The sequence below is a fragment of the Heteronotia binoei genome, unplaced genomic scaffold (genome assembly GCF_032191835.1).
Source record: "Heteronotia binoei isolate CCM8104 ecotype False Entrance Well unplaced genomic scaffold, APGP_CSIRO_Hbin_v1 ptg000458l, whole genome shotgun sequence".
Classification (NCBI taxonomy): Eukaryota; Metazoa; Chordata; class Lepidosauria; order Squamata; family Gekkonidae; genus Heteronotia; species Heteronotia binoei.
In genome coordinates, this window is record NW_026800034.1 from 72,464 (window position 1) to 194,359 (window position 121,896).

The window sequence follows — 121,896 nt, forward strand, 5'->3', positions numbered from 1 at the left end:
CAAGCAACTGAAAAGTGGCAAGGCACCTTTCTTAAATCTTCGTTCGCGAAGTCAAGCCGAGAGAGACACTCTCTATCAAACCATTTGTTATTAATATGTTGACTTCCAATTAATGGTTTGCCTTTCTTTACCCAGTAAGGTTTTAAAAACTCAGTTAATTCTTCATAAAGTGACAGGATAGCCTCCCCATCTTCTTCAGCCAAAATTTTCCTTTTGATTTCCAGAAGTGGATCGCTATCAAGCACTTGCTGTAATTCGTTTTGGAGTACCTCCGACCATCTCAAGCGTATAGTGGTCGTAATCTCAATTTCAGGAGACTCTACCCCAGGGGGACATATTGGGTCTCGAGACAAAAAGGAAAATAGGAGAGGTTGGTGGTCGCTCTCCGGGAGCGATCCAACTTCAAAGTGAACCAACTTACTCCAAAGAGATGGAGAAATTAATAAATAGTCAATCACACTGGCCCCCATACAACTAAAATAAGTAAATTCACCAAATTTATCACCTTCAGAGTTACCATTTACTGTTGAAAGACCCAACTTATCAACCAATCGATTAAAAAACCGACCATGTCTGTTCACAACAAGGTCTTTTGACTGCCTCTTACCATAGTAAAATTTGCTATTAAACCCAGTGCCTTCTCTTCTCTTGGCTTGACTTCGCGCACGAAGATTTAAGAAGGGTGCAGTAGTCCACGTCTGCTGCAGGCTCACTGGTGGCTGACAAGACCAATGCGGGACAGGCAGATCCGGCCACAGTGGCTGCAGGGAAAAGTCTGATTTGGGGTTGGTGCTGTAGCAGTGCGATTCTTCCTCAATCTCCTTTTGTCCTCAAGACCAGCTATGCGTGCATTCTCAAAGGAAGAGACAGCCTGGTGGATGGTGTGCCTCCATGCTTTGCGATCTGAGGCTAGGTCAGACCACTGGTGATGGTTGATGCGACAGGTGCCAAGGGATTTCTTCAAGGAGTCCTTGTACCTCTTCTTTGGTGCCCCTCTATTTCAATGGCCGGTGGAAATTTCGCCATACAGAGCAATCTTAGGAAGGCGGTGGTTTTCCATCCTAGAAATATGCCCTGCCCAGCGCAGCTGCGTCTTCAACAGTACTGCCTCGATGCTTGTAACCTCCGCCCTCTTGAGGACTTCAGTGTTGGTCACAAAGTCACTCCAGTGGATGTGCCAGTGCCAATACGAGCATTAAAATCACCAAGCAAAATTAATTGTGCATCAGGGTAAATAGCGTCAAGATCGCATATATAGTCTTCCAGGTCTGACCAACAATTCATATCATGATGGGGAGACGAGTAAGGTGGAATATAAACATTGACTGCCAGAACAGTCCATTTTTTAAATTTCAAAAGACAAGCCAAAGCTAGGGGGGACAGCAAAGGAAGAGATATCACTTCACAAATCATAGCAGTTGAAACCAGACAAACCAAACCCCCACTAGGTCGCCCTTTGGCGGGGGGAGATAGGGCATTTAACGAGTAGGTAAGAAACCCATTTAACATCAATGTTGACGTTAGCCAGGACTCTTGAATAAAAATTATGTCATACCCAGTTATAAATTGCAAAAACATGGGGTCACAGATTTTGTTAAACCAGCCTGACACGTTCCAGGAAATACACTTAATATTATACTCACTCTGATTTGCATTTTGTCAGTCTGACTTCTCTATTTTATCCAATTCCTTTGAATCAACAAATATTGACCCATTCCTATATGTATAAGCAGGAACTAAATTGGGGCTCTCAACAGAGCCAGCAGGGAGAGGACCAGTTGTACCAATCTCATGCTCCTCTAAAAAATGGTTAAAATGTTCCCCAATTACAAGGTCAGATTTAATTTGGTGTTGGGGTGGGGTATAAGCTGCATCTAGAATTAACAGATCACTACTCAGTGGGATGTCCGGTGGTTTACCAGGCCCTACTTCTAGATGCATTTGGTACATTTCTTCCATAACAACCGGCTTAACAATTGGGGGGGCAGGAACTGACTTCTGGGGGAGGTCATCTAGGACCACTAGTGTATTCCTCAAGCACTCAAGCCTATCCGTCTCCTCTTTCCCCCGGTGAGCTTGATGGACTTCCTCCAACCTTTTATATACACCTCCCAGTCTAGTGAGTATGACAGTTTGATCCTTTTCTGGGAGATATGCAAAGTCCTGTAGGAGTGTTTTTTCCTCAGGAATCTCAAGCCAGCCATTTCCTTTTTCTTCGCAACGAGTTTCCAGGCCACTCTGGCAAGCTGGAGTAATAAAATCCTCTGTAGAGTGACCCAATAAAGGGCCCTCAGTCTCCATTCTCATATCAAGATGTTCATTCCCAGCTTGCTTGCCTGTGAGTGGAACACCAGCAGATGGTAAGTTCCTTTGGCCTAAATTTAAGGAGCTATCAAAGCTCCCAGTCTCAGATCTAATTTTTAAGTGGGAACCACCACAGGGTCTCCGGGAATATAGATCCCGCACTATGATGTCTTTGAATACACGCACTGGGAAAACTCCTCTTGCACTCAAGTTCATTTTTTGTCTGATAAGCAGGGAGGGGACCCTGGCGGAAAAGAAGGAGAGTAAGACTTTCAGCATTTGGATCTGATGATTAAGCGGCTCTATCGCAGCAAGATCAATCACAGCTGGATTAATCCCCAAAAGTTCACTGAGTCGTCTCTTAGCCATATACTTGTTTCCCCAGCTTGGATATGCTCCTCTATATTTGCATATCATCAAACAGATTTTACATGATTGAAGAATCAGTTGCTGGCAGTTCTCACCATTCTCACTCTGCAACTTAGATTGCCCAAACCTCCGCGAGTTGCTATAGCCATGGGTGGATGCCGGTTTAATAGCCCGAAGTTGATTGGTATTCTCTGGGAGAGAGAGCCCAGCAATTGCTTCCATAAGAGCTTTGAGTTTTGTTGTGATCTGTCCCACGCCTTTAAAGATGCAGTCAACAGTTCTTGCAACTAAATCAAGCAGGCTACAGCTTGTGAGAGCAGACTTTGCCTTCTCTGCTGATTTCAGGTTGGGCGGCTGCCACGCCCCGGCACCATCCACAGCCATTGCCCTCCCATCCAGCCGAACAGGCGAAACACACTCCCCCTCATCTGGGAAATCCAAATCCTCCGCAAGAGGAGAAAAGTGGTTTGATGTCTTAATACTATATTCCACAGAATGCCCAGCTTGCTTTGGCTGTGAGGAAAAAAAGTTCTTGATTTTCGTCTGCTTGGACTTTGGCGAAACGCCAGAATCGTCAGCATCTCTGGGTCTCTTTGCCGCCATTTGGTGAGGTTTAAGTTCCAAAATGTAACTATCCTCCCACAGGCTGGTGTAAATCAGCCACAAAACCTTGCCCTGGGTCGAGGCCAAAGATAAGAACTGCAGCGGATAAAACAACAACGGCTGCTATTTCAATATCAGTTCTGAGTACTGGCGTTATCAGCAGTCCTCCAAAACCTCAGATACATGGCAAACTGCCCAGATGTTCGGCCATTCCTCATTAGGAAAATATATATACATGTCTCCTAATGAAAACATAGGCACACAAACAGGTTTCTATGCCAAAGGAACTTAATTAAAACCTTTTAAAAGTTGAAAGCCCTGGAGCACCGACACAAGCCAGCCACCAACGTCCACGCATGCGTCTTCCCAACATACAAGCAGTCATCAAAACTCCTGCAAAAAAGTGACCTGCAGCTGCCTCCATAGCAATGCAAGTAATTGGGGATTCCACACACCCAAATTTGCCCATGGGCACACCTGTCCAACAATTGGGGGAAAGCATGGCCATGGCACTCAGTCTAGAAAGCAAGCACTGGTCAGTCTCTGATCAGCCAGAGTAAGCATGCATCCTCAGGGCACCCTATTTACTGACTGACCGCCTCACCAATGTGGGGATACAGGGATCTGCCTTGCAGTGGCTGACTTCCTTTCTCCAAGATCGGGGACAAAGGGTGGTGATAGGGGAGGAAGCATCCCAGAGGCACTCCCTTAGTTGCGGGGTGCCGCAGGGAGCGGTCCTATCCCCGATGTTATTTAATATCTATATGCGCCCCCTTGCCCAGATTGTCAGGAGGTATGGACTGGGTTGCCATCAATATGTGGATGACACCCAGCTCTACCTAATGATGGGTGGCCAGTCTGACTGTACCCTGGAAAATCTAGACCTGGCATTACAAGCCGTGGCCTCCTGGCTCAGACTGAGTCGGCTGAAATTGAATCCGACGAAGACGGAGGTTCTCTACCTGGGTCGGGGCGGTCCGGGGAGAGGGATCCAGCTGCCGGCCCTTGACGGGGTGCCACTAATACCGGTCCCCAAGGTCAAGAGCTTAGGCGTGCTCCTTGAGTCCTCCCTTACAATGGAGGCTCAGGTGGCAGCCACTGTTAGATCTGCCTTTTTCCATCTTCGGCAAGCATGGCAGCTGGCCCCTTACCTGGACCGCAGCGACCTAGAGACGGTAATCCATGCTACGGTCACCTCAAGAATAGATCACTGTAATGCTCTCTACATGGGGCTACCCCTGACGCTAACCCGGAGACTACAACTAGTGCAGAACGCTGCAGCACGGCTGTTAATGGGGCTACCACGACGGGAGCACATTCGGCCAGTGCTGAGAGAGCTGCACTGGTTGCCTGTTGTGTTCCGAGTTCGCTTCAAGGTGTTGGTATTAACCTTTAAAGCCCTTTATGGTCAGGGACCTGCCTATCTACGGGACCGCCTTTCCCCATATATCCCCCAGAGAGCACTGCGATCAGGGACAAAAAATCTGCTGTCTGCCCCTGGCCCAAAAGAAGCCAGGCTATGCGCAACAAGATCTAGGGCCTTCTCGGTGGCAGCACCAGAACTCTGGAACACCCTCCCAGAAGCTATAAGGGCCCTGCGGGATTTGTCGGCGTTCCGCAGGGCCTGTAAGACCGAACTGTTTAGACAGGCTTTTCTGGTTGACTGAAAATGGGCTGCCACCGGACATCCTACAGAAGCTGGTGTTCATAGTCAGAACCCAATACCGCCAGACTGGATTGAGATAGCGTAATAGTTTTAAACTGATAAATGTATTATGGTTTTATATGTTTTATGGAATTGATTGTTTTTATGATACTGTAAGCCGCCCTGAGTCCGCTTGCGGAGAGGGCGGGATATAAATGCAAAGTAATAAATAAATAAATAAATAAAAATTTAGGTAGAAAGAAGGCACATTTTTTAAAAAAATAAAATGCTATCATCCCCCCTCTCAGCTTTTCCCAGGGCATCTTCTGCCCTTCGGGGGGGGGGGGGTTGAGAAGCGCAGCTGTGGCCACTTCTTCATGCCTTGATCTCCATGAAGCCTGGAAAAGATGCCACTGGGGGGCGGGCAAGGACAGGATTGCCTTATCAGCCACTTCAGTGGCCAGTGCGACTCCTTCCTCACCTCTCTGTTCCTGAGGTCTGGCTTTCTTCTGCCCCTCAGCAGCTTTTCTTCACTGCCCACCTCCCCCGCTGGTGTCTGCCATGCCACCACTGGCCTGCAAGCGCCCTTCCTTGCTACCATGGCTGGCTCTTCACATCTGTGCGCATGCTCCTCTATAGCCACCATGTGTGCTGCTGCTGCTGGCTTTTTCTGCCATATTGCACAGGTTCAGGGAAGCCTGGGAGGGAAGCAAGCCAGCAGCATGACATCACTGAGTCATGTGGGAGGTGTCCTATTTGGCTTCCCTTGAAGGCAGGCGCCCTAGGAGATCGCCTATTTCGCCTAGTGGCAGAGTGGACTCTGCTTCAAGCCCATGTAAAAGAGAGAAGAAAAGAGGTCCTATATAAGATGAAACAGAAAGCAAGTTAGGACCAAAGAGACTCAACATCTAGCTCATAAGAAGGTGGGTCCAACTGCCAAGTACCCGTTGTATTATGTCAGGAGCCATTCATATAATGTCATCCGTTTGACTACTGAGGAAGGTCAGTGGGCTGAAACACACCTGGTTGGAGTCAATAACAGTCACTTCTGGTTGTCATTGTACTTCTTAATTGAGGCTATCACAAGGGTCAATATCTGTTTTCAATTTACTTTGAAATAAATACATGTATATTTTTATATATCTGTTTATATTTATTGATTTTAAATTTGACTAACAGAATCATTGGGGTCATATATTCATATCTTCTTAACCTGTAGATATTAATAATTTCTTCCTATGTGAGCCTGACTGGCCATACCATTGTCCTTTCCTGGCAACCCATCCATCTCAGGTGAGATGTGACAAGATAGAGAGGCTTCTTGGCGGTGGAGCCACAGTTATGACCTTAATTATCCGAAATGGGTTAGTGTTAGTTTGTAGCAGCAAAACCAGGAATCCAGTGGCACTTTAGGTACTTACATTTATTCCAGCATAAATTGTTTTGAATCTTTCCTCACTTCACCAGAGGCATCCATAAAACTAATGCATTTATATTAAAGTCTGTAAACAACAGAAAGGGCAGGAATATCATAAAGAGAGAACAATGAAATAAAATATCAGATCAAAAGAGTGATCAGTCCATTGGGAAGGGGGAACAATCCCAGTGTTCATAGATAGGCAAATTAGGATTAATGTAACCTGATTTTGGAAATCTGAAAGTTTATACCCAGAATTAAACTTTGTTTAATTGGTTTTCGAACTCGGAATATAGAGGATACTGCCCCAAATTGTGACCCTTCACGCGCAGGCGCAGTTTTATGCCACTGGTATAAAAAAAATTTTCTGATAAAGTGCAGGATGAGACTTGAAAAGCAGATCCAAGTTCTAGACATTTGGGGAGAATTGATTAACTTTTGTAACCAGTGAAATATACAAGACATTAGTATCTGCAGAACTTGTACTGAGGGAAACCCACTGGCGATAAATTTTGTGATGAATTATAATACAATTGCACACTGGATTCTTCCCTTGAAATTGTTTTGTTAGAGAACAATGAGTTTTAGACTAACTGAGCACCTGCTAACATTAAAATGTTTGCCCACCAGGGGTCATTTTGTAGAAGAAGAGGTGCTGGAGCTCATTGGCACAACTTCTTTGCATAACTCATTTGCATATGCCACACACCCCTGACAACACCGGAAGGTGTCCTAAATTGTGTCAGCGTCTTACCCTCTCTCTGCTGTTTGCAGCCTTGAATATAATTTCCTTGGATTTATGTAAGTAGTTAGCGTTCCACCAGAGGTCGCTCCCTCAGCAAGTTGCCCCGCCTGCTGTCATAGCGACGGCTGGGTGGAGAAGAGCGTTGCGTTCACCAAAAGCGATCGACCCCGTGTTTGCGTCATTGGACCGCGACAGCCGTAGTGGGCAGGGAGAGTGAAGTTAGAGGTCGTGACAGACATGAGAGGGTTCGGCGTTATTCTTAGAGCGGCGCGTGCTGCTCTCCCTGCCGGGATCCGCCAGTTCCGCAGCGCCTGCCCGCGGCCCGCCTTCGCTAAGGAGCTTTTCCTAGGTACCTTTCGGAAGGTGAGGCTTGCCGGGCGGCTAGTCAGGCTCGTCCCTTCTGAGAGTCCCATAGGCTGGCATGGTACTCTCATCCAGAACCAGTTATAAGGTCCAGGCGCCGCGGACCTTTTGTGTGAAACTGCGCCTGCGCGTGAAGGGTCACAATTTGGGGCAGTATCCTCTATATTCCGAGTTCGAAAACCAGTTCAGCCGCAGAGAGAGAAGTGCTTGTTTTCTGCTTACTGGATGGTGAAGAAACATGTAGAGCTAGAATCCTTCACGTCTCCAGTGGTAAAATTAATTCCTAAGCCTGCGCTGTATGGTGATCTCTTATGCACTTTCAGTCTCAAGAGCCTATTTTGTAATGTCGATTTAAAACAAGGTGTATTTGGCTGCTGGTGCCATCTCTGTTATACCTAGTTTCAGTGGCTTGGAATTGATACTCCCACCTCTTTCATTCAGTGAGATGGATTGATTCAATAAAGGAAACTACAGCCCTCCGTTTGCAAGACCTGAGCAAGGCTGTTAGTGATAGGATTTGGAGGTCATTAATTCATAGGGTCACTATAAGTTGTAAGTGACTAGGAAGCACACACACGCTCCTCTTTCACACACATACTTAGCGATCTTTAAGTTCAGGAAGCAACTTGGCTTTCTCCTTTGAATGCCTGCTAGGATTAGGGAGAACCAGACTCACGTTGTCTTTGTGCTGTAAAGCTTGCTGGATGACCTTTGGCCGGTCATGCTCTCAGCCTCACCACTTCTTGGGGTGATTGTGTGAGGGTGAAATGCGGAAGAGTAGAGCAGTGTACACCACCCTTAGCTCTTTGAAGGAATAAAAATGTAATAAATTAATTTTAACCTTTTTTTAAAAAAAGTAATGGTAAGATTTTGAGGTCCTGACCTGGACAGCCCAGGCTAGCCTGATCTTATTAGATTTTGGAAGCTAAGCAGAGTCAGCCCTGGCTGGTATTTGAATGAGAGACCACCAAGGAAGTCCATGGTCATGATGACCCAGAGGCAGGCAATGGCAAACCACCTCTGAATGTCTCTTGCCTTAAAAACCTGGTGGGGTTGCCATAAGTTGACTATAACTTGATGGCACTTTCTATTATCAAGATTTTGAGAGACTGGCAGTTTATGTTGTTAAAGCTTCTGGGGGGCGGCGTTTTGTGTTTTATTTTTTAAGCCCGGGAATTTGCATTTCTACTTGTTTCTAAGTGACCACATAGTGAAACTGTTTTTAGGCATGATTTGTAGAATATGGTTTGTTTTTCTGTATGGTGAAACCACTGGCATTGGTGTTGGGAACATGTTTCACAGCCTGCTCTGTTATAATGTTGGCTAGGATTTTATTTTGCTGCGAGTGTTATACCAGATAGAAAATACAATATAGTGGGTTCCACGCAATGAAGAGGTGAGGTAGTAGTGATCAAAACTAATAAGTCACCGGGTCCGGATGGCATACATCCGAGAGTTCTGAAAGAACTCAAAGTTGAACTTGTGGATCTTCTAACAAAAATCTGTAATCTTTCATTGAAATCTGCCTCCATTCCTGAGGACTGGAAGGTAGCAAATGTCACCCCATCTTTAAAAAGGGTTCCAGAGGAGATCCGGGAAATTACAGGCCAGTCAGTCTGACTTCAATACCGGGAAAGTTGGTAGAAACTATTATCAAGGACAGAATGAGTAGGCACATTGATGAACACGGGTTATTGAGGAAGACTCAGCATGGGTTCTGTAAGGGAAGATCTTGCCTCACTAACCTGTTACATTTCTTTGAGGGGGTGAACAAACATGTGGACAAAGGAGACCCGATAGATGTTGTTTACCTTGACTTCCAGAAAGCTTTTGATAAAGTTCCTCATCAAAGGCTCCTTAGAAAGCTCGAGAGTCATGGAGTAAAAGGACAGGTCCTCTTGTGGATCAAAAACTGGCTGAGTAATAGGAAGCAGAGAGTGAGTATAAATGGGCAGTCTTCGCAATGGAGGACGGTAAGCAGTGGGGTGCCGCAGGGCTCGGTACTGGGTCCCATGCTCTTTAACTTGTTCATAAGTGATTTAGAGTTGGGAGTGAGCAGTGAAGTGGCCAAGTTTGTGGATGACACTAAATTGTTCAGGGTGGTGAGAACCAGAGAGGATTGTGAGGAACTCCAAAGGGATCTGTTGAGGCTGGGTGAGTGGGCGTCAACGTGGCAGATGCGGTTCAATGTGGCCAAGTGCAAAGTAATGCACATTGGGGCCAAGAATCCCAGCTACAAATACAAGTTGATGGGGTGTGAACTGGCAGAGACTGACCAAGAGAGAGATCTTGGGGTCGTGGTAGATAACTCACTGAAAATGTCAAGACAGTGTGTGTTTGCAATAAAAAAGGCCAACGCCATGCTGGGAATTATTAGGAAGGGAATTGAAAACAAATCAGCCAGTATCATAATGCCCCTGTATAAATCGATGGTGCGGTCTCATTTGGAGTACTGTGTGCAGTTCTGGTCGCCGCACCTCAAAAAGGATATTATAGCATTGGAGAAAGACCAGAAAAGGGCAACTAGAATGATTAAAGGGCTGGAACACTTTCCCTATGAAGAAAGGTTGAAATGCTTGGGACTCTTTAGCTTGGAGAAACGTCGACTGCGTGGTGACATGATAGAGGTTTACAAGATAATGCATGGTATGGAGAAAGTAGAGAAAGAAGTACTTTTCTCCCTTTCTCACAATACAAGAACTCGTGGGCATTCGATGAAATTGCTGAGCAGACAGGTTAAAACGGATAAAAGGAAGTACTTCTTCACCCAAAGGGTGATTGATGTGGAATTCACTGCCACAGGAGGTGGTGGCGGCCACAAGCATAGCCACCTTCAAGTGGAGTTTAGATAAAAATATGGAGCAGAGGTCCATCAGTGGCTATTAGCCACAGTGTGTGTGTATATATATAAAAATTTTTGCCACTGTGTGACACAGAGTGTTGGACTGGATGGGCCATTGGCCTGATCCAACATGGCTTCTCTTATGCTCTTATAACTCTCTTTATTATCACAGCATAGTATAGGGAGACTGAAGACTGGGCCAACTATATATACACTCAAGGTTCCTGCACTAGCATGCTATTGGATCATTCAAACCAGCAGGGGGGCCGTGATTGGAGCAGGACAGCAGGGATTGGGATCCAGCTGCCTATTGTTCCCGAGTCCCCAAGCTTAGTCCTACTGGCTCCAGTGAGCCAGACAAGAACACCATACTGTATACATATATCCGATCACATATACAACAGAAAATATACCTCTTTTTCCAAACTTACACTCCTGTTGTAAAGATGCCACACTTTCTCCTTGTGTATCACTGGTGCTTCTTGTCTGTTGTTTGTGGCATTGTCTTTAACATATTAGTGTTTTCCACACCAGGACAAGCATGTGTGGTTTATCTGTTGCTGCTGCAGTCACTAATACACCATATTGGCAACTGGGCTGCCATATGGCAGATTTCCCTGCCCTGGTCTCCTGGCAGCAGCCATTCCCCCTCCCCACCCCCCGAACCTTTTAAAAATATTAACCAGCATTTTAATATTATTATATCTATATGTGTTACAAGTTCTCTGAATTCTAAGTTTTCAGTAGAAAACTGTAAATCTTGATCCCTTTCACCATGGAGAGATGCCTTTCTCCTTACACCTCTGCTATAAAAGGGACTAGTATTGCTCTTTTAAAATGAAATCTGGCAGTTCAGAAAAACTGACTCGTATTAAGCCACTGCCTGCTCGCAGTGGTTAAATTAGTGAAAGCGAACATATTACAACTTTAATTCTATTGTATTGTTTATTGCATACCCCCCCCCTTTTGATTGTATTGACTCACTTTGTATAATCCACCTGTCCAAGTAGGAAAGGCAGACTATAAATGATGTAAATAAATAAGAAATAGAAACTGAACATAGCAATATGGAAGTAATACAAGTTGGGAAGTGTGAGGTCTTCCCTCTTTTGATGGGGTTCAAGTGACCCCTGTTGACTCAGTTAAGAGCCTAGGGGGTTTACTGAAACCAGTAGAGATGTAAAGGGCTGGGGGGAGGGGAAGGGAGGAAAAATTGGGAAGAGCTCAACATTTACATAGGAAACAAGTCAATCCATTAGTCTTTCCTTAGTCATTTACAAAGCCAATATGCATCTGACTTGTATTCATGTTAGAATTAACAGTACTTTTGATGGCATTTTGCCACCAAAGTGGCAGTGCTCCAAACTGGTATAATGCTGCTTTTTTCTTTTTTCTCCAAGCTCAGATCTTGGATTCAGCAGGAGCTCACAGGAGCACAGCTCCTGAACTTTTCTGAGGGTTCCACCTCCTCCTCCCCACCTTGTCCATTGAATAGTAGGTGCAGCTGTATAACAATTCCTGGATGAGCTCCACCACCTATTTTTCTACAAAATGACCCCTGGGAAAGCCTATCATGTTGTACATAAAATGAAGTTGGAGTCCAATAGCATCTTTAAGTCCAACAAAGTTTTATTTAGAATGTAAGCTTTGGTGTGCTGAAAGCACACTTCAGACAATGAAATGGGGTACAGTTAGCAGTGCTACATATAGCTTGTGTGAAGTCGTTAAGCATGCAAAATAGTATGAAGTTAGAATCCAGTGGCAAGATAGTGAAATTAATAAATTGAAAGAATAACAGTTTGCTGTTTTCCCACAGTTGTGTGGGAAAACAGCAAAAGGTAATTAACTTGTCGGAATTGGAGAATGATGGTGTGAATGGCAGTAAATATTAATTACATTATTTCTTCTCAAGCATGGGTTAAACTGAGAACATCTTTTTCTCAGAGGTGTTTCTATCCACCCAATATACTTTTTAATGTAGCATAGCGTTGTAAATATCATTCCAGTTTGCAGAGGTGGAATTCTAGCAGGAGCTCCTTTGCATATTAGGCCACACACCCCTGATGTAGCCAATCCTCTAAGAGCTTACAAAAAAGAGCCTTGTAAACTCTCAGAGGATTGGCTTCATCAGGGGTGTAGTGGCCTAATATACAAAGGAGCTCCTGCTGAAATTCCACCCCTGTCAGTTTGCCAATACAAAAAAGAAGACATTAGAATACAATGGAAGAAGAGTTTAGCATATGTAATGAGATAAACAACCAATATTCCTTATTCCAGTTTGTAAATAAAAATTCTGATACACTATTCTAAAAGAGAAATGCATTGGAATAAAATGGATGTATGGCTCTGCTTGGTGAGAATGGGTTTAGCATATGTAATGAGATAAGAAGCCAATATCCCTGTTCAGTCCTGGGGAGATGTTTGTTCCAAGTTTCATACTAATTTGTATTTCAGCAATTTCCCCTTTCCATTCTGTTCTTGAAGTTTCTTTGCAGTAAAACAGCTACTTTGAGGTCACCCAATGAACGTTCTGGAAGGTTGAAGTGTTCGACAGGTTTCTCAGTTTTGTAATTCCTGATGTCAGATTTGTGTCCATTTATCCTTTGGCATAGGGTTTGTCCTGTTTGCCATATGTAGAGAACTGAAGGGCATTGTTGGCATTTAATAGCATGTATAATGGTGGAAGATGAGCAAGTGAATGAGCCTGAGATGGTGTAGTTAATGCTTTTAAGTCCAGTGATTGTGTTGTCTGGGTGTATGTGGCGGCAAAGTTGGCATTTGGGTTAATTGCAAGCTTTGTTACTAGTGTCCATGCTCAAATGAGATGTTGTATTGTTGTGGGTGAAAAGTTGTTTGAGATTGGGGGGGGCTGTCTGTGTGCAAGAAAAGGCTTGCCTCCCCCCCCCCCCAATGCATTTGAAAGAGAGCTGTCACTGCCCAATAGAGGTTATAAGTTGTTTGAGACTGGGGGGGGCTGTCTGTGTGCAAGAAAAGGCTTGCCTCCCCCCCCCCCCAATGCATTTGAAAGAGAGCTGTCACTGCCCAATAGAGGTTATAAGTAATTTATGATGTGTTGAACTGTTTTGAGTTGAGAGTTGTGTGTGACCACTACTGGTATTCTGTTATTGTCTTTTTGGGCCTATCTTGTAACAGGGCTTTTCTGGGTATCATTCTAGCTTAGTTAATCTGTTTTCTGACTTCATTAGGTGGGTACTTGAGCTCCAAAAAGGTTTGTTGTAAATCCCTCAGGTGAGAATCTGTCAGTAGAATTGGAGCAGATGCGGCTGTAGCATTGAGCCTGGCTGTATACAATGGATTGTTTGGTATGTTTAGGGCTTGTGTAAGGCCACCAACTGAGTCCACAGCTTCTAATCCATCTTGGTGTGGGATGCTGGTATACAGAGAGTCCACATCCATGGTGACTAAAATAGTATTCTTTGGAAGGTTGTTCAAAATCTGTGGTATCACAAATATAACTGAGAGCACTGGTGACATAGGGTTTTAGAATAGAGTCCATATATCCAGATACCCCCTCAGTGATAGTGCCTATCCCTGAGACAGTGGGGTGTCCCAGGTCACCAGGTTTGTGTATTTTAGGTAGAAGATAAAAGGTACCTGATTGAGGCTTTTGTGATGTCTCTGAAAGGATCTGTTCTTGCATGTTTAGTGGTAATTCCTTTGTAATCTTGTTCAGTTCTTTTTTGTATTCCTGTGTGGGATCTGAGTGCAGTTGTTTGTAAAACAACTTAAAGTTCTTTTGGTGACCAATCCAAAACAAGAAGAGTTAAGAGGCTACTCAGCAACTTCTGTAGATACAGCTTCTGAGAGAAAAGAAGCCACAGGAAAATTTAAGAGTATGAGTGAAATATGTAGGACAGATATTAACTGTTGCCCAAATTACGGTAACTCCATCTGTATAGCTGCTAGAGTCACATGGCTTCTGCTCTTTCTGTGTCTCCTGTTTAACTTTCTTGGAAATAAAACTGGGATAGCATTTTTTCCCTTCTCTCAGGGAATTAGCTTCAGGAATTGTGAATGGTACTTTAATAATATAAACATGAATAGTTGCAAATGCAGCCAGGGATTCTAGAGTGAGATAATTTTCTTTGTTAAAAGTTTGCTTATTTTACTATTTCTTAAGGTACACTCTACACTGTTATCCCCCCCACCCTGAGATTAGTGAGTAACCAAAGGCATAGACTTTAGAAAGAGCTCCTTGGAAAACCTCTTTGAAATGCCTGGAATTGAGTGACAGCACAGTTTGCTTGGTAAAGCTCCCTGTGGATTTAGTCCAATGTGTGAACCTTTTTAAAAAGTTATTTTTTAATCCTGTTAAAATCTGTCATTCTAGGAGGAGGTTTTTCCTTATCCTGAGATTAGCAATGAAGAATTGGAGGAAATTAATCAGTTCGTAGGGCCCGTAGAAAAATTCTTCACTGAAGAAGGTATTTTTTTTTGTTCATAAGAACTTTATGTACTTGCTTATATAGCCTATATTATTAAAAATAAAACTTTGCCGTTTTTATTTATATTGTTTTAGAGTACCTGTACACTCATTGCATCATTAGTCAGCCAAAAGAAGAAAGTATAACATATTTCAGGGCTAAGAAGTTTTACTATCATCTGTAAACAGCTCCTGTGTTTCTTCTTAAAATACGTTCATCTTCTTTGTTCTGTTGAGAATTTGTTGCATTGTCCAGATGTCTTCTTGTGATGCATCTGGATGCTAAAATAACTTGCTTAAATGGTGTTTACTGGCTGTGTTTCACTCCATGGAAGGTCAATACTTTTCACTGATTTATGAGTTGGTGTTGGAATTAAATGGCATTAAAAGCAATTGAACAGAGGGGTTTAGACTTTGTCTGGTGCTTAGTAACTCCTTACGTAGCAATAACATTTTAAAAAATCATCTGACGCAGAATCTAACTCCCTAAATAAGCTTTAGCTTAATTAACAAAGTATACTAGTGTTATTTATAAGCAGTTATGATGTTCAGGTTAATACATATTCTTTTTCAGTGGATTCTAAGAAAATTGACCAGGATGCTAAAATTCCTCAGGAGACGCTTAATGGACTAAAGAACCTGGGGCTCTTTGGCATACAGATTCCAGAGGAATATGGTGAGTTAGGAAACAGAATGTAGAGCTCTGTAGCTCTTATTCAGTCTTCCAACATGAGAGATTGACTACACTTCTTTCCTTGTTTGGTGGGCACAACCCATGTTGGTATCTCATCAGAAAGACAAGCTGGGTTTTTCAGAGTTCTTTATCTTGATTAAATGAGAACCATAAACATTTGTTTCATTGCAGATTTTATAATTATACTTAAATATCTATGTAAAGTGGTGCTGCTCTCCAGGAGCTAAGTGCAAACAAATGCAAACTTTTAGAAGAATCATTATGGACTATAACATTCCAGTAGAAAAGAGCAAGAGTCCAGTCGCACCTTAAAGACTAACAAAACCTGGTGGGACTCTCTGTCAGATGAAATTTGGGCCCTGTAGGACCTAATTCAATTCTGCAGGGCCTGTAAGGCAGAGATGTTCCACCAGGCCTTTGATTAAGGACAGCAATGGCTGGCACCTTCTTTTCTTTCCACCCCCAGAAAGTTTACTCCCTCCCCCCCATTGCTCTGACAGTTCAGAAGGAGAACTTAATTAGTGGGGCACCATCATGGGCTTTTAGAATTTTATTGACTGAAACTTTTTGTAATGTCTTATTTGGAATTTTATTGATTTTGTATTGTTTTATTCTGTTGTACATTGTCCAGAGGCTGGCCTTGGCTGGGATGGGCAATTAAACAAGTTGACTACTACTACTACTACTACTACTACTATTATTAGTGGCAGAGTATGAGCTTTTGTGAGTGAGTCACTGTAGTGACTAATGAAAGCTCATACTCTGCCACAAACATTGTTAGTCTTTTAAGATGTTAACAGTACTCTTGCTCTTTTTACTGCTACCAACAGACTAATGCAGCTACCCATCGTGATCCATAACATTCCAGAGTGTTCAAGATGTGACTAATGTTCAGATTGCCTTCAGCATCTTCATATTGTCACATGTAAAAAGTTACCACATATAAGGAAGAGGACTGGGCAAAGCTAGAACACTTTTCCCCAGAAAGATAACTTTCGTTGTGCACAAGATTTTGATCTGATACAGAGATCAGGAAGATAAAATATATATCCCTTCTCTGCATTATATGGTATGATCCAGGGACACTGCACAATTCCTTTTTCTGAATAGGAGGTGATCATAGTGTAAGTTAAGGTAGTGTCTTTCCACAAATTGATATCTGATTTTTGCAAAAGGTGGGTAAACACCTTTTCACATTGAGACCTTTAGTCTGCCATGTCATATCATAGGTATTACCAACCAAATAGAATAGCATCATAGAGTTGGAAGGTACCGCCAGAGTCATCTAGTCCAACCCCCTGCATAATGCAGGAAATTCACAAATACCTCCCCTCCCTACCCAGTGACCCCTGTTCCATGCCCAGAAGATGGCAAAAACTTTTAGGATTCTTGGCTAAACTGGTCTGGAGATAAATTGCTTCCAGACCCCAAAGTGGCAATCAGCATTTTCTTGGGCATGTAAAGGCCACAAGAACTAAGCACGGATGCAACCCTTCCTGCTATTCCTCTTATGATCCGCTACGTTCACAGAATCAGCATTGCTGTCAGATGGCCATCTAGCCTGCTCATTACACTGTGTTTTTATTCAGAATAATTCTGTTGCTAAATTATATAAAGTGCTTTAAGTGATGCTGGTAATCTGATTCTGGGGCAAGCTGTTTTTGTAAGTAGAAGAAAATGTTAGTGCCTCTGTCTAGTTGATCTATGTGAGTCTTTCTGTTTGCTCTTCTGTCTAGAAAGATATTGTTCAGTTCTGCCACAATGAAGCCACAGTTGATAGCAATATAGCCCTATGAGCTAGTTGGGTTTGGGTGGGGCTAAAATGCCATAGTTGTATGTGGTTTTGAAAAAGTATAATAAATGCAAATGACCAGTATGTAACTTCTCACGTGAGCAGTTTAATAGCTGGCTGTGATCTCTTAACAGGCGGCCTTGGACTTTCAAATACAATGTATGCGCGTTTGGGAGAAATCATTTCGCAAGATGGAGCTGTTGCAGTAACATTAGCAGCTCACCAAGCTATAGGACTAAAGGTAACTTTCTGGTCCTTAGAATCATGTTTATGTTGAGCTCTTCAGTATTCATGTTTCAGAACTATTCCTTCATGTTTTCTAGCTCTATCCACAGTTGTTGCTTTTCAGTAACAGGGAAGACACTTGGACCAAGTGGACAGCAAGTGTATGTGGAATAAAATGTGAACAGAGGTTTAACAATAACATTTAAATTTGTCAGGCCCGTTTTTAAGTTCTTCCAGGTGTGCTGGTGTAAACAAGTATTGTGACATTAAAGCCAAACTTATGGACACAATTCAGTTAGTATTAAAGATGGCAGCTCTTATAAACTGAAAACTATTGCACATGGTAATTGTTCAGCTGTGGTTGAAGAACCAGCTTTTTACTGGTGTGAATTGTTTAGATTGTGCTCAAAAGGAAAGCCTGGCTAAACACATTAATCACTGTAACAACCAAATTGTTCAGAATCTTGTGCCTAATGAAAAATGTTTAAAATAAGTGTGTGAGTACAAACAACAATGGTAGCAAAAAATATGCTGTTGTTGTTAGTTACAAAAAGATTAAGGCTGACTTAAGTTCCTTGATGCTTAGCCACTGGAAGGAACATGACCATGGTGCCCTAGACCTGAATGAAGGTGATACAACTTTTCAACTGTCAGGTCATGTATAAAAGTGTTAGTGCTCATGCACTGAGTACAGATCTAAAAAACAGCCCTTCTTGTTAACCTCTGTCACAACTTCCCTCTTAATGTATTTAATGCTGTCACAAGGAATTTAATTCCAAACACTTTATTTAACATTTCCAACTGAATTGTGCTTGAGTTTTAAGGCTTTGTCCTTGGACTATGTGGCCTTCAGGATGAGGCTCTTATAATTTAATATCATAGGACTCCGGATTAATATAAAACAAAATAAACCTTTATTTGTACAATAAGCGTATTGGTTTCAAGATGTTTATAGCTTAATTCTTCAATGTAATAATTAATTCTTCAATGAATATTAATTACTTCTGATTGAGGTGTAACTTTCACTTCACACGCTCCTCACTCTCAAATCTTCCTTTCTCTTCCTAATTCAACTTTCTGACTGCTTATGTCTCTCACACTCCTATAAACTCTGACAATACTACATTTTGGCTCTCTATCTAGCCCCTATTATGTCTTTCACAGCACTAGTGTGGGGTTCTAATCAGAAGACTGCTTCTCAGACTCTGTTGATTGCTGATTGACCACAATTGCTGACTGACTATTAACTGCTGTCATTCTGCTGAGAGTTCACTGCTGACTGACTTCTCTCTCTCTTTCTCCCCCCACATACTTCTTAGCTCCACCCACTCTCAGTCACTAACCAATCATTTCCCCTCTTTCACCCACCTTTCTCTACTGCAGCTTACCAACAGTTAAAGGAACACACATATATACATTCAAATCATTACAGCCTCCTTTAAATAAAGGAGAGTGCAAGAGGATTGGGTTTTGTATGTCCTGGTGCGCAGCAATAAATGGCCCAATTTGATTTTATTGCAGGGAATCCTTATTGCAGGCACTGAAGAGCAAAAGGAGAAGTATCTACCTAAACTGGCATCTGGAGAACACATTGCAGCATTTTGTCTCACAGAACCAGGAAGGTAATATATTTTTTAAAAAAGACCAAGTTGACAGCATTTTGCCCGCTTAGTGTAGTGGCTAGGAAACCAACCTACAAATCAGGTATCCCTGCTGTGAACTCAGTTGGTGGCCTACACCAACTTCATCTCACCATTTTCTGTATGATGGCTCTAAAAATTATAAGGTAATATATCTGAATGCCTTTGAGTACTCCAAAGCACAGTATAAATGTTAATTTGTATTATCACTTCAAGCAAGATCTTTGGTAACAAGAAGTACGCTGATATTATAAGATGACTATTTGAATTCCTTAACCACAGATGATACCTGTAGATATCTCATCCTTCACAGTCTTTGTAATTATGACTGCTTTTGCAGAGAAAGTAGGTCCCACAAAGCAGGAGTCAAGTTTCACCTTTAAGACCAGCCAAGTTTTATTCAGAACGTAAGCTTTCGTGTGCTCTCTAAGCACACTTCATCAGATGAGGGGATTAGGTATAGCTTACATTCTGAATAAAACTTGGTTGGTCTTAAAGGTGCAACGACTCCTGCTTTGTTCAACTGCTTCAGACCACCACTGCTGCTCACTTGGATCTAAAGTAGGTCCTAGTCTCCCTTCTAAGCTTGCAAGTTGTTCGGGGTACATGCAGACAATGAAGACTTTGAAAGATTGCCTTGATGGTTTGCAAAAACAATTTAGGAGAGTGTTCAGAAAATTGAGTAAATTGGAATTATTGAAATACTTAGCTCCTTGTGAAGATCCAGGGCTTTTGTTTATTTCCAAAGGTGTGGGCTATTTTCTATTGGATTGAGTTCTTTGGCTCAGTTTAAATACTAACACCTTCTTTCTTTACTGTATTTCAGTGGAAGTGATGCTGCATCTATTCAGACAAGAGCAACTTTAAGTGAAGATGGCAAAAGTTTTTTATTAAATGGTTCAAAGGTACTTATCTGCAGAAAAGAGAGATTATTTTTTCTGCTTGTCAGTTTGTCCAGGTATTCTCTGAATAGTTTCCCTGCCTAATCCAGTTGAGCCCAGGGGAAAACTAGTCAGAGAACAAGATCCAAATCCATGGATTAGAGGGATGATTGATTGCCAAGGTTAAGGAAGAGATAGTAAAGTTCCTTTTTCTTTAGTGAAGTTTTCTGCCTCAATATGGGATCTGTTCTCTGACTGATGATTTTAGTTTCAGCTCATGGGATCTTATCCAAAAATCAAAAACAGTCTCTACTAAAATATTTGGAGGAATTCTTTCACTCCATTCATTTGTTTTATGACATTAAAACTGCCTTTTTCTTGTTCAATTACAGATATGGATATCAAATGGTGGTATTGCTGATATCTTTACTGTGTTTGCAAGGACAGAGGTGGTTGACAAAGATGGTGCAACCAAAGACAAAATTACTGCTTTCATTGTAGAAAGAAATTTTGGTGGGATCACTAATGGGAAGCCAGAGGATAAACTGGGCATTCGAGGATCTAACAGTAAGAGCTACATTAAAAGTGCTTGGAAGAGTATTAATATTTTGAGGGAATGTATGAGGGAATCCAGGTTCTTCTGATCAGCTGCTTTTTGTCAGATCATGAGAGGAACTTCTTTCTTGATTGTCTGTTTATTGTAATATTTGCTGACTAGTTATGGGCATAAATCTTTGTTTCTAGAGTTGCTTAGTTGCAAGACTGTTTTTGAAACCATCAAGGGACTTCAGATTTCCATTCATATGTCTAAATCTTAATGTGGCCCCATTTGCGGGTACTTAAATCTACAGACTGGGGTTATGGGCAGACAAGACAGATCTCTCTACAAACTTGAGAAAAGCCCTAGGTTTACAGAAAAGTCTGATATTTTTTAAAAAAATGGGGTGTTCACCCCTTAAAACTATAAAAGGAATGCCTGTAGCTTTAAGAAATAGATGCCTTCAGTGTCTGTTGCTAACCAACCACAAAGTATTGCAAGCATTCAAGTTTTTGTTTCTGTCAAGTAAAAGCCAGAGTGAGGGCCAGCGCTCTATTTTGAACTTTGAGGAAGGACCCATTGGGTAGTAACTACTGGGCAACTTGCTATTGCTTGACTTGCATTACTTACCCTCACTGTTCAACAGCAGTCACCCCACAAAATCACAGACTAGATCTGGGAGACCCAAGTTTGAATCCCCACTCTGCTGTGTAAGTCTTCTGGGTGTCAGTCACACACTAACTGCCTAACCTACCTCAAAGGGTTGCTGTGAGGATAAAATGGAGGAGAGGAGAAGGATGTAAGCTGATTTTGGTCCCCATTATGGAAATGTAGAGAACATTCCTAAGCAAGTTAGGTTAGAAGTAAGTCCCATGTTAATCAATGGAGATTACTCCAAGGGAAGTATCTTTAGGATTGCAGACTGCATCTGAGTGAATTTAGGGGCATGCCCTGCTTCATTTGAATGTAGTCTGGCACAGATGAAATCAAAATTGAGTAGATGAGGAGCGGGAGAAACTGTGTGTAGATGGAAGAGATCCAAGAAAGGTAACAGTGAAGGTTGGGTCTCACCATTATTTTATTCTGGTTTTAACTTGATTTTTTTTTACTATTATTGTAAGATGCCCTGAACTATGAAGAAAGGCAGGGTATAAATGTTTTAATAAATAATAGTAAATTAATAAAAACCGTTCACTCCCAGACATATTAGGTGCAGAGATGAATTTGTGTTATATTTTAAATGGTGATTCTTGTTTAATCCCTGTTCCTGGCAACATTAGTATAACATTATTTATCTTACAGCTTGTGAAGTGCACTTTGAAAATACAAAAGTACCTATAGAGAATGTTCTTGGAGAAGTAGGAGGAGGATTTAAGGTGAGATGCAGGGAATAATTATTTATGCAGGCTGTAGAAGAGAAATTTGTGATAGACTTGAATTTCATGGGGGTGGAAGTAGTTATCATGACACTGGTGGAATATGAATAGGCAATCATTCAAAACAAATAGCTAAAGAGAGAGAAAAGTGGTATATTATATTAGCCATAAACTTGGGTACTTCAAAAAAAAGTTGTCACAAGCTTACAAAACAACATTGGCCCCAGAATAGTTTTTTCCTCATTTTACAATATTCTAGTTGTACAAGAATGTGAATTTGAACATTTATCCCATTGAAAGCAACAAAGCACACAGAACTTCCACACTTGAAGTTGCTGGTAGGCAGAATTCATAGATGCGTAGAAAATGTAGCGAAGTTTGAATGTCCCATGATAGTCAAGAAGGGGATTTGACTGAAATATCTTTTGTATCCTGCCTTTTCAAAGATGGTTAGACTTCTGAGACTTCCTTGCTCAGGTAGCTGGAGGTTGTTAACTTCAGATTCTCTGAATCTTGGCTGTGAAACTCACCAGAGACATCTTTCTGTCTAGTTAAAACAATGAAGTTGTGTACAGCTTCTTCAGTGGGCATCACCGGCTGCACAACTGTTTTTCCATAAGGACTCACCAGTGCCTAAGAATCTTTGGAAGCAATGGAACTAAGGGAGATGGGAGCTCTAGCATTTTTCTCATGTGTTTTTCTGTTTTTATTTACAAAGGGATAGATTGTCTTGAACCTTTTGTCACTGTCTCAAGTTTTCAGGGTGTAATGAGGCAGAAATGTTGATTGTTGGCATTAAAAAACTTGTCACAGAATGCTAATGAATGACTTTGAGTAATTTTGATCTCCTTATGCTTTCCAAAACATGAAACATCTCTGTCTATTATTGTAGAATGTTCAGCACTATTAATTTTATCAGCCAACCAGTTACTGGTTATTGACCTTAAATTTATTATCTCTTTTGTAATGTTGCAACTAGTTCTGGTTAACGTTTAATCAGCTGGGTCAATTTTTGTCTTCTGTTTTAACCATGTTTATATTCCTTAAGAGAAAACTGACAGATTTGTATAGGACTATTTGTTAGTTCCCTGTGGTTTGTTTTCATCTCAGATTCTCAGCTTTAGAAGAGAGACACTCCCCAAAGTGAATGCAGTGATTTCACAATGAAATTATAGGAATCTTTAGGGGGGGGAAATCATATTGTTATTACTGTTTATCGGTGAATATGGTGTGCAGTAGATAAAGGGCTTCATGTGTAGCTGAACAGCAGATTAACAGCTGGGTCTTATAAAAGCAAACCAGGGTTTTTTCTTTTTGTTTTTTTACAAAAAGACAAAGCTCTCAAGTATAGTTTCTTGAATAAAGGCTGCTTATCTTCTCTGCAGGTTGCTATGAATATTCTTAACAGTGGAAGATTCAGCATGGGCAGTGCATCAGCTGGAATGCTTAAGAAACTGATAGGTAAAACTCAGCATGATGTGTTCTGAAATAGGATGAAATTTCTGTATCGGTTCTGTGGCTACAGAAGAGAATTTTGTATTCTATGCGCAGATTAACTTCCCTCACAGGGTGGTTGTGAGAGTGAAATGAAAGAGAGGAAAACCATGTTATAATTCATTCTTAGCTGCATTACAGAGAAATTATACAATTATAATGGCATTATAAATTATATAGCATTACCTTCCATATTTCAAGGCAATTTTTTTTATAATATACACCCTAAGGCCTTGTTTGTAAGACATTAGTGTGTATGTCACATTATATCTTGCCTGAAAGCTGGGAAATGATGCTATTTCCCTGTTTCTAGAGTATTTTCCAAAATGGAGAAACATGCCTTGGAATGTAGATAATTAAAGCTAGTCCAGATGGAATTAATTACATTACATTTCTAAAGACAGTTTATAATAAATTGTTATATACCATAGCCCTAGGGGGCTGAACACTTCTCCTTTTTAGAGTTCCTTAATAGTGGATAGTCCATGTTGTTGCATGGGTATATCATAGTTATATGATTGCAATTACATGGTTGATAAACTGTGTACTAATGTCTTGCATAAAGTGTATCTGAATAAAGTTTAGAAATCTAAAACCAGTTAACGACTGTTAATGGGAAGAGACAGCATGGATAAGAGGAGGGGGAACCTACATAAATCTTCCAGAGAGAGGGAAAAAGTATTCCGTAGATAATGCAAGAAGTTGGGGACGGAGACCACAACCTACTGTGAGCTATTTACCTCTGGATCATCAAGAAAATAGATTCATATGTTTACCTTTCTAGGTGAGCTGATACATACTTGCTGAATATACACTGGTGTTTCTATTATATTTTAAGTCTCCCTTTTCTTCAAGGAGCACAGGGGAGCTTATGGGGTTCTGCATCTCCACCCCCCCTCCCCAGCAACCCTGTATGGTAGCTTAGGTAAAAAGAGAGTAACTGGCTGAAGATTAACCAGAGAGCTTTTTTTAAATAGCCATTTGGTCTTGATTGTAGTCGTACATTAGATCACACACATATTTGCAGTTATAGTGACTGGAACTTGGAAGTGAAGACTAACATTTGTAAAGATGGTGTGGCAGAAAGCCCCATTTGACCAGTATTGGTCACTGTGTTAGAAATGTGCCTCTCTGTTTCATATTTTACAAGATTTAGTGCTTCAAACACCGGTGAACAGAACATTAAGCAAACACTTCTACCATACAAAGTGTTGATGCAATGTTCATTTTCCAAAGATGATTGGGAGTAGTAGTTGCCTCTTTTACCTCCTAAACTGTATTTTTCCAGGACCAATGCTGTTTAATTCTGAGCACCACTTACAGTACAATCCCATGCCCACTGATATCAGTGGGGTTAGATTGGGGAAACTATATGCAGAGTTTCACTGTTGGTGTGCTTGGTCTGTACCTTATTTGCTTTGTTTAATCTACAGAATAGCACAGCGTAAGACAGTTCCCATAACTTACTATAGGTGCTGTTTTATTTAACTTAAGGAACTTTTCATCCTGATCAGAGGGTTGCTGTTGCGGCACAGAAAACCACATTACATTCCGTGTCACAGAATATGTATTGCTGTTACTTCAGTGTCGGTACAAATGTGTCAAAAGTAGATTTAGGCTCTGTCCATGAAGGCATGAAATTCAGCACATAGCAATGATGGAGCCTTGCAGTATTCGGAAATATTTAAGAAACCATTGCATTTTTTGGAATTTTATTGCCTGATTAACTTCTTACTCTTTTCTTTTTATATATATAAAGAAATGACTGCAGAGTATGCTTGTACTAGAAAACAGTTTAATAAGAAGCTGAGTGAATTTGGATTAATTCAGGTAACTGAGAAACTGTGGCTTTCAGCTGTCTTTTGTTTTTAATCTTTTATTCTAAAAACGGGCTACATGCTGTTATCAATATAGAAGTAGGTAGAGTTGCTTTAAAATGGTATAAAATCTACGCATGCTTGAAGGTCATTGTCAGGTTCCCTGACAATTGGGTCAGAATGGTTATGCTGTAGTTTTCACTGATTCAGTCATTTTCATTTCTCTGTATCAACTTGCATTGCATGCCAGTATAATCTGAACTGTAGTCATGTTACACTTTGCTCAAATGTGTATCTAAGTGTGCATGCTTTGGCGTTTTGCTTGCTGTAACTTTCTCAAGATCTGCAGCAGGAGGACATTGGCTGTTATCTGGTAGCTATGGCAGCATCTAACTTTCACCAGATGACCTTGAGCATCCAGTGAGAACTCTCTATGTTGTACACCTAACCCTGGAATCTGACAAAAGCTAGCTTTAATTTGCGTGCCTTTTTGCTTGGTGTATTATTGGTTCTGTTTGTGAGTTATTCTGTTCTCAGCAATGGCCTCATAGCACAAAGGTCCATTGCTCTGTATTGATCTCTAATAAACTTCTGACCATTTCTGTATGTGCTGAGTTGACTGGGATTGGTAACTGGTGAAATCTCACGGTTATGGATAAAATAAATTACAGATTTTTTTTCATGAACTTTAGGGAAAAAATGTGCCAAGCACCAAATATTTTAGGTTTAGAAAGTATGTTACTGTTAAACATCCTGCACTGTATCGATTTCTGAATTGCAATTGCCATCTCTCCAGAAGGTTTACTGATGATGAGTGTTCAATTGAATTGTTGCTGTTTTACCAGGAAAAATTTGCCCTTATGGCTCGGAAAGCATATGTAATGGAGAGCATGGCATACCTGACTGCAGGGATGATGGACAAACCAGGGATTCCAGATTGCTCGGTTGAAGCAGCCATGGTTAAGGTACATTTTTCTGAAACATTGGTATGAGGCTACAGATATCAGTACCAGTGTTCCCTCTAAACTGAGTTAGTGTGAACTAGCTCATGGATTTTTATCCTCCAGCTCACACATTTTGTCTTAGCTCAGGAAGGATGACTTCAGAGCACAATAATTTATGCAGCAGCTCGCAACTTTAATGCCAGTAGCTCACAACTTTAACACCAGTAGCTCACAAAGTAGAATTTTGGCTCGCAAGACTCTGCATCTTAGAGCAAACATTGATCAGTACTAAATTTATTTGTTTACTGTACCTATAGTTTGCCTTTCTCCCTGAGACTCAGAAGAGATTGCACACTGGAAATTGACAGCAATTCATACAAAGATAAGCATTCCATACACAGAGCACAGTGTAGGTCACTACAATCAATATGAGGAGAGATCAAATGAACAATGGACTAAGAGTAGGATTATGAAAATCTGAATGGACTATTAGGCATGCTACAGAGTGTGAATATAATGCTGAAAAATGGCATTACATCAGAAAATAAAAAGACCACAAGGTAATACATGCAGCAAACCTGACATGTTGTATATGCAGTGGTGTGATTGCAGTCTCTTTCTCTTTATAAAGCACCTTCCTGAACTATGTTGTTATATCATAGCCCCGTTTCCTTTCCTGAACTACTCCAATTTACATAATTTGCAGAATAACAGGAATGTGGGGCCTTCCTGACTTTTCAGTCAAGCTATTCCACAAAGTGGGGACCACAGCACATTAAGCATGTATATGGGTGGGTGTTAATCTTTCCCATTTGCACCTGCTGAAGTCCTTGAACAAGTGAGTGGAGCTGTAATGGTAGAACATAGGAGGAGTGGTCTTGTGTATTTATTAAAATATTCAACCTTTCATCCCAAGAAAGGAAGCTCAAAGCAAAATACTTGATGTTATGATGACAGGATGATGTTATGGTATTGTCTGTTTCAGAGCTAGAGCTATTCCCTCATATTTGCATGGGATACTCATCATTGAAAGGCAAGCTATGTAGTGTTGGGTTGGGCAGCTGTTAGGCATATTGCAGAGATATTTTCAAATACAGTCCTTTACTGTTTTTAAGAACATAAGAGAAGCCATGTTGGATCAAGCCAATGGCCCATCTAGTCTAACACTCTGTGTCACACAGTGACCAAAAAAACTCCCAGTGCCATCTAGAGGTCCACCAGTGGGACTAGAAGCCCTTCCACTGTGCCCCTCCCAAGCACCAGAATACAGAGTATCACTGCCCCAGACAAAGAGTTCCAACGATAAGCTGTGGCTAATAGCCACTGATGGACCTCTGCTCCATTTGCTTATCCATTCCCCTCTTGAAGCTGTCTATGCTTGTAGTCACCACCACCTCCTGTGGCAGTTAATTGCACATGTTCCACCTTTGGGTGAAGAAGCACTTCCATCAGTTCTAACCCGACTGCTAAGCAATTTCATTGAATGCCCACAAGTTCTTGTATTGTGAGAAAGGGAGAAAAGGACTTCTTTCTCTACCTTCCCTATCCCATGCATAATCTTGTAAACCTCTATCATGTCACCCCACAGTCGATGTTTCTCCAAACTAAAGAGTCCCAAGCATTTTAACCTTTCTTCATAGGGAAAGTGTTCCAACCCTTTAATCATTCTAGTTGTCCTTTTCTGCACTTTTTCCAATGCTATAATATCTTTTTTGAGGTGCGATGACCAGAATTATACACAGTATTCCAAATGAGACCACACCATCGATTTATACAAGGGTATTATGATGCTGGCTGATTTGTTTTCAATTCCCTTCCTAATAATTCCCATCATGGCGTTGGCCTTTTTATTGCAATTGCACACTGTCTTGACATTTTCAATGCGCTATCTACCACAACCCCAAGATCCCTCTCTTGGTCAGTCTCTGCCAGTGCACACCCCATCAACTTGTACTTATAGCTAAGATTTTTGGCCCCAGTGTGCATTATTTTGCACTTGGCCACATTGAACCTCATCTGCCACGTTGACGGCCACTCACCCAGCCTCGACAGATCCCTTTGGAGTGCCTCACAATCTTCTCTGGTTCTCATGACCCTGAACAATGTAGTGTCATCTGCAAACTTAGCGACCTCACTGCTTATTCCCAACTCCAAATCTATAATGAACAAGTTAAAGAGCATGGGGCCCAGTACTGAGCCCTTTGGCACCCCACTGCTTACCATCTTCCACTGCAAAAATTGCCCATTTATACTCACTCTCCGTTTCTATTAATCAGCCAGTTTTTGATCCACAAGAGGACTTGTTCTTTTACTCCATGACTCTCAAGCTTACTAAGGAGCCTTTGATGAGGAACTTTATCAAAAGCTTTCTGGAACTCAAGGTAAACAACATCTATTGGGTCTCCTTTGTCCACATGTTTGTTCACCTCCTCAAAGAAATGTAACAGGTTAGTGAGGCAAGATCTTCCCTTACAGAACCCATGCTGAGTCTTCCTCAATAACTTGTGTTCATCCATGTGCCTACTCATTCTGTCTTTGATAATGGTTTCTACCAACTTTCCCTGTATTGAAGTCAGACTGACTGGCCTGTAATTTCCCGGATCTCCTCTGGAACCCTTCTTAAAGATGGGGGTGACATTTGCTACCTTCCAGTCCTCAGGAACGGAGGCAGATTTCAATGAAAGATTACATAATTTTGTCAGGAGATCCAAAAGTTCACCTTTGAGTTCTTTCAGAACTCTTGGATGTATGCCATCTGGGCCTGGTGACTTATTAGTTTTTAATTTGTCTATCAGTTGTAGGACCTCCTCTCTCGTCACCTCAATCTGACTCAGGTCCTTCAACACCCCTTCCAAAATTAGCAGTTCTGGAGTGGGCAAACACTTCTCATCTTCCACAGTGAAGACGGAGACAAAAAATGCATTCAGCTTCTCAGCCATTTCCCTATCCTCCTTCAGTAATCCTTTTACCCCTTGGTCATCTATTTACCTTTCATTTTCCTCTTCACATGCCTCCTCATGTCAGAGAATTTAAACGTTAAACGTTTAAATTTAAGCGTTAAAAGTTAAACGTGGTTGTGATGGTCTTTTGGGGCAACTCCCTATTTATGCAAATGGTGAAATCAATAACATTATGGTCACTGCTCCCAAGCGGTGCAATCACTTTTACATCTCTCACCAGGTCCTGGGCATTACTTAGGACCAAATCCAGGATTGCCCCACCCTGGTAGGTTCTGTGACCATCTGCTCCATAGCGCAGTCATTTGAGAGTGTGTAGAAACTCAATCTCTTTCTCCTGACCAGAACACATATTGACCCAGTCAATCTGTGGGTAATTAAAATCACCTATTATGACACAGCTTTTACATTTAGCCACTATCTTTAATTCTTTCATCATATTATAATCGTCCTCTTATCTTTTGATCCAGTGGGTGATAACAAACTCCTATAGTTAAATTTCCTTTTGGGCCCACTATTTCGACCCAGAGCATTTTAAGAAGGGAATCTACTTCTCTGACCTTCTCAGTCTTACTGGACTGACATACAGAGCCACCCCACCTCCAATCCTTCCCTCCCTATCCTTCCGATATAATTTATATCCAGGAATCACCGTGTCCCCGATTCTCCTCATTCCATCAAGTTTCTGAAATTCCCACAGTGTCTATGTTTTTCTCCAACACTAAGCATTCCAACTCCCCAATTTTACCTCGACTACTTCTAGCATTTGTATACAAATATCTATAATTTCCCAGACAAGTTAGGCCCGCAACCTTCCTCCTGCTGCCTTGAGACTTTGGCAGATAGTCCATCCTTTTTGTCACCATCTCAGTAGAAAATTCTAATCCATTGTCCGGTAGAAAAGTAACAGCTAACTCTTCATTTCTTCGAGATGAGTCCTCCCGATCCAGAGATATTTAATCCCCCAAGATTCAGTTTAAAAACTGCTCTGCCACCTTTTTGATTTTAAGCGCCAACAGCCTGGTTTCTTCTGGGGACAAGTGGAGACCGTCTCTTTTGTACAGCTCCTGCTTGTTCCAGAAAGCATCCCAGTGGCTAACAAACTTAAACCCTTCTTCCCTACACCATCATCTCATCCATGCATTGAGACTTCTAATTTGTGCCTGTCTCTCCTGCCCTGCATGTGGAACAGGTAGCACTTCTGAGAAGGCTACCTTGGAGGTCTTGGCCTTGTGTCTGCTGCCTAGCAGCCTAAATTTTTCCTCCAAGACCTCACGACTGCATTTCCCCACATCGTTGGTGCCAACATGCACCATGACCGCTGGCTTCTCCCCAGCACTGTCTATGTCTATCTACAACACGCGTAATGTCCACTACCTTCACACCAGGCAGGCAAGTCACCATACGGTTAGTACGCGGTTTTGCCACCCAGCTATCTATTTGTCTAAGGATTGAATCACCAACTACCAAGACCCCCCCTTCCCCCCTGTCCAGGGATGGTTCCTTGGGGCAAGAGGATACCTGCTCCCTGTCTACACAATTTGCCTTTTCCTCTACTTGGCCCCAAGTTGGGCTTCATTTTTTGATCACATTAAAATGTGGCATAGGAATTCAAGGATAGAAAGAACTAATTGTCTTGTACTCTGAAGTTTAAAAGAGCATATGGCAGCTAGTTTTGCAAGAATAATTTGGGTTGCTTTGTTTACTTGCAGGTGTTTAGTTCTGAAAGTGCATGGGTTTGTGTCAGTGAAGCTTTACAAATCCTTGGTGGCCTTGGCTACATGAAAGATTATCCATATGAGCGCTATCTCCGGGATTGCAGGATACTTCTAATTTTTGAGGCAAGTATTATTGCTCCTGTTATCCAGTTTTAGGTTACTAGCATAAAGCTGGGGAAGAAGTTGATGACACTGTACTGGCCACTGGAGTGTCATTGGATCTTTCCCCCATCCCAGATACAGTCCTGTGTTTTGATACCTTTTATTATGAGGTGATTGCCATCACATCTAGGTGGTGGAAGGTAGCTCTATCTCACTGGCTGTGCATAGGATGCCAGGGTAACAGCTGCTCTGTAAATTAGTGCTAGCTGTGTCATAAGAGCCAGAGCACACCATTTGGACTGGTGCACCTGATATTTTAAAAATGACATCTGTGCATTTCCCTCCAGTCATCGATGTTGACCTGTTCGCTTTGGAACCATTTTGCCTTGCTTGTTGGAACAAAAATAAATGTTGCAACAGAGACCCTGTTTAAATGGTGTTTTGTTTACCAGCTCAGTGGGCTTCATAGATGCAGAGCAGAGTTAGGAGCATGAGAAATACAGAAGCCCGTGGACTAAACTGATCTAATATGAAAACTGATTTGAAAGAATTTTGTAAGCTTTTTGCAGAAACTGCACAGAATGTGGTTAATCCTTTACTAAAGAGATCTGATTGAAGATAGGAAACAGCAGCAGTAAATAGAGAGTTCTGAGAAGAGAGAGAGAAGAACCAGTGCAAAGCCCTCTCAGTTTAGTTTTCTCAGCTCCTTCTTTGTTCCGGCTTTTCTTTTGGAAGAATATAAAATGGGGGAAGGGAAAGATGTCAATATTGTGGTATTATGAAGTTGTGAAGGTAGACTGTAAATTTTTCATATTTCTGTATTCAGTAGTAACTGGAACTGAAATCTGAAAGAAGCTGTCTAGGAAGGCTGGTTCTGTGTGGAGCCTTTGTTGAGCAGGGTTTGGCCATGTAGTTCAGGTTTCATTCACCGAACTGTTTAGCTAGCCTGCTTTCTGCTGGAAGTGGCTCCCCAAGGCCAGCAGAATAAAAAGTGGGGTGGGGGGAGATCTTGCAAAAGCTATTTAAAGGGAACATTCCCTTTAAATGGCTTTTGCAAGCCGTGCATGAGTGAAGTACAAGCAGTGAATTCACCACTGCTTCACTTGTGGACGGCTTGCAAAAGCCATTTAAAATGAATTGTTGAAGTGGGCTAGGGGGGAGCGAAGGGGATCACTGAAATGTATGCAGACCATTTCAGCTATTCTTCTCATTTCCCCTGCTCCGCTTCCCACCACAAACCTCCAAAATCACCTGGAGGGGTCATGGATAGGGATAGACGTGAACCTCTGGTTAACAAACCACAAAATGGCAGTGTTCTGGAAATTAGGTTTGTGATGAAGTTTGAGCCCATCCCTAATCAGTGTCCCTAGCTTGGATCTAAATACTCCTAAGTGCTTTTGCTGTTGAGCATAATATTGCTTATAATTAAAAACTAATGCATAAAGTGCATCCGTTTTACTTGGCATATCCAGTCAATATATATATAATAGTTTTAATTAGCTAGTTGTTCAGCCATCTGTTCCCTTTGAAAGTTTTAATTGCCATAGCAACACCTGCTAAAAGCATAGTGCTCTTATCTTTCAAAATTGAACACTTTTAAAATGCGGGTGCTTTGCTTCTAGAACTTTACACAGGTGACAGACTGTTCTTTCAACTTCTGGGTTTCAGAACACTTATGTTGCCTGCTTTTCATATAAATTACATGACTTCTTGAGGTGTACCTTAAGAAAAAAAAGAGCTTGTGCTGCACACTTTGCACAACTACTATGAGCTTTCCCTTTGCTTGCCAGCTAATTGCAGACAGAGAACTGTTAGAACGATTTAACAGAATATGTGAATGATGAAAGGATTAATTTCCAAACCATTATAGCTGTTCCTTCCAAAATGATGTTCTGTGTCATCAATTTGAATATTTCAAAGTCTTATTAAATATAATCATTAAATAACAACTTCTGTGTTGCTCCCAACTTGAAGAGGAATTGGAGCTGAACGGTAGTTCATGGAGTCTGGGTTGTAAGTGACCACAGTAAACAAAAATACCAGACACCTTTTCTGTTTACTGTTGTTTAGATTCAATCAACCACTAGAGTCCCTTTATACCTACCAAAATAGGTACTCCTGAGAATTGTGGGATGCCTAGATTGTTGTAGAATGTGACATGTGGGAGGGAAGACACAATAATAATAAGAAATTAAAAGACACACTGCCCCTGATGTGACCCCCAATTTCTCTCTGATGTGACCCCAAAATGTCTTACAACAACAAAAGAAATTGTACACATAAGCCAATAAAATATAAAATAGAAGCACAAGAGCAACCTGCATCTTGGGATGGTCTTGGATTCATATACTGGCTTCTCCAAAGTCTGGGGATGTGAGCCAGAAGTAGGGGTATGTAAAAAAAAAAAGTATTTTTTGGATTTGGGTATATTGAACCCAACAAATATTGGTATTTCCTGATATTCCTGAATCCCAGTATCAGTATGATATTGGGATTTGTGAAGCATTTAAGGTTGCTGAATTTTTTTCAGCTGCATTATACCCCATGGGGACCATTATAGTCAATGGATCCCATAAGTCAGGGGTGTCAAACTCATTTCAGAGCCAGATCTGAAATAAATGAGAACTTGTCAGGCCGGGCCATGTGTGTCATGAAATGTAATGCCAGGCAGCAGAGATATAAAATTTATAAAAGACACAGACAAATACAATTAAAGTTTTTTTTAAAAACTTAAAAATATGCTTAAAAGATTACCACTCTTGCAATGTTTTGTTTATTTCTGATAACACACCTCTTGCTCTGAATTATTGCATCAAAATCTGGAGATAATGTCTGTGCTGTAGCAATCTTGAGTATGCTGTTCAGATGTTTTTAAGGTGTGTGTCTGTAAATTGCAAACCTGCTTTTGATTTATTAACATTCATTATTGAAATCTCATGGTCAAGACCCAGGGGAAACATGAAATGTCTGAGTGGTCAGCCAATGGAGAAAATAGAGGCGTTGCTCTGTAGCTCCTGTGCAATTGAGCAAGCTTGGCAAAGCAAGCTGTGATGCAGAAGGAAGCAGGTGACAGTTAGTTGCTTGTGGGCATGATAGGATCCCTCTGGGTGACTGATCCAGCCCTTGGGCCACATGTTTGACACCCTTGACATAGGCTATAATGGGGAATCGATCCAGGGGTATCAGGGGTTTGAGGAAGGCTGGTTTTTTTGTGGTAGAGGCACCAGATTTGCAGTATAGGTGCCTCTCCTCAAGTTTCAAAAAGATTGGACCAAGGGGCCCAATTGTTTCCAATGGAAGAGGGAAACAAGCGTTTAAAGGTTTATGCCAATAAAGGTACTGCCTGACTGACTGGTGTTTATGGGGACACAGTCCGTTTAAATGACTTTTCCAAGCCATGTCACGGCAAGTGATCTCCAGAGGCATTTAAAGGGACTGCAGTTTATTTAAATGCCTGGGAGTTCACTACAAAGGTATTTAAATGGACTGAAAGCACTTTAAATGCCCTGTAACTGGTTATTCAGCAGCTCTGAAAAATCCTGGATAGTTTCAGGTTTTTCCTGGCAGCTGTTTTCAGATAGTTGAATCATCAGCTGTTTTGGTGATTGGCTGAGAAAATGTTCAATAAATACTAAAAAGGTATTATTGAGTATGTTTTCAGCTTGGTTTATACTGAGTGCACACCCCAAGCCAAGAGCTCTTTGGCTGTTACCCATCAGTTCTATCCCAAGGACTTGTGCCTCTGGCCACAACCCAATCTACATGAACAGGAGGTGGGAACACTCCCTCCCAATCTTTTGAAAGATGGTCCTCTCTTTCCATCTCTGCTGTTTGTAGTTGGTTGGATTTCAGATATGTGCTAAGTAAGGCAGGAGTTTTAATTTTCAGTGCCCATTTTTGAGGACATCATGAGTAAAATTGTAAACAAGGTTTTCTTATCCTATTTAAAATTAATAAAATTAAAAAAATAAAGGTTTTTTTATCCTAGAATTTCCATTTAAAAAAACAAAAGGAATATGGTGAATTTGACCTCTTATAGTAGATCCAACATTCATTATTCTTTTTTTACATTTGAGAGGAGAAAATAGGATGTTTGTGTAGGCAGGTGGAGAGGAGCTATGAGAGAATACTAAGAAACACCAATACACCAATCCTGTAGATTCCTGAGTTTGAGAGGCAGTTTTTTAACACAGCACATGTGTGCAGAAGTTCAATATGAAATGCAAAGTCATTTCCCAGGTTTGTGTTTGTTGACAATCACCTGTGTTTCAAATGTGGGGGTGGGAAGAGTTCCTCTTGTACTACAACCTATGCTAAAAGCAGAACTCTTCATCTTTGTCTAAAATTGGTAAGTAACATCTTTGTCTAGAGATGCATGATTTATACTTCTGGTGTATTTGCTTGCAGCTAACTGTTGCGTTGGGGTATGCTAGCATTCTGAATCTGCCAGCCAGCATGTCAGAAATCACATCAGATGGCCCCTTCCGAAGACCTTGCAGTAGTGGCTGTGAAGCTGGCCAAAGCAAACAAGGGCTGTGTTTTTCAGCCTTATTTATGACTCAGCAGGATGCATAGTGTTCCTTGCATTTTCTAAAACAGCGGTATCCCATATGCACTATGGAGGCAGACACAAAAACATTCTAGGTGAAGCGTGTACTGAAGCAGAAGACCAGGGTCTAGGGCTGCACCACTTCAAACTTCTATTAGAGACTCAAATGATTAGATTTCTTTCACACAAAAATCTCTTCCTCCCAAACAGAAACTTGATATTGGATATTCTTGATGAAGCAGCATTTCATTATAGGATCCCCGTCTTGCAATATGAAATGGGACAGTCTCACACAGAAGGCGGATTATCTCCATGGACTTTCTACTACTGGATAGTTTTTTGGGATGCCTGCAAATATTTGCAAAAGCTGTTTTAAAAATCCAGAGAACCTTTCCTTTCTAGAATGGCTTAACCAGTACATTTCCAGTGCATGGCTTAACCAGTGCATATAATGCCCCTGTATAAATCGATGGTGCGGTCTCATTTGGAGTACTGTGTGCAGTTCTGGTCACCGCACCTCAAAAAGGATATTATAGCATTGGAGAAAGTCCAGAGAAGGGCAACTAGAATGATTAAAGGGTTGGAGCACTTTCCCTATGAAGAAAGGTTGAAACTCTTGGGACTCTTTAGCTTGGAGAAACGTCGACTGCGGGGTGACATGACAGAGGTTTACAGGATAATGCATGGTATGGAGAAAGTAGAGAAAGAAGTACTTTTCTCCCTTTCTCACAATACAAGAACTCGTGGGCATTCGATGAAATTGCTGAGCAGACCGGTTAAAACGGATAAAAGGAAGTACTTCTTCACCCAAAGGGTGATTAACATGTGGAATTCACTGCCACAGGAGGTGGTGGCGGCCACAAGCATAGCCACCTTCAAGTGGGGTTTAGATAAAAATATGGAGCAGAGGTCCATCAGTGGCTATTAGCCACAGTGTGTGTGTGTGTGTGTGTGTATATAAAATTTTTTGTCACTGTGTGACACAGTGTGTTGGACTGGATGGGCCATTGGCCTGATCTAACATGGCTTCTCTTATGCTCTTATGTTCCTTTTCTCCCCAGTCACCTGAATCAAATATTCCCTCAGCCTGTCTTCCCATATACTTGTTGCCAAGGTTTCCTTTACAGAGAGAGAGAGTCCCATCCTCTTCACCTTCTCTTCCTCCTGTGTGTTGGAATGCCTGGTGAAATTTTACCTTGCCTAGAATGACAAGGCACCTTGAGCTGTCCTGCTTAGCATTCCCGTTCTCAAATAGTTTTTCTTCTTAGGTACAAGCATAGTTAACTTACTGCACTGGAGTGACCAAACTGTTACAGGTGCTTACTTAACAGAACTAGAGAAGTGGCCAATTTCTGTTACTATGAATGATCTCTGCACTTTTCCTGGTTATGTATGGATTTGCATAATTACATTTTGTCCAGTATTTCCTGTATTTCATGGCCTTTTGATTCTTCTGTTTTGTTTTTCTGTCCCCCCCCCCCCCCCCATTTTCATATATAAATGTCTGCCTAGTGGGGACCTAGTACATGTGTGTGACAAACATGGCTCTACTCCATGAAAGCTTATGCTGGAATAAAATATTTTTAGTCTTTGAAGTGCTGCAAGAGTCCTACTTTTGCACTCCCTAGAGGCAGCTGCCACTTGGTATGTGTGGCTTTTACCATCTCTCTCCACCTTTTAGCTAAAGAACAGTGGCTTTTCAAAAACTTAAACAATGGTACACTTTGTCTTCCCAGTTGAAAATGTTGAAAATATCTACATCTTCAGATGAGTTTCAGTAATCAATAGCAGGGAAAATTCAGTCTGCCAGAAAAGCCACTGTGAGCTAAAATCAGCCTTTCCCAAGCAGGTTTTCCCAAATGTGTACCATTTGTGTCCCTCACCCTAGAAATTCTACATCATGTTTCTTGCTGATATTGTCTCAATATAAATAATTAAATTGATTTTGTATGAGAACGTTTTGTGTCTGAACTATAGGACAACTCCTGTGGTTCTGTGATGATAAGGGCTTTCATTCTTATATTCATTTAAATTCCCTTCTTGAGGGAAATAATGCTGTATGCCCTACATGTAAATAACTGTTTAGCAAATTCATGTTCAGATGGCCTAAAGAAAATCTTATCTCTTTCAGGGAACAAATGAAATTCTGCGAATGTATATAGCTTTGACAGGAATGCAGCATGCAGGCAAAATTTTAACCGAAAAAATCAAGTATGTCCAGTTCAGAAGCAAACTTTGTAAATGAATAGTTGTTAAATGCAAAATGGAAATTATTAGTAGGTAGGAATTGATATAGAAGGGAAGGTTGGATCAAGATTTTGTTAAGCTTTAAGTGCTCTCATTTTTAACAGAATAAAGAATTTCATTGATTTCTTACTTAGTATATTTACATAGTTCTTTTCTGCTGCTGCATAATTTCAGGATGGTTTACAGTTCAAGAACCTGACTACACTGTAATGCAGACAACACAAAAAGAAAGGTGGTCAGGAAAGAAAGAAGGCAAGAATTAAATCTGAGGATTAACTCTTTTAAAATAGAAATTTAAGAAACATGCTACAACATTGTGTGTTCGCTAGAAACTTCCTGCTTTGGTTTCATTAAGAAAAACCACTGAAGAGATATTTGGACCATTTGGGAAATTAATTACAGTTGCTTTGTGCCTTTCTTGTTGCATACTATACAAGCCTCTTTGAAATCAGTATAGTTCTTACTTTTTGAGTGACTGCCAATCAGAAATATGAGGCATCAGGATGTAACCTGGACTCTTGTGCATTATTACTGTGTAAGCAGTAGTGGCACCCTAAGCACATTTGCCCAGTAGATGCTCTGACTGAGGCACTGTTGCCATCAGTATCTAAAGAATAGGAAGCTCTAGATGTAGAGAATTTTGTACAAATGAAAGTATTTGGAATAAAGTTGGAAACTTTGGGGGTGGGTAGTTTTTGCCATTAAATTATACAAATTTACTATTTGTAGAAGAGACAGATTAATTATGGAGAAATTGTCTTAAGGTTCAATTAACCTGTATACATTTTTTTTAATCCCACAGGGAAATCAAGAAGGGAAATGTGGGCATGGCATTGGGAATGTTTATGAGCAGGATCCATGACAGCATTGGCCGAAAAGTGGATTTAGGGCTTGTTGGGAAAGATGGAGTAGTACATCCCAGTCTCGAAGTAAGTAATGCATTCAGGTGTTTATTTTCCAAAACGTTTCTCAGAATACTGGGGTTTTGATTTTTAGTGCCAATTCAGTTTCAAATTCCTCCATGAGATCATGTATATAGATACATAACTTGGGTTGACAAATGCTAGTGTGAGCTAGACTGTTGCACACTTTGTAGCTCCCCTGCATGTACATCTGCATTCCTCCACAGGTTGTATACCTCATCCACTGTCACATGGTAGAAATGGCTGCTGTATCCTTGGGATTTTATTCATGAAACTAAAGCCAATCTTTATAGTCTTGATGGTGTGACAACTGGGGAACTGGAGAGGTTTTTCTTCAATCCAAAGCATCGCCCAGTAATTTTTAAAATTTTAACTCTTAAAATTTTTTGGTTTTGTTTTTTTGGTCCAGTTCTCTTCCTTTTTTCCAAGAAGAACGCTGAGCCTAAGATCAGAGCACAGCACTGGGTATGAAATGACAAAATGTCTTACATTAGTCTTTTGATTTCCCTAACTACTGCTTAAGAGTGCATGTTTTTGTCTCATGTCTTCAGAGAAAGTCCTGACTGATCCCATGAGCACTGTGCCATTTAGGTTGTTACGCCATTTGGCACACTTCCCACTATCTGCTTCAGCTACTCTGAACTGTATCATTCACACTGATAGCACAAGGTTTGATTTGTGGGAAGATCAACAGCAACCTTGAGATTTTTTCTCCAGCTCTGACACCGATACTTTTTTGACCTGTTCATTGAGAGCTGGCATTTGGACTGTGGTGCTGATGTGTGGGTTTTTGTCTTTGTGTCACCTGCTGGCAGGGAATGTGTTTGGGGGAGCAGAATGGACCAGGGGATGGTGCCAGAATGAATAGGGTGTGGGGAAAGGGGAAATACAGTGGTGGAAGAACAACAGGTGAGAGGAAGGAGCCTCAGACATTTGCAGACTGCTATCCCTTCTGGTTCTTCATCCAGCTAGAGCGATGCTGGTGACCATATCAACATCCTACTTGGACGATAATAACATGATTTAAATGTGCCATCAATTACAGGCAAAAGAGCAGCCATCCAGGCAGGGCCAGCCCACCCACTAGGCAAATTAGGCCACTGCCTCCTTTCCCGGTCGCGGGGAAAGGAAGGGGGGAGGCAGCGGCAGCAGCCGCTCTTTCATCCTTCCTGCTGCTGCTGCCCCATCAACCCTGCACTGATCATGATCATGCCGGAGGACCAGAATAGAGCCATGAACCTCTGGCACCCTTTTACCCGCCGATCAGCTGATTGATGGGGGGGGCTTTTAAAGAGCTCAGGGAGTGCGGTGCTCCACCGCCCCTTCCCATGCATTGAAATGGTGAAGGAAGGAGACGACACCACGGGTGGGAGGCAGAGGGGTGTGGCACCATGAAAGTGGCAGGGTATGGTGCCGCAGATGGGGTGGTGGGCAGAGAATCTGCCTGGGGCACCATCCTAGGTGCCCCAGGCACCACCCTAGGGCCGGCCGTGCATCCAGGACTTAATTCTGGAAGAGAGGGCTAACCTGGCATGTATCATTGAGACGTGACGGGGGGAGGGAGAGGAGTTAACCTCTTCCAACTGTGCTTCCCGGGATACTAAGTGATGCATCACCATGGGCCTGGCAGACACGGAGGAGCGGTTGCTGGAGTCTATTAAGATTCTTTCTGCCTGGCTTGCTCTCGTCTGGGACTCTGCCATTTTTGAGAATGTGTATCTAATGCTGGGAATTTGAGACACAATTGGAGTTTTGTTGATGTACCACCCAGCTTGCTGCTCATCTGACTCCCTGCCTGAGCTGTTGGTGGTGGTGCTGAAGACTTATAGGCCAGTTTGGAGGTGGGATGCAGGGGACATTCATGGCAAGACTATTGAAGTCACACTCAACCTCTCACACTATCTCACAGGGTTGTTGTGAAGATAATAGGAGACAGGAGAGAGATGTAAGCTGCTTTGGGTCCCAGTGGGGAGAGAGGTGGGGTATAAATAAAATAAAGTTGACATTTGGTTACTGTTCTGTTTCCTTCCTCACCCATTTTAAAAGAAAAACATGTTTATAGAAATTTGCTATGAAGCATAATACGGATCAAACAGAATGCTAAGTGGTCATCTCCACTGTGGTCTGGTGCATAGAAATAACCTAGTCAAATGTTTTGGTAACACTGTATGCAGCTTCCTAAACTAGGAACAACAGGAAGACACCCCCTCACCACCACCAGTCAAATCCAACTCCCAACTACTACCAGGTTCTCCCCACCTTGTGATTTTGTCGTGCAGTCAATAAGGGTTCAGGGAATATTTGAGGATTAGAACATGCTGAGGATTACTTTTGTTTTTTTTTGCAGGCAAGTGCCAGCAAACTTGAACAGAATGTGTACTATTTTGGAGTTACAGTAGAAGGCTTGCTAAGAAGGTTTGGCAAGGTAACCAGGGTTTTCTGAGAGGGAACCTACCCAGATATTTCCTGCTGCTGAAGAAGTGAGGTCTGAATCATGAAAACTTCAGCTGAACTTAAGTCTTCTTAAAAGTGTCACAACTAACATGGCTGCCCTTCTGACATGTACTTCAAAAATGAATTCCATTTTTGTTTTACGATAACCAAAGCTATAATGTGCATGCTTGAAAAACTCTCTTTTAGTCCAATAAATAACCTTTCAAGGTCCAGGGCTCCATAAAACACACACACGCATAAAGATCATATGCCAGAAAGAAGAGAAAATCATTCTACATTTATTCAATAATCTGGTAGAGCAGCCTCTAGTACCATGTAAATGAAATAATACAACCATTTTTGCTCATTGGATATATGAATACAGACAAAAAAAGATTTGATCTTTTGAAACCTGCTTCTTCAGGCACTTCAGCAGTTCAGAATAATGACTGACTAAACTATTCGAGTGCTCATTTTCTTTGTTTTATTTGGTGCCAGACTATTGTGGATGAACAGCTGATTCTGAAGAGAGTGGCAGACATCCTCATTAATCTGTATGCAATGACAGCTGTTATTTCCAGAGCTAGCCGATCCATCAGTATTGGTTTGCGGAATCATGATCACGAGGTGAGTGCACCTGTGGTTTCTCTGACAGTAACTAATGTGGCAGTCAAACCTTTCAGTATGAATGACAGTGTATTAAGTAGATGTGGAGAAATTCAGAATTCTTTTTTGCGGGCTCTGGAATATTTTTTTTATTTTTGACATCAGCCAGATAGTTGCATTTGTACACTTTTAAAAATATAGCATGTATTCTGTTGGAGAAGCATCCTATTAGCAGATTCTGTTATTTCACATTAGCAGATCACTGTTATTTCAAAAGGTAATTGGGACATGAATTGTTTAAATGGTGCCCATAATCCAAAGAGAGTGTCCACTTAGTACCCAATACTATGAAACTAACCCAAGGAGATCTACTACAATCAGGCCTCACTTGGGAGCATTCAGGCTGCAGCTTTATGTTCTCCTAGCAGAACCTAGATCCATTAACACCTGGATACAGCCATAAAGTTGCTCAGAGTTTAGTCTTACACCATAAAATTGCTGATAAGTAAGTGTAAATTATGGAGGGCCTCTTCATGAAGTTTGCAGTCATTAAGTAACATGGTATAATTGGATTCTAACTGTGCTGAAGGGCCCAAAATCAGTTCAGCCTCTCTTGTCAAACTTCACTCACTGTTGTGGGGGCAACAAAATCTGTGTATAAAAGAGATATGGTTAATTTCTGTTTACTAGGCACATATACCAACCTTTATCAAGGACAGACACCGAATGGGTAGAGCTTACAAGTTCTCTGGTTCTTGATTTGCATGCCCTGATTATGAACAGATAATATTTACAATGAGTCTCATTTTAATAAAGTAATATTCAAGCCATTAATGATCAACTTGCTTTCTAGGTGCTACTTGCAAATATTTTTTGCACTGAAGCTGGTTTCCAGAATAATTATGCAATGGCAGAGTTAGAGAAAAGTAAGTTACAATGTTGCCAACTGCCAATATTTAAAGTTGGTAACTAACTAAAAAGGTTAAGTAGAACAACCAGCAGGCATTCAGTGTTAATGCCAATGTTCCCTAGTCCTCAGTGGAAGAAGGCATCATTGTGCAGACGACCACTACTACTACATTTGTTTCAGCCATACTGCTGTGCAGGGCTTTTTTGGTAGAAAATGCCCAGCAGGAACTCATTTGCATATTAGGCCACACACCCTGACACCAAGCCAGCTGGAACTGCATTCCTGCTCAAAAAAACCCCTGCTGCTATACTAATTAGCTTTACTTGGTCAACACATGACAAGACATCCCGCTCATTATACTTCTAGCAGGGAAGAGATCTCTGTGAGAGGGGAACTGTGCCTGTTTTATGAGACAGGGCAATATGAAGAATGGATCATTTTTCTTCCCGAAGTTTATCTTGCTGTCTCCCTGTTCCCATCTGGAGCACACCCCCAAGGGCATACCTTGTCCTGTCTGCTATAGGAAGAAAAGTTCTAAAGACACCACTATATTATTATTACGTTCAACTTATATCCCACCCTCTCTGCAAGCGGACTCAGGGCAGCTTACAACATCATGTCAATACAGTTAAACCACTAAAACATATGGATTCAGGATTGTGTCACGCTAGCATGTGAGATGTTAGTGTCCCCTGCAAAAAAGAAAAAAAAAATCAGTGCCACATCATCTATTCTGGGCCCCAAAGTTCTGGTGGAGACTATCCATTTTTGGCAATTGTCAATTGAGTTCCTTCAACTTTGTAAAAGCAGCCTCTGGGAAGTGGGCATACAGTAGACTGATTAAACAGAAAGACATAACCACTCTAGGATTAATTCAATTTGTTCCCATACAAGTATACACTTCTACATGGAGAAAAAAAAAGGAATGCCAGGTTTATCATAAGTTTGTTCTCTTCAGTGAACACAGAGCATCCTACTGGCTCTTTTAGGAAGGATTGGGGGAATGGGCTCCCACTTGAACCATGTTCAATTAATATCATTTGAGAACTCTCCCACTCTCTCATTCTCCTGTCTCTGTACAGAGATGTGTTCTGCTACCATGAGGCTGTGGTTCTTCAAGCATTTTTTTAAAAATTGTATTTGGAATTCCATTCACTGTGCAATGTCCTGGAACTGAGGGGGCTTCTCCCTGTACACAGACCAAGTAAAGCTAACTAGCATAGCCCTATCTGGAAGAGATTGGGTGGAGGAACTTGTACAAGAATAACTTCATTCTGTCGGTATTATGAGAAGTCCAGTGTTTGTTTCGTTTCGAGCACAAGGGCATTCTGGTATCCATTAAGAATCTGGCTTCCAAAACAAAGCTTTAGCGTGTTGCCCATTCCCATAATTAGTGCTAATGTGGCAGATGCTAGTATCAGCTGAACAGCTTGTGTTTATAGATTTGGATTTTAAAAAATTTGTTCTCTCATCATTGGCTCTAAACAAACTGCTAATTATGTTTCTATTATCTGTAGATGCTCCTGAAAACATGGATGACAGCATTAAAAAAGTGGCAAAGCAGGTGCTGGAAAAGAGATCCTATATCTGTTCCCACCCACTTGAAAGAACATTCTGAAGGTGGAAATGATGACAGGATTGTAGTCTGAAGTAATGCTACATAAGGCCAAATACCTCATAGTATTCAGTGCCAGGTCCTTATATTGCTCTTGGTCAAGAGGCAGAATGAACAACTGAGACACTGCATACCAAGAATGTTTTCATGAGTTGTAGTGTGACTTTTATAAATAATGTTGTTTATATGCTTGAGCCCAAGTGAAAATCCCAATATAAGAACCAGATAATAGGATGGGGAAAGGAGTATCTGTTTCTTTGTTTCATTTTAGAAACTTTCTAATGCTATTTATCTAGTCATCTCCATTCTATCTAGTTGCTTCAATTTCAGACAAGCCCTTCTTATCCTAACAGGTGCCTCATGCATCTCCTATGGAGATGTGACTTCATCATTCTGTATATTTTCTTGGGGCGGGATAGATAAACAATGCCTAGGAATTTGTGATTTCTCTAATGTTGGAAAATATTCAGAATTCCAAGTTAATCCCTATGAGAGTATAAGGTTCTTATGAAAACTTGCTGTTTCTAAGCTAAGAATAATTATTGAGGATTAAAACACAGTAACAATAAAGAAAAAAGTTGCCTTCTCTAGAAACTAGATCTGTTTTTGTTTACTGGTTCCTAGCAAATATTGTCTGTGTAAAGCTCTCCCAAAACTTCTTGACCTACATAGGGGAATGGCAGCAACAGTGTCTCTACAGCAATGTCATGGTGCCTGAAGTGTTTTCTTAATGTCAGTCTTCACAAGTTATGTATTTTTGGAGGTTTCTCTGTGCCTGTCAGATAACAATCTAAGCTTTTAAATGAAGGCACAGATGACATATGAACGTTGTGCATGCAGTATCACAGACTGTACTACCCAAATTTACCTTCATCCTGCTTGTCACCTGATGTTGGTATTTTATTCTTCAAAAGCCATCTCTGTGGAGGTTTTCTCTTGCATTCAAATGAACGGCTATGACAGCTCAATCTGGAAAACAGAAAAGACTCGAAAACTGCAAATAACCACTGCATAAAAACAAGAGTTTATGAAGATGAATATTCATGAGCTGATTTCTTGTTGAAATCCTGACAATACCTTAAGAAGAGCTGTATCTTGAAGCTGCTCAGCTACACATACATATACACAAAGAGAAGTCTCTCCGGCTAGCTATTGTTTTCCATTAGCGAGCAAGACAAAGCCTTGCTTTAACAAGAGTTCTTTTTAACAGCTCAAAGCAGGATTTCCTGGTCTTGCCATCCCAAAGTAACGTGTACTTAATTTAAACAGGTTATTGCAACTGTCCTGTCATGTTATTCAGTATTACAGGTGGAGCAAAGTGCATTATTTGCTCTAGATAATGCAGAGAAGACAAAGATTGGGATGGACTCCTCAGCAGCTGTTTCTCATTATTTATGCTGAACGCTGACCATAGCACAACATCTGAGCCATAACAAGGGTAGCCAGCCTAACGTGTCTCAAACATCTTTTTCACACCAAAGTGACCATGCTTCGAAGTCTGCTCTTAAATTCCCATGACTAATTCTAACCGGGAGTTGGTTGGGAAGGAACCATTCACAATGCTAGGCAGATATACATATTCTAATTTATAAAGCCTCTTGCCAGCCCTGAATATTGTAGAATAGCTGTGTGACTTACCTAAAGTCTGCTCCTTTCAAAGTTTTAAACATTCTATATTCCCTGTCATGGCAGGGAATTACATTTCTACTCCATTTCAAGCTGTGAAAATCATCACTGCCTGGGATGAATCCTCTGCAGATGTCACTCTCTGCCCTCTCTATACTTCCCACAGCTGGTATATCCTGATGAAACAGAAGCATTTGGTTTCTTGTGTTAACACAGGTACTAAACCTTTTTAAACTGAGTACATTTTTCTTTGGTTCATAATCACAGGCCAGTAAATTTACATGAATGGATTCTGCCTTGTGTCATTGTTTTGTCCAAATGCAAATACAAAACTATCTGTTCTTTAGTTTGCAGTGTGCTAGTTTAGAATTCTGACTGAAAGTTAATGAGTAAACAGTGTTCCATGTTTTGCAAACATTAAATCATAATGACCTCAGGAACAACTGCTCAGTTAGAAGTTCAAAGCCCGAACTCCCGAAGGAGAAGATTTTACCTGTATACTTCTGCCATGGCTCTTCAAGGCCAATTTCACTGGTTTATCCTTGAGGAGGCCTTGGAAGCGGGCTAGCTGGCAACTGGCTTTTGGTCCACTGGAGATGAGTTCTGTTGCTGGAGCGCACCTGTGCACTTTGAATGCTGTGTTGCAACGTGCATCCTTTTGAGGCTCTTTTGTTCACAAATGCATCCATTGAAAAATGATGCACAGAATTATGAAACAGGTTTTAAGCACAAAGTAACTTTCTGGTAACAAACAGTACTCCTATTTATGAATGAAATGAAAACTTTTGTCCATGAACCTCTGAGATTGTCTATATATAAACCTTCAAGAATGGGGCCAACAGTGGTGTAAGGGATTACTAAACAGGACAGCATAGATGGCTTTGACCAGTGCTGCTGTTCCTGAGTTTATAGCTCCCTAAGTTTTAGTTAGCTTTAACTCCTTACCAAAGCCATAAATCATACTGATATACCCAACTAATGCACACAAAGAGGTGGCATGTTTACAAAACTATAGGCCTGCTATAAGTGTACATTATTCTATCTGAATATGTGCATCAGACAATCATGATGTTGCTATTTCCTGCCCCTCCCCCAAATTTTATTATATTGGGATTTAACAACAATGAAAGTAACCTTTATGCATGGCAGCAGAAATATGGGAGCCTCTTTTCTAAGCACTGCTCCCATGGTACTGCTCTAATATTTAAAGGTTTTACTATACAATGGTTGCCTGTATGCATCACACCTGCTCCTAGGGATAATCTCCAACAATGACTGGGGTCCCATATATACTGCAGCAGTCCCCTCATAAATCACTTTTGATACCAAGACCATTTAAAAAAAAAAAATATTATTATGGCATGGAGTGTGAAGGTCTACTGTTCAAGGAAAATCCCATGGAGAATACCCAAGCCCCTGGGTATATCTGTCGCACCTCTCTGGATCCTAGCATACTGGATACTGTCTTATTTTTATACCTGATTTACAGTTTTAGGAACAGGCTGCTTGTTGAGTATCTAACATCCCATAGGAAAAGTGTATAGAAGGCAGCAATTACCAACAACACAGGTGTCAAGGTCCACAAGGGAACATGGAGGCTTTGTGAAAAGGTCAAAATCAATTTGACGTTTGTCCCAAGTCCATCTGTCACGATCCAGCACTGGCTTCAAAATGCTTCTGTGAAGAATGTTCTCCTCCCATTTCTGAATGAAAACAACAGCCTTTCAGAAAGTATTTCTACTTTACTGCCCTTCAGAAAATTCGCTAAAACTAACACGTGTGTGTGTGTGCGCGCACACACACAGATCCTTGAAAGCATTTTGTAGCATTATTTGTTTTGATGATCCAAGTATCTTTATATAGTAAGTTAAGTTTTAGCAAATTTTCTGAAGGGCAGTGAAAAACACCATGCAGATATATATATGTAATTTATGGTCTCCCTTTCTCACTGAGACAAAAGGTGAATTACATAATGTAAATCAGTACAATCTCTGGGATTACAGTGATTTATATGTAATCCATCAACAGGGCCCTGACCTGGATACCTGAGGCTAGCCTAATCTTGTCAGACTTCAGAGGTTACGTGTGGTCAGCCCCGGTTAATACTTGGATAGGGAACCACCAAAGAAGTCCAGGGTTGCTATGCAGAGGCAGGCAATGGCAAGCTACCTCTGTTCATCTCTTGCCCCAAAAACTCTACAGGGCCACCATAAGACACCTGCAAAAAAACCCAATAGGATAAGAAAACACCTAAACTAAATACAACTAAGATTACAGAAATCTGAAACAAGATGTAAATATTAAATGAGACACATTAATAGTGCAACAAATTATTACATAAGCAAAAATACAATGCAGTGCAAGCAAAATAAAAATATACAGCAAAAGATAATAGTAGTACTATATTCTACAGACCCATTCCTTTTATTGAAATTTTTTCTGAATCCTTTTGTTATCACACAGCCCTATTCCTTTATAAAAATGCCCTCTTCAGTGCTTCCATTTTACATTGTTTGCCAAAAGCCAAAGGTGTGGGATTCTTCATTCAACGGTGGGGGCCGCAACAGAGAAGGCACGTGTATGAACAGTTTTTCATCTTGCCCATTTGCAGGATGGCATCTGCAGAAGGCCCTGCTCAGATGATGGAAGCAGTCCCATGGTAGGACATAGGAGGAAGAGTGGTTCTGCACATATGAGGGTCAGTTTCTAGACCCTTTTGTGGTGCAAACATATGGCTCTCCCCTGAAAGCTGAGAATTCAGAGATCCTGGCAGATATACATTGCTATATAATATTAAAACACTGCAACCATCCTCATGCTTTTACTTGCTTAACTCACGCCTCACTTTCTCCCCAGTGGGAACCCAAAGTGGCTTGCATCTCCATTTTATCTTCAGAAAAATAGGCACATTTAGATAGGTAGGTCAGGTTACATGCGTATGACTGGCCTAAGCAGGCTCAGCAAGCTTCCATGACAGAGTGGGGATTCAAATTTTAGTCTCCCATATCCTAACCCACTACAGCACTCAGGCTATGTATTCTTAAAGTTGAGAGAATGCATTTAGTGGGGGAAGTATGAATCTAACTTGTACGGAGAAGGCACATGAAGTTTTCCCAGGTTCCTCTCCATTCCTGTGTGGATGGTTGGATACAGGCCATTATTTGTATTTATGGTCTAGTATCTTCCAAAGTAACTTTACATGCCAGCATACAGTATTTAAGTATTTCCATTGAATCTGTTTAATTAAAATAATTTTCAAGTCTGATTTCTTGACTGGCTCTACCACCACCATGAACTGGAGTAGGAAAGGATATGGGGCTTGGAGTTGGGGAGGCAGGCACATTTAGATAGGTGCATTCAGTATAATAATCACTGGACAGTAATTTAAAGATTACTCTGAATAGATTAAGTAATTTAAAGATTACTCTGAATAGATTAAGACATAGCAAACAAGGATGTTGAAATTTAAAACTCATAGTTACCTCTCTTAGCTCCGCTAATCGTGCCTCATCAGGCATATGACGATGCATGTTGGATTCAAAACTGCTCTTAAAGCCAGGAAACACAAACCCTTGTGTTGTCAGCCACTTCTTCTTTGAAAAGTGAATGGATTCCTTTCGTGCACTGACTTCATCCACTGGGTCAAACATGCCAGAGATATATTTGTCAGAATAAGCATACCTTTTTCCTGGTTCCTAAGGAAGATAATCAGTATTAAGTATGAGTGTGAGTTCTTATCCCCTTGAGTTTATCGTAGGCCTATGAATTTAAAAGCTAAAATATGTGGTCACCTTTATCTGTTCTATGCATCTTTGCTACTACTGAATAGATATGAATCCAAATCTGGAGACTGCTTTCTTATCAGCCTTCAATTTTCATTTATTTAAATGTCGATATCCTGCCTCTATCTTTGCTCAAGGGTGGGGGTGGGGGTTATGATAAAAATCATTAAGAGACAGCAATATAAATAAAAGCAATAATTCTCCTTTCCATTTGATCCTCACCACAACCCTATGTGAGGTAGTGTGATGGACAGGAAGAAGATGAGTTGGTTTTTATATCCTGTTTTCCCTACCCAAAGGAGTCTCTAGCTTACAATGGCCTTCTCTTTGTCTCCCCACAGCAAGCTGTTTGTGAGGTAGGTGGGGCTGAGAGAACTGTGACTGACCCAAGGTCACCCAGCTGGGCTTCATGTAGTGGGAAATCAAACCCAGTTCTCCTGATTAGAGTCTGCTCTCTTAACCACTATGCCACACTGGCTCTCATTCCCACCCCCTGAAGGGAAAAACTGTCACGCAGCTGAGCTTAACTGCTCCAGCTTTCAGAGGAGGGATAGAATGTTGGAAGGAAGCACAGGGACAATCAGTTTTGCAGTCTGCCTTAGCAAGACAACAAACAGTCTGGATGTTAGCTCTGTTCTGCAGAGTAGTATAACTATCTCTGGGAGAGGTCAGAGTACCAGGTTATCTCTCATGATAAGCAGAACTTGTCCCATTTAGTTTGACACTTGAGAAAGGGCAGGCTGCCGTGGATTGCAACTTGTGTGTATATGTGTGTGTGCACATGTGTCAAAGGATCCAACCTGGTGGCTAGTCAATGAAAGCCTGTTCATAACCACAAGCATTAAAGAGAATTCACTGCATAACCTATATGGAAATTAAATCTTAGTTGTTTTGTTGAAACTTCTGCTTCAGTTATCCCTCTTCATACGTAATATAACACTTAAAGAAATGACTCAAAGCCTTTATACATGCTACCACACAAACATCTTGTAACTGAAGGGAAGAATCGTATCATGAAACCAAACTGGTCCCCTAAGGGGCTGTGTGGATCCCCTTGGTTTAAAGAAAGAGCCTGTCACTGTAAGTTAGGCTGAGGGCGTGTGACTAGCATAAGCTTACATAGCAGATTGGGGATTCAAACCTGGATCTCCCAGATCCCAGTCCAACTATATTTCACGGGCTAAATGACTGTCCTACAATAGCACTGTTTCCCTTTTGGACACAACCAATTTCTCAAGCTGATAGTATCCTGCCTAGGAAATATCCTTTTTTAAAAAACAAATTCAAAGTAAAGCAGTAGTATGTTTTTTTATTGGGGGGGTTGTGTGTATAACAAATGGGTTGCTGATGGTCTGTGCACAAATAAAATGATGATGTCAAGTGGAGAAAAAAAACACACACCAGGTGAGAGGTTGAAATGTGGGAAGTCCTTGGTGTGGAATCAGTTCTCTAAAATATACTTAAGTTAAAAAACAGCCTCTTACAAAGCAAGAAAAGTTAAAAATCTCAGAAGCTCAAGTAAAATAATGTAGCTTTAAAAGGCCTGTGGAATTTCATCAGTATATGTGCCTGTTCTGAGGCAGACTGCTGCTGGAAGAGGCTTCTGGTGTCAAGTTACAGCATCTTTCCAAGTCCAATATAAACAAGGCCAGAGGAGGTTTCAGAAACTCAGAATGGTGAATAGGTCAGCTATCAAGCATATGGCGTCCACACCCACCAGCTTCTCTCAGGAGACTTTATAGCCACCACCAGCAGAGACATTATGTACGTAGCCAGCTTTTCAGTAACCAAGATGTATCTTCATCAGCTGGTGCTGAGCAGCCAGGTGTGCACTCTGACACCTAACCAATAAGTCTTTTATCAAAGATTTCAGGTTTTCATGGCTGGTAACATCATTAGGGTTTGTAGAATCTTTCGGGCTCAAGTGCCGTGTTCTACTGGAGAAAGTTTTTCTTCCAGACGTTTCGTTCTCAGCTGCGGAGAACATCCTCAGTGGCGTTGCAGCCAGAGCAGGCGCTCTGACCTTCTTGGCTGCTGTGCATTGAGTGCAATGCACAGCAGCCAAGAAGGTCAGAACGAAACGTCTGGAAGAAAAATGTCATTGAGCCCTTGCTGGTCCACATCAGTGCCTTTCACATCTCCTTTGGAAGAAGGGTAGGCACCACCACAGAAAATGTTGAAGCTCTGCTGAATTCAATTTCTGAGAGATAAAATGTACTTCCCTTTAAAAAGTGACTTTTTAAAAAAGCCTGGCACAAAATAAAGTTGGCCAGGGAGGGGGGGGTCTATGCACAGCGCATGGAAAGAACCATGTCTGTGCATTTGGTTTTTGCAAATTTAATTAAATTAGATAAAAATAATGGAACAGGCAAGAATATGAAAGCTCTGCGTATACACTATCGTATCAGGACTGTATAAAACAACAAAACTGAGAACCCTGAAATGTTATCCCATCAAAATATGACAGTGACATAAGCACAGTAATTGAAATTCATCAAGGCTTAATAAAACTTGCCTCTATTATAAATACTACTACTTTTCATTTGGACAAAGCTTTTCTATGCTACCCCAGAACTTTGAACCCTGAGTCTGGGGATACTTTACAGAATGTCAAGCTTGAGGGATTCTAATCCACTCCAAGATCTTGTCTCCTGCATGAGAAGACACAGATAAAGGGTTTTCCCCCACCCCCGCTTTCTTGTCTTGCTGGCATCAAGGAGGAACAAGAGGTAGGTAGGAAAGAATGCAAAAAGAAAAAAGAAGCCAAACTGAGAGCCAGTTTGGTGTAGTGGTTAAGTGTGTGGACTCTTATCTGGGAGAACTGGGTTTGATACCCCACTCCTCCACTTGCAGCTGCTGGAATGGCCTTGGGTCAGCCATAGCTCTCGTAGGTCTCAATCCCACATACCTCACAGGGTATCTGCTGGGGGGTGAGGGAAGGTAAAGGAGATTGGGAGCTGCTCTGAGTCAGAGATTCATATAGGGCAGGATATAAATCCAGTATCTTCTTCATCATCTGTCTATTTGGATCAAAGGTAGCCTGGCTCACTACAGTGGGGCAGAGATAAGACAGGGGAGAGGGGGGACTTGCTCTATCAAGGCAGAATGTGATCTGGGGCAGGACTCCCCATAGTAGATGAGACAGGAAGTCTGCCCTGTCTTCAAGTCCAATGGGGAGAAATAACACTCAGTCAATGAAACTGCTTTCATACTTTCATACTGCTGGAAAAGAGCATCATGTCAAATCTAATGTTTCATTCCAAAGAGTTAAGATCTGCCATCCAACCCTGTTAGGGTAACAGATTTAACACTGAAGGAATAACTCCTCCCCATTGCAGTAATGCTCAATATTCCCAATTATAGTTGCTACTGAATATACAGACTGAGAAGGGAATTTCCCTTTACAGAAATATCCTGGGAAATATATTTTAACTTTAAGAAGCAAGTTATGGGGTACCTGAAGGGGCATTTGCATTATGTCATTCCTTGTCTCACTCAAACTGCTTTGATAATAGAAACAGTGAGACAGCATTGCATATCTTAGGTTTGGCTGTTTTGAGTTTTATGTGTTACATGCCTGTGCTGTATAATGATAAATGAAATTTCAAATTATAAAACTGGGGACTCAAGTTCATCTCCTTTTCACTTACAGACTGTTGCCAACTTTACCTTGGATTTATTTAATATTTATTAACCATCTGACTAAGCTATCAGGCAAAACTGCTAATGTGAGTGATTCAAACAAAAACAATAGTCTGTGTATAACAAATTCTACTGAACCATCAGAGATTAAAATTGCTCCATTTATTAAGACCTCCTCTTATCTTTTTAATTGATACATCAAAGTGATTCAGACAGATTTCTACCAGTTTCACATCTAGCTTAATTTCCCATTTCCAAAACGATATGTTTCATTATGCTTTCATGTATCTTATAACCAGGCATTTTACCATAGTCACCAATAATCTTAAAAAGTGCATCCAAGTACGCACAGAAACTGTTGCAGATATCAGAGGGCATTCCTTCTTAGCACCTTATAATCTTACAGCTAAGGGATGGATCTTGTGTGTATTAAGTGGGAGTTCCATACCAGATTGCTGATTACAATATCCTTTCTACCGTGCAAGAGGAGACATACATATAAGGAAAAAAAATTCACTTTGGTTTTGATTTGACCTGCACAGCCAATCTGGTAAATTCATAACTTGATTTTTTAAAATCTTATTGTTATCTATTTGTGGTTTTATTGTCTCTCCCTATCACAAATTAATAAAATATTCATGTACTCAATCATAAAATTCTAAATAATCACCATCTGAAAACCATACCCCGAACAGTCAAGCTTACCTAATATAGTATTGGCAACAGCAACCGTTCATTATTATTATTTTTAAGAGCAGGAAAATTTCCCACAGAACAATGAAGCACTAGAAAATGTTCTGCCTCATATCTCCAACTAGCATCAAGAATGCAGCTAATGCTGCTGTCTTACCTGTGCCATTTCCTGACGAAGCAGATACTTTGCAATTTCTGCTGAATTCAATTTCTGAGAGCTGTAGTTAAAGACAGACTTGCCATCAGAAGGGTAAGCTCTAATAATACCAGGGGTCTCATTTTGCATCATCTTACTAAGCATGTCCACATTCTCAATATTAACCTGAAATAAAAGTTAACATGCAAACTTGTTAATTCGTTAAAGAAAACAACGCAGTCTGGAAGATACGCTATACCAACTTTGTCTGGTGGGTTAGCTGCAGCTTTTCCAGGGCAGAAATGTACAAGTTGAAAAAAATCTACTTTTCTCCAACGTTGAGCTAACGCAGTTTAAATCATTCTCTTCTCCATTTTCTCCTCAGAGTACCCCACAGTAACCTCCTGTGACATAGTTAGGATGAGAGTATGTGACTATCTCATGGTCACCCCACATGTTTTCATGGCAGAATGAAGAATCAAACCTGGGTCTCTCAGATTCTAATCAGGCAGTTTAACCACTACAAGACAAGACAACCACTACAAGCAAAGCCAGGGAGTATGAAAGGCAAAATATTAAATATTATATCTGGAATGTGTGGTTGACATAACACCTTGAAATAATAAAGACAGGTTACGTGGGAATTTGCTGTGCTAGGTACGTGAACCACTGATGCTATGAACAATCCAAAGTAAAAAGTGGTACAAACATGATCTTGCTGCAAATGAGAATATACAAGTTGCAAATCATGAGAGGTGGAACAATGAAGAGTTCCCAGATACATACTTGTTTCAGTTCTCATAATTATCAAAATCCCCTTGAAGGAATAGGCTTGTAGTCTGGGGGTGCCTATTGCTACATCAGCTGGTGACAGACAGCTATGGCCAGGACTGCCTTATACCAACTTTGTCTGGTGGGGTAGCTGCAGCTTTTCCAGGGCAGAAAAGATCTAGCCACTGTGCTGCATGCCCTGTTTACATCTAGCTTAGATTACTGCAATGCACTCTGTGTGGGGCTGTCCTTTGAAGTGTTCTGAAACTTTAACTGGTACAAAATGCTGCAGCCATGATGATGTTTAATGTTTAATTCGATTTATATCCCTCCCTCCTCGCCGAGGCGGGCTCAGGGCAGCTTACATCCAAGTCACAGCATGCTATGATCACCGTCATAAAACAATAAAACCATTTAAACAGATAAGTTAAAACCCATAAATTAAAACAATATACAGTTTGGTACTAACACATTAGATGTTCCTCATCGTTCCAGGATAGCAGTTATTCCAGAAATCTCCTATGATAGGTTGAAGGCCTGCCAGAAGAGAGTGGTCTTACAGGCCTTGTGGAACTGGGCGAGGTCCCGCAAGGCCCTACCCTCTTCCGGCAGTTGATTCCACCAGGACGGAGCTGCCACTAAAAAGGCCCGATCCCTGGTGGTCACTAATCTCGCCTCCCTCAGCCCGGGAATCACTAGGAGATGTTGGGATCCAAATCTTAGCACTCTCTGGGGAACATGTGGGGACAGTGGTCCCTCAAGTAAATGAGTCCTTGGCCATATAGGGCTTTAAAAGTAATAACTAGCACCTTGTAACAAAAGCTAGTAATGGGTTTTAACTACTGGTAGCCAGTGCAGTTCCTGCAGTGCTGGCTGTATGTGCTCCCATTTGGGCAGCCCCAGTAACAGCCTAGCAGCCGCATTCTGCACTAGCTGGAGTTTCTGGGTTTGCGACAAAGGCAGCCCCAAGTAGAGGGCATTACAGTACTGCAATCTCGAGGTGACTGTTGCATGGATCACCGTTGCCAGGTCGCAGCAGTCGAGGAAGGGAACCATATAGCCCGCCTCAGATGAAAAAAGGTGGATTTTGCAGTTGCTGCTATCTGGGCCTCCACTGACAGGGAGCTTCCAACAGCACCCCCAACCTTCTGACTTTGGGCGCCATTGACAATGGCGCCCTGCCAAGGCCGCCACGACTCAGGCAAAGGACCTCTGTCTTCGTTGGATTCAGCTTCAGTTGGCTCATCTTAAGCCAACCAGCCATGGCTTTCAGTGCCTGATCCAGCGCAAGGCCGTCCGTCCATCAGTAGATAGAGCTGGGTGTCATCAGTGTACTGATGGCAAACCAGCCCATACCTTCGGGCAATCTGGGCAAGGGGCCACATGTAAATGTTAAACGACATTGGGGATAGAACCGCTCCCTGAGGCACACTGCAATTAAGTGGGTGTCTCTGGGATGACTCTCCCTCCAATTGACATCCTGAAAAAGCATCCTGAAAAAGAAGTAGCATTATTTTTTGCAGACGCAGAGAAAGCATTCGCTAATGTGAATTGGAACTTTATGTTTGCAGTGATGGAGAAATTGAGATTGGGAGAAGACTTTATCAGAATGGTAAAGGTGATATATTCTGAACAATCAGCAAGGCTCTGCATTAATGCAGATTTAACAGAAAAAATTATAATAAATAAAGGAACAAGACAAGGTTGCCCTCTATATCCATTGATATTTATAATGACATTAGAGGTTTTGTTAATTCAAATCCAAAGAACAGTTCATTGTGTTAACACAAGGCATATGATGAAAAGGTTATCAAGAGGCTCACCTTAAGAGGTGATTCCCACAGTCAGGACAGGACATGGCACAGTTCTCCTGTAAACCTGTAGCATTTTAGAATACATCTAAGTAACTTTTCTTTAGCCTTTTCCTGGTGCCCTAGATGCCTGCATGCTGTGACAGTACCTTCAAACAAATTAGCACCATCCCGTAAGTGGGTTGTACTATGGCAGAAAGAGGCACTTGCCCTTCCTCTGATTAACTCAGGAAGGTATATGTGTTTCTTCGCTTCTACATTTTACCCTCACATAATCCCTGTGATGTAGGCTAGGATGAGAGAGACAACTGGCTGGCCACTGCGTGAAACAGAATACTGGAATAGATGAAACAGTAGTCTGATCCAACAGGTCTGCTCAGTTTGTAGTCTGGCACTCTAACCACTGCATAAGACTAGCTGTCATTGCTGCTCAAGACCTACCTGAATATAGTTGCATGGTGTCTGGCTTTCCATTTCCCTTTTTCTCAGGATGTACCATTTATTCTGGTTATCCAAAAGGGAGCGCCTCTTGTGCCCTCTCTGGAAGGCAGATGGGTGCTTGTATATTGCCAAGATTTCTGATGGCTGCTGAATGAGCAGGTCATCTTTAGCCAAGGGGATCCCAAACTCCTGACTCAATGAAATGATCATTTCTGCAGAGGGCAACAGATCGTAATGTACTATATCCCTTAACTTCTTGCTGTGGCAGATGTAATCAAGCCTAGAAGATGAGGTACAGAATGAAGAAATCAAATTGGCTATGTTTGTTGATTTATCACAAATTAGAAAAATATTTTAAAACAGATACATCTATTCAGGCAAATTAGCCATGAGCATGACTGCAATGTGTTTTATCAGCAAGTATTTTTAGCTATGTAAGCCATAGCATTGCTCTGCAGTTCTGGCAAACAATGAAGACACCCACTAAACACAGCTTTTGACAATGCAATATCTCCAAAGGAAATCTGGCTACCAATGCTGACATCAGAGTACAGGATCCCCAGCCATACGACAGCACAAGGTTAAAGGAAAAGCAAAAAGCAAAACTAAAACTAAAAAACCCAAAACACCCTATTCCTCCACTGTTGCTGAATTCCAGCTTCCCAGCTCAAGACAATCTAAAGTAACGTCTAGACAAACTAGAGCCATCAGGACCTCTGAGATTACACTGCTTCCCCAGATCAGATGCACAGGGGTATGATAAAAAACATGTTAAGTACAAGTTTACCCTATGCCTATCATAAGGGACTGTAGTGTGAACAGCCAAAATAACCTGAAGGGGTCCTTTTCAACCCCTACCCACTTCTATGCACACATACTAACCTTGCTGAAAAGAGGCAAATGTGGGCTGAATTAACACTTGCTTCTTCAGGAAAGGACTACCATGTATCTATTCTCGGTATTATTATTTTTTTAATATTCAAAATATGAGGAATTTGGTTTTTCTCTGGCAGGTTCTGGCAGTTTATCTCATACTCCTTTGTGTGTTGTTGTTGAGAAGTTGTTTATGAGCAAAAGAGATGAAGAAAAAATAAAGAGTGCAAGGGGAAGAGAATTTTATTCAAATATGTTAATAGCCCCTATATGTTTTGCAGTGAGCGTCCTCAGAGGGATCTGTGAAATAAAAAAGCAGCTAGTTTTGTGGGTGATTTGCAGCTTCCTCTCTTTGCTCCAGTTGGAGGCCCTTCATTCTGTTCTTGAGAAGTTGTGTGAGCCAGATAATCTCTTCAAGGAGATACAGGCTGCAAAGTTTCCTCACTATGTAATTTGTTCTCATCACATCTCCTTTATCATGCATGGTGTAGTGTATCGGACTCAGCGCAAGCGCCGCGCGACCCGAGCCACCCTCGGGTCGCCGTGCGCAGCGCGGGAAAAGCCACCGCCAATCCTGACCAAGGGCGGGAAGTTTAACTGGCCAGGATTGGGCTGGCCAGCGAAGGGGATGTTCCGGGATGCATGTATATATTAGCGGACCCGGCCGCGTGTTCCCAGTTTTGTGATGTACCAACCAATAAAGACCTATGCCTTCACCACGTCTCGTCTCCCAGTACATTACACTGGCGACGAGGATGGGATCTAGATAGGTCCGGCCGCCCCGAGGGGAACCTGACCGGGCCGGAGACGAGGAAGGCGTGAGACCGCAGGATCGCACAGCCCGCCGCCACCATGGCGAACACTACGGTAACGACGGGCCATCTTGCGGAATTCAACCCGGAGCACCCCGAGAGATGGGAGACCTACACAGAAAGGGTCGAGTGCTACCTGCGGGCGAACCTGATCGAAGATGACGACAGGAAGAGAGACGTCCTGCTGAGCGTCTGTGGAGAAGAAACTTTCGAGATCGCACGAGGCCTCTCCGCTCCAGCTAAGCTGACCGAGAGGACCTACCGGGAAGTCGTGAGACTCCTCACGGGCCACTTTTCGCCCCAACCGTCCATCGTCGCCCGCCGATTCCTCTTCCACAAGAGGGACCAAAAGTCGGGGGAGACAGCGGCAGTCTACCTGGCGGCCCTTCGGCAGATCGCCGGGAACTGCAATTTTGACAAAAGGGACGAAGCCCTGAGGGACCGTTTCGTCTGGGGCCTCCGAGACGAACGACTGCAGCAGAAGCTCTTCGCTAAGGAGGAGCTCACGCTACAACAAGCCTTCAACGAGGCGACGGCGTTCGAGAGGGCCACCAAGGCGTTCGGCCAGCCACGCGGCGAAGCAGTCCACCAAGGAGAAACGGAGCTGGAAGACCGAGCAGAGGAAGAAGCGTTTCAGCTCCGGCGGCCGCAGAGAACGGACACACGGGCCCCCGCGAGACAACGAGCGACGGAGAGGGCCACCGCCACCACCGGTTCCAGGTGCGCCAGCTGCGGCGACCCCCACGAGCGACGGGACTGCCCGTACCGCAACCTGGACTGCCGCAGCTGCGGAAAGACAGGCCACATCGCCCGGGCTTGCCGGGCCAAGAACAGCCGCCGCCAACCGTCAGCGCATCACGACTCCCTGGACGCACACACGACGGCATCCACCAGTCTGCAGGTATTGAACTTGCCCCTCGCGGCCCCAGACAAGGTCAAAATGTCGGTCCTAATCGAGGGCGCCCCCTGCATCATGGAAGTAGACTCGGGTTCCTCCATCTCTATCATTTCGGAGGAAACCCTCAAGAAACTACGTCCCCGCCACCGCATCCAAACGAGGCCAGCGGACTTCGTACTGAGGGACTTTCAGAAGAACCCAGTACACATCGTGGGGTGGGCCCGGGTGCATGTAGAAAGAGGGGGTTTTAGGGGGCCCCTAGACATCCTAGTGGTCAAGCGCCAACTGACCACACTTCTCGGGTTGGCGTGGTTCAATCCACTGGGGATCCAGCTGGTGGGGGTGGACCACTTGCAGGCCAGCAATTTCGACGGGGTCTGCCGGGAGTTTCCCGAGGTCTTCGACGGGTCCTTGGGGAGCTACAAGGGTCCGCCCATCACCTTACCGATAGACCCAATGGTCAGGCCCATAAGGCTTAAAGCGAGGCGCGTCCCGTTCGCCCTTAAGCCTAAAATAGAGGCAGAACTGGACCGCCTAACAGCCCAGGGCGTCCTAGAACCTGTAACGTATGCGGAATGGGAGACCCCCATAGTAACGCCAGTCAAACCCAACGGGGAGGTTAGGATCTGCGCTGACTACAAGTGCACGATCAATAAGGCGCTGCAAGACAACCCCTACCCAGTCCCGGTGGTTAGCCACGTCCTAGCAGCACTAGCCGGGGCGAGGGTTTTTGGAAAGCTGGACTTAGCACAAGCATACCAGCAACTGCCGGTCGACGCTAAGACAGCGGAGGCGCAGACGATCGTGACCCACAGGGGCGCGTTCAGGGTTAAACGGCTGCAGTTCGGGGTCAGTGTAGCTCCGGGGATATTCCAGAGCATAATGGACTCTCTCTTGAAAGGGATCCCCGGAGTTCAACCCTTCTTTGACGACGTTTTAATCGCCGCCCCCACCGAAGGAGAGTTCAGCTGCCGCCTGCGAGAGGTCCTCAGACGGTTCCAAGCGGCGGGGCTGAGAGTCAAAAAGGAGAAATGTTTGTTGGGTGTTCCGCGAGTGGAGTTCCTGGGGTTCGCCGTGGACGCGGCTGGAATTCACCCGACGGCGGACAAGACCAGGGCCATAGTCCAGGCCCCTGCCCCCAAATGCAAGGCAGAACTACAGAGTTTTTTAGGATTATTGAACTTTTATCATGCATTCCTGCCACACAAAGCCGCCGTGGCGGAACCGTTGCACCGCTTGTTAGATAAACAGGCCCCGTGGGTCTGGGGTAAACGCCAAGCCGCGGCGTTCCAGGCAGTGAAAGACCTCTTGGTCTCTAACGCGGTACTTCATCACTACGATGAAAACCTACCCCTGATCCTGGCTTGCGACGCCTCCCCCTACGGAGTAGGAGTGGTCCTAGGGCACCAACTCCCGGACGGGAGAGAGGCGCCGATCGCTTACTACTCCCGGACTCTGTCCCCTGCCGAGCGGAACTACGCCCAGATCGATAAGGAGGCCCTGGCGATCGTGGCGGGGGTGCATAAGTTCAACGACTACCTCTACGGTAGGCGTTTCACCATCGCCACTGACCACAAGCCGCTCCTCGGCCTCCTAGCCCCCGATCGTCAGACCCCCCAGATTCTGTCTCAGAGGGTCTTAAGGTGGAACCAGTTCCTGAATTCATACACTTACGCACTGATACACCGCCCCGGTAAAGCAATGGGACACGCAGATGCCCTCAGCCGCCTGCCGCTACCCACAACGGACCCAGATCCCGCCCCGGCACACGGGGTGATGCTCATGGAGTCGCTCCCCGAGCGCCCACTGCACGCGGACGAGGTGGCTCGGGCGACTGGGAGAGACCGCATCCTCGCACGGGTCAGGGACTGGGTGGGAAGGGGGTGGCCCTCGGGCAAGGTGGAAGAAGCATTCCGGCCGTTCGCGTCCAGGAAGGACGAGCTATCGACACACAAGGGGTGCATACTCTGGGGGAGCCGGGTGGTGGTGCCCCCCCCCCTGCGCAGACAGGTATTGGAGGATCTCCACGAGACCCACCCGGGCATCGTGAGAATGAAAGCCCTGGCCCGGAGCTACGTGTGGTGGCCGGGCATGGATGAGGAAATAGAGGGGTGGGTAAGAAGGTGCCAACCATGCCAGGAGTCCAGACCCAATCCGCCGTCCGCCCCGGTCCACAGGTGGGAGTCGAACGGGCGGCCGTGGTCCCGCCTCCATGTGGATTTCGCGGGGCCGTATCAGGGCCAGATCTTCTTTATACTTGTGGACGCATATACTAAATGGCTAGAGGTAATCCCGGTGGCCTCGACCTCCACCGCAGCAGCAGTCAGGGCACTCAGAAGGGTCCTCTGCACACACGGGATCCCGGACACCCTGGTGACGGACAACGGCACGGCATTCACCTCCCGGGAATTCCGGGAGTTCACCGACCGGTACCTCATAAGGCACATAAGGTCCGCACCATTCCATCCAGCCACCAACGGCCAGGCGGAGCGCATGGTGCGGACCACCAAAGAGGCCCTTGGCCGTATAGTACATGGGGATTGGGACCACCGCCTCTCAGCATTCCTGTTCCACAACAGGATCACCCCAAACCCTGTAACCGGTTTCAGCCCCGCAGAACTGCTCATGGGGAGGAAACTGACCACTCATCTAGATAGGCTACACCCGGACCGGGCGCCGGATGTCCGCGGGTCCCCCGAGGTCCGGGAGGCAGTGAGAGGATTCTTCCCGGGCGACCCAGTGTATGCGAAAAACTTCGCAAGCGGCCCCGAGTGGTTGGCGGGAAGGGTTCTAAGGGTGACAGGCTCCCGGTCATACGAGGTAACCACCGCCGGAGGCCAGGTGCTGAGACGGCACATCGACCAGCTGCGCCGCCGCACCCTACCCGAGGAGGCAGAAGAGGCAGAGAGTAGGGAACCGCCAGCAACGGAACCGCCAGAAGGGGCCCCGCCAATACAGGAGCTACCCACGTACGAGGCCCCCGCAGCCGCGGGACCAGAACCGGAGCCAGCACCCGACCCGGGCCGGCAACAGCCAGAAATGGCGCCACCCACGTTGGGATCGGGCCCCACACCAACGGCAACCCCGAGGAGATCAACACGGGAACGCAGGGCGCCAGCGTACCTACAGGACTATGTAGTTTAAACTAGGAGGGGAGGAGTGTAGTGTATCGGACTCAGCGCAAGCGCCGCGCGACCCGAGCCACCCTCGGGTCGCCGTGCGCAGCGCGGGAAAAGCCACCGCCAATCCTGACCAAGGGCGGGAAGTTTAACTGGCCAGGATTGGGCTGGCCAGCGAAGGGGATGTTCCGGGATGCATGTATATATTAGCGGACCCGGCCGCGTGTTCCCAGTTTTGTGATGTACCAACCAATAAAGACCTATGCCTTCACCACGTCTCGTCTCCCAGTACATTACACATGGCCTGTTATGACCGTGGCCGCTCTCAAAATAAGCCCAAGTCTTCTAAACAGCTGTGTACCCCTGATCATAGTCTCAGAGAAAACACCACTTTGTTTTACATTAAATAATCAAGTGGCACAGAAAAAAGTAATCAAGTTCTGTGTCCTCTTACAGCATAAACCTCAGAGCAACATTTTAGGGCCCTTTCATTCTCCAGAAACATGAAATTTCTTTTAGCACCACAGTCAGTAAGCAACAGATAGGACTGAAGCCTTGCTCTTTTTAATCACTGGAAAGTCTTCGCCATCGCTTTGTGGGTGTGAGAGTGATGTAATTTTCTGAAAGGAATTAGCTTAAAACAGGAAAGGGAAAACAAATACATTCCTCCTTGAGATCAGCTAACTGCTGAAGCAAGAGCTTTGCTGAGTTTGAGAGGAGGCCCTCAGAACGAATGAGCACACCCCAACTCTCCAGCAAGAAAGTCAGGGTAAGCAATTTATCCCTACAGCAACCCTCTGAGTCCAATGGACTTTGTGGCTGATGGGCAACCAAAAGACACAAACATGATGGGATCTATTAAGTATACCACTTGTAGAATACAGATGCATGGTATTTGTAATAGCTCTTTTTAAAAAACAATTTCAGCCTTCACCATCCAAATGGCCTATGGCAAAAAAACCCCAACCCTAAAGTGTGAAAGAAAAACAGTGTTGCACTTACGTGTAACTGTTGTTCATCGACGTCTTTTGTGGGACTGCCACGAGGCAGGCCTGCTGCGGAGGTTGATTGACAAGCCTAGAATTCTTCCAAATAACTGGCGGTCTGCCGTTAAACAGACTACGTCTGCAATACCCCCATTTAACGGACTCCCCCCCAACGGCGAACCACCCACATTCCCCCAGTTCCGCTTTCGCCACCATAAGTTCTACACCTATTGTATCAATGAGAACTCACAGCGGGGATGGCAGGAGGGAATGTGTGTATGCACAGAAGACGTCAATGAACAACAGTTACAGGTAAGTGCAACACTGTTTTTCATCGTCCGTCTTGTTGTGCATCCCCACATTGGGACCCACTCTCGAGCTTCTCACCTTGATGGTGGTGGGGTGAGTCTCTTATTGAAATAGCGAATGAAGAACTGCTTTTCCCACATCCGCATCTCGACGTTGCTGCAGATCCAGTGCATAGTGTCGTACAAATGTCTCTGCTGAGGACCATGTTGCGGCTTTACACATCTCCGCTAATGGAACTCCTCTCCTTGCAGCTACTGATGAACCCATAGCTCTCGTTGAATGAGCTCTTACTCCAACTGGACAGGAGATCCCTGCTAATCTATAACAATGGCCAATAATAGCCAATAATCTATAACAATGGCCAATAACAGTAACCAGCCATCTAGATAAGGTCTGAGAAGATGCTGGAGTTCCTCTCCGAGGACCCCAATAGCACACAAATTACGTCTTCATCTTGCGAAACTGTCTTGTTTGACTAATGTAATACAATAAAGCCATTTTAACATCTAACATATGCAATCTCCTCTCTGCCTCAGAAGATGGATTAGGGAAAAAAACTGGCAGTGATAAATCCTGTGCCAAATGAAATCTACTAACTACCTTTGGTAGGAATTCTCTTGCTGGATGAAGAACAACCTTACCCCCCAAAAATTGCAGATAAGGCTGATCTACTCTTAGTGCTGCCAACTCACTCACCCTTCTAATGGAAGTCACTGCCACTAAGAACAATGTCTTCCATGATAAAAAAGACAATGTACAGTAATTTAATGGTTCAAATGGGGCCTTCATTAAATATGTCAATACCAAAGACAAAGACCATTGCTGAACAATACCAGGTATTGTATTGGTGGAAACCCTTTAAAAAACATTTGGTTATTTTATTAGCAAAAACAGTGGTACCTTCCACTTCCATATGGCAAGCGGAGATTTCTGCTAGGTGAACCCTAACAGATGACACCGCCAAACCACTCTGTGCTAGAAACAGTAAATACTCTAAAACTATTGATATTGGACAAGTAAATGGGCATAAATTCTTTTCCTTACACCACTTCTCAAAACGGTCCCATTTACTCTCATAAGATCGACGAGTAGAGGGCTTACGGGCCTCTCTTAATACCTGTAGCACCTCCTCTGAAAACCCCTCATTCACAGCTCTATATATCATGCTGTCAAATGCAAGTCTTGCATCTTGTGGTAAAATCTGACCTCCTGAACTAGCAAGTCGGGAACCTGTGGGATCCCACGGGACAGCCTTAACAACTCTGGGAACCAGACCTGCCTTGGCCAAAATGGGGCCACTAGAATCATCCTGGATCGATCTATCTTTATCTTTCCCAGGACCCTTGGAATCAGGGGGAAAGGTGGGAATGCATACAGCAGTTCCCCTCTCCACCAGAACTAAAATGCATCCCCTATTGACTTCTGATCGTGGCCTCCCCATGAACAAGAAATGTGTGCCTTTGTTGACTGACCTGTAGCAAACAGATCTACTTTCGGCATTCCCCACTTTGCAAAAATTGTGTTGATATATTTTTCTTGAAGGGACCACTCATAATTGACCAGAAACTTGCGGCTCAGGGAGTCCGCCTCCTGGTTGGCAACTCCTGCTATGTGGATTGCTTGAAGAGAGGATCTTAAGCGAATTGCTATGGCCCATAGATCTTGTGCTTCCCTGCACAGCCTCGAAGATACAGTCCCTGCCTGCCTGTTCATGTAATACATAGCTGTAGAATTGTCTGTTTGCACCAGCACCTTCTTCTGTAACATTTCTGAGAAAGTTGTTAAAGCCAACTTAATTGCTCTTAACTCCAATAAATTGATGTGATAGCCAGAATGTGACCGTGGCCATGTATCCTGCACTTGAATACCTTCACAGTGTGCACCCCAGCCCATCCTTGAGGCATCCGTCGTCAACACTACCTTAGGTGACCATGGCCCAAATTCAACACCTTCAAATAAATGTAAGTCTGAAGTCCACCATTCCAATGATCTAATCACCATTCTAGGGATGTTAAAGCCCTGATATGGGGAATGCACCCGTATATAAAACCGTCTTATAAACCAGGTTTGTAGCTCCCTCATGTGCAACCTAGCAAAGAGAACCACAGCAGTTGTAGACGCCATCAAGCCAAGGGCTCGTTGTATCATTTGAACAAACTGAAAACGTTTCTGTTGGAAGCAGAAGATAAAAGTTGGAAGATAAAAATATGGAGCAGAGGTCCATCAGTGGCTATTAGCCACAGCGTGTATATATATGTGTGTGTGTGTATATATCTTTATCTTTCCCAGGATATATATATATATATATATATATATATATATATATATATATATATATATATATATATATATATATATATATATATATATATATATATATATATTGTATATATATATTGGCCACTGTGTGATACAGAGTGTTGGACTGGATGGGCCACTGGCCTAATCCAACATGGCTTCTCTTATGTTCTTATCGTCTTTAGACTCAGAGCTCTATCTCTAGGCAAAAAAGCCCTATTCTTTTGTGAGTCTAGATATGCCCCAATAAACTGGGCTTGTTGTGATGGAATTAAATGTGACTTCTCATAATTTATTATGAGTCCTTACCTAGTGCAAGTGCTCAACACAAACTGTATTTGTTCTTGCAATCCTTCCCGTAATTCGGCCACCAACAGCCAGTCATCCAAATACAGGGAAATGGTGCAGCCCTTAGTTCTAAAATAAGCCATGATGACAGCTATGCATTTTGTAAAAACACGTGGAGCTGTTGCCAGACCAAAAGGTAGCACAGAGTATTGGAAAACCTTCTGTCCCTGTCTAAACCTAAGGAATTTTCTGTGCTCTGGGTAAATTCCAATGTGAAAGTATACATCCTTAAGATCTAAAACACCAAATCAGATTCCTCTGGGAAGGAGTTCTAAGACTGAAGGCAAATGACCATACGGAATCTTTTAATACATAGATGCTCATTTAATGATCTCAGATCCAAAATAGGTCTGCAACCTCCATCTTTCTTGTCAATAACAAAAAACCTAGAATAAAAAACCTCTGCTGGAAGGGGCCTTTTCCTTGTTAAAACAATTTTATTTGGTAACATATGGTAACAAATTATATTTCTTGCATCATTAATAACTTCTTTTATCTATCCCATATATTACTTTCTAACTACCCCTCCCCCCGTTACATGACCACCGCCGGTGTTATTTACTTAAAAGTATTAATGTTTAAAGGTACCCTTAACTAATAAAACCAAAAATTAATATTCTTCTTTTTTCTAAGACTTAATCATTATCAAAAATTGTCCAATGTCCTTTTATTTTTCACTCTTTTTCTACATATCTTCTAAACTTTTCCCACTCCATCTTAAAAACTTCTAAATCATAGTCTCTTAAAATTCTTGTTAATTTGTCCATTTCACTCCATGTCATAACTTTTACAATCCAATCCCATTTCTCTGGTATTTTTTCTTGCTTCCACAACTGCGCATATAATGTCCTAGCAGCTGAAAGCAAGTACCAAATTATAGTTCTATCTTCTTTTGGAAATTTTTCCATTTGTAATCCCAACAGAAAAGTCTCTGCAACTTTCTTAAATTCATATCCCAAGATCCTAGAAATTTCTTGTTGAATCATCTGCCAATACTTTTTTGCTCTTTCACAAGTCCACCACATATGGTAGAAAGAACCTTCATGTTTTTTTACATTTCCAACATCTGTCTGGCATCTTATTATTCATCTTTGCCAGTTTCTTAGGAGTCATATACCATCTATACATAATTTTAAAACAGTTCTCTTTAATACTATCACACGTCAAAAGCTTCATAGAGTTCTTCCACAAATATTCCCAAGTTTCCATCTGTATTTCTTTATTTACATTAATTGCCCACTTAATCATTTGAGATTTCACTACTTCATCTTCCGTAGACCGTTTTAAAAGTAATTTATATAATTTTGAAAATAATTTTTCGTTATCTCCAGCAGAACTTTTTCCATTTCTCTTTGCTCTTTTCTTATTCCTTCAGTTTTAATATCATTCTCCACCAAACTCTTTATTTGTTGCATCTGAAACCAATCATATTTATTATTCAGCTCTTCAGCAGTTTTCAATTCTATTTTGCCACTTTGTATTTTTAATAGTTGATTATATGACAACCACTTTTCTTCACCCGTCTCAGCTGTTATTTTTATCACTTCGGCTGGCACTATCCATAACGGTTTTCTCTCATCTCCATATTTGTTATATTTCATCCATGTATTTAGCAAGCTGTTTCTTATATAATGGTGAGAGAAAAAGCCGTCTATCTTTTTTTCCCCATAAGACATATAAGTGTGCCAGCCAAATTATTTCCATGACCTTCCAACGCTAAGAATTTTTTGTTTAACAACATTATCCATTCTTTTATCCATACTAAGCAAACTGCTTCATGAGATAATTTTAAGTCTGGTAATTGAAATCCGCCTCTCTCTTTTGCATTTGTTAAAATTTTCATTTTAATTCTTGGTTTCTTCCCCGCCCACACAAACTCTGAAATTTTTCTTTGCCATCTATTAAATTGTTTACTGTTTTTCACAATCGGAATAGTTTGAAACAAATACATTATTCTTGGTAGAATATTCATTTTAATTGCGGCTATTCTACCCAACAGTGACAAATTAAGTTTATTCCACTTTAACATATCTTCATCCATTTTACGCCATAGCTTGTCATAATTGTTTTTAAACAAATCAATATTCTTCATTGTTATCTCCACACCCAAATATTTTACCTTGGAGGTAACTTCACAGCCCGTTAGTGTCTGCAATTCTTGTTGCTTATTTATTTCCATATTTTTACATAGAAGTTTTGATTTTTCTTTATTAATACAAAGTCCCGCCAACTCCCCATATTCTTGTATTTTAGCTAACAACAAAGGTGTGACTTGTATGGGGTTTTCATTTATAAACATTATATCATCTGCAAATGCTCTCTATTTGTAAGTAATCCTTTTACTTTAATCCTTCTATTTCTTTATCTTCTTGAATTTGCATCAATAATATTTCAAGAGACATTATAAACAACAGTGGGGAAAGTGGACAACCTTGTCTTGTACCTTTTACTAATTATCATGTCTTCAATAAGATCAGCATTTATACATAGCCTTGCTAGTTGTTCAGTATATATTGCTTTTATCATTCTTATAAAGCTTTCTCCCCGCTCCATTTTCTCCATTACTGCAAACATAAAATCCCAATTTAAATTGTCAAATGCTTTCTCTGCGTCTGCAAAGAATAATGCTACTTCCTTTTCTGGATGTCTTTCATAATATTCTACAATATTTACAACAGTTCTGATATTATCTCTTATTTGCCTTTTGGGAAGAAACCCTGCTTGATCTTCCTTTATAAAATTTATCAAATATTGTTTAAACCATTCTGCCAAGATTCTTGTATATATTTTATAGTCATTATTTAATAATGAAATTGGTCTATAATTTTTTACATTCGTGACATTTCTATCTTCCTTTGGAATCAACGAAATAACAGCTTCCTTCCATGTATTTGGTATTTTCCCTTTTGTTCTTATCATATTCATCAATTTCTGAAGTTTCGAGATTAACTCCTCTTTGAGGGTTTTAAAAAATTTAGCTGTACATCCATCTGGCCCAGGTGCTTTTCCATTTTCCATGGCATTAATTGCTGCTTCAATTTCTATTTTTTCGTTCAAAACTTTTCACATATTTTCTGTAAGTACTCATCCATCTTTTCTTTCTTTATTTTAACACCTTTAAATAACTTGGCATAATACTTAAAGAATTCTTTTTATTCCTTCTTGATCTATCACCTCTCTTCCATCTACCACAATTTTATTAATAATTTTACTTTCTCTCTTTTTCTTCAGTTGCCAGGCCAAATATTTTCCGGGTTTGTTTGCTCCCTCGAAAGATTTCTGCTGCAATCTTTTCAGATTCCATTCCAGTTCTTTATTTAACAAATGTCTCATTTGCGTTTGTAATACTGTAATCTCCCTTATAATTTTCTTTTTCCCTGGCCTTTTTTCTCAGTTCCCCTTCTTTTTTCTTTATTTCATTTTGAATGTCCAACATCTATTTTTCTTTTGCCCTCTTATCTTTGTTATTCAATGTAATCAATATTCCTCTCATTTCTGCTTTATAAGCATCCCAGACTGTCTGAAATTCTATATCCTCTTTATCGTTTATTTGGAAGAAAGTTTTAGTTTCATTTTCTAGAGATGTCACTATTTCTTTATTCTGTAGTAAATCTGTAGTAAATCTTCATTCAATCTCCATCTTCTCAACATTATTGGGTTATGGTCAGCCCCAATTTTAGGTAAAATCTCTATTTTCTTTGTCATAAGGTCTAAATCTTTAGTGCCCCACAACATGTCAATTCTGGAAAAAGTTTTATGTCTTGCTGGAAAAAAAGTATAGTCCCGCACTTCAGGATTAAATTTCCTCCATATATCCTCCAAATTTTCTTGTTTGACCAATTCAAAGAAAGACTTTGGCAATTTTCCTTCCTTATTATTTTTTTTTACCCCCAGACCTATCCAGTGTGTTCTTAATTGTTCCATTAAAGTCCCCCATTATCAAAACTTGGTCATAAATCAGTTTATCAAATTGTTGTATAATGTCTTTTAAAAAAACATCCTTTGCACCATTTGCACAGTTGCTGTGTGCTTGTAATTGTAATCCTTCTTCCTTGTAGCTCAAAGCTCAAACCTTCAGGTATTATCCATCTATACCTCATTTCATTGTCCCGTAATTTTTCTATCAGTTTCTTGTATGCTCTTCTGTCATTTATCACTTGTCTTGCCAATTCTTTCATGATTCTTACTCTACTGCCTCCCACTATCAATGTCTTTTCAAAATTTTTATTCAAGATTTTTTCCACCATTTCTTTTGTCATATATCTTATAACCACATCCCTTGGTAGATTATTTTTCTTAGCATATAGTGAGTTCACTCTATACATATTGTCACGACTCGGACCTTCAGGTAGAGACGGACGGCTGCTGATGTCCTGGCAGTCGGCCAGAGCGTTTGCAGCCGGCTGGGGCTCTTTCAAGGAGCAGCACAAACGTTATCTTTCAGTCCTAATTAGTCAACAACATAAATCAGTCGGGCCGAAGGGAGAAACAGAGCGCGTCGTCACAGGAATGCAGAGGGTCAAAAGCCAGAGGAAGCAAGCCGAATATAGTCAAAGTACCTAGGTCAGTCCACAGAGCAAAATCAGAGTCCAGTTCCAAGTCCAAGGTTCAAGCCGGGTCAGGAGCACACGGGTTCTCTCAGCAGGCAAGAGGGTGCGGGGCGAGGTCACGTCCGAGTAAGATCGTTCGTTGCCAGCACAGTTTGCCCTAAGGCCAGGGTTACAGATATACTGTGCTTGGCTTGTTAACTCGTTAGTACTCCGGGCTTAGATCTCTCCTCCCACGCATGCGTGCTTCTCTCCGTCTGATTCTAAACTCCTGCCGTCTCTTTTCACGGAGCCGGCTCACAGGTGGTGGAGATTCAGGAGGGGATGAGCTAGGGCCCGGTGTGGCCTGATCAGTTTCAGGTGGCTCCTGCTCTGAGTTAGCAGGGGCTGGGTCAGGGGCAGGCACCTGCTCAGAGTTAGCAGGGGCTGGGTCTGGGGCAGGCATGACACATATAGTCATACATGCTTCTAGTTTTCTCAGGATCTTCCTCCAAAAATTCTGCAATTATTCTTATTATATATCCTTTCAAATCAGTCTCTTCATCCTCAGGTACTCCTCTCAGACGTATCTGGGTTTCCATCAATTTGCAGTCATGAATTGCCACTTCTTGCATTTTTAGCAAGGTGGAATCATGTGCTTTCACTCTCTCTTCCGCCTCTTGCACTTTCTTTGATGTTACCACAGTCTCATTTCTGAGATCTTCTATATCTCTCCTTGGATCTTCACTGCCTTTTCTAATTTCTTTTTTAGAAGCAGTTATCATGTCTCTCACCCCTTTCATCATCCTGGCTTCCATTGCTTCTAATTTCTCTTGTATTTTCTCCATTGAGGCAGTCCTTGCACGAGTTATGCTCTGACATTTAAAAAAACACCAAAAATTTTAACCTCTCCAAATTAAATTTAAATTATCAGGTTTAATAGAGTAAGGTTTGCCCTTTTCAATAAGCCTAATTTTGCCGTCCTCAGAGCCTCCTGGGCTCAGATATTAAATTTTAAAGTTTTTATTTCTTCCAAAATGGCGGTCACGACTTTCTGCTTCCCTTTAACAAAATTTTTCCTTCAAAAGGCTTCTAAAATAATTATCAGCGATAATGTCCAATAGTATTTACCTTATAGTTGTCACCTCTGTCAGCTTCACCAATTTTTAATGTCCTGAACACTTTAAAAACTTTGTTTAAATTTTGACTTAGCAATGGCCGCCAATGTTTTTCTATGATATTATAGTCCTAGAGTAGGCTAGCTGCTTCAAGGATTTCCCTTTTCCATCCGACACTTCCTGCTTTTCTTGCCACCAAATCCTGTTTTCACTGGTAAAAAGTTCTTGCGATGTTTGACGTATTTCCTGTGTTGACTGTGAGAGCTGCAAATCTATGACGATGGGGCTTTTTCACCAAAACCGCAAGTAGACAAAACAATAAATTCCTTTCCACTTTTTAGCACTGCCCTTTAAATTTACAAAGTTCAAATTTCTTCCCTTCTCAGCTTTCTGAATCTCTATTTCCCACCTTCTGATTTCATTTTGTTTAACTTTAAATAGTCCCGGAATGAAGATAGTCATCAGTACCTTTTTCTGCAGTTATCCAGATCCAACACCGGTCTTGTATAGCTTTAGATGTTTAGCAGTCTCAAAGAAGGTTAGGATCCTGTCGAGCTTATGTCAAATAAATGACCCTGGAAACTTCTGCAGATGATGAATATGCAATTCATCTCTGGAGACCCCTCAAAGCCTCAAAGGAGCCCCCCCCCGAGACTCCCTTTTAGCCAAGGTAAATCTCCTCAGAGTTTCCTGTGCATATCTTGGACTGATCTCTGACTGAGAAAAGTAGGCAGTAGGTATTAAATTGCCCTCTACTACAGAAGCCCCAGTCTGCTCCCCTTCTGAGAAGCAATTCAGCTCGGCATTTTCCAACCTCAGAAGTCTGCTGGAAGGGGCCTCTTGATCTAGGATCATTACATTTCCTATAGAAGGGAACAGATTGATTATTAAACTGGCAATCAAGATATTGAAAGGGTTGCTGGCCAAAAGGATGAGCAGATCTGTAAAATGAAGAAGAGAACTGCTGTTGCCTTGGTGTATAGCAATATCCCTGTTGATTTCCACCAGAGACACTTAAAGATCTCGCTGCTTGCTTGCTTTTCTTAATCTCTGACAAGAATTCATCAGTATTCTGTGCAAAGAGCGATGTATGATGGAACAGTAAATCTTCCACCCGTGGTTGAGTTTCCAAAGGGAGAGTGGTTGTACGCAGCCATGAGTGACGTCTCAGAACAATGCCTGAAGCCATTGACCTTGTTGCAATTTCTGCTGAGTGTTTTCCAGCACTAATCTGTTGTTTCAATAGGTGAATAGCCTCCGAATGAATTACTCTAGTCAGTGATCTGGCCTCAAGAGGGGGCATCTCAATGTACTTCTGGATGCCCTCCCACAAAAACAATTGGTAGCCTCCCATAACTGTTTCATAATTTGCTACTCTAAAGTTTAAAGCAGCTGAGGCATATATCTTCCTTCCTATAAACCATAAACGTCGACCTTCTCTATCTGACGGAGAATTATGCTGACCTGGCTTGCGGTGCGTCTGCATGCCCTCAATAATGACAGATGAAGCGACAGGATGCTGCACCAGATACTCTGCATTATCAGGCTTTACCCTGTACAAATGCTCTAGTTTCCTTGGCGTTGCTTGCATTGACCCAGGAGTCTTCCATATCTGCAGTGCCAACTCATCTAAACCCTCCAATATAGGGAATGCTATTGTGGTTGGTGACTCTGCTGACAAGCGTGCCAGGATTTATCTTTAGGCCTTGTATCTGAAACGGCTACATTAATCTCTAAGGCACGCGCCATGCGCACCATCTGTTCATTATACAACTTAAAGTCCTCGTTAGCTGGAGAAGAAAATAAATCTCCCAGGCTCTCATCCAGTGATGGATTTGCATTAACCTCCAATCTTGAGACGGAAGACTCAAGATCATAATCTTTATTTATTTATTTATTTATTTATTTAAGATTTATATCCCGCCCTTCCCACAAGTGGCTCAGGGCGGCTTCCAATAGTAGATCCAACAAAATTACAATAGTTAAACATATAAAGGGATCCGTATTTAAACCAGATAAAACAGATATCATCTTGGTTCCAGTCCTTGGGTACTGGGTAGTTACCCACTGCTGAGAGACTCTCAGTCTCATCTAATGGCCAGGGTTCCATGCTGCCCACTGATCCAATGCTATATACGTCACCCCCTTGAGTATTTCCAACACCACGGGGTTGAGATCTCTCCTGCATAATTGTGACCCCCACAGGGGCTGTTCCTGCAGCAAAGCCAGGATCATGATCCAATAAGGACCCAGGATCCGAAAAGTGTGGAGATGGGGTTCTTGGAACCGATTCCTCCAAAGCCTTACCGGCCAAAGAAGCAGACTCAACAGCCTTATGCTTGTGCTTAGTCTTTGACTTCTTTAATTTCTTTAGGGGCGGAGGTTCAGACTCTGCTCTAGCCGTCTCCTCCATCTGTGGCTGTTCACGCCTGCCCCAATTCCCTGCCAGCACAGAAGCTGCACGTTTTGGAGGTCTCAACTGGGTTGAAGATGGAACTAAGGGGACTGATCTCACAGAGGCAGAACTTGAGGCAGAACACCTCTATATCAGCACCTGAAGGCTCTTGCCCCTCCTTATCCTGGAGTATAGATGAAAATGCTCTCTCCCACAGGGCTGCTTTGAGACGTGCTGCCCTGTCAGTCCGTGCCTTTGGTGTAAACGCCTGGCAGATGCTGCATTTTGGGACATTATGTCCCTTCCCCAAACAGATCAGGCAGAAATCGTGCTCATCCGAAGTGGGCATCTTAACACCACATCGAATGCATTTTTTTTTGTAAGAACAATTTTTTATTATTATACAACACATTATATCACTATTTCATTTACTTCTCTCAAATAAAAGTCAATATGTTGCATCACATTTTCCACCTGCCCTCCTCCCTTTCAAGACTTCCCCAGTGTTACTTACAATATAAAAGCAATAAAGGTAATTTAACATTTTAAAAAAACTCTTTAAAAAGAAAAAAGGAACTTATACTTCTTTATGGTTATTACTGTCGGAGCGGGAGTAGCAGAGTGAGGGAGATGACTTGCCCGACACAGGGCTTCAGGAAAGAAAATCAGGCAGACACGTGCAACTAGTGCCAAAAGGTGTATTAACATATATACACAACAAGTGCTCTCTTGTGCAGTCTATACAATATCACCTCCACGGACAAAGTGCTTCGCCTAACCACCATCTCACAGGGAGAGACCTGTGTGATGCACACACAGATCATATATAGTCCAAGCAGCCAATCCTGGCCATGCTGACTCAGCAGATTGCATCACTTGGCTTCTGCCGGCTCAAGCCGGTCTGCTGATCAGGTCACTGTGACCTAGCCTGGCAGCTAGATCACCAGCTGTCATACTGTAGCTGTCAGACTGGGTTTATGTAGATTCTTGCTCCAACACACCTCCTAATCTATTTAAACCCAGTGCACCAAAACACTTTACACAGTTTACATACATGTCCACCAGCAACATTACAGTTCATATTTACGTAGCTCGGAACCCTTTCCGGAATTCGTTCAGGAACTCATCATGATTGTAAAACACATCATCGTGTTCCTGTTCAGCCAGCTCTTTCAGACGCTTGGCTTCAGCCTCCTTCTCCCTTGCCTCGCACTCTGCCACCCAGGCTTTCCATTTCTTAGCCTTTTCTTTTAACATTTCCTCTAATCCGGGTGGGTCTGGATTGACAGTCAGAGTGACATAGGGACACTTGTACCTAGCGGGACGTTGGCCTTTGGTGGACCTGGCAGACACCCGTGGCCCTGTGCTTGGACCAGCTTTGTCTTCTTCGGGTTGCTCTGTTCCCACCTCCTGGGCTGGTTGCTCTGCCCCTGTAATTGGGTGTTGAACCTCCTGACTCTCACACTTTACCTCCAGTTCCTGCATTTGAGGCTCTGCCTCCTGACTCTGCTCGTCGGGCTCTGTGCCAGCATTCGGCTCACCTTCTCCAGCCCCACTGGGTGCCACCTCCTGGGCTGGAGTTCTGGGCTGCGCTCCAACATCGTTATCGCTACTTGGCAGCAGGACAAATTGTTTCTGCAAGGAGTGCAACCTTGGCCAGCTGCTTTCTTCATTGAACTGGGCACTCTTATTAAGTGTTATCTTGCTTTTGCTATTGCAGAAGCGATAACACCTGGCCCTTGGCTTGTAGCCCAGAAAAATTAGGCTCTCTGCCCGGACATCCCCCTCCCCGCTACTCGTGGAGTGGATGCCAACCCGAGCCCGTGACCCAAAGACTTTTAAAGAACTCAAATCTGGGGTCTTGTTCAACAGTAACCTGTAAGGCACATTTTTCACAGTATTACACCAAACCCTATTTTGCAAAAAAACAGCTGCATGTATGGTTTCTGCCCAATAGGTCATTGGCAGTTGTGCATCCTCTAACATGCAATGCATCACATTCTGCAATACAGCCCCATGCCCATTTTCTCGGGGCGTTGCCGGGTTCGTCAGACGGTGGGCGATGCCCTTGTTCTCCAGCCAACGTTTCATCTGGTTAGATAAGAATTCCCCCCCTCTGTCGGTTTGTACAGCTAGGAGATTAACCCCTAATTGTCTCTCCACTGCTTTGACCCACTTGGTGAATGTCTTATACACCTCAGACTTATGCACCATGGTGAAAACCCACGCGTACCTCGTGTGGTCGTCGGTGGCCACCAAGCAGTATCTCCTCCCCGACAGACTCTTTGGCAATGGGCCAATAACGTCTAAATGGACTAGTTCCAGGGCTCGTGTGCTTTCCCTTGAGCTTTCTTTAGCAACAGCACACGCCTTGCTTTTGGTCTTCTTGCAGACCTGGCAATCCAAGTAACATTTGCAAGGATTTACTTTCAAACTAGGCACAAGCTCCAGGGTTTTCTTTAACGCCCTAAATCCGCAGTGCCCAAGTCTCCTATGGAGCAAATGTATACAATTATTGTGCACAGGCTCATTCGACACCTGAGCCACCTGGGCACAATCACTCTGGACCACATACAGTTTACCTTCCCTCTTTCCTGTCACAAGCAACTTTCCCCCACCTCCCAGGATTTTGCAGCAGGTTTTCTCAAATCTCACCTGGTATCCCTGGTCAAACAGTGTGCTAACACTCAACAGGTTAGACTGCAGTGAGGGTACATACAACACATTTTGCAACATACATTTCAGTGCAGGAAATTCCACATTGCCTGAGCAAACAGAATTGGCAGTGGTCCCATCAGCCAATCTCACATACTTATGCTCAGGACTGTCAATGTTTTTCAACAACTCCTTCTCGCAGCAGAGATGGCTCGTTGCCCCGGAGTCTAAAATCCAAGCAGACCCTGTGCTCTCTACTGCAGACGTGACCAGCCGGGTTGCTTCCTCACACGGGCTGGCGGTCCCCCGCTCTCGCCGCACACGCCCCCGCCTCTTCTCCCTCTCAGGGCAAGCTCGGAGCAGGTGCTGCGACGACCCGCATCCATAGCAGCGACGGACTGCAAACGCAGTCGGCTCCACTTCCTCCACCTTCGGACGCCTGCCAGCAGCAAAAGCTGGCTCATTCTTGGCTGTCTTCCCGGACACACCGATAACAGCACGCTGCCTGGCCGACACCCCCGGACAGCTCACGGCCGCAATTCTCTCTTGGAAGTCAAGCAGGTGGGCACAGACGTATTCCATGGTCAGGGTCGCTACGTCCACCGTCTCCAGAGAAGTTATCAGGGGAGTGTACTCAGGTGGCAACGACGACAGCAAAATGTACACTCTGTCGTCTGGAGCTACAGTCTTGCCTCTTGCCTCCAGCTCAACGAAACAGTCCGTTAGCCGTTTGATGTGATCTTTCACACACCCTCCAGCCGGCATAACGGTGCGGAACATGCTCCTTGTCAAGGCCATGAGGGAACCAGCAGTGGTGCCAACATGCACCGCACTCAACGCGTCCCAGGCAGCCTTGGGAGTGTCCTTCCCTCGCACATAAACCAGCTGGTCATCTCCTATAGATAGCACTATGTTGGCCAGTGCCTTATCCGATAACACAGTCTCGGCAGGAGATAAGTCAGCAGGGGGGTTACTCACGAACAGCCATTGCCCTTCACGCTTGAGGTAGTGTTGCATTCTCAGGCTCCACACCGCGTAGTTGGCTGAGGTGAGCTTCTCAACGGCTACTCCAAGCTGTTGCTGAGCCATCGTGCCGACTCCTCCTCACAGCTGGCTGCCGACGTCCCTCTGGCTCTCAAACAGAGAACGGTGGTGCTTCTGTGTCCTTCGCCGGCGTTCCTCGCCTCCGGCTCTTTCCAAACTCACAGTCAGCTCAACTCTCAACTCTCTCCTCCGCGCAGCGGAAGCGCCCTGGGCCCATAACCCTGTCGGAGCGGGAGTAGCAGAGTGAGGGAGATGACTTGCCCGACACAGGGCTTCAGGAAAGAAAATCAGGCAGACACGTGCAACTAGTGCCAAAAGGTGTATTAACATATATACACAACAAGTGCTCTCTTGTGCAGTCTATACAATATCACCTCCACGGACAAAGTGCTTCGCCTAACCACCATCTCACAGGGAGAGACCTGTGTGATGCACACACAGATCATATATAGTCCAAGCAGCCAATCCTGGCCATGCTGACTCAGCAGATTGCATCACTTGGCTTCTGCCGGCTCAAGCCGGTCTGCTGATCAGGTCACTGTGACCTAGCCTGGCAGCTAGATCACCAGCTGTCATACTGTAGCTGTCAGACTGGGTTTATGTAGATTCTTGCTCCAACAATTACCTCATTTGATTAATGATCCAATATATTACTAAATTAAGTCATATTATCTATCTTCTTATAATCTTTTAAGAAAGAACAAAATATTTTCTCATGCTTTCATTTTAACTATCATTCTTTCCCCAGTAAATTAAAAATAGCTAATAAACAAGTTAACCATTATCAAATATCACCACGTATCCTTTCACTCTCCAAGGTTCTTCCACATAGTTCTGAAACTTTCGCCATTAATTATTAAATTTTTCCATATCAAGTTCCTTTAGTGTTCTTGTTAATTTGTCCATTTCACTCCATTGCATAGTTTTCATAACCCAGTCCCATATTTCTGGAATTTTATTTTGCTTCCACAACTGCGCATACAATGTACGTGCAGCTGAAAGCATGTACCAGAGTAATGTTCTGTCTTGCTTCCGAAAATTTTCTATTTGTAACCCCAACAAAAAGATTTCTGGTGCCTTCTTCACTTTGTATCCCAAAATCTTTGACAATTCTTGTTGGATCATTCGCCAATATTACATAGCCCTTTCACAAGTCCATTACATATGGTAGAAGGACTTTTCATGTTTTTTACATTTCCAACATCAATCAGACATGATTGTTTTCGACAGTTTTTTTGGTGTCATATACCATCTATACAACATTTTGTAACAATTTTCTTTTATGTTATTACATATCGCTATTTTCATAGAGTTCTTCCACAAATATTCCCATTGTTCCATCTGAGTTTCCTTGTTTATATTAATTCTCCACTTTATCATTTGAGATTTTACCACTTCTTCCTCTGTAGATCATTTCAGTAACAGTTTATATACTCTTGAGATCAATTTTATGTCCTCACCAAACAGCATTTTCTCCATTTCTGTTTGTTCTTGTCTTATTCCTTCATTCCTAATATCCTGCTTCAGCCGACTTTTAATTTGTAACCATTGAAACCAATTAAATTTATAATCCAATTCTTCCACTGATTTTAATTCTGCTTTGCCTCATTGCATTTTTACAATTGTTTATATGGCAACCATTTCTCTTCCTCAATAGCCGAATATAACTTTATTACTTCCGTTGGCACAATCCACAGCGGTTTCCTCTCATCTCCATATTTTTGGTACTTCAACCAAGTTTTAAGCAAACTACGTATTTTTCGCTTCGTAAGACGCACTTCCCCCCCCCCCAAAAAAAGTGGGGGGAGAGCGTGTGCATCTTAAGGAGCAAATACTGCAAAAAAGGGGTGTGGCCAAGGGCGAGCACATGACGGTGGGTGGGTGGTTCCAATCCGCGCAATGGTGGGCGGGAGGGTCCAATCTGTGCGCACCCCTCCCCTCCGTGAGGTAGGGCCAAGAGTGCTCAGGGGGTCCAGCTCGGGTTGCACGACGACGCCAGTCTGTGGGAGGCTGACAGGGCTGCGGGAACCCTGTGCTTCCTCGGGAGTAGGAGCCCCAGGGCTGGGGCTGGGAGACTTGGGGGCTGGGAAGAAGCCGACGCGTGTCAGAGGAAGGAGCTGCAGGGCTCCTGTTTTCCTCCTTTAAAAACTAGGTGCGTCTTATGGTCAGGTGTGTCTTATGGAGCGAAAAATACGGTACTTCTTACATAATGATGTGAGAAAAAAACATCCATTTTACTTTTCCCATAGCACAAATATGCATGCCAACCAAAAACCTTTCCATGGCCTTCTAATATGAATAATTTTCTGTTTAATAACACTATCCAATCCTTAATCCATACCAAACAAACTGCATCATGATATAGTCTTAAATCCGATACTTGGAAGCCTCCTCTTTCTTTAGCATCTGTCAGGATCTTCATCTTAATTCTTGGTTTCTTGCCAGCCCATATAAATTCCGAAAGTTTCCTCTGCCATTTATAAAATTGTTTATCTTCTTTCACTATTGGTATAGTTTGAAACAAGAACATTATTCTTGGTAATACATTCATTTTTATTGCCGATATTCTACCCAGGATAGACAAATTCAACCTATTCCATTTTTGTAAGTCCACCTCAATTTTCCGCCAAAGCTTTTCACAGTTGTTTTTAAATAAGTCAGTATCCTTTGTTGTAATTTCTACTCCTGAGTACTTTACTTTAGAGGCCACTTCACAGTTTGTTAAATTTTGTAATTCCATCTGCTTAGATTTTGACATATTTTTACACAATTTTTTTGTTTTCTTTTTATTTACATAAAAGCCTGCCAGTTTACCATATTCTTTATTTTTTGGAGCAGCAACGGTGTAACTTGGGTTTTCATTTATAAACATTACATCATCTGCAAACGCTCTGTATTTGTAAGAGAAGCCTTTTAATTTCAAACACTCTATCTCTTCTTGAACTTGCATAAGCAGTATTTCCAGCATCATTATAAATATCAAGGGGGATAGAGGGCACCCTTGTCTTGTTCCTTTACAAATTGCTATTTTCTTTGTCAAATCTGCATTTATACAAAGTCTTGCTTGTTGGTCAGTATATATTGCCTTTACCATTCTAACAAAGTCTTTACCCAATCCCAATTTCTCCATTACTGCAAACATAAAGTCCCAATGAACATTGTCAAAAGCTTTCTCTGCATCAGCGAAAAGCAAAGCTACTTCTTTTTCAGGATGTTTTTCATAATATTCTATTATATCTATTACAGTTCTGATATTTTCTCTTAATTGCCTTCTGGGGAGAAACCCTGCTTGTTTCTCTTTAACAAAATTATTCAAATGCTGCTGCAGGCGTTCCGCTAAAATTCTAGCATATATTTTGTAGTCATTATTTAGCAATGAAATTGGTCTATAGTTTTTTACATTAGTCACATCTCTGTCTTCTTTTGGTATCAACGAGACTACTGCTTCATTACAAGTATTAGGTATCTTCCCATCAATTCTTATAATGTTCATCAATTTCTGAAGTTTTGGAAGTAGAGTTTCTTTAAGAACTTTATAATATATTGCTGTAAAACCATCAGGACCCAGAGCCTTCCCTGGCTTCATTGAGTTAATTGCCACTTCAATTTCTTCCTTACCAACTGGGTCATTTAAGATCTTTTTCATATTGTCCGTTAGCGGTTTAACATTAATTTCCTGTAAATAGGCATCTAGTTTCCCTTTCCCCCCCACATGACTTTTATACAAATTTGCATAATACTTATAAAACTCTCTTTTGATTCCTTCCTGGTCAACAATTTCTTTGTTGCCCGAACTAATTTTATTAACAATTTTATTTTCCCTTTTTCTTTTCATTTGCCAGGCCAACACATCGAATGCATTTTTAAAATACTGGTTTAGAAGCCATTTCTGAGGAGAAATCTGGAAGAAATTGACAACTGAACTAACGCCAACAGCAGCGAAAAAGGAACTGGGGGAATGTGGGTGGTCCGCCGTTAGGGGGAATCTGTTAAACAAGGGTAGTGCTGACGTAGTCTGTTTAACGGCAGACCGCCAGTTATCTGGAAGAATTCTAGGCTTGTCAATCAACCTCCGCAGCAGCCTGCCTCACGGAAGTCCCAACATGGGGATGCACAGCAAGACGAACAATGAACTAATGTGAATATATTGCACATTGATCAGTGTATATTTTAATAGTAAAAGGAAAGTGGCATTGAAGGATATCTCCCTGTCAGAAAAGCTATAGGAAATGGTGCCTGCAAATAAGCAGGATCTATTGGTTAAGGCACCATACCCCCCTATCGAGTTAGGAGAGTCAGCATGGATTCTCCCCTCCCCCTACATATTGCTCTTTCTGCACTGGAAAATAAAAACTGGAACAGATATCTCAGATAGGATAAGTGCTTACAGGCTGCCACTAAAAATTGTCTCCAAAAAAGTATCAGTAAACTGTGTCTACAGCACCATAACACATATATTAAACCTCAAAGTCCACTGAAACCCCATGTGAAAAGTTTAAATGCTTTCTAACCTGGATAGAGCTTGGAAGCATGCCTGAGGAACCATGTCCCTGATATATAGCAAAGGCTGCCTTGTGATACTTGAGAGTGGTTTGCAGAGACGAAGATGAAACAAGACTGCTTCAAGATCTACATACAAGCGCTGATGGAAAGACATCTGAGAGTTATAGAATATTTCCAATCTTCCAATTTTAGCTTCTTGTATTCTGTAAAAAGGGGGGCAAAGGCTGTGTTAACCAAGTATTTCTAAATTGCATATTTCCCAAAGTTCTATCATACCTATGGTTTATTATTTTTTTTTTTAAATTTAAAACTACGGTTGCCAACAGACCTGTCCTGCCCCTTTAATAGAGGCTTTGAGTGTGGAAATGGCCAGGTGAAGATTTCTGTAACAGGAAAGTAACCAGCATCACCTGGTGAACCGCCATTACACCTCTATTAAAAGGATAGGACATTTTCCCCACAGGCAGATGGCATTCCTATTTAAAAATGTGGAGTCAGTATCCTGTAAAAGGAAAACAAGTGCCATATCATGATTAGTATCTATTTTATGCTCATTTGTAACCTTTCCTTTCCTTGATTTGCTGAAGCCTTTCTCATTGCTTTCATTTTTTTTTCCTAAAGCAGAAACAGCACTTGGCCTGCAAATGCCCATTTCAGTTATGAGTTATGGGGGGGGGGGGGGGGTTGTACTAAACACTGTACTGATTCCAGCAGAAGTAGCAATCAGCAGGGCTTTTTGTAGCAGGAACTCCTTTGCATATTAGGCCACACACCCCTGATGTAGCCAATCCTCCAAGAGCTTACAGGGCTCTTCTTATAGGGCCTAATATAAGCTCGTGGAGGATTGGCTACATCAGGGGTGTGTGGTCTAATATGCAAAGGAGTTCCTACTACAAAAAAAGCCCTGGTAATCAGTAAAGAAACAGTAAAAGCAAAAAAAAATAACTGTTTCTATAGTCCTAACCTAAGTACTCCTTAATGTAATTACATGCTCAAAGTAGCACTGTATAGAGACAATGTGCTCCACAGAATAATATGCTGAAGCTTAAGTAGAACTTAGTTAAGTGAAGAAATTTAAGAAATTTTCTAGTGCCGTGGAAAGCCATTTTAGAGTACTGTACTGATGTGGTCCAGATCAGATTCAGGCACTTTGAAATGGAAATCTCCAGCACAAGAAAATAGAGGTGCATCCCAGGGGTGAACCTGTAGTAAGCAACACATCTAGTTTTAGAAATAATTTTTCAGTAACAGCTCCAGAGCTCTAGAATGGACTATCAGTCTTATCCTCTCCCCATTTTCTGTCAGCTTTGTAAAATGATGCTATTTAAAAGAGCTTCTCTGGTTTTAGATTGTTCACTTTTGGTATTGGGATTTTTAAAATTTCATATTATTGAAATTTCATATTTTATACTGATAATTATTTTTTAAATAAACCACATTGAGCTTGTAGTGAGGTGAAAAAAGGCAGTGCAGAGGTCTTTAAATGAATATAACAGTAATTATAATAAACAATGAATAAACAAAAGCTACAGAATGTGCATTATCGTGCATCTATGACACAGAGCAGGTAAACAACAAACTTCTGTTTCTGAGAGGCAGAAACTCACCAAAGTGAGCGATTGAGTTTCAGCCCTAGTGGACCATCCCAACCACATCACCAGTAGGATGCAACTAACTTGTCTCATCATGATCTAACCAATAATGATTGTTTTAAATGGGATTTAAGTACACTTATCCTTCTCAGGACTGAGCAATCATCCCTTATTTCATTATATTATTGTTGTTACCTGAACGTGGTGGGAAAAGATTCAAATGTCAAGTTCTGAATGTTTATCAACAATTAAAAAGTTCTGAATGTGAATCATACAATTAAAAAACCATTGATATATGGAATGATTTTGAGAACCTACATAATTTCTCGTTCATTACTATCATAGTACTATCTATGGTAAGTATCAATAACATGGGAAGCATACAGATGTCAAGTAGAAGCCTATTAGCTCAACTTTCCTCATTCCTCATTGCTGTTGTCACTTTATATACACATTTCAAAGGACACAACAAATAGACTAGAACAGATTGCACAAAACCTCTAGTCAAAAACAATTTCGAAAGGAGATCTTACTGCCTATTTATTAAAAAGAGGTATGTAAGCATATGTACAAAAGCATGTAACAAAAACTCTGGAAGAGGAGAATTCATCATGCACTGTCCTGTAGGTGTCCATAATAAAATCACCCAATTGCTTTTCATTAGTGTTGATCATAGTTCTTGGGCTTTTTCTGGTTTCACCAGAATTAAATTAATAACATTACATTAACTTGCAAAACTGTTTGCAACAGTCATGGAAAGACACAAAACGCAGTCTGAATCTGGCCATCTGTGGGAGCAAGGACTGAGGATCTTGCTCTTAATTCCCTCTGACCAGATAGCACTTTCTGATTCCTGGAAAACTGATTCCCAGGGCTGTGAGACCTACAGGGGTTAATAGCAATATGGGTCCTGCAGAGGCTTGCATTGAGGAAAGGGAAGGAGGTGAAATTGCCTTGCCTTCCCTTCCTTATCCCATCACCACCAGTGGGGCCAAGACACTAGAAGCCCTCCCACTGTTGCCCCCCCCCAAGCACCAAGAATACAGAGCATCACTTGTCCCAGACAGAAAGTTCCATGTAAGGCAGGGGTCCCCAACCCCCGGACCACTACCGGGCCACAGACTGTTTGCAAGTGGGCCACGAAGCTCCTGCCATGGAGTTTAGCTCTGTCACCCCCCCCTGCCACCGCTGCCCTCCTCTCTCTCCCTGGTGCTGCAATGCAGCATGGCACTCCGTAGTTGCCCTCCCCTCCTCCCTCCCTCTAATTAAGCCGAACCGCAGTTTTGATGGGGCCTTACCAGTTTTGATGGGGCCAGCGCGCCATCTAACACTTTGATGTACGCACGATAAAATGCTTCTCCTCCCTCCTTCCTGGAACCGGCAGTGAGGGGGGAGAAGCATTCTCTTGCACGTACTTCAAAGTGTTAGATGGCATGCTGGCCCCATCAAAACTGCTAAGGCCCAGTTTTGACTCTGCTCTGCTTTATGGGGGGGGGGGGGCGACAACAGAATGCCATGCTGCACTGCAGCACCGGGGAGAGAGGGAAGACGGCGGCGCCAGGAGGGGGGACCCAAGCCTCGTCATGCAGGGTGGGGGGCTGACGGAGCTAAACTTCGGCAGGCCGCTTCTTCAGCGGGTTGCCCACAGCTGTGGAGGTGCTGTGAGGGGCGGGCAGTGAGGCTGTGCAGTGCCGCAAGGGAAGGGAGGCAGGGCGGCAAGGCTGCAGGGCACTGAGGGGGGCGGCGAGGCTGCGCAGCACCACAGAGGACGGGGGTGGAATTTGGTGCCCCCACCTCTGCCGGCCCTGAGGCCATGGTGGGCGGGCCAGCTCTGGTACCAGTCCCTGGTACCAAGAAGGTTGGGGACCACTGATATAGGGGATAATAGCCACGGATGGACCTCTGCTCCATATGTTTATCCAATCCTCTCTTGATGCCATCTATGCTTATAGCTGCCTCCACCTCCTGTGGCAGTGAATTCCATGTGTTAATCACTTCCTTTTATCTGTTCTAACTCTACTGCTCAGCAATTTCACTGAATGCCCACGAGTTCTTGTATTGTGAGAAAGGGAGAAAAATACTTCTTTCTCTACCTTCTCTACCCCATGAATAATCTTGTACACCTCTGTCATATCACCCCTCACTCTTAATTTTTCCAAGCTAAAGAGCCCCAAGTGCTTTTAACCTTTCTCCATAGGTTAAGTGTACCAACCCCAAACCTTTATTAATACTAGCTGCCCCTTTCTGCATTTTTTCCAATGTTATAATCAGGGCTTTTTTCCAGCAGGAACACATAGGAAAACAGCTTCAGCTTGCTTGGTATCAGAGGGTATGGCCTAATGTGCAAATGAATTCCTGCTGGGCTTTTTTCACAAAAAAAGACCTGTGTGAAACAATGGTGACATCAGGAGGTGTGGCCTAATAGTATGTAAACGAGTTCTTGCTGGGCTTTTTCTACAAAAAAAGACCTTGCTATAATATCTTTTTTGAGATATGGTAACTAGAATTGTACACAGTATTCCAAATGAGGCTGCACCATCAATTTATACAGGGGCATTATGATACTGACTGATTTGTTTTCAGTTCCCTTCCTAATAATCCCCAGCACAGTGTTGGCCTTTTTTATTGCAGTCTCACACTGTCTTGACATTTTCAGTGAGTTATCTACCCTGACTCCAAGATTTCTCTCTTGGTTAGTCTCCACCAGTTCAGACCCCATCAATGTGTATTTATAGTTAGGATTTTTGGCCCCAATGTGCATTACTTTGCACTCAGCCACGTTGAACCTCATTTGCTACGCTGACGCCCACTTGCCCAGCCTCAACATCCCTCTGGAGTGCCTCACAATCCTCCCTGGTTCTCACTACCCTGAACAAGTCAGTGTCATCCACAAACTTAGCCGCTTCACTGCTTATTCCCAACTCCAAATCATTAATGAACAAGTTAAAAAGCATCAGACTCAGTACTGAGCCCTGCAGTACCCCGTTGCTTAATACCCTCCACTGTGAAAATTGCTCATTTATACTCACACTGTTTCTATTAATTAGCCAGTTTTTGATCCACGAGAAGACTTGTCTTTTCACCCCATGACTATTGAGCTTACTTAGGAGCCTTTAATGAGGAACTTTATCAAAAGCTTTCTGGAAACAACATCTGTTGGGTCCCCCTTGTCCACGTTTGTTCACCCTCAAAAAACACTAACAGGTTAGTGAGACAAGATCTTCCCTTAGAGAACCCATGCTGAGTCTTTCTCAATGGCTTTTGTTCATCAATGTGCCTACTAATTTGCTCTTTAATAACAGTTTCCACCAACTCACCCGGTATTGATTTCAGACTAACTGGCCTGTAATTTCCCGGATCTCCTCTTTTTAAAGATGGGGGTGACATTAGCTACCTTCCAGTCTTCAGGAATGGAGGTAGATTTTAATGAAAGATTACATATTTTTGTCAGGAGATCCACAAGTTCACATTGGAGTTCTTTCAGAACTCTTGGATGTATGCCATCTGGACCTGGTGATGTATGTATGTATCTAGGTAGCTATATATATTTAACATATAAAGGATAAGTCCATCAATACACCTTTGTGGAAATACTGAAAAGGAATGTAGTTTTAAGAACTAAAATAGTTTCCATTACCTATCTATTCTTTTATTCCACATCTTCTTAAGTGCTTTGTCCTTCATTCCTTCCACAACAAGTAGGTGAATGGATCCATCCATTATGTGAAATCCAGTAATAATGTCCAATTGGGAAATCTCTTCTCGAGTAAGCTTGCTAGTCAGTTTTAATGTATTAAGAGATTTCTGAATTATATGTAGGGGATAAGAATCAAGTTGGAAAGCGTTTGCATTAATTTCTGTAATCTCTTGCAGCAAATAACTAAGCAGTAATTTGTTTTTAAAATCAAAAATATAGATGATACAGCCATAAGGGCAATAGTCAGTACCAGCGCCAGCAATTTCATCTTCAGGACTTAATGGTATACTAATTTCAACTCTCACTTTAAGATGAGCCTCCGAGTCTAAGTAATGCCCCATTGGTAGATGTGCACCCAGAGAACTATCAGCTGCTCCAGACTTCCAGCTAAAATTGTCTGCTGGGGAGATGCTTCTGTCTTGAATTGAGCAGCACTGAATTGGTACACAGATATTCAAGTGCTTTTCACCCAGCAATAATTCAGTCAGGCTGATTTTGGCTACTCCATATGGATGCCATATTTCCTCCTTGGCTATCATAGAATTCTGGATCTGGACCATATATCTGCTGGTGACAGGGCTCAAATAAGTTACTGCTCTATCACCTGGCTCGTCTCCAAACAATGAAGGCTTTTTCATGATAGCTTCCATTCTCTTGTCTCGGTCATGAACTTCAATCTCCAATGGTGGCCCTCTTAGATATTCACGTAATTCCTGAGGTACCATTGTCCCTGCTAGAATCACATTGATGTCATTGAAGAAGACGTCAGTTCCATGATTGCGACCTTGTGTTTGACGGAGAGACAAGTTGTGGAATTTGTATTTGCAGTAAACAGGATCACACCAGCACTATCAAAAGAACAAGAAAGAGGTGCCATATTAATTACATCTTAATAATAAAACCATAGTGGTATTGGCAGAATAGAGCTCTCCCAATGGTTGAAACCTGAGTACTAACAACCACTGGCCTATCACCCGTCATTCTGCACCTCCATACACCTATTGGCTCACTCCCCTGTCCTCCCCACCACCCACAGCAGCCCTGGAACATTGAAACAACTGTCAAAACCCTCACATACAGTCTTGCCTCTGACAGGTACACATCTCAGACACTTCAATGGCTACTCTCCCTCAGAAGCCCTCACAAATGACTCCTGTTGTCCTGTGCCCTCCCAAACTGCCTTCAGGCTGCGAATGCCTACGTGGCTCTGCCGGCCTATAACAGTGCACAGCCCCTCACCCCTCTTACCAATGGCCTTAAGCCCTCAGAGCAGCTACTACTGTCTTGTGCCCTCACAAATGTCCATCACTCCAGCTAATACCTCAGCCGGCCCCTAAAAAACCTACACAGGTGGCCAACAGCGCCCAGCCCCCCCCCTCTCTCTCTCACAAACGCTCTTAGTAGACTTTGCACAGGGCCCTGCCACTCTGCTGCACACTTCACAGTGTCATTGGGGCCTCAGCTGCCAACCATTCTGACTCCCCCTGCAAGGCCCACCAAACAGCCCTCCAAGCTGCCACTCGCCCTGGACTGCCTCCCAAGTTGAGGCAGCACTGATCACCCTCCTTTCCCCTTCCAAGGCTGCATTCGCAGCCCAGCTCCTGTACATCCACCTCCAACATGGTGTCAGAGCTGCCACCACAAACCTCTCTCCCAACCGCTCAACAGCACACAACACCTCCAAAAGGGCTCTCTCAACACATCCCGACAACATCACCAGCCTCTGCACAAAATTCCATTAATACCTCAAATAACCTTTGTCCTTTACAATTCCTGCCTTGCTATAGAGAGAAAATACCTTCACATTCTCTGCAACTGACACTGGCAGGTTGTTAACAAGTCCAGAGGGATGTCAACAGCAGGGGCTGTGGCTCAGTGATACAGCATCTGCTTGCCATGCAGAACCTCACAAGATCAACCCCTGCCATGTCCCTAAAAAAAACTCTGCATGAGACACTGAGGGCCTGCTGCAGCTCTGAGTGCACAAAATTTACCTTGCAGAAACAGAGGTCTGCTCCTAACAAGGCAGGGGGAAGGTGGTCTTTTCAAGGCCTATTTTGCCCTTTGAGGAAGAACTCTTTGGGCCCACTACAGCTGCTAGCTCCAGGTTGTTGGGAAATTCCTGCACATTTTGTTGTGGAGTCTAAGGAAGCCAGAGTTGGGGGAGGGGGGAGACCTTGACTGCATATAATGCCAGAGTCCACCCTCCAAAGCAGTTCTTTTCTCCAAGATGGGGACAGAGATCTGCTGTCTGGAGTTCAGTTGTGGTCCCAGGAGATATTCAGGCTCCACCTGGAAGTTGGCTACCCTAGGACTTGATGCCACCTGGTTGACATGACTTAACTAGACATGGCTGCTTGCTCATGTTCAGTCACAGAACAAAAAAGAGGAAGCTGTGTACAGAACTAAGCAAACACAGCAAAACACAGCAAAATTACTGGCAAAATTTTTTGTTGTTCAGTTGCATAGTCGAGTCCAACTCTTTGCGACCCCATGGACAAAGTCACACCAGGCCCTCCTGTCTTCCACCATCCTCCGAAGTCTGCTCAAATTAGTGTTTGTTACATCAGTAACACTGTCCAGCCATCTCATCTTTTGCCGTCCCCTTCTTTTGCCTTCTGTCTTTCCTAGCATCAGGATCTTCTCTAGGGAGTGCTTCCTTCTCATTTGGAGGTCAAAATATTGGAGCTTCAGCTTCAGCATCTGACCTTCCAGGGAACAGTCTGGGTTGATTTCCCTTAGGACTGACTGATTTGATCTTCTTGCAGTCCAATGGACTCTCAAGATTCTTCTCCAGCACCACATCTCAAAAGCATCTATTCTTCTGCGCTCAGCCTTCCTTATGGTCCAGCTCTCACAGCCTACATTACTACTAGGAACAACATTGGTTTGCCTATACAGACTGTTGGCAGGGTGATGTCTCTACTTCTTATTATACTGCCCAGGTTTGCCATAGCTGTCCTCCCAAGGAGCAAACGTCTTTTAATTTAATGGCTACAGTAACCATCTGCAGTGATCTTGGATCCCAGAAATGTGAAGTCTGTCACTACATCCATGTCTTCCCCTTCTATTTGCCAAGGTGTGATGGGACCAGATGCCATGATCTTAGTTTTTTTTTATGTTGAGTTTCAAGCCTATTTTTATGCTCTCCTCTTTCACCCTCAACAAGAGGTTCTTTAGGTCCTCCTCACTTTCTGCCATTAGAGTAGTGTCATCTGCATATCTGATATTAATGTATTAACTATGTAATTTATTATTGTATTTTAATTCTGGATTTTATTGTTAGAACTTTTATGCTGTGAGCCGCCCTGAGCCCGCTTCGGTGGGGTAGGGCAGGATATAAATAAAATAAAATAGAATAGAATGAACGAATGAGGTTGTTGATGTTTTTTCCGGCAATCTTAATTCCGGCTTGTGCTTCATCCAGGCCAGCATTCCAAATGATGTACTCTGCATATAAATTAAATAAGCAGGGTGACAATATACATCCTTGTTGAACTCCTTTTCCAACCAATCAGTTGTTCCATATCCCATTCTGACAGTTGCTTCTTGACCCTTATAGAGGTTTCTCAGGAGACATGTGAGGTGGTCTGGTACTCCCATCTCTTTAAGTACTTGCCACAGTTTGTTGTGATCCACACAGTCAAAGGATTTAGCATAGTCAATGAAGCAGAAATAGACATTTTTCTGATACTCCTGTGCTTTCTCCATAATCCAGAGAATGTTGGCAATTTGATCTCTAGTTTCTCTACCTCTTTGAAACCCAGCTTGAACTTCTGGTAGTTCCCGATCTACATACTGCTGAAGCCTAGCTTGTAGGATCTTTAACATGACCTTGCTGGTATGTGAAATGAGTGCAATGGTGTGATAGTTTGAACATTCCTTGGCATTACCCTTCTTTGGGACTGGAATATAAACTGATCTTTTCCAATCCCATGGCCACTGTTGTTTTCCAAATTTGTTCATCACTTTAACAGCATCATCTTTTAGGACTTTGAATAGCTGAACTGGGATACCATCATCTACGCTCGCTTTGTTCTTAGTAATGCTTTCTAAAGCCCATTTGACTTCACACTCCAGGATGTCTGGCTCAAGGTCATCAATTTCACTGTCATGGCTGTCCGGGACACTGAGATCCTTCTTGTATAATTCTTCTGTGTATTCTTGCCACCTCTTCCTGATCTCTTCTGCTTCTGTTAGGTCCCTACCGTTTTTGTCCTTTATCATGGCCATCTTTGCATGAAATGTTCCTTTGATTTCTCCAATTTTCTTGAAGAGATCTCTTGTCCTTCCCATTCTATTATTTTCCTCTATTGCTTTGCATTGTTCCTTCAGGAAGGTCTCCTTATCTCTCCTTGCTGTTCTCTGGAAATCTGCATTCAGTTGGGTGAATCTTTCCTTTTCACCTTTGCCTTTCGCTTTCCTTCTTTCCTCAGCTATTTGTAAAGCCTCATCAGACAGCCACTTTGCTTTCTTGCATTTCTTTTTCTTTGGGATGGTGCTGCTTGCTGCCTTCTGTACAATGTCATGAACCTCCATCCATAGTTCTTCAGGCACTCTACCTCTCAACTCGAGTTCCTTAAACCTATTCTTCACCACTGTATATTCATAATGGATGTCATCAAGGTCAAACCTGAATGGCCTAATGGCTTCCCCAGTTTTCTTCAGTTTAAGCCTGAATTTTGCAATGAGTAGCTCATGATCTGAGCCGCAGTCAGCTCCAGGTCTTGTTTTTGCTGACTGTAAAGAGCTTCTCCATCTTTGATTGCAGAGTATATAATCAATCTGATTTCTGTGTTGCCCATCAGGTGATGTCTACGTGTAGAGTTGCCTTTTAGGTTGTTGGAAGAGGGTGTTCGCTATGACCAGCTTGTTCTCTTGACAAAACTCTATTAGCCTTTGCCCGGCTTCATTTTGTTCTCCAAGGCCAAACTTGTCAGTTTTCCGGTCATCTTTTGACTTCCTACTTTTGTATTCCAGTCCCCTATGATGAGGAGGACATCTTTTTTGTGTGTTAATTCTTGAAGGTGGTGTAGATCTTCATAGAACTGGTCCACTTCTTCCTCTTCTGCATCAGTGGTTGGGGCATAGACTTGGATTACTGTGATATTGAATGGTTTGCCTTGGATACGGACCGAAATCATTCTGTCATTTTTGAGACTGTATCCCATTACTGCCTTCCTCACTCTCTTGTTAACTAAGGTAATTTCTTCTATGGGACTCTTGGTCACAATAACAGATGTAGTGATCCTCTGAGTTAAATTCACCCATTCCCGTCCATTTTAGTTCACTGATTCCCAAGATGTCGATGTTCAGTCTTGCCATCTCATTTGTCCACATCTAGCTTATCTTGATTTATAGATCTTACATTCCACGTTCCAATGCAGTACTGTTCTTTGCAGCATCAGACTGTTTTTTCACCATCAAACACATCCACAGCTGAGTGTCCTTTCGGCTTTGGCCCAGCCGCTTCACTCTTTCTGTGGTTACTTGAACGCTCTTCCCCAGTAACATATTGGGCATCTTCTGACCTGAGGGGCTCATCTTCCAGCACCATATCTTTTAGCCTTTTGTTTCTGTTCATGCAGTTTTCTTGGCAAGGATACTGGAGTGGTTTGCCATTTCCTTCTCCAGTGGATCACATTTAGTCTGGGTTCTCTGCTGTGGCCTGTCCACCTTGGGTGGCCCTGCACATCATAGCCCACAGCCTCATTATGTTTTGGGTTTTTTGGTATGTTCCTGTTCAGTAGCAGCCTCCTCATAACAGTGAGTGTGATTTAGAAGTTGCCAACTCCAGGTTGGCAAATTCCTGGAGATTTGAGGGATGGAGCTTGGAAAGGGTGGGTTTGAGGGGTGGGACCTCAGACAGATATAATGCCATAGACTCCACCCCCAAACCCAGCCATTTCCCCCTGGAAACCACTGTTGCCATCCCCTGGTGAGGGCTGGAGATTACTCAGAATTATAACTGCTCTGTAGATGACAGAGATCTGTTCCCCTTGAGGTGGGGGGGATGCCTTCACTTGGGTAAGTAGGAAAACAGCAAGGGTGGGTGGGGCACTCATCCAGAGCCTCTTTCTAGAGCCCATTGTATTTTCCCTCCACAACAGGCCTTACTCCTAGTTCCAACATATTTCTGTATTCATTCACTGGGTAGTTTTGAGAAAATCATTGTCTCTCAGCAAAATGTAACTTGGAGAGAAAATTACCACTCCAGTCCCTTAGGGATGAAGGACAGGGTTTCAAGAATGTAAGGGTAATGGCACCTCACAACTTTTAAGGCACAGCCCAACTTTCCTGTCACAGCTTGGGAACTTAACAGGGAAGTGAAAGCAATGGCATTACATTGCTGTGCCAGTGTAACATGATTACAAAGCTTTGAGCAGAATTTTATCTACCTCCAATATTTTCCTGTGTTGCATGTTTACTGATGAAATCAAAACAAAGCAAGCTAAATGATGTTTTTTTACTAGTGTCTCTTCAGTTCCACTAACAAATAGGTGTGATTCTTTAATGGCACAGAGCCAAGTGGAGGCTGAAGAACTTGACAGATTTCACTCTCTGAACCAAAATGATTCATTTATCTCACTGGGGAAAGATGATGTGGCATGGTTATTGCAAAATGTGTGCTGATTAATTCTGAAAACAAGCATGATGTATTGGTTAGACTTCCACTGGCTGGTAATATATGTCCACTTTAGAGAATTTCACCATGGAAAGAAAAGAGATGCATCTCCGGCATTGTTGTTCAGAATGCGATGACACTATAATTTTACTGCTTTTGCAGCCATACCTATGTCACAAGTATCTCAGCCCCTGCTGTACCCATATTTTCCCACTATTAATTACAATCCTGTAAAAATTAAGCAATGACTGCTAATGCAGAAATAACTAGTCCTTGTCCCTTACTAAATCTGCAGTGAGACAATAAGCTTTCTCTGTGCACAAAGCAAATGTGTCTTTTTCCCTTCCTTAGTTCTTGTAAATTCTCATTTATTCATTTATACCACACTTTTATGCCCAGTAGGGATCCAAAGTGACTTAGATCACTCTTTTTTCCTTCACTGCACCCTCAATAGTAACCCAGTGTGATAGGTTTGGCTGAGACTGAGAGCCAAACTACGTGATGGCATACCTAAGTTCACCATGGGGACCTTCTCTATCATTTTAGGGGTGAAATGCCCTCTGCTTACAAATGCTGTGGGAGGCTGATCCTAATTGGGACAGCAGAAGGCAGGCCTGTTGCTCCCCACACCACTGTCCTATTCAGGACTGGGCCCCTGTGGTGCTCGTAAACTGAGAAAATTTCATCCCTAAAATGGCAGAGGTGATCCTTGGTAGATTGGGGAATGCCGTCATATCTAGTTTATCTGCATGTGACTGGCCTAGCATCATCTAACATCGTAAGTTTCTTTTTTCTCAAAGAGCATCTATCAGGTACAATTTAAACCTCTGGAACTGAACAAGACGAAACTATACAAGGCCTAATATGGGATGATTTCTGCCTTTATAATTCTAAGAAGTAATCAGTTTAATATACTCAGACCTCTTCCACATGGTGGTTTGCCCCTTGTTTCTGTAGCTCACAATTTAATGCAGTGGCAATGGGGCATCTACATAAGAGGCTTCCCCACATTTTTTCCAGCCTCAGTTGCCCCTCTCAGTGGCATCTGCCTCCTCTGTGCTAGTGGGGAGGGTTTTCTCGGGTTGAAAACATTATACATGCCAATTGCTGACAAAAACTGAACAGAGTGCAGACAGAGTTTTGGGTTCACACTAGCAAGATTTATACTTGTGGTTCATCTCTATTCATCATGTAAATGGAAAGATTTAATATTCATTTCTAAAAGTCTGCATCTGACTAGTGTCTCATAATCTGAAACGCAAGGAAAGAGGATGCTCTTCACAACTATGTTCTGTTTTCCCCAAGTAAGTAATTCTTGGTGGTCTAAATATGAGGAGCCAAGAGAGAAGCAATGAATTACCTGCAGCTCTTCAATTGAAACAGGGGTGTCTGGTAAGCATTTTGCACTCAAAATCTTAATAATCAGAGGATTTAAATCTTGTTTTTGTTTCTGAGTCATGAGAGGTCCCTCAAAAGAAAAACTCAGGTATGCAGCAGAAATTTTAGAAGACTGTTCTTCCAGTTGACTGGTCACACAACATTCTCCTAGAAACGAGAACGGGATAGAAATAGATGATTTATCATTACAATTTTATAATCACGTGTATAGAGAGCTATACTAAAGAAACATGGTATGTAGTCTCACTGTTTAATCTCTTCCTCCTGGTGGCCACACACTAGATCACACAACCACACAACCATAGACCTCACAACAACTTTCAAACAATGCTACTATGTTCTATTGCTAAAAATCCAGATGTAAAGATCTTCAGGAAATCTGTTACTATTTTATAAATCACTCAGAGCAGCATGGAGGCACTAAAGAGTTCCAAGGCAAAACTGTATGCTCTGTTAGAATCTCTGAGTCACTGTCACAGCAGTGGGACTACATTTGAAATAATACAGTAACAAGAACAAGGAGGTGAGGGAAAAGAAACCCTAATTAATTGTTGTCATGAATGTTGGCTTTTCCTTTGTGAATATAATGAAAATCAGACAAGATAAAAAGACAATCACTACAATTATCATTTTCTAAACATGTTTCTGCATTAAGGAATAAAAAGGCACATTGTACTTCTGTATAATAATTCTCATGTTGCAACAGCTGGCTGGCAGAAAAGAAAGATTCCATTGCCTGCCTCTGTGTAGCAACACTAGACTTCCTTGGTGGTCTCCAATCCAAGTAATAACCAGAGCCAACCCTGCTTAACTTCCCAGATCTGATGTGACAGGGCCATCTAGGGCTTCCATATACCTTCCCATTAAAATTAATACTTTGTGTTCCAAAAATAGTACTTCCCAACCCTAAATATGCCAGAAATTTTGCTTTTTTGCCTCTCTTTTTAGTGTTCCTCATTCTGTTATGCAGGGGTCATTTCTGAGAAAAAGAGGTGCCAGAGTTCATTAGCACAACTCGTTTGCATATATCACATACATCACCAGAAGATGTACTAAATTATATCGTTTCAGCATTTACCTTTAAATGTTTCTTGAATTATAACTGTCATAATAAAACCTTACTCCCATCATACTTTTTAAAATTACTTTCTCCTACGTGACCACAGTGGCATGATGAAGATTTCCATCTGTCTGCTTTATAAGTTTTGGTTATTTTCCCATTTTTTTGTGGGGGGAAATATTAGAAAGTTTGTCAAAACTTAGAGTTCAGCAAAATTCTCACAGGGGGTTTGAACAACGGAGCTCAGAAGCAAGTATTGGGGGGTGGGGTGGGGGTTTAAGACAGAAAGAGCACAATAAAATTTAGATGTTCTGGAGTTTCGCTCCTGCCCAAAATGAGGCCTGCTGTTATTAAGTCTCTGGAGAAAACAGAATAATCAGACACTGCTGGAATCCAACAGCAGAGGATACAATATGCAAAGCACCAGTTTTAGACATAATCATCTGTCTTGGGCATGGTGTGGGTCACCAGCAGGGGGAGACCATAGATCAACTGTAGAACTTCCATAAAGACCAGAGCAACATAAGTGGCAACACTTGAAGTGGAGGTGAAAGGCAATGATTTTTACAAACTTCAGCATGAATCAATGCCAATTTCATTTGTGCAAATCAGGCGAGAAGAACATTTTTAGTATTCACTGTAGCACATCTTTTTACAAGCATTCACTAATTCAAAATGCAATGAGGAGGAAAAAAGTAGAATCAGCCTGTTACTTAGAACGTACAAAACCCATCAGCTTTGCAGAATCGCTGAACAAAGTTACAAAGTACAAGTAAACTTGAGAAACTGAATAAACCAGGCAGGCATTCAATTAACGTATCAATGCCCTTGAAGCCTCAGCTTCAATTACAAGAAAGCCATCAAGGAACATGCAGCGAAGAAATCATTTGTATGCAAGCTGTCAGCTGGACTAACACAGGCTGTGCACAGTCCCAAGGGTCTGCTGTTGTGTACTCTTGCATTTCTAATAGAAGCAAAATTACCAGGAGCTCTCCCTTTGCTCAGCAAGGATGTCAAAAAGGACAGGCACACCTCTGAAAACAATATTAGTTTTACAGCTCAGCAAGGAGACAGAACCATCCTGTATTTTTTGAGTCCAAATTCTGAGAATGATGTGTTGCTACAACTATAATTCTAACCTTTTCACTTTGGAAGAAAGTTTCAAAAATGTCCCTCTAAAACTATGTCACAGCACACATTTAAGCAAAGGCTGCAACACTCCTGCTACGCTCCAAGTACCACTCTAAGCAGAGTTGCTCCCCTTTCAGACACCGCCTTTAGGAAAACAAATTAATTTGGCACTGGACAACTATCTACCTATCTGGCAGAAAAAATTGCATTGCACTTTTTACTTGAAGGTATAACATGTGTTTTCCTATAGAGAAATCTGCTGTAAATTAAATAGTACAGAACTATCCATAGTTTTAATGCACTTACGATACAAAGTAAAAACAGATGTGCCTTAGGCTACCACTGCTGTGAAAGAGTGCTGAGGACCATCTCTCTAAAGTCTCTCAAAGGGCCTTGTGCTCCTCTAACCAGCATCTGCTAGTGATTCCTGGCCCAAAAGATGCCCACTTAGCCTCAACCAGAACCAGAGCCTTTTCAGCTCTCATGCTGGCCTGGTGGAACATTCTCCCAAGTGAAATCTGGGCCCTGTGGGATATAATAAAGTTCAGCAGGGCCTGTAAAACAGAGATCTTCCACCAGGCCTACTATGATCGAAGCAGCAACAATCCATCTAAATTGGCCTCCCCCACCGTGCTTTATTCTATCATGGTGGACTTCCCTCATCCACCCACTTGCTGCACTATTTCATCTACAGCTACACGTAGAGTCTCCTGGGACTCGTTAATCATGGAGCAGACGCCATCTAATATTTTAGTAATATTGGGATTTAAAACATTATATTATACAAGTGGGGTCCCGCAACAAAACTTGGAATTGCATTTTTTTTAAACTGCAATGCAGCATTTGTAGTTACTAAATGTATATACTACTTGTGATGAGACCCACTCAATACTGTACACAGAATATATACAAAACATTGTTTTATTTTGTCTCCTGTTGGTTTTGTGTGTTTCTGTATGTGTTAATTCTAAATGTCACAGTTCTTTTTATGTCTGTATTCTTCTGGTAATATTTGTTATTGTTGCTTTTAATTAAAGTATTTATTTGAATACCACATTAGATGTAAATGTTCTGCATTTTGAAGTGCTTTTGGTTTTTCCATGTATATTGTGTGCTCCAATTATACTGTTGGTATGATGTGCCAAAATGTCAATATCCATATTTTTCTTGTTTCTGTTGGCTGTCTATGAATGCGTTTTTTCTGCATTTTTTTAAAAAAATAATGTCTTTTTCACAGCATAGTTGGTTACTGCTTAAATTGCTTTTTTGCAGTTTGTTAGCTTTTTGGATTTTCTCATTTAGGCAGGGCATCCTCTTTTCTAAGGGACTTCTAGCATTGTATTGTTCTGTATGGTACTGATGAGGTATTGTTGTTTCTGATAAAAAAGGCAGAGATTCTTTCAATTGTTCTGAGTGGTGCCCTCTTTTTTAAATTTCAAAATGTATTTTATTGATCTCATAAATAGCATACAAAGAATAAATAAAGTGAAGATTGAACTGTGACAGCCTTACGTGAAGGGAAGGGAGTGACAGTTGGAGCCCACTTTTCCATTTGGTTTCCCCTTGTTCTTTTTTGAACACTGGAAAGAGCTATCTAGCCTTGCTCAGTTCTCTTGTGTGTAGTCAGCTAGCCAACTGAAGTTGGCTTCAAAGAGGAGGTTGCCTAGGAATTACAAGCACTTCATTTATGTGAGGGGAGATTTTAGAGATGGCCATATTGGTGTCCTGTATCACTCTCCTTCTAAATGCCCTTGTCAAAACCAGCCATTTAAATAGACATTGGTTTATCAATGGATCAGCCTGCGGCACCTTTGTGTGTTCAGTCTCTTGTCTTGCCATGGAGAATTGTGTGGTTCCAGGACTCCAGTCTTCTTCAACCTGGGATAAGTCCACATTTACCCATAGCACCACAGGTGTCTTTGGCAGTTAGTCTGCCAGGGTTGCTAAGGAACATTTTAAAAGGTGGTGTGTACAAAATGATATGGGTTGGAGGAAATCCCGCCTCCTCTTCACCTGCCCCCTACCTCTTAGTCACTGTGCCCACCCATGCATTAATGATGCCTCAACTGTCCTTTTATAACTTCCCTATGGCTTCTAGATAGTCAGAAGAGAGAAGCAGTGGCCAAGCTGGTGGTGAGGGGGGAGAAGTAGTCAAAAGTCAGAGAAAATGTTTTTAAAGGACAGCAGAGCCCGCAGCTACAGAGACTGGGGTAAGAACGATCCTTCTCTCCTGCTTTCAAGGCTTTGTAGTTGCAGGCTCAGATGTCTTTTTAAAACTTCCCCCAATACTTAGCAAGAAAAACCATGTTGGAGATGGGCAAATGGCAGCAAGGAATTCTCCCCAATCCCAGCTTCATTTCTGCTTCTTCTTCCTCCCCTCTTCCCCAACCTACTATCTCTCTCCGTCTCTGTCTCTCCCTCTCTCAGCCAGTCAGTCTTTCTCAATCTTGTGGAGGGAGAGAAGCAGTTAGAATCCTTCCCCAAAAAAGTTTTGAGAGGACAATGGAACCTACAGCAAAAGAGCAAGAGTGAGAAGCTCAGATGTACCTTTAAAATGTCCCCTTGCTATTTAACCATTCCTACTGCATGAGGAATCCTCCCCAATCCCAGCTCCAGTTCAGCTTTTGCTTCCTCCCCTCTTTCCCCACTCATTATCTCTCTGTGTCTCTGGCTATCAGCCAGTCTATCACTGATGATGCAACAGGACCTGCAGTAGATTTCAGTGGCAGCCATTTCAAAAGGTATCAAAAGGTATTGGAGGGAAGGGAATTCAACCTTCCCTGAGATTAAAAAAAATGTTTTTAGATTTTTCTGCAGACCCACAGAGTCCCCTGAGTCTGTAGGAAAACCTATTGGGGGAGAGGTGTGCCCTCTGCAGAAATAAGTATCTGCAGGCAGAGGGGACTGTTGACAATTAGATATTTTAATTATATAAATCTTGTTTATGTATGTTGTAAACCACCCTGAACCTATTTTGCAGGGGAGGAAGGGCTAGTAATTAATAATAAATACATAATGTGGCTGTAGCATATCCATGTATCTAACACTGGTATATGCTGTAGCAACCATCTGTCACCTCCTCTTGCTAGGAAATGAAGGATTCCAAAGCTGGCTGTGTCACACAATTAGCTGGTGAAGCACTTCATTTCTCAACAGGAGAAGGGAAATGGTGGCAGTAACAGAGATGTCTATCAACAGCTGTAACATATACTGGTGTTTCATTAACTTATAATGTACAGTCCCATGTACATTACAAGGAAAGCTCAAAGCACCTCCACTGTGCTGCAAGCCTCTTTTTAGTGTTCATGTTTTCTTTGAGTTTCAGATTATGGAAACTTTCCCTTTCCCGTGCCAGTTATCCGATACAAACGCTTTGGGTCTGACATTTAAGAGTGCTACAGTTGTAAAGAAGAAAAACCAGCATTAAAATTTACCTCAGCTATCTTTGTGCCTTTCTTTATGTGTAGTATGAGATGTAAAATTCTAACCATGCAGACCTATTTCTCTGCATTTTCTCCATGGGATGTATTATTCCACATTCCCGTGATGACTATGTCACCCTGTCTTTTAAGTTCTGCTGCACTGTCCTCCACTTACTTTCATGTTTTCAAACATGATTTCCAGAGTGAAATCTGCAGATTAGGAAACAGCCATCTGAATGAGTACGTCACCTTGTCTATCATTCTCATTTGGACTTCTGAATATACATGGTGTCACTTCTGCATTCTGTACAGAACCTTGGTCCCATGGTACTGGGTCCCATGCTCTTTAACTTGTTCATAAATGATTTAGAGTTGGGAGTGAGCAGTGAAGTGGCCAAGTTTGCGGATGACACTAAATTGTTCAGGGTGGTGAGAACCAGAGAGGATTGTGGGGAACTCCAAAGGGATCTGTTGAGGCTGGGTGAGTGGGCGTCGACATGGTAGATGCGGTTCAATGTGGCCAAGTGCAAAGTAATGCACAATGGGGCCAAGAATCCCAGCTACAAATACAAGTTGATGGGTTGTGAACTGGCAGAGACTGACCAAGAGAGAAATCTTGGGGTCGTGGTAGATAACTCACTGAAAATGTCAAGACAGTGTGCGTTTGCAATAAAAAAGGCCAACGCCATGCTGGGAATTATTAGGAAGGGAATTGAAAACAAATCAGCCAGTATCATAATGCCCCTGTATAAATCGATGGCGCGGTCTCATTTGGAGTACTGTGTGCAGTTCTGGTCGCCGCACCTCAAAAAGGATATTATAGCATTGGAGAAAGTCCAGAAAAGGGCAACTAGAATGATTAAAGGGCTGGAACACTTTCCCTATGAAGAAAGATTGAAACGCCTGGGACTCTTTAGCTTGGAGAAACGTCGACTGCGGGGTGACATGATAGAGGTTTACAAGATAATGCATAGTATGGAGAAAGTAGAGAAGTACTTTTCTCCCTTTCTCACAATACAAGAACTCGTGGGCATTCGATGAAATTGCTGAGCAGACAGGTTAAAACGGATAAAAGGAAGTACTTCTTCACCCAAAGGGTGATTAACATGTGGAATTCACTGCCACAGGACGTGGTGGCACCCACAAGCATAGCCACCTTCAAGAGGGGTTTAGATAAAAATATGGAGCAGAGGTCCATCAGTGGCTATTAGCCACAGTGTGTGTGTATATATTAAATTTTTTGCCACTGTGTGACAGAGTGTTGGACTGGATGGGCCATTGGCCTGATCCAACATGGCTTCTCTTATGTTCTTGCACACCACTGGTACAGAATGAAGGTTCAGAATTACTGGGATTAGGTGCTCAGCAGTATGTTCTAATGGTATGATGCTTTGGCAGGGCAGGGATCAAAAACTGAGAAAAATGGAATGTATATAACGTAAAGTCAACTCCTTTCCCTCAAGCTCCATATTAACTGGTCACCTTTTCAATCTCATCAGAGGCTTAAAAAGTGACAGGAAATGATAGGCTTTATCAGGCAGCTTTAAATGATTTTTCCTAGTTACAGTAAATTTTCTTCCACACACAATGCTTAGTTCCATGCTTCTACATGGAACTCTATTTGTGACTTGTAGACAATGACTTAGATGCTATACCTTGCTTCTGCAACTCTGGCAGAGGTGGTCCTCCATTGTGGAGCATGTGCTTTCTGTTGTAGATGCCTCCTGCTCATTCAAGACCAACACCTTTCAATGTGCAGGAAGCACCTAGCACCAGAAGAACACTATGCTATGCAGTGGAAGATCATTTCTAGACTAACTAGAAAGCAGTGCATGCTTAAGGGAAGTATCCAAGCCTGTTTCATTTGCATATGAGGACAGAAACACCACCCCATACCATTCATCTGCCTTCTTCTCTGTTTAAAAGTTTGTAAATAGTAACGTACCAGTGGTTGGGATCCCTATCAAGTGACCATTATATAAAATCTTTTGTAAACTAAAAAAGAATCTGTTGCTCACATGCAAATGACTAATATAACCTGACATATGCAATCACCTCCTAAACATCTGGGGAGCTAGTATGTTTTGTGAACATATTTGCATGTTTCTTCTATTTCAGTCAAACAGCACCAGAATTTCTAGAACCTCAGGACAGCAGGATATCAGTCACTTTCTAGACACAAAGCAAAGACTGTATTAGTCACATTTTCCTATCATGCAGAAATCTCTTGGCCAGAAATTTTCATCCAATCAGACAAATGATTGTTTTTACAATAACTTCCATTCTGAAGAACTGACTGATTAAAAAAACCTGATAAAGTGCATTTTTAAAATAACCCAGTATTGAACAAAAAAAAATAAAAATACCTGACAGGAGAGGCATGAGGTCGAGCTGCAATAATGCTGCTACTCCATGTTTCTTCGAATGTGCACCAGCTTCTTTAGGGGATGATTTACGAGGTACCACTTTCTTTTCTGGAGTAGCAGAAACGTTTTTTCGTTTACTTTTCTTTTCTGCTACCTGAAGGAATACTGGAGGAAAAAGATTTTTTAAAAAACCTTGCAAAGGTAACTGAAATTTATCTAATCCCAAATCATATTTGTTAAACATGTTTAAGAAAGCATATGAACATATGAAGCTGCCTTGTACTGAATCAGACCTTTGGCCCATCAAAGTCAGTATTGTCTTCTCAGACTGGCAGCGGCTCTACAGGGTCTCAAGCTGAGGCTTTTCATACCTATTTGCCTGGACCCTTTTTTGGAGATGGCAGGGATTGAACCTGGGACCTTCTGCTTCCCAAGCAGATGCTCTACCACTGAGCCACCGTCCCTCAAAGCAGTTGTTTGATCTTCTAGAAGTTCAGATGATTACCATTTGGCCAATATTCTGGCAAGCATTTGGCATACAGAGACTCTAACCCAATCCAGCTAGAGGGGGTACAGTACTACCAGATTCCTCGACACGTGAGAACAAGAGGCTGCTACAAACAGGTGAAGTATATTCCCATGTCCAGTCGAAGAACCTCTGCTTGTAGCAATATCCGTCTCCCAAATTTAATTGGGAAGGAAATGGGTGCCCCCCCCCACCTTCAGATAAGTAAAAGAAAAGAACACTGATCCACAGGCATAAGTATGGTCACGGATACCCAAACAAAGCTTTTACTTTTATTGCAGGAGTGTAGACCAGGCTCAGACATATCAAAGTAAAAGCAAACAACTCATGAAAGAAATCATTTTTCTCATAATGCTTTTATTTTATTTTATTTTTCAAATTTACATTCTGCCCTCCCCACAAGCAGGTTCAGGGCATATTACAAATAGTTAAGCAATCTGGCTTTAAAACAATGCACAAATGAATAAATAGTTAAAACATATTAAAACAAAGAAATCTAAAAACAAATTGCAGCAGTTGTTACATGCCTGGAGATTTCCTGCCTCTGTGCCTGGAATAATAGAATGCTACCTCAGACACCTGACTGGCTCCAACTAATTGGTATCATGGTGGCAAAGGGGACTAGTTTAAGGAGCTTCCCATTTGCAAAGGCACCTCAAAAAGTCAACACTAATAAACAATTCTGTTGCTGTTGAGGGAAAAGAAAATTATTCAGGAGTGTGGCAATCTTAATTCACCTAAGATAAGGCAACTAGGGCAATAGAGCTTGGTATTTATCCACTATCTCTGAAGAGCATGAGATTAACAAACAACTCCAATATCTTTCCCTCCATATGGACCAGTGAAGGAAGACTCACAAGCTACATTGGCTTAAACATTTCTAAATCATCTATATCAATTATTTTCATTGGTCCAACAATATACCATTTGTGTGGGCTAACTGCAATTCTGATAATGGGTCTGAATACATAGTCTGAGAGGAAAGTAATATGTCCTTTTTGGTCTATCCTGGTGACTGAAGCCCCACAACAGATATGCAAATTATAACAGCAAAGGGGATGAATGAAGCAAAACAGATCTAATTAGAAAATAAGAAAGAACAGATTTTATTTTTCATTCCATTTTAATCAAGGCAGTGTAACAAATCCCTAAATATTTATTAAAATAACCTTGTATCTCTTTCAATTAAGACATTTGAATCTAACAACAGGTTGCTCATGAATCAAAATACACATGTACAAAACTCAAAACTAGAAAGACAGGTTGCTTACCTGTAACTGTAGATCTTTGAGTGGTCATCTGTGCATTCACACTCATGGGATAGTGCGCCTGCGCCGATCCCCGAATCGGTAACTGAAAAGCCCGGGATTTTTTCGCGCTCGGCGCCACTGAGCATGCGCACGCGACCCACTGCGCGTGCCCACCGGCGCCAGCGCGGGGATCCCAACAGTTCCTTCCTGACCGCTGGAAGCCCCTTACTGGAGGGAGACCGTCAGCAGTGGGGAAGGAGGGCGGGTAGTGTGAATGCACAGATGACCACTCGAAGATCTACAGTTACAGGTAAGCAACCTGTCTATCTTCTTCGTGGTCTCTGTGCTTCACACTCATGGGAGATTAGCAAGCAAAGCATACCTGGAGGCGGGAAGACGGTCAACCGGAAGAAACAGCTTGCAGCACCGCAGCTCCCAACCGAGTCCTCTGCTGAGCATGCACGTCCAGCGCATAGTGCTTCATGAAGGCATGCGGAGAAGACCAGGTAGCCGCCTTGCAGACATCGGAAAGGGACACACCCTTCAGGAATGCCACCGACGTGGCCATCGCCCTTGTGGAGTGTCCACGAACAGGTCCAGGTAAAGGCTTCTTCGCCAACAAATAACAAAGTTTAATTGTCTCAGTAAGCCACTTGGAAAGTCTTTGAGACGAAATTTTGGACCCTAACTTAGGGGCAGAGTAGGAGACAAAAAGCTGGTTGTCTTTACGAAAACCCCGTGAACGGTTTAAATAAAACAGGAGGGCACGCTTAACGTCTAACGCATGCAGCCTACGTTCCTCATCCGAGGAAGGGCTAGGGTAAAACGTGGGTAACCAAACTTCTAGGTTGAGGTGGAATTGAGAGACCACCTTCGGGAGAAAGGTAATATCTGGAGCTAAAGAGACCCCAGACTCTCTGAAGGCAAGATAGGGGTAGTCATAGCGCATCGCCGTGAGCTCCCCCGCACGACGTGCTGAAGTGATGGCAACTAAAAATGCAGTCTTCCACGACAAAAGTTGCAGGGAACACGTTGCCATAGGCTCAAAAGGACGACGGGTCAACTTGTCCAGTACCAGAGTCAAGTCCCACAACTGTGAAGGGGATCTAGAAGGGGGGTGAAGACGAAACAGACCCTTCATAAACCTTTTGGAGTGAGGGTGAGCAAAAACAGAGTAACCCTCTACTGAGTCATGGAAAGCAGAGATAGCTGCCAAATAAACCTTAATGGAGGAGAAGACCAGCCCCTCATCCACCAAAGCCAAAAGAAACTCAAAAATAGCCGAGAGCCCAACAGAGGCCGGCGGCATATGGGAGTCAGCCACAAAGTCACTAAACTTCCTCCACTTCCTCTCATAGGAGGCCCGGGTGGAAGGCTTCCTACTGCTTTGGAGGACCTGCTGGACCCTGGTGGAAAAACTCAGTGGTCGATGAGCCACGCCGTCAGCTTCAGGTGTGGCACGTTGTGATGGAGTACGTGACCGCCCTGGGCCGACAACAGGTCCGGTTCTGCCGGGAACTGGTAAAAGATCCCCTTCGACTGCTGGAGCAGGATCGGGAACCAGCCCTGACGGGGCCACCAAGGAGTGACCAGGATACAACGTGGCTTCTCCTGCACTAGCTTGTGGACTACCTTTGTCAACAGAGGCAAGGGTGGGAACATGTAAAGGAACCAGCCCCCCCATTGGAGGAGGAGTCCGTCTCCCAACGAGGCTGGATCCGCACCTCCCCTGGCACAGAACAAGGGGCACTTCTTGTTCTCTGTCGTGGCGAAAACATCTAGCTGTGGGTACCCCCAAAGCTGGAACACCGGCTCCAGGAACCGCCATTGCAGTTCCCATTCGTGTGGAGAGGCTCCACCCCTGCTGAGAGAGTCCGCCTGTATGTTGAGGACCCCCGGCAGGTGTGTCGCCTTCACAAAAATGTCCCACTGGAGGCACTCCGTCCATAGATCTATCGCCAGCGAGCATAGCCTGCGAGACACTGTCCCCCCCTGTCTGTTTATATAGCATAGGGCAGTGGTGTTGTCCGTAAGCAATGCCACAGTCTTCCCTGCCAATAGTGGACGGAAGGAACGAAGAGCAAAATGAACCGCCAGCAGCTCTAGATAGTTTATATGGCACCGACTGAGTTCTGGTGACCATCGGCCCCCCACACATAAGTCTTCCAGGTGCGCTCCCCACCCCCATAGGGACGCATCGGTAGCAATAGTCACGGTTGGGGTTGGGAGATGGAATGGAGCCCCTTGACAGATGTTGCTCTCTGATCCCCACCACAGCAGAGATCAGAGAGTCCCAGGTGGGATGGTGAACCTCTTTCGAGGAGAGTCTTTGAGAGGGCGGAAGTGGCGCAAGAACCACAGCTGAAGACCTCTCATGCGCAGTCTTGCGAAACGCAGCACGCTTGTCATCGCAGCCATCAACCCCAGCATCCGCTGAAGTTGTTGGGCCGTGCCCCACTGCCGCCTTTGAAGAAGCTGTACCAGATCGATGACATCCTTCGCTCTCTGCGAAGGAAGAAACGCTCGGTGTTGTTCTGTGTCCAGCAGAGCCCCTATGAATTGGACCGTCCTCCAGGGAGTAAGATGGGATTTCTTCAGGTTGACCTGCAACCCCAGGGTGTCGAGAAGACGCAGAGTGATGGCAATGTGTGCTGTCAGACTGTCCCTTGACTTCGCCACGAGAAGCCAGTCGTCGATGTATGGGAAAACAACGACTCCCTGAAGACGAAGATGGGCAGCCACCACACTCATCAGCTTCGTGAACACCCGAGGAGCGGTAGACAGTCCGAACAATAGAGCCCTGAACTGGAAGTGCCGAGCATCCACTGCAAACCTTAGGAAACGCCTGAACGTAGGATGAATGCTGACATGAAAGTAGGCATCCTTGAGGTCCAGGGTCGCCATCCAGTCTCCCTGATTGATGAAGGGTAGGATTGTTTGCAGAGTGGCCATTCTGAACTTCTGGTATAGAATAAATTTGTTCAGACTCCGAAGGTCCATGATAGGCCTCAGACCCCCGTCCCGTTTGGGGACCAGAAAGTAGCGGGAGTAAAAACCTCCTGTCCTGGCCTCCGGTGGAACTACCTCTATGGCTTGTTTCTGTAGGAGGTTGTTCACCTCCGCCAGCAGAGGTGGGGAAGGGGGGGTGGTAACTACCACGGACTGACCCGGAGTCTGAACAAACTCTATTTTGTAGCCCTCTTTTACGATGGACAGAGCCCACCTGTCTGTGGAGATCAACTCCCAGGCAGGCAGGAAAGGGCGTAGGCGGATGGAAGAGCCAACAGTGGGAACAATGAAGCGTGCTTGCAGGAAGTCAAACCCCCTGCTTCTGGGGACGAGCCCCCTTGGACTTGTTGGAGGGTTGGGCCCCGTAGCGGTTCCTACCGTTACCGGGGTAGGGAGGCCGTTCCACTTGTGCAGAGCGAGGACGCCACTGCTCAGGGGAGAACTTCTGGTAAGGCTTCTTGGTCCAGGGTTTGGGCCACTGCTTGGATTTAGGAGCCTTGGAAGAAGATTGGACGCCCAAGTTTCTGGATGTCTTGACACTCTTATCGAACTCTTGCAGCGCCGTGTCGGTTGTGGTGCTGAAGAGCCCGTCACCCTCAAACGGTAGGTCTTCAATGAAGGTCTTGGTGTCTTGGTGTAGTGCAGTCGACCTGAGCCAAGAGTGCCGCCGGATGCAAACCGCAGATGTAATGGCTTTGGCTGAAGCTTCCACCATGTGTTTCGCTGCAGCCAGCTGCTGTCTGGCCACAGCGAGACCTTCCTTTTGCAATTTCATTGCAGCCGTCTTCTTATCCTCACTTAAAGAAGAGAGGAAGGGGGAAAGCTGTTCCCACACGGCATACTGGTATCTAGCCATGCAGGCAGCATAGTTAGATACCTTGATGCCGAGTGCCCCCGCTGAATAGACCTTGCGGCCCATCCCATCGATCTTCCTGCCCTCCTTGTCCGGTGGGGAGGAGTGAACCTTCCTTGCCTTCGAGGAGGAGGAAACCACCACTGAGTTCGGACATGGTTGGGTGAACAAAAATTCAGCACCTGCCTCCTGGACCCTGTACATGTGGTCCAGGCATTTAGAGGAGACCGGTGTCGAAGAAGGTTTCTTCCAAGGTTCTTTGACGGCCTGAAGAATCACCTTAGTAACCGGGAGGGCCACCGCAGTGGACGTGTTCCTCTGCATTATATCAAACACGTTGTCGTCCACTACGGGTTCCGGCTGGGTCACAGGCAGTCTGAGGGTGGCAGCAATACGTCTCACAAGGTCCCCATAGGACTTCAGATCCTCCGACGGCGAAATCGGAAGGTCCTCCGCCGTCTGGGAGCCTGGTGAGGGTTCCAAGTCCTGAGCTTCACTGTCCGACTCCGATGACGAAGAGTCACGTTGGGTGGAATGCTCTGAGAGCCTCGGGGTCGACTCTCGCGGTGGAAGTTGAAGTGGTTGTAGACTACGTGGGGCTTCGACCGGAACTAGCTGTCGATCCGGGGGAACCGACGCCGACGCCGATGCCTTCCGGGAACGATGTGAGACCCTCGACACCGAAGAGAACTCCGAAGCTCGTTCCCAGTCTTGGTAGTCCTCCGGGTACCAACGGTAAGACTCGTACCGGGAGTAGGGAGGCTGCCACCGACGCTGCTCCCATGGTGGTATCGGGAAGCGTTGCGGGGTATAGGGTGGATCTCGCCTGGGTCGGGGCTTGAATGGCGGGTCTATGACCGGTGCCGAAGCATCCACTTCCGAAGCCGAATCGCTGATCGACCGTCGACGTGAAACTGAGGACGAAGACCGTTGGGTGAGGTCAATCTCCGGCTCCTGCTCCGACGCCGACAGGCGTTGTTGGGATGCTGGGCTCCGACGCGGGGAAACCCGAATTGTTTTCGGCGGATTTGCCGACGTCGATGCGCCACCCGACGGGGAAGGAGTGCGGGGTCGCTTACGCTTCTCCTTCGATTTCGCCTTTTTCGGAACTCGGGTCCCCGAGTCCTCACGGCGTTTCTTAGCGGGCGTATCCACCGAGCCCTCGCGGGCACGTTTTGTGGAGCCACGCTCTTCCGGCAGTTCTAAAGTCGGGATCGGAGCGGCATCGGCCGATGTGAGCTCCTGTGCCGGGGTGTCAGTCGATTTCGGTGCCGATCCCTCCATCGGTCGATGAGGACGAAGCGCCGATTCGGTTAACGCCGCCGATAATTGAGCCGCATGGTTCTTCCTGGTCTGTTTCGAGAACCGAAGGCAATGCGGGCACGACTCTACTCTGTGCGATTCCCCCAAGCACAACAGGCACAGAGAATGGCCGTCCGGAGGGGCAATCTTCTTCCCGCAAGCACGGCAGCGCTTGAAAAACCCCCAGCGACTTTCCATAAGCAGTCGCACGAAAGCAATTTCTTTCTGCTCAGAAACGCCTGAGAGAAAGGCGGGGGAAAAGCGAAAGCAGAATACCCCAAGGGGCAGTCCGCCGGACAACGAAAAACGCTTTCTTTCTTTTTTACTAACTATCACTAACTAATACTAATAACTAACTAACTAACTATTTACAAAGACAAACGGGCTAGAACGAGAGAAAAAGGTACTCTCACCGACCGGAGAAGCAGAAAGGGAACCTCTCTAGCGCGGCGGTCAGAAAGGAACTGGCGGGATCCCCGCGCTGGCGCCGGTGGGCATGCGCAGTGGGTCGCGTGCGCATGCTCAGTGGCGCCGAGCGCAAAAAAATCCCGGGCTTTTCAGTTACCGATTCGGGGATCGGCGCAGGCGCACTATCCCATGAGTGTGAAGCACAGAGACCACGAAGAAGATCTATAAATTACAAAAGGCAACCAAGATGATTAGAGGGTTGGTGCATCTTGCCTATGAGGAAAGGCTGGAGTCTGGGTCTTTTCCCTTACGAAAAGACACGACTAAGGATGAGCATGATAGAAATTTATAAAATTATATATGGAGCAGAGAAAGTTGACAAAGAAAACTTTTTCTCCCCCTCCAAAACCTTCAAACTTTTTCTCCCCCTCCAAAATGAGGGGAATCTACATGTTTAGAGGCAGTAAACCTCTAAATATCAATGCCAGGAGGCAACACCAGGGAAAGGCCTCAGCCTCTATGCCCTGCTGCTGGACCTCCAGAGGAACTGGATGACCACTGTGTGAGACAGAATGCTTGAAAAGATGAGCCACTACTTCGATTCAGCAGGGCTTTTCTTAAATTTTTATAACACTTTTCTCTCAGACAAGCCTCTGATACATTATATATATAACATAGCAGGAAAGATCTTGCCACTGTAGCACATACCTTGGTAACATCTAGATTAGATTATCGCAATGTGCTCTAGACAGGGGGCTGCCCTTAAAGACTATCTAGTGTTGGTAAAGAATGCTGAAGCCATGTTGACTGGTATGGGTCACAGTGACCACATCACTCCAGTCTTGTTCCATATACACCAGCTCCCAATCTGCTTCTGGGCAAATACAAGGGACTGGCTTAGGATGTCCTCACCACCTGAGGCAAAACAGGCAACCTGAGATAAGGCCTTCTGAGTCATAGCACCAAACCGTTGGCACTCCCTCAGATTTGTTAGACTCCTTCTGTCATTGCCTTTCATCAGCAAGTGAAGACCCCCAGTAACTCTTATTGGTCCTTTTTCCTTTTTTATTCTTTAGTTGTACTGTCAAATATTTTTGTGTGTGTATCATACACATCTATATGTACAGCTGTTTAAATGTTTTAAATGTTTCATGACTTGATGTTCTCCACTAGGGATGAACCCGCAAGAGAGACAGCTGTGCAAAAGTATCATCAGTGGCTATTAGCCACAGTGTGTGTGTATATATAAAATTTTTTGCCACTGTGTGACACAGAGTGTTGGACTGGATGGGCCGTTGGCCTGATCCAACATGGCTTCTCTTATGTTCTTAAGTAAACAAACAAACAAAGCACAAGGCTCACGACCAACACACTGCAGTCTAAATGTATTTCAAACATCTCAAATCCATTTTGAATATGAACAAAACATAGTAACACCAGTTACTTGTAAATACACTGACTTGAGAAAAATCCACAATACAAATTGCTTTCCATCCGTCGAACCTGCGTCTTCTCAATAGTTAAAGTGCCCAAGCTCCGCTTTTCTGCATGCAGTCGCTGAGTGGTGAGTAAACGCCTCGATGGCTATTAAGCAAAATGTCTTCCAATATATGATTATAAATGGATGGACATGAACCAACCAACAAACTCGAGTTCAAGCATAAACAATGCCAGTTCATGGTTCATGAATTAGGGGTCCAAGAGAACATGATCCCATGTTCCAAGGTTTGTGCAGGAGGGTATTTCATGGGAGGGTTCATGGAAGGGTATTTAAATACCTTTGGAGCTTACATCCAGGTCCAGTGACCCAATCAGAAGTGACCTCTGAAGGCATTTAAGTGCCATGGCCTGACCCAAGTGAGTTCCAAAGGCATTTAAACACTGTCAAAGCCCACCTCTGGGTTGGACTGGCCCACCTGAGCCCTGAGAGCAACCTGATCTGGAGGTGGGCTCCGACAGCATTTAAATGCCTTTGGGTCTCACTTTTAGGTGGGGTTGTGGCTCGAGTGAGCTCTGAAGACATACAAATGTCTTTGGAGTCCACTGCTTGGTCGTGCTGCAGCCATGCCCCCGACCAGAAGTGAGCTCCAAAGGCTTCAGAGCTCATTTCCAGGTGGGGCTGAGATCCCACAAACTTCCCAAAGAACAAACTAGTTCATGCAATCAAGATGTTCATGAAAACCCCAAATCTCCATTTTTTTGGTTTGTGCCTACTCCTATTCTCCACCTTATTTGGGTGGAAAGGCAGCATATACATGTTTTAAATAAACATCTGCGATTATACTATGTAATGATCCATTTTTTATCATTTCTAGAAATCAGCATCCTAACAATCTCTGCTTTTATTTCTCTTTTTAAATGTTTCTATTATTTACTATTGGGTAGCGTCTGATGAAATATTAGAAATGAAAGGAGATGAGCCAGGAGTTCACATCCCAAGACAGTGAGGCTTCAGTAATCCATACATCGCCACTTCTTTATTTTGTGGTTTGCGGTACATGTCAGTAGAAGCTGCCAAGGCTTCAGGGGCCTAAAGAGAGAACTTCAGGGCCAGAGGCTGGGGCCTCATTTAGAAAGCCAACATGAACTCTGGGTTTGTGTGTAGACTTCAGAAACCTCTTGAGGTGTAGTTAGAAGTATGCTGCAAACACCACTGACAGGCCATAGGAATAGGCTTTCCAATCCTCAGGTCCCAGTGAGGGATCCCCTGGTTTTACAGCCTTCCCCCAACCCCCAGCCAGCTGGCTGGCGGGGGAGAAACCCCGCCCCCCACAGCCACCACCTACCTGTAGATCTCCGGCAGCTTTAAAAACCTGTGAATAGGTTCCGTTTTAAAATGTGTGCGTGTACCTTTAAATAAGAGCAGGAAGCAGGAAGTATTTCATTGGGAAGAATCAGAAACAGTTCGCTTTGTCAAAGCAGAGTTTTGCTTTTGTCTCAGAGCAAGTAAGTGTGTTAGGGTTGCCAATCCCCAGGTGGGGCAGAGGATCCCCAGTTTGGAGGCCCTCCCCTCACTTCAGGGTCATCAGAAACGGGGGGGGTGGGGAATGTCTGCTCGGCACTTCATTATTCTCTATGAAGACTTATTTCCATAGGAAATAATGGAGAAATGATCTGCAGGTATCTGGGGCTATGGGGGGGCTGTTTTTTGAGGTAGAGGCACCAAATTTTCAGTATAGCATCCAGTGCCTCTCCCCAAAATACCACCCCCCCAAGTTTCAAAAAGATTGGACTGGGGGCACAATTCTATGAGACCCAAAAGAAGGTGCCCCTATCCATCATTATTTCCTATGGAAGGAAGGCATTTAAAAAGGTGTGCAGTCCTTTTAAAAGTGATGGCCAGAACTCCCTTGGAGTTCAATTATGCTTATCACACCCTTGCTCCTGGCTCCACCCCCAATGTCTCCTGGCTCCACTTCCAAAGTCCCCAGATATTTCTTGAATTGGACTTGGCAACCCTAGGAAGCTTCTGAATTGGCTAGGCCTGGCATAAATACCAGGAGCTTGGCCTTCTGATTTTGCACAGTCAACAGAGTAGTTGTACCACCTGCAGTACTTTAGACTCCAGTTACCAGCCCAAATTACTAACCTTAACCCTGAACAGGAATAATTAGCGTTACAGTTCCCAGAATTAATAAGAACTGATAATAAATGAAGTCAAATGCCACACTGCATATATTCAAACCAATGTAAGCATCTGTATAAGCCCTCTCCACCACACCTCTTCTTAGAGGCCATGAAGGCCAAAACTTATATTTAGCCAAGTTCTTGGCATTTTGAAATGAGCAACACCTCTTTCTGTAGAAAGTAGGATTTCCTGTCTCCTTTTAGTATTGCTTCACTGCAAAGACTATTATCAATGTTATGGGGACAGTTGGTCAGAAACCTAGATATAAAATGTCAGGGAGTTCATTCTATATATCATAACTGCTTTGTTGTTTATATTAGAAGGTAAGGAAGAAGTACATACTTTCCCTAAACAAAACAAAAGTTAATCTGTTCCTGCTAGTTTAGTTCACAAATCATAGGGATTATTACTAATTTGTTTGGGGGGGGGGCGTGGTAAAAAGAAAATGAAAACATGGAAAAATAATTACAGCACAGTAAGCAGCTCAAAGAGGAAGGAATCCAACCATGACTCAACAGGCTTAAATTATAACAAGCAAGCAAACTCCCCATAAGGTATGTAAATGCTTATCAGGAGTATACAGAAGAAAAGGCTCCAACTGCTTCAGCTGTAAAGGAAAAAACGGTTTGAAGATTAAGCTGCAGTGCGTGGAACTGATCCCATAAGTCACAGGTCTCCAGAGTCATGGGAAAGCACTGAAGCAGAGCTGAAAGACAAGCATGGCATGTATGGCAAAGGGTGAGGCTGGACTGCTCTTTTACGGCATGCAGATATGCCAGCTCTTAATCAGCATGCATGACAGCAGGCTCCAGAGAGACCCGGAAGCTCCCCTCCCTTGCTTCAAATGCTGCAAAGGTCTCAGGCTTCAGCAGTAATTTCTGAGACAGAAACCACAAGGAAGAAATGTGTCCCAGGAGAATAGAAATTACAGCAAGAGAACACAGGAACAATTACACAGAATTCAGTGTGTGATAAGACAATAATGAGGAAAGCTCTCTAGATTAATAGGGTTCACATCCATGTCACTATTGCTTACAAATGTCCATGAATATGATGATGAAGAAGAAAAAGACTGAAGATTTATACCCCGCCCTTCTCTCTGAATCAGAGACTCAGAGCGGATTACAATCTCTTATATCTTCTCCCCCCACAACAGACACCCTGTGAAGTGGGTGGGGCTGAGAGAGCTCTCACAGAAGTTGCCCTTTCAAGGACAACTCCTGTATTAGCTATGGCTAATCCAAGGCCATTCCAGCAGCTGCAAGTGGAGGAGTGGGGAATCAAACCTGGTTCTCCCAGATAACAGTCCGCACACTTAACCACTACACCAAACTGGCTCTCATTAAAATGTAGCTAAAGAATAAATACATACACATGAGAGTTAGAATCTTTAAAAATCAAAAGAAAAAGCAACTTCTGAAGGGGCCATGGCTCAGTGAAAGCTCATCTTCTTGGTATGTAGAAGGTCCCAAGTTCAATCTTTGGCATCTCCCATTAAAAGAACCAGACAGGAGGTGATGTGAAAGACCTCTATCTGCAACCATAGAGAGCTCCTTCCAGACAGTATTGAACCTGATGGGTCTGATTCAGCATAAGGCAAGTTCAAGTATGTAGACATGGGCTCTATGCTCAGGGGTATAGCTTCCCCAGCTCTTTTCATTTCACACCTTTTTATGCTTCTTTGCAATCAGCAACTCCTGACTGCCCTACTCTATTGTTTTTTTCCTACTCTGTCACCTAAAAAGACAACAACCTCTAATCAAAAGGACTCTTAAATCTTGCATGACCAGTCTGTCCCATTAAGACACATAAACTAATCATGATACACATCAGTTATGCAAAAACTGTATATTGGGGGGTTAGTTACAGATTTGGGACCATCTGCCACAGGTCACCGAATCTCACCGAAATGCGTCAGAAATGGGGTTTGGGTAATTCTGCATTGTAATTCACTCCAGCTTTATGCCAAATGCCAGCCCTGCAAGACTGATTGGTTTTGTGGGTTGCTGAGAGGTTTTGTGGGTTGCTGAGAGGCTTTGTGGGTTGTTGAGAGGCAGCAGACCATTTTGTCCTGCATTTAATTAACCAAGTTTCTTCAGTACCATTCAGTTTGCACAGGAAACCCAACTACCTTCCTCAACTATAGGGACAGACTCTATATGCCCCCCCTAATTTTAGTTTTTCCACCCATCTATTGAGATTGGCCTAAGAAGAGGGGCAGTTCTATCTTGAGGGGTGTTTCAGGGGAGGGCCCCTCTTCCAGAATTCTCCTGTGTCACTGGCCTCCATTAAAATTAGGATTTGTTTCTAGGATTCTCCACTAGCTCTAGTTCTACTTTTGGTACTTACTGATAACTGAACTAATACCCTGTGTTTCTTCATTTTATCTCTGGGATTTTCACTGGGGCCTGTGATAAGGGTCCTGCACCATATTTCTGGTGGTCTACTGTGACATTGAAGAATTGGTATAACATCCTACATGCCCACATTCCAATCTGGCACACTGGGAAGAGCAGAATACAGTGGAGAATGAAGATGCCTGCAGTTCTATTCTGTGAGCAGGCCTTTAAATCAGGAGAGAGCCAGGGATGCCTCTGACCTAATACCTATACATTGCATCCAATTTAGAAAATACTAAAGAAATTTTTTCAGGTTCTTGCTGTCTTAAGAGAGCTTAAATATTTCATCACTTATATACTCACATGAATTCGATCGATCCCTCTTGTATCCTTGTTCTGAAGACTTCTTCAAATCAGACATTCCTGAACTTGTATGCTTAGTTACTTTAGCAGAACTATATTTCTGCTTTATATGTTTAGCCTCCCGGACAGTTCTCTCTTGAAGAGAAGAGGATATGCTTCCAGAAATACTGATGCAACTATAAAAAAATGGCAACATTTGAAACCTTTACAATCAATTTATTATTCAGGATGAATGGACATATTATGAGTGGGATCCAAAGACCATCTAATACTCCATGATGTAGGGTTGGTCTCTCTATCTTCTGTCATACATTTTTATCCCACCATCCTTCCAAGCAGCTCAGGGTGGCATTCATGGTTCCATCCCTCCTCCTCTCCAACCTCATAACAACCCTATGAGTAGGTTAGAATAAAAGAGGGTGTCTGGTCTAAAGTCATGGCAGTGTGGACATCTCAATCTAGATCTCTTTGGTCTAAACCCAACCCTACACTATTTTTTCTTTTTAAAATCTGATCCCCCACATTCCATATTAATTGTCTTTTGAAATACTCTAGGTTTCCAAAGCAATTTTCAAAGTGGGATAGGAGGCTGATATTCAAAAACAAAGTCTGAAGTTCCCACACATTCACAGAACTAATTTCATGGGTTTTTGGATCCAGAAATTATTAATGCTATACCAAGAAATACAGCAAGTATGTAAGGAACTTGCAATCTAAAGGTGGAAAGGGAGGACGAGGAACAACAGAGGAAAGTGATGAATGTCTTAGCAAGGGTAATGAGGGATGGGTGAGAGAAAATGCAGTGGTATGCCCTTTAACTTTCCTTTGGTTGAGATCCAGATTATCAAAGCAATGTCTGACATGGCCATCAACATCTGAGGTTGTACGAAAATTCTTAATTGTATTTGTACTCTTGGAGGAAGAGAAAGATAGTACCAAATTCTAAACAAGTTTAAAACATATACTTGCAAAACTGGAACAGACTATTTAAACAATATCTGAACAAGTTGTGAAACATGGCTAAGCAAAGAAGAAGCAGTGTTGCATCATTTTCCATTATAAAGAATAGCATGGTTGAACCATTCATTTGTCACTGTGTAGCTTCCCCTTTAATCCTTACAAACAAAAGACTAGAAAAATTCTACACTAAAACCATACAAAGATGTAACTGCACAGAGATGACATGACCAAAAGAGGGCTATGAAAATGCAATCTGATCCCCCAGTCACTAGCTGCTCTATCACCCTGCTCAGAAAAGGGAAAGGAGGGGAATGCATAGGACAGCATCCTCAGCCAGGGCTTTGAAATTCATCCTGCAATGAGGCTGGGTCATTGTCCTCTAGGAAGCAAAATTTCATAACTTTCTTTGACTTGACCATAGTGAATAGATCCACCTGAGGATATCCCCAGGTGTTGAACACCATGCTGAGATACTTAGGCTGGATGAACTATTCATAGTTGGCCTAATATACACTGCTCAGCTTGTCTGCCTCCACATTCAAATTTCCCAGTATATGAATAGCTCTGGGAAATGCTCCAATGTCTGTAAGCTCCTCCTAAACCACTGTGGCCTCCAGAAAGAGACCTTGGGCCGCCATACTGCCCTGCTTGTTGAAATAATATATTGTGGAAATCTTGTCCCTTTGAATCAAAACCTTCCTGCCTCAAAGATATCTGCAAAGGGGTTAAGAGCAAGTCTAGCAGTGTGGAGTTCTAGAATGTTGACATGGAGGTACTCGATTCCAAAAATCCCTCACAGTGGGCACCCCATGGCAAAGGTGATCTGGAGAACCCAAAAGCAAAACTAGATACCCATGAAAAAGTTCAACTCTTCCAACCACCAACAGAAAGGCTTCAAAACTACCCTGGGAACAGAGAAGCATGTTTGGTGGGGTCTAAGCAACCATAAGGAAGGCTGAACGCAGAAGAATAGATGCTTTTGAGATGTGATGCTGGAGAAGAATCTTGAGAGTCCCTTGGACAGCAAGAAGATCAAATCAGTCAGTCCTAAGGGAAATCAACCCTGACTGCTCCCTGGAAGATCAGATGCTAAAGCTCAAATACTTTGGCCACCAAATGAGAAGGCAGCACTCACTGGAGAAGATCCTGATGCTGGGAAACACAGAAGGCAAAAGAAAAAGGGGATGGCAAAAGATGAGATGGCTGGACAGCGTTACTGATATAACAAACACGAATCTGAGCAGACTTTGGAGGATTGTGGAAGACAGGAAGGCCTGGCGTAACTTTGTCCATGGGGTTGCAAAGAGTCGGACTCGACTGTGCAACTGAACAAACTTTTGATGGTGCTACCTCACATCCAGGGATACTTGATATTCTGCACCAGAGAACCATATGGTAAACATTCTGATGTGTGAGTCTTCAGCACTATCCAGATATGATTTACTTTATATAATTTTAAATCACCACACATCATGCAAGAAGCAACACCTGGCTTTCTACCATTTCATTCCTGGATGTGAGTTTTTGTATATTTTTAACTGACCACTGAGGAAGGCCCTTAGGGGTCAAAATACATATGGTCAGTGTAGTAATTAGTAACCCACCAAATGTAGTTGTGAAATTGTATATGTTTGGAAATATTATGCAATCTGACATTCAGACTATATGTTTTAAAATTCATTTTTGTGTATGTTTTATAATAAATGATGTACATGTTATGACTTGTGGTATAGGCAGCTTGACCCTCCATTATACACTAAACTACAGCAAGGATAACATTCAACAAAATATTTTTTCTCCCATACACACTGACCAATTCTTTGGAACCCATCACGAGACAGTAGCATAACTTCATAGCGCAATAGTGTGAAAATGTATCATCTTGCCAAAAATGACCTTCAATGCTATGCATCAAAATGAACAGAATATTAAGGACTAATACTATGTCACATTGTTACACTGATGTTATCTGAAACTATTAGTGAAGACGTACAAAACATGGTGATTACTTTCTCTAACCAAAGAAGATGCTGTTATATTCAAAACAGTTTAAAAAATAACTCAGGAAACTTGTTCCTTGCATTTTGGCAAATGCATATATTTTGAAAAAATTAGTAAGGCATATATATATATACACACAGACGTTTTTAAAGGCCAGGTTCCTAATAAATCTATGAGATAAATCATGCATGCAAAAGAAGGCTTAGCTTCAAATATTACTTGACAATAGCAAAGGATTATTTTAAAGATTCTGCCAAAAGAGCACTAGGAGCTATATTATTTATTGGCAAGAATTTACTACATAATTAATCATCACTGAACAGTGGCTTCTGACATTAAATAGAAAGGCTGTATAATATAAGTGAAAAATGACCAATGCAATGAGATTTTACAGAACAAGACATGTCCACCAATCAAGTAAAAGTGATTTATATTAATGCCAGTCAAGCTAATAATTATGTCACACAATGTGTAGAATAACCAATATGAATGGGAAAAGACTAGTTTATCAGGATGGCTAGCACTGACCCAAAACTGGAATTTAGCAAACTGTTCCTTCAATATGTCTGCACAATAATCACAAGAGGCAAATTTTAAATTCCTATTAATTCTCTGGCAGCACAAGGGCAAATATCCAAAGCACAGGCTGAACTAACTCTAAAACTGAACAATGAGTAAGAATGACTTTATTAAGCAAGATGAAAATCTAGCTGCCCAGTCTAAGAAATAGGGAACTCCATAAATCTGCTAATAGCCAATACTTTTTACAGTGACTTCAAGGCTACCAAGAGGCACCTAAAATAGGGAAATGAAGATATAACCCCTATTACAAATACATTATGAGAACATGAAGAAGGGGCAAAGTAGCATACACTGTCCTCTATGAATTCAGTCAAGTAAATGAATCAAGGCTACATGCCCGCAACTGTTATGTACACAGTACTGTCTTTGTACAATTAAGAAGCCTGGTAAAATCAGAATTTCAAT

At 42.9% G+C, this 121,896-nt stretch overlaps 2 protein-coding genes across 2 annotated transcripts; one reads left to right on the forward strand and one right to left on the reverse strand.

Moving 5' to 3' along the window:
* The first annotated feature begins 7,246 nt into the window (after positions 1–7,246).
* LOC132590645 (complex I assembly factor ACAD9, mitochondrial-like) lies at positions 7,247–44,787 on the forward strand. The gene is made up of 18 exons (XM_060263615.1): positions 7,247–7,446; positions 14,640–14,733; positions 15,307–15,408; positions 17,353–17,459; positions 18,965–19,065; positions 19,910–19,988; positions 20,357–20,531; positions 21,805–21,878; positions 23,264–23,339; positions 25,132–25,202; positions 26,035–26,154; positions 30,803–30,931; positions 37,591–37,670; positions 38,509–38,635; positions 40,977–41,054; positions 41,561–41,689; positions 42,522–42,594; positions 44,096–44,787. The coding sequence occupies exons 1-18, from the start codon at positions 7,321–7,323 to the stop codon at positions 44,194–44,196; spliced, it is 1,842 nt and encodes a 613-aa protein (XP_060119598.1). The 5' UTR covers positions 7,247–7,320; the 3' UTR covers positions 44,197–44,787.
* LOC132590644 (uncharacterized protein FLJ43738-like) lies at positions 42,164–104,302 on the reverse strand. The gene is made up of 12 exons (XM_060263614.1): positions 104,271–104,302; positions 96,254–96,438; positions 88,209–89,116; positions 82,988–83,182; positions 57,096–57,375; positions 54,094–54,258; positions 49,302–49,514; positions 47,378–47,522; positions 46,313–46,485; positions 45,832–45,995; positions 45,062–45,162; positions 42,164–42,319 (listed from the first exon to the last, which is right to left on the reverse strand). The coding sequence occupies exons 1-12, from the start codon at positions 104,284–104,286 to the stop codon at positions 42,285–42,287; spliced, it is 2,580 nt and encodes an 859-aa protein (XP_060119597.1). The 5' UTR covers positions 104,287–104,302; the 3' UTR covers positions 42,164–42,284.
* Positions 104,303–121,896: the final 17,594 nt, after the last annotated feature.

Bases quoted from the DNA above. Each gene is read 5' to 3' on its own strand.
- LOC132590645 (XM_060263615.1), top strand. From the start codon at position 7,321: ATGAGAGGGTTCGGCGTTATTCTTAGAGCGGCGCGTGCTGCTCTCCCT. The intron at 7,447-14,639 runs GTGAGGCTTGCC...CTGTCATTCTAG, and splicing joins TCCTAGGTACCTTTCGGAAG to GAGGAGGTTTTTCCTTATCC. The intron at 41,055-41,560 runs GTAACCAGGGTT...ATTTGGTGCCAG, and splicing joins TGCTAAGAAGGTTTGGCAAG to ACTATTGTGGATGAACAGCT.
- LOC132590644 (XM_060263614.1), bottom strand. The intron at 83,183-88,208 runs GTAATGGAAACT...CCCTTTTTACAG, and splicing joins TGGAATAAAAGAATAGATAG to AATACAAGAAGCTAAAATTG. The intron at 47,523-49,301 runs GTAACTATGAGT...GTTTTCATTCAG, and splicing joins GATTAGCGGAGCTAAGAGAG to AAATGGGAGGAGAACATTCT.